General features: G+C 39.5%; 1 protein-coding gene across 3 annotated transcripts; it reads right to left on the bottom strand.

The window, feature by feature from the left end:
- Nucleotides 1-69,618: 69,618 nt before the first annotated feature.
- On the bottom strand, nt 69,619-130,160 carry LOC124148734 (limbic system-associated membrane protein-like). 3 transcript variants are annotated; one of them, XM_048403099.1, is made up of 8 exons: nt 129,549-130,160; nt 91,449-91,555; nt 85,846-86,050; nt 80,138-80,314; nt 74,274-74,402; nt 73,197-73,484; nt 71,491-71,790; nt 69,619-70,831 (listed from the first exon to the last, which is right to left on the bottom strand). In XM_048403099.1, the coding sequence occupies exons 1-8, from the start codon at nt 129,616-129,618 to the stop codon at nt 70,719-70,721; spliced, it is 1,389 nt and encodes a 462-aa protein (XP_048259056.1). In that variant the 5' UTR covers nt 129,619-130,160; the 3' UTR covers nt 69,619-70,718. The 3 variants fall into 3 exon arrangements, with proteins under 3 accessions (XP_048259056.1, XP_048259058.1, XP_048259057.1); XM_048403101.1 differs by having other exon boundaries at nt 71,590-71,790; nt 129,549-130,159; XM_048403100.1 differs by having other exon boundaries at nt 71,566-71,790; nt 129,549-130,158.
- Between the last annotated feature and the right edge of the window lie 14,019 nt (nt 130,161-144,179).

Raw genomic sequence — 144,179 nt, 5'->3', positions numbered from 1 at the left:
TGTGAGATGAGACTCGGATACTGAGATGTGAGACAAGGAAACCGTGATGTGAGACTTGAATATATTGATGTGAGACTGGAATACTGCGATGTGAAACTCGGATACTTTGATGTGAGACTCGGATACTGTGATGTGAGACAAGGATACAATGATGAGAGACTCGGATACTGTGAGATGAGACTCGGATAGTGAGATGTGAGACTCGGATACTGAGATGTTAGACAAGATTACAATATGTGAGACTCGGATACAATGATGAGAGACTCGGATACTGTGAGATGGGACTCGGATACTGAGATGTTAGACAAGGATACTGAGATGTTAGACAAGGATACAATGAAGTGAGTACGGATACTTTGATGTGAGACTCGGATACTTTGATGTGAGACTCGGATACTGTGATGCGAGACAAGGATATAGAGTTTATTACGCGAGTGTGTTTGGGGATGGTAAATATCCTGTATTAGGAATAAACATTGTATATAGCGAGCCTTGGCGATTATTCCTAGTACAGGATATTTACCATCCCTAAGCACACAAGCGTGATAACCTCTTTATCATATAATGTCATTCTTAAATTCTGTGCTTTAAAATCACTTTTCATCTCTCACAAATATTACCGAAACATTGCGAGTTTTCCTGGAATGCGCGCAATAATAGTTATTACGTCACAGGATAAGTGATGTGTCAGTCGGACAGTCACAGTAACCAATATAGTTCCAACTGAAATCTGTTTCTTATACAGTGGCGAAACAACAAGTACGCAAAACAACGATTGCTTTTAATTGCCTTTCGCGGCAATCCATCGGTCTGTCCGCTAGAGTAACTGCCCTTTGTCAAATGGAAGATACTCTAACCCTAGTCTATGAGACGTCACGGCCACGGTCAGACGTTGTTGACAGTCGGCCTGTCCTGTCATAACGTGAAGAAGAAAGTCAGATGTACACACAGCGACAAAACAAGCTAACAATTCGAACATATTTCGGCCAAATCCAACTATTTTAATTTGTTGAAAAGGTTCCAAGCCGCAGAGGTCTACAAGCCAACAGATATGGCTACTGATCCCGCTTGGCTAGGCCTAGTGCCTTCGCAAAATTGTTTCGAAATTTATATCATTTAGCTACATCCCAGTAAGACACTGATTTTCAGTACATAAGACTGTCCTTTTGATAATGATAGCAATTATCCCAGTAGTTTCTCCAGATTCCCGATGGTTAATTCTGACTCGATCGCCGAATGACAAGGGCAACGCCATGTTTTGTTTATAAACACTGAAAGTAGACCCTACTTGACCGTTGATATTGGCTTCTCTATCCGCATATGACCCCAACGGATATCGTTTTTATCCGTTGGCTTTATCCTGCCGAGAAACCTATCCATTATATTATAAACAATGATATGAGACTCGGATACTGTGATGTGAGACTCGGATACTGTGATGTGAGACTCGGATAATATGATGTGAGACTCGGATACAATGATGTGAGACTGGGGTACTGTGATGCGAGACTCGGATACTGTGATGTGAGACTCGGATACTGTGATGTGAGACTCGGATACTGTGATGGGAGACTCGGATACAATGGTGTGAGACTTGGGTACTGTGATGAGAGACTCGGATAGTGTTATGTTAGTCAAGGATACAATGACGTGAGACTCGAATACAATGATGTGAGCCGCGGCTACTGTGATGTTAGACAAGGATACCATGATGTGAGACTCGGATACTGTGATGTGTAAAATGAATACTTTGAAAAGGGACAAGGACACTATGATGTTAGACTCGGACACTGTGATGTAAGACTAGAGTACTGTGTGACAATGATGCTGTGATGTGAAACGGGGCGACTGTGGTGTGCGACATACGAATATTATGATAAAGAACAGGGATTTTATGGTTTGGGACAAGGATACAATAATTGGGACAAAAATACTGTCAGGTGTGACATGGGCCATTGGTGTGAACTCCCCTGTCCGGAGAAGAATTGGTCCCATGTAAGCTATGCTTGTCGTATGAGTATTTATAACATTCGAAAAACCGCGACTGCAATGACTGCTTCAGCACTCCATAGCCTGTACACAATACAACGGAAAGTATGACATGTTTGAAATTTCCATCAAGGAGATACCACTATCCCGCCGTTAGACTGCCCTAAGTGTGGGTCAACAGGCTGAACGATGAAGATCAACAGTGCATATGATAACTTAATTATAATGTCACATCAATTCACCCAAGGCTAGAGCCGATGCACATTTCTTGATTTAAATAATGATAAATGGCAGTTATTGCTCTGTAATTTCAGCGCTGAGAGTCACGATATGTCAGTGCTTCTGCAGGCAGAGCGTATTAGGACTGCATTGACGAAATGACACTGAAAATAGACAGGTCCAATACTCTTGAGGTTTGACTTTTTTGGTGTGTGTGGGCCGTCTCATCAAGCGTGGTTGCAGTTTAATAGAACTGTGTTAACGATCAAAAACAATTTACAGTGACAGTAAAGAGTACTTGAACGAGTTGGTGTTTGAAAACTTTGTCACTCTGCAGCATTTAAACGTATTTCAGAACATGTCATGAGCTGTTATATACCCCTCCTATAATTTTGAATTTGAGTCTGAATATGCCTTAGCTGCTATTGATTTGATTATCGCACGGTTACGTTTCATTCATATGCACGCGCTGCAGTGATACCAATTACATGTAAAATTAAAATAATCGAGGTATATCTTGTCAACAAATATCGAAACAATATATCACGTATCAGTTTAAGATCAGCGAGAACGATATATCCGATCAGACTGAGGTCAACGAAACAGTCTAATGTAGTTTTTCTCAAGGCAGTTCTCGAATTTTCAGATGTTTAAATCTTAATCTTAAGTGACGCCAATGATTAACGAAAGTTTTCAACTTTGAGGATAGAGGTAAAAGATAAAGATACCACGTCATGGGAATACCTACAGTGTATTTCTGGAGCATCATTGAAGACAGAAACATTATAAAATTACCACTTATAAAATATACTAAATGCTGCGATATGAGACAATGATACTGTGAAGTGAGACAATGATACTGTAATGTGAGACACGGATACTGTGATGTGAGACATCAATACTGTGACGTGAGACAGTAATAGTGTGATGTGAGCCAAGCATACTGTGATGTGAGACAATGATACCGGGATATGAGAGAATGATACTGTGATGTGAGACACGGATACTGTGACGTGAGACAGTAATGCTGTGACGTGAGACACGGATACTGTGATGTGAGATATGAATACTGTGACGTGAGACAGTAATATTGTGGTGTGAGGCAAGCACACTGTGATATGAGAGAATGATACTGTTATGTGAGACACGGATACTGTGATGTGAGATATGAATACTGTGACGTGAGACAGTAATATTGTGATGTGAGGCAAGCATACTGTTTTATGAGAGAATGATACTGTAATGTGAGACCCGGATGCTGTGATGTGAGACACGGATACTGTGACGTGAGACAGTAGTACTGTGATGTGAGACACAGATACTGTGATGTGAGACATAAACACTGTAATGTGGGACACGGATACTGTGACGTGAGACACGGATACTGTGATGTCCGACACGGATACAGAGGCGTGAGAAAATGATACTATGACGCAAGACCTGGACAGAGTGTTGTGAGGCAACAAGCATACTGGGATGGCAGCAAGGATAATTTGAAATAAGACAAGGCGTGTGTGGTATGAGATGTGATATGAAGCAAGGGTACTGTGTAGAGAAACATGGATATTGTGGTATCAGACAAACATACTGTAATGTGAAGGTGACACTGGATTGTTCATGGCATTGCACATGTTTTTAGTCATCCTGTCAACTTTTAAAGTTGAAGTCCAAAAGATAAACATATACCACCTTGTCGAAACCCGCGCTTACCACAGATCATAAGGCGAATCTTGGATCCGAACCTTCGACCAACATGCATATGGTTGATCCGTACAAACAAAAGTGGTTTATTTGTTAGCTTTATGGTCAAAATGTCAGTACTTTAGTTTGTTCAAAATGCATTTTAGAACTGCAGAACATATTTGAAATCACGAATGTACAAACATAGAATTGCATTTTCTGGATTCAGATGCTCATCACATGAATTAAGTATTGAAACAGAAAGATATTCCAAAATTCCAAAGGAAATTAGATAATGTAAAATGTATTATCTACAGCTAATAGAGGATGAGTACCATTTTGTTCTCAATTGGCCATTTTTATAAGAATTTACTTATTGCATACCTACAACAATCAATTTCCAAATATATTTAAGTTTAATAAATTAATGTGTTCTATAAATATTAATGTGCTAAAGCCTTTGACTGCAATGAATTTTAGAAATGATATCATGGGTGACTTAAATATGTAGAAATCAATCTATCCACCCACTATCCACCAAAAATATGTACCATAGGCCTATTGCCTTTCAGTATTTCTGTAATAAAGATTGATTGATTGATCGAAACCCGCGCTTACCACAGATCATTGGGCGAATCTTGGATCCGAACCTTCCACCAACATGCATATACGAGGACAACACTTCCCATTAAGTTAAGTAAAGCAACTAAAACATACTGGATTAATCAATATTTCACTGAAAACCTTTGCTTGAAATTACAAATTATACACATCTGGATGAAACTGCGAAACTATTTTAAGTTCTAACTTATGTAGTCTAAAACTATTGAGGTTTAAATTTGGATAATAAACATGTCACGGATATTAATATATCATGATGCTTTTTCGTTCACAAAAATGTCATGTTTTAATACATCAAAACACAATCATCAAGTGATAACCTCAAGCAGAAGAAATATTACACTCGTGCGGAGAGGCACAAAAGCATTTTTCTCTCCCTCCAAAGATCAAAGACGAGTTCGTGAAGACAGGCGTCATATATCTAAGCTGCATCGCTGTGTAGAAATCAGAGATGGACACTCTCGACTTCAATTCGAAAGATATAATGATTCACGAGAGGTTATCATTCATTTATTTAACAGAGCCTCTGGCCCTTGCCTCCTACAGCCAATAGATTCGTTCCGTGCAAACTTTGTGTTGACTGCTATTAAGTTGAGTGTGTAAGTTTGCTTTAGCGCCGCATTGAACAGTACAGTAAACTACGGTTATAACGAACACGCTTATAACGAACTGACGGATATAACGAACATACTTTTTTGGTCCCGACTATTTGCTGTAGTTATGCTGTATATATGCTTATAACGAGCTACGGTTATAACGAACTTAAATTAGAAGTCCCTTTGAGTTTGTTATAACCGTACTTTACTGTATTTCAATAACGTAACGCCTCCTCAGTTCAATGTGGAAGGGATGCAGGTCGTAGATGAATACGACTCAGGTGAAACCCATGAGTACGGATCAGCTGCTGACAAACCAAGAATCGTAATCGACACAAATCCGGTATTCGATCCTATTATCAGAGGATCCTGGTATGATGATGAAAAAGCAAATCTGCATAGCGAATCGTGTACAAGACTCCTGGGAGAACCGTGCCCCTTTTAGAAGGGGAATTAGAATATGGTAAATGTTGCGTTTTGGCTGGATATAATATAAACAACTCGACGTAACTTGATTCGATGTGATCAGAGTCGAGTTACATCTGGGGGCACGGGTGGCCCAGTCGCCTTAGGCGCCGCGATTCGCTGTGCAGTGTTGCGTCCCTTGGGCATACCAGAAACCTATCATTGTGGGTTCCAATCCCGGTTCGCCCCGATTATGTTTCTAGGTTTGTCAGCACCATACTCATGGGTTTCACCGAAGTGGTAAACGTCTGAGACCTGCATCACTTCGGGCTTTCCTCCCACATTAAGCTGACACGCCGTGATATAACTGGAATAATGTTAAAAGCGGCGTTAAACCAAACTCACTCACTCACTCGAGTTACACCTAGATACGCTTTGTTTCCACACGGGTTCAGTGATATCCGCATTCGATAGTCCGTGTCAAACTGACATGTTGGTGTGTGTTTCTTTTTCAATCCCGTCAGTGACTGCTATTAAATGATTTGTGTACTTATATTTATGTTGACACGTGTTGCTTCATGTTCCTGTCTTATTAATATCACAAATAAATATTCAGTCGAAGAAATTCCAGTTAAAACAAATCACACTGGAAAAGGGGTTACTTCTTAATGGTGAAAATAATTCCCCGAACACACAATAAACAGTCTTTGCCTGCCCCGAGGATCTCATTAATCAAACCGAATACAAATAGTGTTTCTTGGCCAGGACATATTAGTCGATAACGTGTTACTTTACAGAATTACTCTGTCAGGCTATTAGATGCTGGATTTCCTAATCCAATTGTAATATTCCTCGAAGGAAAACAACTAATACGATCATTTCGAAATACATTTTACTTAAAAGCATTTGTTGTGTGATGCCGTACAATGTGTCTGAGAACCCACTGACATGCAGTGATTGCATGTTTGCTGATGTTGCTGGGAAAATTGTTGCATCATATTATAACGGGATTGTCAAAAGTACCTTCTTGAAGGACTAGGCAGATCATTAAAAAAATCAAATATCTATTATTCATCTACATTTCAAAAGGAATAGTTTACAGGTAACAAATGTATGATGTATTGTTACATATGAGAAATGTTTGTGAAATATGAAGTGTTGGTTTATCGTCAAACAAAATCGGAAGCTAATTTGAATTTGAATCAATTAACATTTACATATAAATTATACATGCCACACATGGGTAAATATTTCTATTGTTATGAAAACCTGAATGATTTGGTCAAATGTGCCTTCTGTGTGGAAGAAAATTTACATAAGCCTTTCAAAGGAGAAGCGATTTTTCTTAATTGTGTGTGATTTTGTTTGACACTGTCACGTTTCACCGTGGTTGATATTTATTCATTTTAACAAACCAAAACCACCCTGTCTGAGCCAATGCTTCTATAATCGTTAAATGGTAATTTCTCCGGCGCCAACTGACAGCCTAAAGTCAACAACATGAACAAATATGTTCCTCGGTTAACAAATGATGTAATAAGGTGTAATTGTGTTTCTCAATCCTAAGCCTCGTCACGCTGAGGTGAATTATCAGGAACTAAATGCTGTAGGTACCATCTGCATGTATTGGTATAGGGCCTGAACCGATTGATCAATACAGGCCATGTGCAACAGAAGGGGAAAGACAAAGGCTCTGGCAACCTTACTGCCAGGAGACATACATGAGACATGCTTGCTTCAAAGTAGCCTAACAATGCGAAATTGAGACCAACGCGTTGGACACACGCGCACGAATTTGTTTAAATTATTCCATTTGGGCAAACATTGATCACTGAGATAATAACCCCGTAGGAACGGACTGGCGGGGATTTATAAGAGATGGCGCTTATAGGATGAGTCATTGGAGTTTGAAATATGCCATAACTCATTTCATAGTTCACATTGATAACAGAGGCTTGCTCCCGTCGCACATTCACGCCGATAGGTCAAATAACTGTCAATGGCATGAATAATCGCTGCCTGCCAAATGCACCTTAAGTATGTATGTTTTATTATGATTCCCGACATGGGTACAATGTGTGAAGCCTATTTCTGGTGTCCCCCGCCATGATATTGCTGGAATATTGCTAAAAGCGGCGTAAAACCATACTCACTCAATCACTTTATTAATGTTATTGTACTGGTGCACAGCTCAGGATTGAGTGATTGAGTATGGTTTAACACCGCTTTTAGTAATATTCCAGCAATTACACGGCGGGGGACACCAGAAATGGGATTCACACATTTTACTCACACAGCTCAGGAAATGACTCATTGGTTAAAGTAACTAAGTCTTGCCTTTGGGTTGGACTGGCATCTATAAGATATGTGAATCAGACTGTTTGATCAAATAACGTTTCCCATTACCCTTGACCCAGATAAGCCCCATTTGTTGTACTGTATTCGTTCAGGGAAGATTTCATGTGAGATTCTTGTTGATTGCTCTCGTGACATGGTAATGACGCTTTTCGCAACACCGTGTCGTTGAACTTTTCATTCATTACAGAGCACTTTGTGGCCAATGACATATCTACATGAAGCCGTCCACCACGCCCAGACACACGCAACCAACGTGTATGTGTAGCATCCATTTCCAGTGTTGGCCAGACAATAATGACTGATTTCGGCAGAACATGTCAAGTTTGGAAGAGTTATAGACACTGTGTGATAACATGAATACTGGCCGTAACAAGATCCATTAGAATACGGCCGGCAATTCTTGCTTTGGTGTAAACTGTCATGAAAATTGAATAAAGGAAATAACACAATCTTGTCATTTAAGACACGCTTCATTTTAACCGTCAACATTCTTTAATATACACTTTGATAGAATTGTATACAATTGCTTAAAGTTTTAACGACAATTTGAATGAGTACAATAAAAACAAAACCCACATCATGGTCAATCCTGTACGGTAACAACTGGACATATATTGATTATTGATGACACTCTGAAACTGGTGATCTTCACCATCGCAATTTGTAGGCTATCGATAAGTAACGGGTGGAACAGGGGACCCACGTGCACAAAGCGATCTTAGCTCTAAGGCGGTCGCAAATACCACACTTTAACAGTGACTTACCACAGTTGCTCCAGATTCTCTGTACTCTGTTCGAAAGAGATATTTATTTACATGCCGCCTGAATATTGCGCAACACAACACTCGCTCAGGCACAGGGTGTTTTGGATGTGAGTGTACGTATCTAACCAAGATACTTTCCGCAAGAATTCGAAGTGAAAGAAGACGTTAGTACGCTACCCTGTGCACACTGATCGGAGAAACCGTCTCCTGTCCAAAAAGAGCCTGTACTTTAGATAGTGTTGTTAAACGATTTAGTGAATACAAATGCAAATACTAACAATAGCACCGCGGCAACCATGATTCACAGTTTCTTCAATGAATAGCCCCCAGACAGAGAACATACGTCAAATAAAAATAAAAGCTTTCCTTGTTTTCCCGGGATGAATGTATTGTCAGACAACGTGTATTGGAATGTATTATTCTGCGGCGAACCTACGTTAGTTGATGTTCGGGAATTAGAACTACAGTGGACAACATGAAACATTATCAATTGTAATTATCTCAGTTATGTTTTTGTTATGTTTTTCACTCATTATTTAAGTGGCATCGACACGAAAAGAGTCTTTAGGGGGAAGTTGTAGGATGCTCTTTTGCTTTTTCCTCTCACGTTTATTGCCTTTGAGAACCTATTTGCTTGACTTTAAAATTTATTGCTGAAAACGTAACAATTCGCAGTCTGTTATGCCACAGGGTGCTGAGTTATTTCACAGCAACATTATATATTGTAAGGGTAACGTTATGTTTTAGGGCATTAGAGAAACGCCGGCTATCAAGTTACATTTCTGATAGTACATGTGTATGCAGCACTTTTATGACAATTCTGTCCATTTTAGCTACAATCGTGTACACCCCAATGGTTTCAGAAATCAAATACAATCAATCATTTTGTTGTTCAATCCAAGTGTACAACAACTACCGTATGTGAGTTCTTTCAAATACGTGCACTGCAAGTTTACTCTGAGAGTATTTGGTTGCAAATATGATAGTTAACTCTGAGCTTGTAAAACACTGTTTGACTTGGCCCACACTAGAGAATGTACAGGCTATATGGAATATTGATGATTGTGGTTTAAAACGACATTTACTGACGCCCTCGAATTGCTACTGATCTCCCACGTATGTGTGGTCTTTTCAGAGCGTTCTGTTAATTTCTATTGGACATTTACACGTGGCTTGGTGTTTATATAACATTGGCGTTCTAATCACAACGTTGTTCACGAATGGCATAGGTACAAGTCTCGAATTCTGTACAATATACCAGAAACCAAATTGGCCTAGGGTATTTGTGTAGGTTTTTAGTACCATATCCGGACTCGACCTCCTATTGATGATGTTATACTGGTTTCTGTAAAAAGCAAAGATTTACATCGTCTGGAGCCAGGCCATGTTAAACACAAAATAAAGCTGTCATAGCCTTTCCGGCGGACAAAGTCATGAGGTTAATTTACAGTGAGTCAGTATATACAGCTTTATGTCGTATCAGCAGCATTGCCGTTATTCCCGGCGAGTAATTGCAGCAAGGGTGTGATTAACCGTTACAGTATACGGTACTGAGATGTAATACGCGGTACAGTTAGGCTCAAGAACCCACGCATTCTTTATTTAGATTTCAGCGGTCGAAGTTCCAATGGAGGTGTCCTCGGATTTTCAGACAGACAGATATCGTATCGGAGTGAAATATCTAAATTCAATGAGATAATATATGATTGTGGGTTTGATAATGTTTTGTCAGAATATTCCCCGTGCTCGTGGTTTTACCAAGGCGGTAAACGTCTGCATCACTTCGGTCGTTCCTCCAACAGCATGCTGTAAGGCCGTGAAATAACTGAAATATAGTTGAAACCAACTCAATCACAAACTCTAGAATAAGGTTTGTTTGTTTGTTTGTTGTTTAACGCCACACTCAGCAAAATTCCAGCTATATGACGGCGGTTTGTAAATAATCGAGTCTGGACAAGACAATCTAGTGATTGACATCATGAGCTTCGATCCACGTTATTGGGATCGATGACATGCATCAACCAAGTCAGCGAACCTGACCACCCGATCCCGTCAGTCGCCTCTTACGACAAGCATAGTCGCCTTTTACGGCAAACATATTAGAATAAGGTCAGGTAGTTGACTGAGTCAGTTAAGGTTCGATTCTAAAGCAGCGAATGTGTAAATATGCTGTCAAACCCCCTTAATCTTCAACGCATTTCCTCTGAATGCATTGATGATGACCATTGTAACAGTTGGATTTGCTTTTGATAAAATGCAATACGTTTGGTGCAGTGTGTGAAATAAATGAATCTACAGCATGAGTGATTGGAGTGTGCCACAAACCACTTTAGAAATATTATTTTGCCTCCATTGACACTGAACCATAATCTGGTTGTGACTGAACTGGTATGCTATTAATTTGACTCCTTTAGGCAAGGAACATTGTCTGAGGCTCTGTGATTTCGCAGTGCCGAGTCGCGTCCTTTAAACATGCCAGACACCAAAGACCAAAGACTTCGAATCTCAGTTTGCCCTGATAATTCTAGGTTTGTTAGCACCACACTTGTGCTTGTGGGTTTCATTAAAGTGTTTTTTGTCTAAGACCTACATGACTCCCACACCAAGCTGACACACCGTGATATTACTGAAGTAATGATAATAATAACAATAATAGTCTATTTGTATGACGGATTTTCCATGCTGAATATTACTTTTACTCCAACCCACTCACTCACGAACTCACTCACGAACTCACTCACGAACTCACTCACGAACTCACTCACGAACTCACTCACGAACTCACTCACGAACTCACTCACGAACTCACTCACGAACTCACTCACGAACTCACTCACGAAGAAGGGCAGGTAATTGACTGAGTCAATTCAGGCACTGTACAGACAATGCACCTTTACACACGTATTATCCAGACCATTACTCGATACACCCAGAGAGTTCTTGCCATGCATTCAATCTATAAGACACAAGTTTACGTGTATTCACTACTGCCACTGTGTATTCAGCTATCTGTCATATAGTATTAATATTTCTAGACTAAATGCTTTCTGCCCTTTGTTTTCCTTCTCGGAGGCAATCTCATTAGCGCGAGTGATTTTCCACAAATATACTTGAGACATATATAGTGATTCCCTTCAATAGACTGTCAGTATGATTGGGGAAATAATTTCCGTATGGGCCTGAGGCGTGACAGTGATCCATTCGATGAAGAGCTGATGTAAGGAAATGACTTGCGACACGCTCAGCTTCCCACCCTCTGAGCAGAGGATGCTTGAGAGGTACGACTATATCAAAGGTACATGAGTGGACATATTTCAAACTCGGCAGTTGACACAAGCAAGACATTAGTGAGCCACTTTACTATATATGTGAGACTACAATGTATCTGATGTGTTTGCCTTGCCTTCTTCGTGGATGTTTTAACACTGGTTTCAGTTTCAGATGAGTGAGTGAGTTGGGTTTTTCGCCGCTTATAACAGTATTCCAGGTATATCACGGCGTGTCAGCTTAATGTGGGAGGAAAGCCCGAAGTGATGCAGATCTCAGACATTACAACTTCGGTGAAACCGACGAGCACGGGTATGGTGCTGACAAACCAAGAAACGTAATTGGGGCGAACCGGGATTCGAACCAACAATCATAGGTTTCTGGCGTGCCCAAAGGACGCAACTCTGCACAGCGAATCGCGGCGCCTTAGACGACTGGGCCACCCATGCCCCCTGATTAACGGAAGAGAAGCAAATGGTGAAAGCAGGGTGATAGGGGCTGGGTGTGAGAACAAAGAGCTGACAACAATATAACAAAAATACAAGCAAGGTGTCTATTTGCGGGTAAAAGTTCGCTATTCCGCAGTAGAGTATACGCTGTGTAAGAAGATACCTTGATCTCTGTATATAGCTGGCTTCTTTGGATTTCCATAGTTTCTTGAAGTTTCCTCTTTTTTCAGTGATTGGTATCGCCTTACAGTATCGGTTTGTTTCTAGGAAACATCGTGAACAGGACCAATAAAGATAGTTATTATCCATACACTTTCATGTTCTAAATGTTCTCAACTTCTAAATGTCTACTAAAGATTTGATATTCTATTGGTTTCGGTGGAAAGGTCTACTTAAACACAAAACAAAGCTCACATAACCTTTCTGGTTGATAGGCTATATGATGGCCTGTGAACAATCGAGTTATCACCAGATACGCCAGTGGCACAATAGCGCTTTTAATGATATTGTTGAAAATAAAAACGATATGAATATTTTTAATGACGTCTGTTATGCATAGATTCTGCTTCTTATGAGTAGAGGGAAACGTTTGTTCGTTTTGCAACACATTGGGAGGCAGTTTTAATGACTCAAATGCCCCAAACATTTCTTTTGTTGTTGACACAGCACAATTGATAAATGCTACTGAGATTATAACATAACTCGGTGACTCAAGTCCACTAACAGAATCTTATAGAACGTCAACGCCAAAGAACAATCAGTTTATCAATTTAGATTATCCACCGAAACAGATTCCATTGGGCGTAATAGGCATAACAGTGGTGAAGATTATATGAATAGGTTGCTGAAAGTTAGTGATGACACCAGGTATTCGCGAAAGGGTTAGGTATTTCCTGCCCTACCGGTAGCACCCGCCACAAAGTGCATCAAAAGTAAGACTTCATTCATTGCCTGATTAAAATCAGATCTTTTACTCCGATACGATACCTCTCTAAGAGAAGATCTGAAGACACCTCCATGGATGGATGCGTAAAGTGAACCTCAAGCAAACTTTGACCGCACATTCGGAATGTGGGATGCCAATCAGATATCAGTTTTCTAGAACGATTCGGCTTTTTATGTTACCACCTCGATTCGGGAGAGACCAACGCGTTGGACACATGCACACGAATTTGTTTAAATTATTCCATTTGGGCAAACATTGATCACTTAGATAATAACCCCGTAGGAAAAGACTTGCCTTTGGGTTGAACTGGCATCTGTAAGATATGTGAATCAGACTGTTTGATCAAATAACGTTTCCCATTACCCTTGACCCAAATAAGCCCCATTTGTTGTACTGTATTCGTTCAGGGAAGATTTCATGTGAGATTCTTGTTGATTGCTCTCGTGACATGGTAATGACACTTTTCGCAACACCGTGTCGTTGAACTTTTCATTCATTACAGAGCACTTTGTGGCCAATGACATATCTACATGAAGCCATTCCCCACGCCCAGACACACGCCACCAACGTGTATGTGCATCCATTTCCAGTGTTGGCCAGACAATAATGACTGATTTCGGCAGAACATGTCAAGTTTGGAAGAGTTATAGACACTGTGTGATAAAATGAGTACTAGCAGTAACAAGATCCATTAGAATACGGCCGGCAATTCTTGCTTTGGTGTAAACTGTCATGAAAATTGAATAAAGGAAATAACACAATCTTGTCATTTAAGACACGTTTCATTTTAACTGTCAACATTGTGTAATATACACTTTGATAGAAGTGTATACAATTGCTTAAAGTTATAACGACAATTTGAATGAGTACAATACAAAGTAAACCCACATCCAATCCTGTACGGTAGCAACTGGACGTATATTGATTATTGATGACACTATAAAACTGGTGATCTTCACCATCGCAATTTGTAGGCTATCGATAAGTAACAGGTGGAACAGGGGACCCACGTGCACAAAGCGATCTTAGCGCTAAGGCGGTCGCAAATCTCAAACTTTAACAGTGACTTACCACAGTTGCTCCAGATCCTCTGTACTCTGGCCGAAAGAGATATTTATTTACATGCCGCCTGAATATTGCGCAACACAACACTCGCTCAGGCACAGGGTGTTTCGGATGTGAGTGTACGTATCTAACCAAGATACTTTCCGCAAGCATTCGAAGTGAAAGAAGACGTTAGTACGCTTCTCTGTTCATACTGATCGGAGAAACCGTCTCCTGTCCAAAAAGAGCCTGTACTTTAGATAGTGTTGTTAAATGATTTAGTGAATACAAATGCAAATACTTACAATAGCACCGCGGCAACCATGATTCACACTTTCTTCAATGAATAGCCCCCAGACATAGAACATACGTCAAATGAAAATAAAAGCTTTCCTTGTTTTCCTGAGATGAATGTATTGTCAGACAACGTGTATTGGAATGTATTATTCTGCGGCGAACCTACGTCAGTTGATGTTCGGGAATTAGAACTACAGTGGACAACATGGACACATTATCAATTGTAATTTTCTCAGTTATGTTTTTATTATGTTTTTCACTCATTGTTTAAGTGGCATCGACACGAAAAGAGTCTTTAGGGGGAAGTTGTAGGATGCTCTTTTTTTTGTTCTCACATTATTTGATTTGAGAACCTATTTGCTTGACTTTTAAATTTATTGCTGAAAATGTAACAATTCGCAGTCTTTTATGCCACAGGGTTATTTCACAGCAACATAATAGATTGTAAAGGTAACGTTATGTTTTAGGGCATTAGAGAAACGCAGGCTATACAGTTACATTTCTGATAGTACATGTGTATGCAGCACTTTTATGACAATTCTATCAATTTAGCTACAATCTTGTACACTCCAATCGTTTCAGAAATCAAAAACAATCAACTATTTTGTTGTTCTATCCAAGTGTATGACAACTACCACATGTGAGTTCTTTCAAATACGTGCACTGCAAGTTTACTCTGAGAGTACTTCGTTGCAAATATGATAGTCAACTCTGAGCTTGTAAAATACTGTTTGACTCGGCCCACACTAGAGAATGTACAGGCTAGATGGAATATTGATGATTATGGTTTAAAACGACATTTACTGTCGTCCTCGAATTGCTGTTCCTCCAATAGCATGCTGTAAGGCCATGAAATAACTGAAATATAGTTTAAACCAACTAACTCACACACTCTAGAATAAGGTTTGTTTGTTTGTTTGTTGTTTAACGCGGCACTCAGCAAAATTCCAGCTATATGACGGAGGTCTGTAAATAATTGAGTCTGTACCAGACAATCCAGTGATTGACATCATGAGCTTCGATCCACGCTATTGGGATCGATGACATGTATCAAGTCAGCGAGCCTGACCACCCGATCCCGTCAGTCGCCTCTTTCGACAAGCATAGTCGTCTTTTACGGCAAACATATTAGAATAAGGTCAGGTAGTTGACTGAGTCAGTTAAGGTTCGACTCTAAAGCAGCGAATGCTTAAATATGCTGTCAAACCCCCTTAATGTTAAACTCATTTCCTCTGAATGTATTGGTGGTGAGTATTGTAACAGTTGGATTTGCTGCTGATAAAATGCAAAACGTTAGGTGCAGTGTGTGAAATAAATGAATCTCCAGCATAAGTGATTTGAGTTTGCCACAAACCAGGTTTAGAAATATTATTTTGACACTGAACTATAATCTAGTTGTGACCTAACTGGTATGCTATTAATTTGACTCCTTTGGGCAAGGTACATTGTCTGAGGCTCTGTGAGATAACAGTGCCGAGTTGCGTCCTTTAACCATGCCAGACACCAAGGTCATGACTTCGAATCTCAGTTTGCCCTGATTCTTCTAGGTTTGTCAGCACCACACTTGTGCTTGTGGGTTTCACCAAAGTGGTTTTTGTCTAAGACCTACATCACTCCAACACCAAGCTGACACACCGTGATATAGCTGAAATAAAAATAATAAAAAAATACTAGTCTATTTGTATGACGCATTTTCCATGCTGAATATTACTTTTACTCAACCACAAACCTACTCACTCACTCACTCGCTCGCTCACACACACACACTCACTCACTCACTCACTCACTCACTCACTCACTCACTCACTCACTCACTCTAGAATAAGGGCAGGCAATTGACTGAGTCAATTCAGGCACTGTACAGATAATGCACCTTTACACACGTATTATCCAGACCATTACTCGATACACCCAGAGAGTTCTTGCCATGCAATCAATCTATAAGATACAAGTTTACGTGTATTCACTACTTCCACTGTGTATTCAGCTATCTGTCATATTGTATTAATATTTCTAGACTAAATGCTTTCTGCCCTTTGTTTTCTTTCTCGGAGGCAATCTCATTAGCGCGAGTGATTTTCCACAAATATACTTGAGACATATATAGTGATTCCCTTCAATAGACTGTCAGTATGATTGGGGAAATAATTTCCGTATGGGCCTGAGGCGTGACAGTGATCCATTCGATGAAGAGCTGATGTAAGGAAATGACTTGCGCCACGCTCAGCTTCCCACCCTCTGAGCAGAGGATGCTTGAGAGGTACGACTATATCAAAGGTACATGAGTGGACATATTTCAAACTCGGCAGTTGACACAAGCAAGACATTAGTGAGCCACTTTACTATATATGTGAGACTACAATGTATCAGATGTGTTTGCCCTGCCTTCTTCGTGGATGTTTTAACACTGGTTTCAGTTTCAGATGAGTGAGTGAGTTGGGTTTAACGCCGCTTATAACTGTATTCCAGGTATATCAAGACGTGTCAGCTTAATGTGGGAGGAAAGCTCGAAGTGATGCAGGTCTCAGACGTTTACAACTTCGATGAAACCCACGAGCACGGATATGGTGCTGACAAACCTAGAAACTTTATTGGCGGCGAACCGGGATTCGAACCCACAATCATAGGTTTCTGGCTTGCCCAAGGGACGCAACTCTGCACAGCGAATCGCGGCGCCTTAGACGACTGGGCCACCCATGCCCCAAGTTTCAGATGAGGATTTATATAAGAGCACATAATATGCTTCTGTGTGTTATTGTGGATTTGAACATTTTCATGAGCTGGAACTACATGTACACATTTACGCACATGATATTGAGATACATTATCTATCATGAACCATAAAAACATATTAAGCCATCGTTTTCGCTCTCCTCTAGGACATTTTATTAAAATGTCTGCTCCCATCAAAGGGCTATGTAAAATATATCAAAAGACCACCAAGGACCAAGATATTTCGCTCAAAACCCAGTTGTGGAACCGACTTCGACATAACCAAAATTTCGAGGAAACGAGTTAACATTGTTATTTGAAGAAACAAATACGCAATCTGGATTCAATTTGCACTATTTTTCTGGGTTTAATCTAAGTACACCATAGTGGTATATGCTGAATCATTTTCAACGAACACCAGGTTAAAGTGTGCTCCGAGTGATCTATGCACTCCACCGGCATGGGGCGGTGCTCATTATATTAACCACTAGTTTGTCAAGTTTGGAGTCTTCATACATAGGCAGCAGTGACCTTCCTGGAAACACTTACTCACTACCTCGACAGACCGCCTCCGTGGTCTAGTGGTAGAGCGTCCGCCCTGAGAGCGGAAGGTCCGGGGTTCAATCCCCGGCCTCGTGATACCAAAAGACGTTAAAAGATGGTTCTTGTTGTTACCCTATCTTGCGCTCGGCATTGAGGAGCTAAAACAAGGACTGGTCGGCTCGGAGTCAGTATACTGTGTCTGAGTGGGATATTCATGTTAAACTGCGGCATGGTATCTCAGTGGGCTAGCACTATAAATCGGCATCAGTCCGGACTAGTACAAGCAGCCACACACACACACGTGCATGCACGTCGCTATATAAGTGCAATAATCTTCGACGCTACGTTAAACCCAATTTCACCTCACCTCACCCACTACCTCGACACTGTAACACCAAAAATGAGTATGCTTATGTAGTGGTGCATGACGTCGCTGACTTTAAAAATTATAATTTTATTAAAAACTGCGACACCAAATTGCTTCTTAATGTCATGGTGATATCCTACTGTCTGGAAACGTTTGTATTACATTGCAACCTTTCTTTGTAATCCAATGAAACACACTATTTACAACCAGAGAAGCTAGGGAGACGTTATTTCTACCATACACAATTAGGAGTGTATGGGCACACTCACATCTATCACTGCTCTGTGTAACCTCTCACCAGATATCGAAAAATAGAATATTTCTGTATCTCCTGGTTAATGTGGAAATGTGGTATCGACAGCGCATCACGACAAGAACTGTTCCTCAAACATAATTTGATATTCTCGGAAAGCTTAAAATGTCCATAAATAATCTGTTGCTAAAAACTTTGCGATGGAAACCTCACAACAGCTTCTCTTTTGAAGATCGAATCCTTTCAGGGGCCTTAAAAAGTTGTCTTTCGCAGATGAAGTTGATGCAGGTCACGACCAAGGCAATATTTATACCATTAATTCTTAGCTGTGGAGGATATGCGGCATTCGCAGTTGTTCGTCATCTGACTCGAACTATTTATAATCTGAGAACGCGAGTGTTCATGTAACACAGTCAACTGTATCGCAGTGGCAATACCTCGAATACAGTGTTGTATTGTTGGAGTTACAAATAACGATTTTATACTGAAGACATGAAGGATGTTATGACGTTTCGGGGCTAAACTTCTCTCCCCTTGGTCACGTGTATACTGAGTAAGCGGACTGAGTTAACATATATACATGCTGATAAGTGAGGTGAGATGAATGGGGGTTAACTTCGCATCCACGATTATTGCACTTATATAGCGATGTGCATGCACGTGTGTGTGTGTGTGTGTGTGTGTGTGTGTGTGTGTGTGTGTGTGTGTGTGTGTGTGTGTGTGTGTGTGTGTGTGTGTGTGTGCTAATCCGGACTGATGCCGATTTATAGTGCTATCTCACTGAGATACCATGCCGCAGTTTAACATGAATACCCCACTCAGTATGCTGACTCCGAGCCGACCAGTCCAGCCCCTTAATGCCGAGCGCCAGACAGGGTTACAACAAGTACCATCTTTTAACGTCCTTTGGTATGACGTGGCCGGGAATCAAACCCCGGACCTTCCGCTGTCCGGGCGGACGCTGTTCCACTAGACCACGGAGGCGGCCTGCACGTTGACATACACAAAGTAGGATTAATGTACAAAAATACCAACATAACGAGGGAACCAAAGTGATTAACGGAAGAGTGAGTGAGTGAGTTGGGTTTAACGCCGCTTTTAATAGTATTCCAGTTATATCGCGGCGTGTCAGCTTCATGTGGGAGGAAAGCCCGAAGTGATGCAGGTCTCAGACGTTTACCTCTTCGGTGAAACCCACGAGCACGGGTATGGTGCTGACAAACCTAGAAACATAATCGGGGCAAACCGGGATTCGAAGCCACAATCATAGGTTTCTGGCGTGCCTAAAGGACGCAACTCTGCACAGCGAAACGCGAAACCTTAGACGACTGGTCCCCCCGTGCCCCCCGATTAACGGGTGAAGAAAATGGTGAAAGTAGGGTGATAGGGGCTGGGTGTGAGAACAAAGAGCTGACAACAATATAACAAAAATACAAGCAAGGTGTCAATTTTCGGGTAAAAGTTCGCTATTCCGCAGTAGGGTATACGCTGTGTAAGAAGATACCTTGGTCTCTGTTAATGGCTGGCGTCTTTGGATTTCCATAGTTTCTTGAAGTTTCCTCTTTTTTCAGTAATTGGTATCGCCTAACAGTATCGGTTTGTTTCTAGGAAACATCGTGAACAGGACCAATAAAGATAGTTATTATCCATACACTTTCATGTTCTAAATGTTCTCAACTTCTAAATGTCTACGAAAGACTTGATATTCTATTGGTTTCGGTGGAAAGGTCTGCTTAAACACAAAACAAAGCTCACATAACCTTTCTAGTGGATAGGCTATATGATGGCCTGTGAGCAATCGAGTTATCGCCAGATACGCCAGTGACACATTAGCGCATTTAATGATATTGTTGAAAATAAAAACGATATGTATATTTTTAATGACGTCTGTTATGCATAGATTCTGCTTCTTATGAGTAGAGGGAAACGTTTGTTCGATTTGCAACACATTGTGAGGCAGTTTTAATGACTCAAATGTCCAATCATTTCTTTTGTTGTTGACACAGCATACTTTACAAATGCTACTCAGATTATAACGTAACTCGGTGACTTCAGTCCACCAACAGAATCTTATAGAACGTCAAAGCCAAAGAACTATCAGTTAATCAGTTTAGATTATCCACCGAAACAGATTCCATTGGGCGTAAAAGGCATAACAGTGGTGAAGATTATATGAATAGGTCGCTGTGAGTTAGTGATGACTCCAGGTATTCGCGAAAGGGTTAGGTATTTCCTGCCCTACCGGTAACACCCGCCACAAAGTGCATAGAAAATAAGACTTCATTCATTGCCTGATTAAAATCAGATCTTTTACTCCGATACGATACCTCTCTAAGAGAAGATCTGAAGACACCTCCATGGACGGATACGTAAAGTGAACCTCAAGCAAACTTTTACCACCCACTCGGAATGTGGGATGCCAATCAGATATCAGTTTTCTAGAACGATTCGGCTTTTTTTGGTTACCACCTCGATTCGGGAGAGACCAACGCGTTGGACACACGCACACGAATTTGTTTAAATTATTCCATTTGGGCAAACATTGATCACTGAGATAATAACCCCGTAGGAAGGGACTGGCGGGGATTTTTAAGTGATGGCGCTTATATGATGAGTCATTGGAGTTTGAAATATGCCATAACTTATTTAATAGTTCACATTGATAACAGAGGCTTGCTCCCGTCGCACTTTCACGCCGATAGGTCAAATAACTGTCAATGGCATGAATAATCGCTGCCTGTCATATGCACTTTAATTCTGTTTGTTTTATTATGAACAAATTCGTCAAGAATTTAAACAATATGATAATAATATGAGCGCAGAACATTTAAGAATATGTTTGAAATGGTCTGTTAATGTTAAGGGGCGGTCGGGTAGCCTAGTGGTTAAAGCGTTCGCTCGTCACGCCGAAGACCCGGGTTAGATTCCCGACATGGGTACAATGTATGGGTATGGTTTAACGCCGCTTTTAGTAATATTCCAGCAATAACACGGCGGGGGACACCAGAAATGGGCTTCACACATTTTACTCACACAGCTCAGGAAATGACTCATTGGTTAAAGTAACTAAGTCTTGCCTTTGGGTTGAACTGGCATCTATAAGATATGTGAATCAAACTATTTGATCAAATAACGTTTCCCATTACCCTTGACCCAAATTAGCCCCATTTGTTGTACTGTATTCGTTCAGGGAAGATTTCATGTGAGATTCTTGTTGATTGCTCTCGTGACATGGTAATGACGCTTTTCGCAACACCGTGTCGTTGAACTTTTCATTCATTACAGAGCACTTTGTGGCCAATGACATATCTACATGAAGCCGTTTTCCCACGCCCAGACACACGCCACCAACGTGTATGTGTAGCATCCATTTCCAGTGTTGGCCAGACAATAATGACTGATTTCGGCAGAACATGTCAAGTTTGGAAGAGTTATAGACACTGTGTGATAACATGAGTACTGGCCGTAACAAGATCCATTAGAATACGGCCGGCAATTCTTGCTTTGGTGTAAACTGTCATGAAAATTGAATAAAGGAAATAACACAATCTTGTCATTTAAGACACGCTTCATTTTAACTGTCAACATTGTGTAATATACACTTTGATAGAATTGTATACAATTGCTTAAAGTTATAACGACAATTTGAATGAGTACAATAAAAAGAAAACCCACATCATGGTCAATCCTGTACGGTAGCAACTGGACGTATATTGATTATTGATGACACTATGAAACTTGTGATCTTAACCATCGCAATTTGTAGGCTATCGATAAGTAACGGGTTGAACAGGGGACCCACGTGCACAAAGCAATCTTAGCTCTAAGGCGGTCGCAAATACCACACTTTAACAGTGACTTACCACAGTTGCTCCAGATTCTCTGTACTCTGTTCGAAAGAGATATTTATTTACATGCCGCCTGAATATTGCGCAACACAACACTCGCTCAGGCACAGGGTGTTTTGGATGTGAGTGTAGGTATCTAACCAAGATACTTTCCGCAAGAATTCGAAGTGAAAGAAGACGTTAGTACGCTACCCTGTGCACACTGATCGGAGAAACCGTCTCCTGTCCAAAAAGAGCCTGTACTTTAGATAGTGTTGTTAAATGATTTAGTGAATACAAATGCAAATACTTACAATAGCACCGCGGCAACCATGATTCACAGTTTCTTCAATGAATAGCCCCCAGACAGAGAACATACGTCAAATAAAAATAAAAGCTTTCCTTGTTTTCCCGAGATGAATGTATTGTCAGACAACGTGTATTGGAATGTATTATTCTGCGGCGAATCTACGTGAGTTGATGTTCGGGAATTAGAGCTACAGTGGACAACATGAACACGTTATCAATTGTAATTTTCTCAGTTATGTTTTTGTTATGTTTTTCACTCATTATTTAAGTGGCATCGACACGAAAACAGTCTTAGGGGGAAGTTGTAGAATGCTCTTTTGCTTTTTCCTCTCACGTTTATTGCCTTTGAGAACCTATTTGCTTGACTTTTAAATTTATTGCTGAAAACGTCACAATTCGCAGTCTGTTATGCCACAGGGTGCTGAGTTATTTCACAGCAACATTATATATTGTAAGGGTAACGTTATGTTTTAGGGCATTAGAGAAACGCAGGCTATCAAGTTACATTTTTGATAGTACATGTGTATGCAGCACTTTTATGACAATTCTGTCCATTTTAGCTACAATCGTGTACACCCCAATCGTTTCAGAAATTAAATACAATCAATCATTTTGTTGTTCAATCCAAGTGTACAACAACTACCGTACGTATGTGAGTTCTTTCAAATACGTGCACTGCAAGTTTACTCTGAGAGTATTTCGTTGCAAATATGATAGTTAACTCTGAGCTTGTAAAACACTGTTTGACTTGGCCCACACTAGAGAATGTACAGGCTATATGGAATATTGATGATTGTGGTTTGAAACGACATTTACTGACGCCCTCGAATTGCTACTGATCTCCCACGTATGTGTGGTCTTTTCAGAGCGTTCTGTTAATTTCTATTGGACATTTACACGTGGCTTGGTGTTTATATAACATTGGCGTTCTAATCACAACGTTGTTCACGAATGGCATAGGTACAGGTCTCGAATTCTGTACAATATACCAGAAACCAAATTGGCCTAGGGTATTTGTGTAGGTTTTTAGTACCATATCCGGACTCGACCTCCTATTGATGATGTTATACTGGTTTCTGTAAAAAGCAAAGATTTACATCGTCTGGAGCCAGGCCATGTTAAACACAAAATAAAGCTGTCATAGGCTTTCCGGCGGATAAAGTCATGAGGTTAATTTACAGTGAGTCAGTATATACAGCCTTATAGCAGCACTGACGTTATTCCCGGCGAGTAATTGCAGCAAGCGTGGGATTAACCGTTACAGTATACGGTACTGAGAATGTAATAAGCGGTACAGTTAGGCTCAAGAACCCACGCATTCTTTATTTAGATTTCAGCTGTCGAAGTTCCAATGGAGGTGTCCTCGGATTTTCAGACAGAGAGATATCGTATCGGAGTCAAATATCTAAATTCAATGAGATAATATATGATTGTGGGTTTGATAATGTTTTTGTTAGAACATTCCCGTGCTCGTGGTTTTACCAAAGCGGTAAACGTCTGCATCACTTCGGTCTTTCCTCCAACAGCATGCTGTAAGGCCGTGAAATAACTGAAATATAGTTGAAACCAACTCAATCACAAACTCTAGAATAATGTTTGTTTGTTTGTTTGTTGTTTAACGCCGCACTCAGCAATATTCCAGCTATATGACGGCGGTTTGTAAATAATCGAGTCTGGACAAGACAATCCAGTGATTGACATCATGAGCTTTGATCCACGCTATTGGGATCGATGACATGTATCAACCAAGTCAGCGAACCTGACCACCCGATCCCGTCAGTCGCCTCTTACGACAAGCACAGTCGCCTTTTACGGCAAACATATTAGAACAAGGTTAGATAGTTGACTAAGGTCGGTTAAGGTTCGATTCTAAAGCAGCGAATGCTTAAATATGCTGTCAAAACCCCCTTAATGTTAAACTCATTTCCTCTGAATGTATTGTTGGTGACTATTGTAACAGTTGGACTTGCTACTGATAAAATGCAATACGTTAGGTGCAGTGTGTGAAATAAATGAATCTACAGCATGAGTGATTGGAGTGTGCCACAAACCACGTTTAGAAATATTATTTTGCGTCCATTGACATTGAACCATAATCTGGTTGTGACTGAACTGGTATGCTACTAATTTGACTCCTTTAGGCAAGGTACATTGTCTGAAGCTCTGTGAGATCACAGTGCCGAGTTGCGTCCTTAAACCATGCCAGACACCAAGGATCATCACTTCGAATCTCAGTTTGCCCTGATTATTCTAGGTTTGTCAGCACAACACTTGTGCTTGTGGGTTTCACCAAAGTGGTTTTTTGTCTAAGACCTACATCACTCCCACACCAAGGTGACACACCGTGATATTTCTGAAATAATGATAATAACAAAAATACTAGTCTATTTGTATGACGCATTTTCCATGCTGAATATTACTTTTACTCCAACCTACTCACTCACTCACTCACTCACTCACTCACTCACTCACTCACTCACTCACTCACTCACTCACCCAACACTCACCCACCCATTCACTCACTCATTCACTCACGAATAAGGGCAGGTAATTGACTGAATCAATTCAGGCAGTGTACAGACAATGCACCTTTACACACGTATTATCCAGACCATTACTCGATACACCCAGAGAGTTCCTGCCATGCATTCAATCTATAAGACACAAGTTTACGTGTATTCACTACTGCCACTGTGTATTCAGCTATCTGTCATATTGTATTAATATTTCTAGACTAAATGCTTTCTGCCCTTTGTTTTCTTTCTCGGAGGCAATCTCATTAGCGCGAGTGATTTTCCTCAAATATACTTGAGACATATATAGTGATTCCCTTCAATAGACTGTCAGTATGATTGGGGAAATAATTTCCGTATGGGCCTGAGGCGTGACAGTGATCCATTCGATGAAGAGCTGATGTAAGGAAATGACTTGCGCCACGCTCAGCTTCCCACCCTCTGAGCAGAGGATGCTTGAGAGGTACGACTATATCAAAGGTACATGAGTGGACACATTTCAAACTCGGCAGTTGACACAAGCAAGACATAAGTAATCCACTTTACTATATATGCGAGACTACAATGTATCTGATGTGTTTGCCTTGCCTTCTTCGTGGATGTTTTAACACTGGTTTCAGTTTCAGATGAGTGAGTGAGTTGGGTTTATCGCCGCTTATAACAGTATTCCAGGTATAAAAAAATTGAATAAAGGAAATAACATAATCTTGTCTTTTCAGACACGCTTCATTTTAACTGTCAACATTGTGTACACTTTGATAGAATCGTATACAATTGCTTAAAGTTGTAACAACAATTTGAATGAGTACAATAAAAAGAAAATCCACATCCCATCCTGTACCGTACAACTGGACGTATATTGATTATTGATGACACTCTGAAACTGGTAATCTTCACCATCGCAATTTGTAGGCTATCGATAAGTAACGGGTGGAACAGGGGACCCACGTGCACAAAGCGATCTTAGCGCTAAGGCGATCGCAAATCTCAAAATTTAACAGTGACTTACCACAGTTGCTCCAGATCCTCTGTAATTATTTACATGCCGCCTGAATATTGCGCAAAAACAAAACACGCGCTCAGGCACAGGGTGTTTCGGATGTGAGTGTACGTATCTAACCAAGATACTCTCCGCAAGAATTCGAAGTGAAAGAAGACGTTAGTACGCTTCTCTGTTCACACTGATCGGAGAAACCGTCTCCTGTCCAAAAAGAGCCTGTACTTTAGATAGTGTTGTTAAATGATTTAGTGAATACAAATGCAAATACTTACAATAGCATCGCGGCAACCATGATTCACACTTTCTTCAATGAATAGCCCCCAGACATAGAACATACGTCAAATGAAAATAAAAGCTTTCCGTGTTTTCCCGAGATGAATGTATTGTCAGACAACGTGTATTGGAATGTATTATTCTGCGGCTAACCTACGTCAGTTGATGTTCGGGAATTAGAACTACAGTGGACAACATGGACACATTATCAATTGTAATTTTCTCAGTTATGTTTTTGTTATGTTTTTCACTCATTATTTAAGTGGCATCGACCCGAAAGGTGTCTTTAGGGGGAAGTTGTAGAATGCTCTTTTTTTGTTCTCACATTATTTGCTTTTGAGAACCTATTTGCTTGACTTTTAAATTTATTGCTGAAAACGTAACAATTCGCAGTCTGTTATGCCACAGGGTTATTTCACAGCAACATAATAGATTGTAAAGGTAACGTTATGTTTTAGGGCATTAGAGAAACGCAGGCTATACAGTTACATTTCTGATAGTACATGTGTATGCAGCACTTTTATGACAATTCTATCAATTTAACTACAATCTTGTACACCCCAATCGTTTCAGAAATCAAAAACAATCAACTATTTTGTTGTTCTATCCAAGTGTATGACAACTACCGCGTGTGAGTTCTTTCAAATACGTGCACTGCAAGTTTACTCTGAGAGTATTTCGTTGCAAATATGATAGTTAACTCTGAGCTTGTAAAACACTGTTTGACTTGGCCCACACTAGCGAATGTACACTTGTCAGGCTAGATGGAATATTAACATTGTTATTTGAAGAAACAAATACGCAATCTGGATTCAATTTGCACTATTTTTCTGGGTTTAATCTAAGTACACCATAGTGGTATATGCTGAATCATTTTCAACGAACACCAGGGTAAAGTGTCCTCCGAGTGATCTGTGCACTCCAACGGCGTGAGGTGGTGCTCATTATATTAACCACTAGTTTGTCAAGTTTGGAATCTTCATACATAGGCAGCAGTGACCTTCCTGGACAAACCTACTCACTACTAACTACCTCGACAGACCGCCTCCGTGGTCTAGTGGTAGAGCGTCCGCCCGGAGAGCGGAAGGTCCGTGTTTCGATCCATGGCCTCGTGATACCAAAAGACGTTAAAAGATGGTACTTGTTGTTACCCTGTCTAGCGCTCGGTATTAAGGGGCTAAAACAAGGACTGGTCGGCTCGGAGAATACTGTGTCTGAGTGGGGTATTCATGTTAAACTGCGGCATGGTATCTCAGTGGGCTAGCACTATAAATCGGCATCAGTCCGGATTTGTACAAGCAGACCTGCATGCACGTCGCTATATAAGTGCAATAATCTTGGACGCGATGTAAAACCCAATTTCACCTCACCTTACCCCACTACTTCGACACTGTAACACCAAAAATGAGTATGCTTCTGTAGTGGTGCATGACGTCGCTGACTATTAGTTATAATTCCATTAAACACTGCGACACCAAATTGCTTCCTAATGTCATGGTGATATCCTACTGTCTGGACACGTTTGAATTACTTTTCAACCTTTCTTTGTAATCCAATGAAACACGCTATTTACAACCAGGGAAGCTAGGTAGACGTTGTTTCTACCATACACAATTAGGAGTGTATGGGCACACTCACATCTATCACTGCTCTGTGTAACCTCTCACCAGATATCGAAAAATAGAATATTTCTGTATCTCCTGGTTAATGTGGAAATGTGGTATCGACAGCGCATCACGACAAGAACTGTTCCTCAAACATAATTTGATATTCTCGGAAAGCTTAAAAAGTCCATAAATAATCTGTTGCTAAAAACCTTGCGATGGAAACCTTACAACAGCTTCTCTTTTGAAGATCGAATCCTTTCAGGGGCCTTAAAAAGTTGTGTTTCGCAGATGAAGTTGATACAGGTCACGACCAAGGCAATATTTATACCATTAATCCTTAGCTGTGGAGGACATGCGGCATTCGCAGTTGTTCGTCATCTGACTCGAACTATTTATAATCTGAGAACGCGTGTGTTCATGTAACACAGTCAACTGTATCGCAGTGGCAAAACCTCGAATACAATGTTGTTTCGGGGCTATACTTCTCTCCCCTTTGTCACGTGTATACTGAGTAAGCGGACTGAGTAAACATATATACATGTTGATAACTGAGGTGACGTGAAATGGGGTTTAACGTCGCGTCCAAGATTACTGCACTTATATAGCGACGTGCATGCAGGTTTGTGTGTTTGTGTTGACACAGTATACCGACCAGTCCTTGGTTAAGCCCCTTAATGCCGAGCGCCAGACAGGTTAACAACAAGTACAATCTTTTAACGTCCTTTGGTATGACGTGGCCGGGAATCAAACCCCGGACCTTCCGCTCTCCGGGCGGACGCTCTTCCACTAGACCACGGAGGCGGCCTACACGCGCTGATATACACAAAGTAGGATTAATGTACAAAAATAACAACATAACGAGGGAACAAAAGTGATTAACGGAAGAGAAGCAAATGGTGAAAGTAGGGTGATAGGGGCTGGGTGTGAGAACAAAGAGCTGACAACAATATAACAAAAATACAAGCAAGGTGTCTATTTGCGGGTAAATGTTCGCTATTCCGCAGTAGAGTATACGCTGTGTAAGAAGATACCTTGGTCTCTGTTAATGGCTGGCGTCTTTGGATTTCCATAGTTTCTTGAAGTTTCCTCTTTTTTCAGTGATTGGTATCGCCTTACAGTATCGGTTTGTTTCTAGGAAACATCATGAACAGGACCAATAAAGATAGTTATTATCCATACACTTTCATGTTCTAAATGTTCTCAACTTCTAAATGTCTACTAAAGACTTGATATTCTATTGGTTTCGGTGGAAAGGTCTACTTAAACACAAAACAAAGCTCACATAACCTTTCTGGTTGATAGGCTATATGATGGCCTGTGAACAATCGAGTTATCACCAGATACACAAGTGACACAATGGCGCATTTAATGATATTGTTGAAAATAATAACGATATGTATATTTTTAATTACGCCTGTTATGCATAGATTCTGCTGCTTATGAGTAGAGGGAAACGATTGTTCGATTTGCAACACATTGTGAGGCAGTTTTAATGACTCAAATGCCCCAAACATTTCTTTTGTTGTTGACACAGCATAATTGATAAATGCCACTGAGATTATAACATAACTCGGTGACTTCAGTCCACCAACAGAATCTTATAGAACCCTCAACGCAAAAGAACTATCAGTTAATCAGTTTAGGTTATCCACCGAAACAGATTCCATCGGGCGTAAAAGGCATAACAGTGGTGAAGATTATATGAAAAGGTCGCTGAAAGTTAGTGATGACACCAGGTATTCGCGAAATGGGTTAGGTATTTCCTGCCCTACCGGTAGCACCCGCCACAAAGTGCATAAAAAGTGAGACTTCATTTATTGCCTGATTAAAATCAGATCTTTTACTCCGATACGATACCTCTCTAAGAGAAGATCTGAAGACACCTCCATGGATGGATGCGTAAAGTGAACCTCAAGCAAACTTTGACCGCCCATTCGGAATGAGGGATGCCAATCAGATATCAGTTTTCTAGAACGATTCGGATTTTGTTACCACCTCGATTCGGAAATTCCGATCTCAGAAAAAAAACATCTACCACAAAACACATATACCCTCGATTCTACACCCATTTAGATACCTAGGCGTTAAGACGCATACAATATCTACAATAATATAACGACGCAGGTATATTTATTTGCATTCGGAACTCCCCAAGTGTATTCGTTTTCGAGATACAGAAATCAGATACGCTTGTTTAAATGCTTGTTTACTCGTACAGAGAACTTACCCGTATCATATCAGTTTTTTATGTCCCTCCTGGGGGCTAGGGGTCCTCCCGGGAGAAAAGTGAACGGATTTGGGTTGTAGGACTTACAGCGCACTTCTGCATCTTCCTCTGGCTATGAATAATATAACATTTCAAAAATCCATACAACAGTTTACCTCCCTTAGACATTTACTTCCAAAAAAGTCATGCTTTTATTAAAAGAAAGTGAACTTCGAAAATGGATTCCAGACCGAAAACGAAAGACGGTGGTATATGCCAAAAACTACCAGTTTTTGTTTTCGATCATGAATCCTTACTCAGAATTTATATTCAGTAACGAAGATGGAGGGACACGGTAACCGCATCTAAGTTAAAGCTACGCAATTTAAATGTTTTCCGCATCGACAATATGATTATTTTCTTTTGCAGACAATTAGCGACACATTGTATCATACTACTGTATATAACGTTAATATGTATCCTCCATGAGATGTCAGAATCCGAATTTTTATCTTTTTCAGAGGTAAAGTTCAAATAAACATATTAGGTACTAAATGCGAGTAAATAAAGGAGCTTGTCTCCGACTTCGCCCTTAAGATTCTTTTTGTGTTCATACACTTATATAATGAGTGAAAAACATAACAAATTAATTTAGAAAATTACCATTGGTAATGTGTCCGAATTGTCGACTATAGTTTCAATTCTCGAGCATCAGCTGACACCAGTTCAGCGCGGAATGATACGTTACAATACACGTACTCTGACAATACATTCATCTCAGAAAAAGCACCGAAGGCTTTTATTTTCTTTTGACGTATGTTCTCCGTCCGGGGCCTATTCATTGAAGATACTGTGACTCATGGTTGTACCGGCCTTAATGCTAGTATTTGCATTCGAGTCAGTTAAATCTTTCAACACAATTGATTTAAATTATACTCTTTCAGGACAGGATACCGTTTCTCTGATCAGAGTTGAAGCGTACCAAGATGAACTCTCAGTTGGAATTTGAATCGAATTGATATTTGTTAGAGATGAATTTATCCCCATGCAATCAAAATCACACCCTATAACAACTGATGAAATTACGAAACGGACTTTCATGCCGTTTATATTTTTAATTCTGTATCATAAATAATACACAACTCATATACAGTAATCTACGTTTATAACGAACACGCTTATAACGAACTGACGGATATAACGAACTAAAATTTTAGTCCCGACCATTTCTTGTGTATATGCTGTATATATGCTTATAACGAACTACGGTTATTACGAACTAATATTAGTGGTCCCTTTGAGTTCGTTATAACCGTAGTTTACAGAAAACACACTGTGAGGTAAACTGTTGGTGTTTTCATTCTGTCATCACTTTCTCATTTCTGAATTATTATATTGTGTTTTTATTCTTGTTCTTATTTATTCATTATTAGCCAGACACGTCAATGTCTCAACACACCACTCGACCCTTAAGGGATTGCAAGTCTTCAACGCTTGTGAAAGTTTTTACTCGAAAATCAATGTTCAAGAGTTTATTACATAATTTAAGACCTACTGAGTCTCAGCTGTGTGATCCGCGGCTGCCTGGCGTTCCTTAGCCCCACTGGCTCTTTTATATCCGTCTTGTGGTGTCGTCTAGCTCTCCAATCTCGGTCCCAGAGTTCGCTGTCAATTTCTAAAGGAGCCCTGTCGTAATACAGCATCATTTCCTCATAATAAACACGTGGACCATCAACGTAAAAGGCACGAAAGATTTCGACTAAAGGTTTCCTCCAATTTCGTTCAGGTCTGGATACGGGGATGTTATCTTGGCACGAAAGTTTCCATATTGGGATCGCGACGAGTGCGGTTATTAGGACGGTTTTATGGAATGATCAATCTTTTTAATTACACTACATTTCACCTGTTTGCCTGCCTGTTAGTGCACTAGTTGATGCGAAGGTAAATTTATCAAGCTCGTTGACGTGTGATTGTTATAACACATGATATCAGACTCCTCATTGCTGCAACTTAAATTGCCCCAATATTGGTTAAGAGGTTTTCGATCTTTATTGACATGGTCGCGTTTAAGGCATACCGATTTAATGTACATGTATGTTTAGTGTCCAGTTTGATATTGTAGACAGTGGGTCTGGTATTATTTTTATATCAGTACTTCAGATTTTCTTTGTTAGATGAGACACCAGGAGGATTCCTTGGCAGAAAACGCCAGTGTCTAATGCTTGCTTTAGGAGCTTATTAAATTGCAGATTGGATGGTCAAAATGGCTGATTGTAAGTCATCGTTGTTGGTTGGTTTGTTGTTTAACGCCGCACTCAGCAAAATTCCAGCTATATGGCGGTGGCCTGTAAATAATCGAGTCTGGACCAGACAATCCAGTGATTGACATAATGAGCATCGATCCACGCAATTGGGATACGATGACATGTATCAACCAAGTCAGCGAGCCTGACCACCCGATCCCGTTAGTCGCCTCTTACGACAAGCATATTCGTCTTTTACGGCAAGCCTGGGTTGCTGAAGACCTATTCTACCCCGGATCTTCACGGGTATCATCAGGGGGCACGGGTGGCCCAGTCGTCCTAGGCGCCGCGATTCGCTGTGCAGAGTTGCGTCCCTTGGGCACGCCAGAAACCTATGATTGTGGGTTCGAATCCCGGTTCGCCCCAATTATGTTTCTAGGTTTGTCAGCACCATACCCGTGCTCGTGGGTTTCACCAAAGTGGTAAACGTCTAAGACCTGCATCACTTCGGGCTTTCCTCCCACATTAAGCTGACAGGCCGTGATATAACTGGAATACTGTTAAAAGCGGCGTTAAACCCAACTCAGTCACTCACTCACTCACTCACGGGTATCATCGTACCCCGACGGTATTCAGTGAAGGTACATACCCATGATAAATCCCTTTTGTGAAGCTACGCGGCTTGTTGTCACCCAACATACTTATTAATATGAGCAAACAAGTATTTTCTTTCAAAATGTATTTGTGACTTGGGCGTTTTTACATGTTTCGTGTACACTTGGTGTCATCTGGTGTCTTAACTGTGAGTTTTGATTTAAAAAATAAATTTTTCTTGAATATTATTTGGTAGTTTTACATTAATGCTCACTCCCGCTATAATTCCACAAACGCGAAACCGTTCCGCGATGAAGAGATAAGAAGTTGTGTGCAGTAATGTAAAAACACACATTGTTTATCTAATTCGATTTGCACCATGTATATCAATATACTTCTGTTACAAAAATTACAAAAAATATAACAGTTTGACAAAAACCTAAAACATTAACGCCAAAAAATAACCAGTTTCAATAATACGCCGAAAACGATTCCAATGGGCGCCAAGGACAAACTAGCCGTACAATTTAATGAATTGGTAACTGACAATCAGTAAGTAAAACAGGTGTTCGCGAAAAGAGCACTAATTGCAGCGTCAAAACCTTACTACCTGAGGTCCCCATTGCCTTACTACCTTGGGTCCCCATTACCTTACTACCTGGGGTCTCCACTACTTTATTACCTTGGGTCCCCATTACCTTACTACCTTGGGTCCCCATTACCTTACTACCTGGGGCCCCCACTACCTTACTACCTGGGTCCCCATTGCCTTACTACCTGGGGCCCCCATTACCTTACTGCATGGGACCCCCAGCCCCTTACCACCTGGGTCCCCATTGCCTTACTACCTGGGGTCCCCATTACCTTACTACCTGGGGCCCCCATTACCTTACTACCTGGGCCCCCCAGCCCCTTACCACCTGGGGTCCCCATTACCTTACTACCTTGGGTACCCATTACCTTACCACTTGGGGTCCTCATTACCTTACTACCTGGGGTCCTCACTACCTTACTGCATGGGACCCCCAGCCCCTTTCCACCTGGGGCCCCCATTACCTTACCACCTGGGGTCCCCATTACCTTACCACTTGGGGTCCTCATTACCTTACTACCTGGGGTCCTCACTACCTTACTACCTGGGGCCCCATTACCTTACTACCTGGGCCCCCCAGCCCCTTACTTCCTGGGGTCCCCATTACCTTACCACCTTGGGTCCCCATTACCTTACTACCTGGGGCCCCCATTACCTTACTACCTGGGGCCCCCATTACCTTACTGCATGGGACCCCCAGCCCCTTACTACCTGGGGTCCCCATTACCTTACTACCTGGGGCCCCCATTACCTTACTACCTGGGGCCCCTATTACCCTACTACCTGGGGCCCCCATTACCTTACTGCATGGGACCCGCAGCCCCTTACTACCTGGGGCCCCCATTACCTTACTGCATGGGACCCCCATTACCTTACTACCTGGGGCCCCCATTACCTTACTGCATGGGACCCCCATTACCTTACTGCATGGGACCCCCAGCCCCTTACTACCTGGGGCCCCCATTACCTTACTGCATGGGACCCCATTACCTTACCACCTGGGGTCCCCATTACCTTACTAACTGGGGTCCCCATTACCTTACTACCTTGGGCCCCCATTCCCTTACTACCTTGGGTCCCCATTACCTTACCACCTGGGGTCCCCATTACCTTACCACCTGGGGCCCCCATTACCTTACTACCTGGGGCCCCCATTACCTTACAACCTGGGGCCCCCATTACCTTACTACCTGGGGCCCCCATTGCCTTACTGCATGGGACCCCCAGCCCCTTACTACAAGCTTCGGGTATTAGCTAGGGATGTATCGTGCCTTCCTACACACGGGATGAAGACAGTGACGGCTGATGACAACGGGTTCTCACGAAAGGACGCATATGGTTCATTCCCTTTTTAAATATTTCATCATGACTCATTGATATGAAAAATAGAGCCGATAGCATTAAGAACAATCGAATAGCCATGGTTACAACTCCTTCACATTTTGCAAGCAAGATTAAACAAAGCGTCATTCCCAGTGTGGGAAAATACACAATACACTCTATTTTAGTTCTCCCATAGGTAAAACACAAAATGCAAACCCTTTGCAATTCTCGACAGTCTATTACATTATTCCTTTGGAGTCATTACGCGTGAGACATTCGTTCTTGTAATTTCTTTAATGAAATTGGAGGACTACAACTTGTCCGTCAATGTGCAAAATCACGTTGATTGGACGGAGTCAACTATCAATGTTCACAAGTAGCATCTCGCCATGTGATTAAAATTCAAGGTTCGACCTGTCTGGAAATTAACATAGAGACTGCAATCCTAAAAGGACCTGTCTTGGAGGATTACAGTCATATTTTACACACACAAAAACGGATAGGGAAGGGAGGGATTTAAGTAGAAAATCCGCCTCTAGGTTGGGTTTTCAAGACAAACTTTTAACAAGGTTCAGGAAATCTGCCCATGAGGTCATTAACACTGCTTGGGCACTCCTAGGAGGAAATGGACACAGCAAAATCGCAAATGATTCTGAAGATGCTCTCTGTCAATTTACGTCCGCTCTGAGAGCCTTTCTGAACACAATTTTTTCTGTCATTAGAGCTGTGCAAATCGTGGCTTAATTAGTATGGCAATGTGCTTTATACAATAATAAATTACAAAGAGATATGTTGGATTTATATTTACAAGAAATGTAGTGAAATAATGTTAATTCATCAATAGTAATACATATCCAAGAAACAGCACAATAATTGTAAATTATGTGTTGAAAATAGAACTAAACTTATTACACTAATCTGACATGGTTTAAAGTATTATATATTCCATTTGAACGTTAAATATAAATGGGTATTTAAGCGTTAATGTAAGCATATCTTGATTTAAAAACTACATTTTGTTGTCAAGCGACCACCAAAACAAATAAGCCAGGCAAGTGACATTTACCAATCATAGTGTGAGTGCTATATAAATATTTTACGAGTGCCTCACATAATTTCACGCACGCGTTACACACATTAAATCATTCCCAAGAAAAACACTTGATAACTGAATGACTATTTTATACGTTTATGTTATTGAATTACAATTTCATTACTATAAATAATCTCATTTACAACATGACTTGCTGTCACTCATTACAAGGGATCTAATTACTTATAAAACGTCAGATGCTGGGGCATCTTCCTCCACATTTCCCAATTTCCTTTCTTCTCTACCATCGCTTCTCACATCAAAGCTTGTGCTCGGAGTTCAGATAGCACCGTAGCCCTAGATTTGTCTAATAACCCGACTGTCTAAAAAGCGCATTATATCTGATTGATGGCAATGGCCTCGAAAAGCCCCGTTGACAGGCTTACATGTAGGATTGTTCTCTTGAAGGACGTTTCATCTTCTTGAAGGAATTAATTGTCTTCAAAAGCTGCCAAATGTTCCCAGTTGAAGTTTATACGATACATATTTGTTATAAACAGTTCCTTTGGTATCTGACTTGCCATTTCTATTTCCAGGCAGCAAACACGATGGTGTTGTTGGTCGTTGCTATATAAGAACAATCATCTTATTCATCAGGGTCTATCGCCGCTTTGAATTAGTATTGCAGCTATTTCACGGCGTGTCAGTTTAATGTCGGAAGAAATCCCCAAGCGGCGTTGTCGGAGACGTTTATCATTTTTGTAAAAACCCTGCTGGGCTGCTGAAAAACTAAGAATTGTAATATGGGATTCAAACCCGTGATTAGGGAATCCTGGTTCAGCAAAGGAACACAACTCTTCACATTTACATGATGTGTAAGAACAAAACAATCCTCATGTCAATATTAACGTCATGAGTTTGTTAATTAGGTTCAATTTGGTTCATTTGCATGTCACCACGCAAATGTAATGATGTTAAAATACAATGTACTTATATTTTAACATTGAACATACGTTTATCTGTCATTTTCACTGTCTTCCAGGACTATCATTAAATCCCACAATATTCGAAACGGGCTACTTTCTAAATGGGTACCCGGTAGTAATTAGATAAATGCACTCAGTATACATATTGAATTATCGAATGCACTCAGTGCCTACGCTTTTGAATACTATTGATTTGCTTTCTTCCATGAGATGAGAGAGAAGACCTTGAATAGAATCCACAATCTGTAATAACATGACCAAACGTTTTCAAGCAGGAAATCAATGTTTTACATTGGGCCTGGCGGATTACTGCCGAAAAGTAGGATTGGTCACTTTAACTACTCAGGGAGAGAAGTTTCCTTTTCTCCCCAAATCTCCAAGAAAAATATGGCTGAGTGAGTGAATGCTGTGGGTTTAACGCTGCTTTAATCAGAATATAGCCCATTTCATGGGTGGCTGTTTAATGTGGGGGAAAATCCCTATGTACATCGTGTTCATTGCGTTGGGGTGGTTGTTGGATACAGATCGAAATAACCCAGCAAGAAGTTCTCACAAAGATTCTCATTTTACAGACATGTTTCAAGATTGGTTAAGAATTCTCATTTTACAGACATGTTTCAAGATTGGTTAAGAATTCTCATTTTACAGACATGTTTCAAGTTTAGTTAAGAATTCTCATTTTACAGACATGTTTCAAGATTGGCTAAGAATTCTGATTTAACAGACATGTTTCAAGATTGGTTAAGATTTCTCATTTTACAGACAGGTTTCAAGATTGGTTAAGGATTCTCATTTTACAGACATGTTTTAAGATTGGTTAAGAATTCTCATTTTACAGACATGTTTCAAGATTGGTTAAGAATTCTCATTTTACAGACATGCTTCAAGATTGGTTAAGAATTCTCATTTTACAGACATGTTTCAAGATTGGTTAAGAATTCTCATTTTACAGACATGTTTAAAGGTTGGGCCTCTTTCACAAAGGGGTTTTAGTGTTGTTACAATTCATACAGTAACACAGACTAACAACAAACCTTTTGTGCAACGGGGCCCTGTGCCTATATTATCCTCGACATGGACATGCATGTAGTGTCTGGAACCAGTTCAATACCTTCCCCAGAATCCCCAGGGGATCAAGTACCGCAAAGTCATATAATCTACATTATGTAGTTGATCACACGAAACATGGTGAGTCAGGCTATGCGATAATTACAATTGTAATTAAAGTTACTATAGCAACCTGGTGTGACTTTAACGCTAAAGGAAAGAGTATTTAATTACAAAATCTGCTGACAGGACATGCCTGGTTTAATGTGTGAAAATGCAATAATTCTGTGAAGAGAAAAAACTGCCTTGATGTCATTTCTCCTAAATTATCTAAATGTGGGTTATTTTGGTTGGTGTATGCAGGGGATCTTCAATTATTGATCCTCATTTAACTGACTAGTGATTAATTGATGAGACAGAGTGTAACTTTAATCTGCTAGCCTGAGTTAAAGTAATTACTGGTATGAAAGGCGCGAAACACAGAACGAGAATCCCTTGGTATACCCGTTGAGCTTTCTTTCTGTTCTCAATGGTGCCTCGTAGGCGATTGTGTTTTGGAACATTCATACATTAATTAGGGCTGTATTGACTAAGTCTACTCGAACCGCATATTGGAGGCTTTTGCATTTTACAAGTAAAAATACACACGTGTCAATGTCTATCACTTACAAACATATTACATCCTTTCATGTGATATATACCTTAGAATGCATGTTATTATGAACAATTTCACAAAGGAATGATTTGTAGTGCTAACAAAAGCACTATGGTACACTCTTTCACACAATGTATTCGGTTGTTCGGCAATATATTTTACTTGCAACTCAACATTAAAAACGGACAGATTCATAATTATTCACCAGCTTTTATTAAATATATTTCATACTGGACCATATAAACAACTCTTTGTGAATAAAGAATATTTACTTACATGTGTGAATAATGCACTTCAACATCTTTAGGTGGTCGTTAAAAATGAACATGTTAAGACAATGGAATATTCATGAAAATACTGTGTCCGTTTATAAACGGTTTATGATCTTATCCGTTTAAAGTTACCATACACCTCGCGGATCAATTTCTGTCAACGCATCTGTGGAAACATACGAGTAACGTTCAATTACCCTCCATGCATTATTGCTTGTTTGTGGGCATAATTCACTGTAACAATGCGCCAGTAAACCAAAGAGAGTGCTATTATACTGCTTTAGATCGAATTACAGTCAATCTAGTGATATGAAATACGGTTATCGTCAGATTAGATGGTTCTATCCTGGCTTTAACGCTTTCTGTGTGTAGGAAAACTTTCTTTCTCACTTAGTCATGAGCGAAACTGCTTAAACATCTGATTGGACCAAACGCAAAACAATATCATGTCACAGCCGCTTTAATATTGAGCAAAATTCCTTGAAAGGCTACTAAACTGGAAATATCTATTGGCATGTCACATGATCGACCTATCGATACAACACAAAAATTAGCAATATGTCGATGACAATCTGGATCGTCATGTCATTAATCTTGATCTTTAGTGAGATACTCATATTACCAAATCTGGATCTATAGACAGATACACATATATTACCCGAAACTGGTTCTTTGTTGAGATGCATATATGGCCCAATCTGAGTCTATTGAGATACATATGTTACCAAATCTGAGTGTATAGAGATACATATGTTACCAAATTTGAGTTTATAGAGATACATATGTTACCAAATCTGAGTCTAAAGAGATCATTATGTTACCAAATCTGAGTGTATACAGATGCATATGTTACCAAATCTGAGTCTAAAGAGATACATATGGTACCAAATCTGAGTCTAAAGAGATACATATGTTACCAAATCTGAGTCTAAAGAGCTACACATGTTTCCAAATCTGAGTATATAGAGATACATATGTTACCAAATCTGAGTGTATAGAGATACATATGTTACCAAACCTGAGTGTATAGAGATACATATGTTACCAAATTTGAGTCTAAAGAGATACATATGTTACCAAATCTGTGTGTATAGAGATACATATGTTACAGTGTACCAAATCTCAGTCTAAAGGGATACATATGTTACCAAATCTGAGTGTAAAGAGATACATATGTTACCAAATCTGGATCTAGAGAGAGATACTTGTCATCTAATCTGGATCTAGAGACAGATACATATGTTACCCAATCTGGATCTATAGACAGATACATATGTCACCCAATCTGGATCTAGAGAGAGATACTTGTCATCTAATCTGGATCTATAGACAGATACATATGTTAACCAATCTGGATCTATAGACAGATACATATGTTACCCAATCTGGATCTATAGACAGATACATATGTCACCCAATCTGGATCTAGAGAGAGATACTTGTCTTCTTATCTGGATCTATAGAAAGATACATATCTTAACCAATCTGGATTCATAGACAGATACATATGTTACAAAATCTGGATCCACAGATAGATACATATGTTACCCAATCTGGATCTAGAGAGAGATACTTGTCATCTAATCTGGATCTATAGACAGATACATATGTTACCCAATCTGGATCCATAGACAGATACAGTACATGTACATATGTTACCCAATCTGGATCTTCAGAGAGATATGTGTCATCTAATCTGGATCTATAGACAGATAGATATGTTACCCAATCTGGATCTATAGACAGATACATATGTTACCCAATCTGGATCTAGAGAGAGATACTTGTCATCTAATCTGGATCTATAGAAAGATACATATGTTACCCAATCTGGATCCATAGACAGATACATATGTTACCTAATCTGGATCTAGAGAGAGATAGACAGATACATATGTGAACCAATCTGGATCTATCTAAAGATACATATGTCACCCAATCTGGATCCACAGACAGATACATATGTTACCCAATCTGGATCCACAGACAGATACATATGTTACCCAATCTGGATCTAGAGGGAGATACTTGTCATCTAATCTGGATCTATAGACAGATACATATGTTACCCAATCTAGATCTATAGACAGATACATATGTCATCCAATCTGGATCTAGAGAGAGATACTTGTCATCTAATCTGGATCTATTGACAGATACATATGTTACCCAGTCTGGATCCATAGACAGATACATGTGTCACCCAATCTGGATCTATGGACAGATACATATGTTACCCAATCTAGATCTATAGACAGATACATATGTCATCCAATCTGGATCTAGAGAGAGATACGTGTCATCTAATCTGGATCTATTGACAGATACATATGTTAACCAATCTGGATCTAAAGAGAGATACGTGTCATCTAATCTGGATCTATAGACAAGTACATATGTTACCCAATCTTGATCCATAGACAGATACGTATGTTACCCAATCTGGATCCAAGACAGATACATGTGTCACCCAATCTGGATCTATGGACAGATACATATGTTACCCAATCTAGATCTATAGACAGATACATATGTCACCCAATCTGGATCTAGAGAGATACTTGTCATCTAATCTGGATCTATAGACAGATACATATGTTAACCATTCTGGATCTAGAGAGAGATACGTGTCATCTAATCTGGATCTATAGAAAGATACATGTTACCCAATCTGGATCTATAGACAGATACATATGTTACCCAATCTGGATCTAGAGAGAGATATTTGTCATCTAATCTGGATCTATAGACAGATACATATGTCACCCAATCTGGATCTATGGACAGATACATATGTTACCTAATCTAGATCCATAGACAGATACATGTGTCACCCAATCTGGATCTATGGACAGATACATATGTTACCCAATCTAGATCCATAGACAGATACATATGTTAACCAATCTGGATCTAGAGAGAGATACGTGTCATCATATCTGGATCTATAGAAAGATACATGTTACCCAATCTGGATCTATAGAGAGATACTTGTCATCTAATCTGTATCTATGGACAGATACATATGTTACCCAATCTAGATCTAGAGAGAGATACGTGTCATCTAATCTGGATCTATAGACAGACACGTGTAACCCAAAATGGATCTATAGAGAGATGGAAGCTACCCAAATCTAGTTGCATAGCGAGATAGAAGTGTTACATGAAAATCGTTTCGTTATACATTCAATCTATATTTAATGTAATGTAAATGTTAAACAGACAATGAATATGACACGGGGTAGATGTGCGGCATCAACAAAGACATAAAAAGGCAATAATCATATAAATCTCGAGGACATAACCAGCTGGGAATGTTATCGGATATCTGGAGAGATATAATTCCCAAAGGTTCCCATCACATACGTATAGTGAGCACCATCTGTTTCTAACGTTAATGACTGACTGATCTGATGCTGTTCCTCAAATCAATAGATCAGTGTCTCGCAAACCACAGTAGGTCGTCGTCCCCGAGAGGAGCTATGTTCGGCACAGTGTACACTAAAACAAAGACTTCATATTGGAACGTCGTGATCTACCTATGATACCTACTGTTATCAGCATTCAGACTGACCAAAGTAATTTATGACTGGTAGACGATAGGTTTCTCAGGATATTACAGACACAATATAACACAATAAGGATTAATACAAGATGTGGTCGAAGCCCATCAAGGCGCTTCTTCGTAAAGTATGACCTGTAATAATATGAAATGCCAATGTAAGAGAATAAACCAGATTTTGTATTATTGAGTTAGGAATTCAATTTTAGAAGGCATTTCTCCACGAAGAATATCGCCATTTCCATATTAGATGTTTAACATATTTTGTTGTTGTTTTTCAGTTGTTTGCATTTCTATCTGACGCATCAGTGACAAAAATGATACCCGATACAATTCCCTACATATCCCGTGTTTTTCAGGTGAACATTTGACTTGCCTTTGCATGTGTTTGTGACGTTGCCACTGGTGGGGCAGAATACGCTCACCTTTTCGCGAACACCTGGTATCATCACTATTTGATAGTGATTCATAAACACATGCTTATGATATAGTCGGAACTATAATTCGACTCTGCCTTCAGCACAGATTTCTGATGGCAATAGAAAGGGTTTTGTCGTTTTTATTTATTTGTATAAATCTTGTAAGCAGTAATGAAGTAAAGACAAGACTAAAGATTTTAGCTTACCTGTTAAAAAAAATGACCGGTGAAATTTTTCGAGTTTAGTTTAAACATATTTTTTCTCATGAAAAGGATTGGACACAAGTTATCACAACTTAGAACGCCCTCTCCCATAGATTTACATGTATGCTTATTTACAGTTAATAAATCAAATGACAGAAAGGAAAGGAAAGAGATAGAGAAACGTATCTACATTCACACTGCTCACTCAAACCTTTTTGTTTTCTTTATACATGTATGTACATTCCTAAAAAAGCTTTCGTTCACATGATAAGGTAAACTTGCATTTCCAACAAGCATCAAATTTTCGAGTAAAACGACTTGAACCGTGTTTGCATTAGTCTTTGTGATGTGTTTATTCAATGCGTGCTTGTTATGCCCTGCAGGCGTGTAAATATGTCAATAAGAGCATGGAATCAAAAACTAAAACAAAAAACGTTTCACAATGTTTCACGTTTCATAAGATACAACCTGACAAGATTTTTGATTGTCATTCAGAACTTGGTGTTTCATTGATGCACAAGATGTATGGCTTTAACCTTTTTGTATTCGTTATACGTTTTGCCCATTCATTAAGTGAAATGATCAGTTTACCATGTGTATCTGTGTTCACTTTGACACTGACAGTTTCCATAGTGTTAATATTCTTCATATTATTCTTTCTTTTGAATTTACCTTTTGGTTGTTGGTGCTGTTTGCCAACGCCGGCAATGTTAAAGGCTTGGTAATTATAATTTCGCAAGCTCAATAGGTGCAATATATTTGGTGCAAGTCTTATTGGATGCAAAACAAACAGAATAAACAGAATGCAAGTATCTGATGATCAGCGGTTGCAATCCAAGATTTGCTTCGATCATGAACATTGATAAGCGTCTTTGACAGGCGCCACGTTGCACTTAAGTCCAACATTAAACGGACTCGAAGTAATTCAACTGACCTCACACTGGGGACCCGTGAAGATCCGGGTTAGAATAAGTCTTCAGCATCCCATGAATGTCGTAAGAGGCGACTAACGGGATCGGGGGATCGGGTTCGCTGACTTGGTTGATGCATGGCATCGTATCCCAATTGCGTGGAACGATGCTCATGATATCAATCACTGGATTGTCTGATACACACACGATTACAGTAAACTACGGTTATAACGAACTCAAAGGGACTACTATTTTTAGTTCGTTATAACCGTAGTTCGTTTTAAGCATATATACAGCATAACTACAGCAAATAGTCGGGACTAAAAGTAAGTTCGTCATATCCGCCAGTTCGTTATAAGCGTGTTCGTTATAACCGTAGTTTACTGCATTTACAAACCGCCGTCATATAGCTGGAGTACTACTGAGTGCTGTGTTAAACAACAAACAAACAAACGAACAAACCTAACCCTGGCTGATGAGTGCTACAAGTTGTATTATGAGTTGCTCTGAAACTAAGGGACCCGTGAAGATTCCGGGGTAGAATAGGTCTTCAGCAACCCATGCCTGCCGTAAAAGGTGACTATGCTTGTCGTAAAAGGCGACTCACGGGATCGGGTGGTCAGGCTCGCTGGCTTGGTTGATGCATGTCATCGATCCCAATTGCGTGGGTCGATGCTCATGATATTAATCACTGGATTGTCTGGTTCAGACTCGATTATTTACAGACCGCCGTCATATAGCTGAAATATTGCTGAGTGCGGCGTTAAACAACAAACCAACCAACCAACCAACTGAAACTAAGGAATTGCTTAAAACTCTACCTTCGCTCTTGCACATTTGCTACAAATGAAAAAACACGACAGACAAAGATCAGAACAAAGCAACATAGTTACGGTTTGTATATTGCTTCTGTTTGGTTCGTTACGTCTAACCATACATATGCCAACTCGGGTTGTGTTTTAATCGCTCTGCTCTTTTGTGTGTCCGAAATATTGTTGATACTGATTGTGTTACACTAAGGTGAGGTGAGATGAAATGGGGTTTGACGTCGCGTCCAAGATTATTGCACTTATATGTGTGTGAATGGCTGCTTGTACTAGTCCGGACTGATGCCGATTTATAGTGCTAACACACTGAGATACCATGCCGCAGTTTAACATGAATACCCCACTCAGACACAGTATACGGACTCCGAGCCGACCAGTTCTTGTTTTAGCCCATTTAGCCCTTAATGCCGAGCGCCAGACAGGGTAACAAGTACCATCTTTTAACGTCTTTTGGTATGACGCGGCTGGGGATCGAACCCCGGACCTTCCGCTCTCCGGGCGGACGCTCTACCATTAGACCAGGGAGGCGGTCGTGTTACACTAAGACAACTCAATGGTCTTACTTTACATTACTTTGTGTCTAACCATTTTCTACCAATAAAGGTTTCCTTAAAAGATACACATTAAAATAGTCTTCTTTGACATTTCAACGGATTTCTAATACTCGATTAATGCCATTCTCTCAAAACAGAACCATTTATCATGCATGAAACAGAAACAGTTAAAAAACAGCAACATAAAATTTCAAATTTACATATGTCCTGGTTGATATCAGTAGCATTAATATTATCTTCGATTGTGATGCAAATATTATCTAAATGGCAAAAGGAGTGTATTCCCGTGGCCGCCATGCTGCCTGGAACAAAGAACGGGCCGCTTTACGGCTAAAGACCATAGGGACTTGGACGTTTACAACAATTTTTCCCTTCCTAGATAAGCGATTTGTCCTGAGACGCGTTGCAAGCAATTTCTCACAATTAAAGATGTTCGTGAGTCATAGTGGCGGCTTCACAGATGTAAATAAGCCGGCTATTTAGCAAATTTGGTGGACACTAGGGGGATCATTATACGTTTCAACCGAGTCTGTGAAGGTGGCGGCATTCTTGCAGGATTTCAGGGGCGTACACTACTGCCCTGAAGTTCATTCCCCTTGCATGCATGGGCAACACGTGTCGCAACCCCTGCGCACCTCGTTGGTTAGTCGTGTGCAGCCGGTGTGCAACCAGAGAAGAACCCAACGCTTGTAAGGGGAATACGCTTCTCTGCGGCAGTGTACCAAACAGATTCTGGAATATAGATAAAGATATAAAGACATAAAGATATCGTGCAGGTGTTGGTTTCGGAAGCTGAATATTTATTAAAACTTTAGTTACATTATAATTACAATATAATCACGATATCTTATCAGTAATACCTTACGCGTTGAGACCGCCTCCGTGGTCTTGTGGTAGAGCGTCCGCCAGGAGCGCGGAAGGTCCGGGGTTCGATCCCCGCCCGCGTCATACAAAAATACGTTAAAAGATTGTACTTGTTGTTACCCTGTCTGGCGCTCGGCATTAAGGGGCTAAAACAAGGACTGGTCGGCTCGGAGTCAGAGTGGGGTATTCATGTTAAACTGCGGCATGGTATCTCAGTGAGCTAGCACTATAAATCGGCATCAGTCCGGACTAGTACAAGCAGCCGAACACACACACATACACACATGCACGTCGCTATATAAGTGCAATAATCTTGGACGCGACGTTAAACCCAATTTCACCTCACCTTAGTTACCTTTTATCAATACAATAACCAATCCAAATTGATGATCTTATTTTTGTAAGATCTTCTTAACATGAAAATGCACTTCGACTTAGTTAAAAATGATTGGCGAATGATCTGTACTGATTGAATGTGGGATAAAAAAGGCGTTACAGTAAGGGAGAATGTTTCATTTTAGTATTTATTAAATTAGATTTCTTACAATCTTTATGGGCAACCAGACAATGACATTTAGCAGACCGGCGGTCGGGTAGCCTAGTGGTTAAAGCGTTCGCTCGTCACCCCGAAGATATGGGTTCGCTGGACATGGGTACAATGAGTGGAGCCAATTTCTGGTGTCCCCTGCCGTGATATCGCTGGAATATTGCTAAAAGCGGCGTAAAATCAAACTCACTAACTCACTCATTTTGCAGATTATTATTAGCTGAGTGAAACAGCCATGACAACGGCCAAAGACTGGTAGAAAACCTACGTGGCGAATAAGGTTACCTTTGCTCTTACCAGTATATACACTCGTTATAATAATAAAGAGATAGACTGGCGTTATCAGGGTGGCAATACTTAACATACAAAATTATTATTTGTCACTTTTTATTCTAACCGACACTTTCCTGCGTGAGCTTTACGCAATATTCCAGCAATATCACGGCAGGGGACACCAGAAATAGGCTTCACACATTGTACCCATGTTGGGAATCAAACCCGGGTCTTCGGCTTTCCCTCGGCCCCCACTTTCCTGAGCCTTAGGAGCGTTATCACTAATAATGTCTACTCAGAGGATCCTGAATGTGCAATTCAGTTTTCGGTGAGAAAATGTATAACTTATAATAATGTTGGTTGGTTGGTTTGTTGTTTAACGCCGCACTCAGCAATATTCCAGCTATATTACGACGGCCTTTAAATAATCGAGTCTGGACCAGACAAGCCATTGACTACTGTCATGAGCATCGATCCACGCAATTGGGACCGATGACATGCATCAACCAAGTCAGCGAGCCTGACCACCCGATCCCTCTTACGACAAGCACAGTCACCTTTTACGGCAAGCATTGGTTGCTGAAGACCCATTCTACCCCGGAATCTTTACGGGTCACTACGTATAAGATAAAAGTTTGTAAAGGCGCGTGGTCACAAGTATCTCAGTCCCCGGTCGAAGGTTAAAAGTCATGTCAAAGAGTTGAATTACTGCAAGCATTCCAATAGATATTCAAATAAATAAATAGACATTTCTTGCTCACAAGGTTTTCTTTTTTATGTTGTTTGACAAAATCGTCGCTCAACAAAATACCAGTTATATGACAGCGGCCTATAAATAATCGAGACTGTACCCGACACACCAATGCTTGATTAATAAGCAACGACCCACGCTGTTGGGGTAATCACCTTGCCTGACACCGGATGTCGTCGTTGTAGTGTCATTACATTCTGTTTTAGAGAAATAGTCAATGACAGTCAAACCATGTATTGACTTGACGTACGAGGGGCGTTCAATAAGTTTCGCAACTTGAAATACAAGACCAAGTCGCAGAATATGTTTTGCACTTTTAGTTTTCAATATGATCTTCATTCACCTCAATACACTTATTCCATTTGTCCTTCAAGTTTTTAATGCCACTTTTATAGAAACCCGAAGATTGGCCCTCTAACCACGCCTCTTTATGCCCTCGTCAAACTGGAAGCGTCTTCCACGTATGACAGATTTCATTTGCCGGAACAGGGCTGTAGGGTGGGTGATTTAACTGTTCGAATCCACATTCACATAATTCACATATGGATTTCCTTTGCTTTGCATCCCTCCTTGGTAAGGAACTTTATTACAGCACGTTGTTCATGTATGAGAGAATCCATGATTGTGACCACCCGTAGGTGAATGAAGCCATCACATCTAACTTATTGTTGTGTCTGGAACTTGTTATGACACGTGTCAACCTGATGTTATGACTAGTGTCACACCTGCCATAAGTTGACATCGTTTGTGTAAACACAAATGCCCAAGTTGCAAAACTTATTGAACTCCCCTCGTATGTTCTCCCTTTTATGTTCGCAACCTTATTCTTGTGTTAAAAATGTTTTTGTGCCTATGATTTTCAAACGTTAGGGGAATTTATATGTACACTTAGATATTTCTCATGTATTTATGGCCAATTATCATACATGGCTTGTTGTATCGAATTATACCGTTCGGTGCTTTCTTTTGATACTTGCATCTTCGGTATGTATTTCAAAGTTAGTTCGCTATTCGTGTTTTCCCCGTGTTTAGAAACACAGTTTGGCGAAGCGCCAGAGTCTATTGTATTCCCCGGCTGTCCTGGAGAGATTGTCATTTCTGAGAACCGCGCGCAGTATATATGTACTTCTGTCAGATCTTGTGTCTTTACCCCCTAGGATTCGTTAGGCCGTTTGTACGGGTCGGTGTGCTACGTGGTTGTCACGTCCGTTTCGTTAGTAGGTGGGTACGGGACACCTTTGAACTTTTACTGACTTACTCTGGTTGTATTGAGCTATGCTTAGTAGGTAGGGATTTTAATACTCAGTTTTTCTAGTAATCTGTGGATAACCTACCCGTGATTATCTAGCTATCTGAGAAGTTTGGTATTTCCTTGTACAATCAAGGTGATTGGATCTTTAGTCGATTAGACTTGTTTGATATTCAGACGTTCTCCTCTATTTTATTGTCCAAGTGACTTAAATAGGGATAGACCCTCTGCGTTTAGTTCCTGTTATTTAACCTAGCAGAGGATATTCACTTATTAGAGTGTTGAGTCAATTGATGCAGGTGTTAATTTGCCGCAGTCGACTGAATTGGCTGTCAACGCAGTGTTGCTTTAGCTACTCTCATTTTATTACTTTAATACAGTTCCTTTGTTAAGCCGCTTGTGTATTTGCTCAGTGATCTGTGTCAGCGCAGATTGGGTTTACTTAATCCTTTTGTTGTCATTTATTAGTACAATTAGCTGCTATTAATAAACCTGTGAACCTGTAAGCATGTTTTCATTGTTATTTTATTCTTGTTTAATGACACCCTTGACAATTGGAGCACCTGCGTGGCACTGTTTCACCTGTTGTGTTGCCGTATGCACAGCCATGCCCATCTTCCCGACGCAAGGGAGTTAACTGACTGTAAACGTCCAGTTTTCATCCCTGCCGATATGACTGGAATTTCTGGCCTCGATCAAAGCGTCACCAGCGGCTATTATGAGTTGTGTCCCTTCTACGTCCTTCCTATTGACTAATCAGATTCCACCTCTCACATCAGTTGCATTTGCTTCAAACAAAATGGCGGCGCCCGGTCAAGACGCTCTGATCGATTATCAAAATATATATTGTGATAAAACGGGTCTTACTTCGCGAAGTGCATCAAATCAGGTGAGCACTCTTGATTAAAAACATGGAAAGATTTCGAAAATATCTGTTGACGCCGAGTTGGCGGTACACATGCTTTGCAAATCCTCCAGTCGACCGAAATCTGCATGGCAGTTTACGAACCGGATGTCGATTTCGTTACGCGATTTTGATTGGACTATGCATAGATTCGTTAGTCCAGCCAAAATATAACTCCATAGCTCCAGCCTAGTTCGGCAAGGGTGGAAACTGGACATTTATAGTCAGGTAACTTCCTTGCCTCGGGAAAATTATTCATACCCCGACAGGACACAAACACGTGTGTTGAGCCAGACGCCATATTCACTAAATACCATCATACTTCGTGTCCCTGACATCTCATGTCGCCTACGTCACAGGGTGCTTACAGCATACAAAATAATTCCAGTCATGGATTCAAGGTGGTTTGTTCCCCTGTTCCCCTGTTAGATTAACGAGGCTAATTACCGGACAGGTAATACATTCCGTCACTAATTAATGCAAGAATTCTGGATTACCGGAACAAAGTTTAAATAAATTGGAATGGATTTAATTGCATGCTTTTTTTTTAATGGAATATAGCCAATAACAACTGGTGCCCAATTTTCGAGACTTGACTCTTTGTTTATAAAACATAACTACCGGATATACAATAACGAAGCACAAACTACAGCACATAATATGTAATAGAAAAAAATAAAAAATAAATAAATAAAAAATAAATAAATAAATAAATAAATAAATAAATACATAAATAAATAAATAAATAAATAAATAAATAAATAAATAAATAAATAAATAAATAAATAAATAAATAAATAAATTCACATCCATGAGTAGGATAAAAAATACATTTGTGAAATTGGAACCAAACTGTGAACCTGCTTCACTATGGCAATTTATTTGTCCGTGTTAGCACGCTGAATAGTTACAGCATAACAGACATTTTGTATTCAATGCATTCTGTAGTATAAAAATAGATAATCATTAAACGTCCAGTGTGGAAGGGTGATGCTGAGTACACACCAATCATGATGTTTATCTAATAAGGAAATTGTAAAACAATTGCATCATAAGGAACAGCGCCCTTATAAACAAAGGTCACCAATAAGGTAAAAGGTGAAAAAATATTCTTGGCAAAAAAACCTGAATGTATTATGTTTTCGCCAAGACACTTTCCATGACCAGACATTCACTGTGAATAACAAAATTGGTCACAGTTTACAGGGAGCTGGTTGCAACCCCACGCACGCGTCTTGTGTTTTTACGTTTTATAAACACACTTAAATTAACTAATTCGGCAATCCAAAATGAGTTACAGGTTTTTTGTGTAAAATAGTATGTCATTTCTCATTATCTCGACGGGATAAATAGATGGGGGCGTTGAAAGCGATGGAACACTCCTTTGCGAACATGGGCGTCAGGAAGGAAATATGTTCCAGATTTCGACCATGCATATTTAGCTCACCAGCACCGAATTCAAGCTCTAAATATAGGGCGTTGCCTGTCTGTCTGTTTACGACTGATCAACCTGAAACGTAAGGACAATATCTAGCCCCAAAAGAGGACAGATTTGTTCATGAAGGTCAAATCAACATAAAATTTGTTTGGGGGAAAATATAGAAACAAAAACACTTTTGAAATACATCAAGAATTTCTGTCGTGAAAGCACAAGATACCGTTAGATTAATCTTTATGGGGATATGTAGGACCATCACGTGACCTGGATAGGTATTAATCATGGTATGACCTTGAAAAAGCAAACTGATTTTATGAAATTCAAAATATGTTCAAAATATGGAATCTTCCATGTAAACCTTAAAGAAGTCCAGAGAGCTGACATACTGATAGAATATGTACCCCCAACATATGATTCAGATTATATCGTTGTGGTATATTTAGCTTTTTACTGGATTGTTTTAATTGGCCACAAAATCAAAATTTATTTAAAAAATTAAGAATATCAAATAGATCCAACCAATACGTTATGTAGACATGGTTTATCTAAGTTTCTTCGGGGCATAATCATTTGTACTCAAATTACACGAATAAAACATTTGGAACTCCCCAGGTGAGCAACAACACTTTGGCGCAAGATAAGGAACGTTGTCGAAACATACATGAAAGAGAAACATTTAGAAATCACACTCACGAATCATTAAGAAAGGTAAAGAATGAAGACTCCAGGTGTTCACAAAACGCGGGTAAATACGTCATGCCTTACCTGTGGTATTTGTGAAACTATGATTCTCTGTGTCGTTTGAGAAGCAACAGAAATATGCTGATACAAATGTTTAAACTCTCTCAAACATGTACCTGAATAGCCAGAAGTAATTTGGACCAAGGAGACACAATATCACACGCTCACACGTGTGTGGAGGAACAAGTTGGGCGTGATGTCTCACCACAAGGCGATCACCTTATACCTACACCGCTTTTGCGAATTCCAGGATTAATGCATTAGTGGCTAGACGCGTTTACCAGTGTTACCCAGTGTCTGTTTACAATGGTCTACCATTGTCTTCCACTGTTTATCACTGTCTAAAACTGTTGACATATGTTTACCAGCGTGTTCCATTGTTTACCATGGTCAACAGCTGTCTGCCACTGATTACCGGCCTGTCACAGTCTACTACTATTTACCACTGTCTACAACTATATATCATTGTTTACCATCGTCTACAACTATTATTACTGTATCGCGCTGCACCACTATTTACCGCTGATTACCGTTGTACGCCATTATCTACCTCTTTTACCATTATTTGCTGCTGTATACCAATATTTTCCTATTTACACCTGTATTTACCACATTTACCACCAAGTATAACTGTTTACCTCTGCCACTATTCACTTAATACAGCATTTACTATTTATCACTGCTTACCGATGTGCACTGTCGACCACTATTTACCGCTGTCTAGTGCTAGTAAACTGTTTAACACTACAATTATTGGTCACCCTTTACCACAGTTTACAAATATGTATTGCTGTCCACCAATGTCCACCACTTAATAATCTATTTACCACTGTCTACAACTTTTTACCACTGTCTACAACTATTTACCACTGTCAACCACTATTTACCCCTGTTTTGCGCTATCTTCCACTTCCTGATACCAGACCGCCATTACGGATTCATGATAAATACATAAGTGACCAGACTAACTAATTAACATTTGTGTGTTGTGTGTCCTTAAGTCCAGACAGTATTGTAAAAATCATCCTTCGCACAAAACCCCTGAAAGACTTGTAACATGAACAAACATTATGACAGAACGTGTAAATTGTAAACATTGTAATGCTAATCTAAACTAAACAGTTCGCAGAAAACACAGAACAATTATGTCAGAATAATTATTTCCACACTTATTAGAATAAAGCCCCTTGAGGAATCCCCAAGGCTCTCTGTATGTATTTCCATGACCTTTCTAGTCTGTTAAATGCTTGAGACGACAAGCACCTACTTGCTGCCATGTCTGCGCCGGTCTCTTGTGACGCAGGTGTCGACGGTAATTATGTTTCGTAAGCTCGACATGGGGTAACAACGTGACGGTCTTTCTCGAAGAAACATTTTCGCAAGTCAGTCGAGCTTCAGTGATTCCCGTGGGAATAGATCTGGCTTCAGTTATGGTTCGTGGATGGTTGTGAATTATCATGTGTACTCACAATCAACAAGACGTCCTGAAGGTAACATTACCAAGAATGTTACTACCACTGCGTTCTTAAAATATGTAGAAATTGTAGGGTAAATGTGTGCAACTCCTTGTTGGGATCACCTATGATAATGGCGCTGCTAATAGCAAACTCAAAGACCTACGGCCCTCTTACAGAGTCCTTGTATGCGTACAACTGAAAATAGCTCACCTTACATTAAAATACAGGAGGCCCATAGGGCCTGTATCGCTCACCTGGATATTTACGCAATCATGACAAAATATACATTTGCATTGTACATGTATATAATACTGCAAATATTTCGTAATTTTGACTCTGTCAGCATTTAAAATGGGTGGATGGCAAATCATTATACTCTCAGTTGTACATATGGTTATAAGGTGGGGATCTTAACTGTGTCCAAGTTATAAACTCTTTTTAGCCCCGCCCCTTTGCCCCCGGGAGTGGGGGTAGGGTTTAACCCCTCCATTTCTCCAGTTTGAATCCCCACCATTGGAGAATGCTTCCAACCAAATATGGTTGATAACTATCTCTTAGTTCCAGAGAGGAAGTCGTTTAAAGCAATATAGCCAAATTACCCCTATTTGTCCCCCATTGTTGACGTACGGACGACGGACGACGGACGCATGGTATGGCGTAAGCTCACCTTGGTCCTTGGGACCCGGTGAACTAACTAGCTTCTGATTGGTTAAGGAGTTGGTCAATTACTATCCATGTAGGCCGCTCAGGAAATCAATCGTAACACACCTTGCGTATCTCGCATAAGTATCGTTGAGCTGAATTAAACCGATGTTTATACGAATGCATTGGGTAAAGGAAAGTATATCGGTTTGTGTGCGTTGTCTGCCAGTAATCACATGGCTGAATTAAAGCGTTTTATACTTCGGACATATATTTCGGCTCTTTATAAATGAATGTGAGGAGGTAAATTCAACCAATCCCTCGGGGCATAGGGTGTTATATACCCTACGTGTCTGACTCACACTCGACAGTAAATCAATATAGATCATTTGTTGGAATCTACCCCAGCTGGAACTTGGTGGCCCAGGAGTCTAGGGTGCCGCAGTTCAGTGTACAGGGTTTCGTCCCATAGTTGTGCTGGGATCGGCTGTTTCGGGTGGTCGAAGCTCAGGTATAAGTTTTGGTCTGCCGCAAAATCCCCTTGTTCGTGATTTCAACCGCAGTGCAATCCGATCACGACCTTGGAGTTTCTATTTCAAGCTCAATTTAACTGACATAGAGGATGAAATGTTGTTTACTCATTTCCCAACTCGACAGTTACATATCAGTTACAGTGCCTCCACTGTCTATATTTTTCTAAGGCCTATGTGTCTTATTTGGGCTTTTAACGGTGGAATTAAAACAGAAAACTGACGTGAATAAAATTGAAATGAACAAAGTGTGCTGCTTTGGTGCTTCTTCGAATAGGTTGTTTGCCCTCTCCTATCGATCTTCTTGTCAAGTTTCTCAGCAAAATTAGGTAACATGCGAAGTGGGCAATAAAAGGGGCTATTCTCAAAATTAGCTTCATTCTATAATTAGACATTTTTGGTCTGCGGATTCGTAAACCTAAGTATGAAAACGCCTTAGTATAACTATAGTTACCATGCAAACACTACGTTGCATTGCCGATGAAAGGTGGAGCCAGTGGGAATGACAGTTGTGCCCTTATTGACCTAGCAAAATGTATGGACGTCATTGCGGAAGCAATACTGGCACTACAGCAACCAATTACTTAGGTTCGACCTTGTGAGGCGTCAAACAGGCAATATACGTGAGATGGTTTGTGGTCTGAGTGTGGCAGTCATGTCCAGGTCTTTTCAACGTCTTCATTTTTAAAATGACTATCATGGGCGCCCCTAGTTTGCCTCAGTTCGTATAATTATGTGTCTTATAATTTGTTGACTTGGCCTGGAAGCAAAGGTCCGACCCTGAGATGATTACCTAATGTTCTCTTACATGCTAGAGTCAGTTGAAGCATCAATTTGCTGTTTTGAAGTTTGAGTCATATTAAATTTGTTTGAATCCACAGACAAGTCCTCACCATAATAATGTAACCATTCACGTGTAATTCAGCTTTATTGTTTGTTTCCACTGAGTGTTAGCGTTGTCTAACACAACCTTTCGGGTTCAAAGAATCAGCCACAAAACATTCAGTGATATCCTTACACAGACTTCCATTACTAAGAACCGCAAAACAGTATCTCAGCCCACATGTACATTGTAAGGTGAACCTATTACCAACAAAACGAGGAGTGTAATTCTTTTCTACCGTTTATTAGTTCCTTTGATGGTATGGGTCATGTGGCAATCAGGAGGATACGGACTCTGCTTCGTCTTCAATTGCCTTCTGTGGCTTTGGTTTATGTGCAAGACGAACATTCAAAACCACTGGACACGAGACCAATGGGAGTGTTGGAATCAGTGGGAATGCCTACCTGAGACATTTGAACAGCACAAGTAAGGAAGGTCCATTGTTGTGTTTGACGTTTGCTGGTTATGATGGAAACAAGGAAATAAACCAAGAGTTTAATTCCCTGTGGGTGAATCAAGAAAATGGGTAGCTGTAAAGAAGAGCATGGTTGAACACCGTCGTACAAGCTCATTTGAAACCTTCAGCGGTATTGACGCGGCTACAATGCTGCGATTCTGTCCCTTCGACAAGAAGGCTGCGATTGCCGGGCAAAGGGCTGCTTGTTAATTGAACGTGGTACAAAACATTAGATTTTATGGACGAAGTGTCGCCATTGACGCAGTATTTTATGGCTTATATGTAAATTTTAATGGCTATCGCTGTTATGGTTTACTATGATCTCAGATCAGTGTTAAATATTCCTTAACCTTTTTCTGTGTTGGAACTTAGTATGTTATACACAAGTTTTTATCCTACATTTGGCAACAATATTGTGCATATTATATTCTCTTCTAATTTGAACTATTATTTGTCAGAAAATCAAATCTTATGCGTTATCGTTGTTATAGATATGAAGCTACTTCCAATCACGTTGTCGTTAAACTGTTCATGTTCAGTGAAAACGTACAGAATATAATGTATATATCTGATCTTTTGAAAGCTCAATGAACATTAAATGGAAATATGATAATATCTGATGATATCGCATGAATAAATATAATATATTTTCATATCTCGCCCAACAATTATGTCTGATTGTAATAATGAGAATATTTGTATCTAAATGAGAAAGCTTAAAACTAAGTTCACCCAGAAAAGGGGAAATATTGCTTGTTTTTCTCTTAACCAGACATGGACCTTGACTTGATGGTGTCTTCTTTACTTATTCATGGTTGTCTGTTGAATGAATGACATACTGTGTCCACTAATACGACACTGAACTAAATAAGTGTCTAAGTGGGTTGTATTTCTCTCTTTCGGCAGTGCTGTCAAGTCAGTATGATTCTTCAAAAGCCAGAGTGGATGTTTGGAACTGACTGGTGATAGTCTTTCTTGCATGTTTAACCTTTGGCGAACAGTCATAACTGATTTTTAGTGATCCATTCATATACTTTTCATCACTCTTGTGTCTTTTACGCCAAATGGGAATCTATTTCGGCAGACAATCGTGACTGGTCATTCTCTGGCGTTTTTTTGTTACCGTTTATAGTAACTGCTGCTTGTAGCCTATCACCTGCATTGTCTAATGTTCTTAGGAACTTTTCAATTTTAGGGTTTGTTGTAGGTAGTGCCCATTTTGTAACATATATGTGTGACTTCATGAAATGTTTTTGTCCTTTCTCTTTGAAGATATGCTTGTTGGGAGGGAGATACGTTAAAATCCGTAATTATTTTTTTGGTGAATTATTTATTATTTTGTTAAACTGCAATGCTATCATGATTTGGAAAATGCTCCGATTAGTGAAACAGATATTTCGAATCACAATAATAACCTCTGATTGACATATCTGCATCAACGTAGGAGCTGATATAGGAAAGTAGTCTTTTCCAATCATCGCCGGAAGGCATACATTTTGCGTCACAATAAACGTTCGGTGACATGCATATACGAGTAACGTATCTAGATGCAAGATAACTTTCCATCTACATTTGTATACGGGTGACATGTACTTTGTGCAAAGCAGACTTCAGCTCCGAATTCCATGGGGCGGAGTGGGCAAGCGGTCTAACGCGCAAGGCCAGCAAGCACCAGGCGCTGAGGTCATATCCCGTTACTGGCCAGTCCAGAAATGATACCTGGGCCCACTTGCACAAAGCGATCTTAGCGCTTAACTGATCTTAAATCCCATACTTTTACATAGGCTTACAATAGTCTTAGCGCTAAGATAGGTTTGTGCAAGTGGGCCCAGGTCTTAATGTGAAGGGGAAAAAACACTCCTCCTCGCTTGAGTTGAAAATGTAAACCACAAGCTCGAGGTTTTACATTGTCAACAAAAACTGAGGTTTGTTTTATCTGTCATATAAGCATTGAGAGAGAATGGCGAAACATATTGATGTAAACCGTGAAAACAAATAAAGCTGACACGACGCGTAGAGACTCCGTGGCTGAACAGGACGATTTGACATCGCATCCTGCAACACGTTCCATGGGATTAAGATCCGGAGAACGTGCTGGCCAGTCCATCGAATGATTGTTTCTTGCTGAAGCGCGATGAGGTCGGACGTTATCGTCCATCAGTATAAAGCGTTTTCCTACAGCAACAGCATACGGTCGGACATAGTCATTAAGGAATTTGTCCCGATACCAAAGTCATTGTACTTCGACGGTGCACATGCAGGTCAGTTCTTCCACCCAGCTGATTCCGCCCCTACCATCAGTGATCCGCCGCCATATCGGTCATGTTCTGTGATGTTGGCATCCTGAAAACGATCCCCACGTCGGCTCCATATCCTAGCTCGTCGATCTGTACAATCCAAACAAAACCTGGACTCGTCAGTGAAAAGGTCTGGCGTCACCGATGGCGTAAAGGACATGTGGCTGTGTACATTGAAGACGTGCACATCAATGCTGGGGCATCAGTAGAATACATATTCATACTCTTCTTGAATGATTTGGTTTGTTGTTTAACGCTGCACTAGCAATATTCCAGCTATATGACGGCCTTCTTGCATGAAGACCCATCTAATCTCAAGGTGCTGTTAGGGTGGATACTACCATGTCTTCTAGCAACATTTCCAAACGTGCAACACTACACCATGCACCTGTTTGAAGCATACATGTGCCTGGAGACAGTTCTGTCTGAAATGTCTTGGGATCGCCTCCGTGGTCTAGTGGTAGAGCGTCAGCCCGGAGAGCGGAAGGTCCGGGGTTCGATCCCCGGCCGCGTCATACCAAAAGACGTTAAAAGATCGTACTTGTTGTTACCCTGTCTGGCGCTTGGCATTAAGGGGCTAAAACAAGAACTGGTCAGCTCGGAGTCAGTATACTGTGTCTGAGTTGGGTATTCATGTTCAACTGCGGCATGGTATCTCAGTGGGCTAGCACTATAAATCGGCATCAGTCCGGACTAGTACAAGCAGCCACACACACACGTGCATGCACGTCGCTATATAAGTGCAATAATCTTGGACGCGACGTTAACCCACATTTCAACTCACCTGAAATGTCTTCTCTGACGTTGTCAAGCTATTACCACAAAATGCCATGACATCGTAAAATGAACGTGCAATGTGCACGTGTATTAACCACAAATACACATTGCAGGAGGATGGTTGCGTTTCTATGTGCATGATGCTACTACAACTTGTAACTGTATCTCAGCCACGAAAAGTCTTATCACATGTTGAGTAGTATATTTACATCACTACAATCGGCTCTCCGATCGAATGGTTCCAATTGTTTGATTGACTTTTGTAAAAGTTGGTAATTAACAAATGGTTCCCACAAAAATACGGATGAAGATGTGTCATAAACAAGTCTCAATTTAGCGCCCATGTACTTCGTTAAAATATCTGTTTACGTATATTCGTTTTCAATGCAGATCACGTAAGCGACAACTAACGCACATAAGATCATGATGTACCAAAGGCTAACATGTCTTGCAGCCTGTAGAATGCACCTTAGCGAAAAATGTCTGAGACCGTTACAACTGCATCTGGAGAGACAATCGAAATTATGGTAACGATAAAGTGAATGAGTGAGTGAGTTTGGTTTAACGCCGCTTTTAACAGTATTCCAGTTATATCGCGGCGTGTCAGCTTAATGTGGGAGGAAAGCCCGAGGTGATGCAGGTTTCAGACGTTTACCACTTCGGTGAAACCCACGAGCACGGGTATGGTGGTGACAAAACTTAATTGGGGCGAACCGGGAATCGAACCCACAATCATAGGTTTCTGGCGTGCCCAAGGGACGTAGCTCTACACAGCGAATCGCGGCGCCTTAGACCACTGGGCCACCCGTGTCCCCGGTAACGATAAAGACAGCGACAACAAACGTGTATTTTCAAATACAACAATAAAACTCATGAAACGTGTTGTTTCTAGTTTATATAGCGATTGAATGCCCTGGACATTCTGTAGAATGTGCCAAAGTCATTCTACAGAATGTTTCTGGGATGGGGCATGATGATCTATGGAAAGTGCCTTGATTATTCTATAGAATAAACTTGGGCAGCCTGGAGATTAGGTTATCCTGCGAAAAGAAGAACTTCTAATAACAACAGGATAACGTCATTAGAGGTTAATATGGTGTCTTGGGCTATGTACTCCCCAAGGAGTTGAGAATGATAACTGTATGTATCCACTGGTTGGGGAACAAATAAACTCCATTTGAGCAGATTCAAGGATCTGGATAACTGCGGTTTTTAAATGTAAAATATGATATATTATAAAAACATTTTGTTCCGTCAAATCTACAGGTAACATTCCTTTACATTTGAACACGCTGGTTGTAAGTATATCCTAACACTCTGACTATAATTGCTTCTTGAACTTCTGACAATATAAATATATCCTGCATCCTTCATGGGAACACAGCCGCAAGCATATTAACATTTTTAAAGTTTAAATTAAATCCAACCAAATTCAGATACGCTTGTGACAACTGATGGCATGGTGCTTGTCCTTTTGAAAACAATAATTAGAAAAAGAAATGAAAACAGTATCATCATATTCGTCTTCAAAACTTCAGACATATATTCGAGACATTAGTCTCCATTATTGACTTTCATGTTTCAAATTTCAAATCCTAATGAGGGTTACAGGCTTACGGACATTTTCCTCAAAGCAAAAAAAAATAATGTCGAACATTCTCACAGATGTAGCGAAACAAACAGAAATTGATGGAATTACGCAAACTCTAGAATGGTTCATCAACAATCAGATCCGACATGTCACTGACCAATATGCCACTTACGTTACCCTTTCATTGCACATCACACATATATGTTACCTTATTGGGAAGAGAAGACTCCTTTGAGCCGGGAAAGAGGTGTTCTATTTGTACAAGGCTAATTGAACCCAATGTCTGTTAGTATTAATCATGTTTGCGCTTCGCGAGTCGACACCAGCCACCACGAAATCGAACCTTCTGATTCTCTACCTCCCCAGCGTCATTTATCTTTCTTCCCTCACAGGTTGGACGTTGCTTGAGTAATCCATGAGCGGCCACGGTGGGGAATGTACATTTTGTTAGCATTACCAACAACATTTATTAGATTATATGAGGAATTAGTTCGATCTCAGTGCGTTTATCTTTAATCGAAGTTGAAGGGGATTCTAATGACTAGAGATAGGAAGGCCGGTTACAAACTGGCCTGTGATAAGGCTGTGGAGCGGGGCCAGACAAGATCAAGATGCTTACACACTTTGTGGGCGAGCTCTTTGACACGACTATTTCTGCTCTTAGAAAGGGGGCACGGGTGGCCCAGTCGTCTAAGGCGCCGCGATTCGCTGTGCAGAGTTGATCATGAGTCCCTCGGTTTGCCCCGATTATGTTTCTAGGTTTGTTAGCACCATACCCGTGCTCGTGGGTTTCACCGAAGTGGTAAACGTCTGAGACTGCATCACTTCGGGCTTTCCTCCCACATTAAGCTGACACGCCGCGATTTTACTGGAATACTGTTACCTCATGGGGGATTAATTAAAATTCTATCACAACAATCTCAATGATAATATCAACAAGACCGCCCCCGTTAAACCAAAATTTAGGTATTCAAATTACATATTTCTCACTTTCTAAGAGTGAGTGAGTGAGGTGGGTTTAACGCCGCTTTTAACAGTATCATTCATAAGACGTTATTACTTTAATGTGAAAGATGAATGAGAAAAAGGTACAAATTTAAGAAGAAAAGCATGATACTAGTCTGCCGTTCCTGTATAAGGAACGTAAGTAACTGTTGAGTGAGTGAGTGAGTGATGGGAGGGATAGTTATTGTTCTATTTCGAAGACTATACCATACTGGTATGTAACTGTTGAGTGAGTGAGTTAAACGAGTTAAATACTTGTGATGATGGTTCTGGCAACTCTGGAACCAATCCCAGCACCTTTAGAACATGTAACCCTACCGTAATCGATTTGTGTGACCAGCTACTCATTTCAAAAGCTGGTAAGGATGTTATATTGTAGTATGACACTCTGAATGAGGATTGGTCTAGTTTTAGATCTACCCACACATTGATATTTTTGGGACAGCCTGTGTCTACTAACAAGTCAAGAACAATACTTCCTGTTCCAACGTAAAAGTAAGACACTCGTTAAAATATCTCCTTTTCCCCCGCCATTCGATGAAAGAAACATGATATTTCACTCGACACATGGAACATCCTCTTTATCTTTTATAGTGCTTAATCCGACAGTCTATTAAGAATTATTTCGTTATTTCTACAATGTTTATACCTTTTCTCCAGCAGATTATTATATTTTGTGTTTGAAGTACAATAAACTAAGAAAATATAGTAGACAAATGCTTTTATGACATATCAACATACATTTGTGGTCGTACACTTCATTGTTCTAGCATCTATATATTCTGCCTTTCAATTAGAAATAGGAACAGTCACCATATAGTGATGAGACTAGGTGTTCGGGAAAAGATGGCCGGTCCCCCACTTCAGAAACACATGCAATGGCAAGTCAAGTGTTTACCTGAAGAAACACAGGAACATGAATATGCTACTCAAGACAAAATATGGAATTGCATCGGACTTAATTTGGTCACTGGAGTGTCTTATTTGAAATGTCCTCCACGTGTCTAGGTGTCAACAATTCTTTTTGAATGCCTTAAAAGGCTTTAAATGATGGAACCCTGCTCAAACAACTTTTGAGCTTTTTAAAATCTTTATAAAAAGGGCATGATCTAGTGTACCTCAAAAGTTATGAAATGTAGACACCAACGGCTGGACCTGCTGGAATACTGTTCGACAAAAAGAGACATTTTGACTCTTGTAAATTTAAAGTCACCCCTCTTTTCCTGTAGCCTTGTGGATCATGTAATTATAAAGGATTCATCAGTGGTTTAATGTGTACACGCTGTGTTGACGCTGTGAAAAACACGACATGATAATACATACACCTCTTTCCAGAACAGTTCACACCAAACCACTCAGAATCATGGCAAGATTTATCTTGGAAAGAGCGAGTATTTCTAAAGCTGAAGGAAAAAATTATACCAGTTCATCCCAATGTTTGGTTGTCTATGGTCTTGTGAACTCAAGTGTAGGAGCTAACAATAATCCCGAATGACCCCCTTGATGCCTGTATGCTACATAATACTGAATGTGAGGGGGCATATCAAATTAATCTTGATTTATAGCGCGTGCACTCTTCATGCGACCCGTCCAATATCTCACATAGTGGAACCCATGCCTCTGACACTATTAACGTTAACATGGATGTATGACCTCTGCAATAGGCATGGTATTCCCATCATGTATCAATTCTGTGATGGACATGTGTCCATTAGATTCCTTTGTTGCGAACCTGGTTGCTGAAGTCAAAACTGGATGTAAAGAAGCATAAACGGATCAGCCATGCCGAATACAATTCTAACCCCCAGCTATCAACATTATTGTTCATGTTTAGACGACTATTGGAGTGAGTGAGTGAGTTGGGTTTAACGCCGCTTTTAACAGTATTCCAGTTATATCGCGGCGTGTCAGCTTAATGTGTGAGGAAAGCCCGAAGTGATGCAGGTCTCAGACGTTTACCACTTCGGTGAAACCCACGAGCACGGGTATGGTGCTGACAAACCTAGAAACATAATCGGGGCGAACCGGGATTCGAACCCACAATCATAGGTTTCTGGCGTGGCCAGGGGACGCAACTCTGCACAGCGAATCGCGGCGCCTTAGACGACTGGGCCACCCGTGCCCCCGACGACTATTGGACATAACGAATGTATCTTAAAGGTTCCCTGAGTTCGCTGTCTCTGATGGTGGCCATATAGATAAACGCTTTTCAGACTGCACATGCATATGTTCAAAGTATCCATCTATCTATCGCTTATCCGATCTATCGGTTGTTAGTGTTGTAGACAACTAAGTAAAAATGAATTATGATCACTTTTAATATCTGTGTAGGGTACATTAATTTACTGAAATTTGTCATATGGTGTACCATATGTACATGGTAACACAATGTGGCATGGGGTATATATTAGATCTCGTTATTGATTTAGAATTAAACGACGAGTGGGAGTACAATCGTATTGTACAATAAAACACTGCGGGGAGAATGAAGCATGAGGGGCGCAACCCCGAGTGGTTTATTCTCCATGCAATGTTTTATTGTATGATAAACAACGACAACGAGTCGTTTATTTCTTATATGAGATATCAACATTATGTACAAATTCCTTAAGGATGTTGATAAAATGTACAAGCTTTAAAAATATTTACCCACATTTAAATAATGATGACTCCCTATATAGAATCCGACCTCGGCAATGTCGGACAAGCCCATTTTACGTCTGGAATATGTCCTGCATAATATTATTCTCACAATCATCTGAACCTTTTCTCCAAATACAGATTATTATATCTCTGTCACTGTTGGATGCGATCGTTCGGCCACTGCGTTTTTCTTCGTAGCCCTGTTACATCTGTTGGGAACAAGTTACTTGACATTTTCCTCTAAAAAATAACGTCGTCCAATATATGACGTCATCAAATTGCGAGCGAATATTCTAATCACTAGAAATGACGTCATGATAGAACAGTGTTTAAACGTAAAATAAACCACACTTCGTTCTTCATTGTTCTTTGCGTAGCTATCTTATATATTGAACTTCATAATATCATTTCGCAAGTGTTACCACCTATTTATTTGAGGGTGTGTGAGATAAACTGTGATTTGAACATTATTCCAATTATATTGTGGCGTGTCAGCTTAATGCGAGAGGAAAACTTTGGTGAAATCCTCAAGCATGGGTATGGTATCAGCAAACCAAGACTAATAAGCAGGATGATTCTCTGGTTGTGACCCCTGATCATCGGATTCTGTAACAACCATGGGAAGTAACTCTGCACAGCGAATTTAAACGCCTTCGGCCCATGTCCCTGGTTAGTATTAACGCCTCTCTGTGATATAGTTTTTAACAATAATTATGAACAAACATTATTATAGCGAGAAGGCGGGGAGTAAATGCATTTGGCCACGCTTGACACGTATATGTAATACGATATCTATCTGGTTAAGTTCACAGTTCATGGCACCAATTGGCAATAATGAAGAAACAGTTTCTTCTACATTGGAACTTGCCGAGATGCTAGCTGGTCATATTGACGTCAATAATGATACGTTGTGACGTTAAACAGAACGTCATTGGTAGAATTTGCCTTACATGTACGTTAACAATACACTGTCTCAGGCTCGTTAGTTTCATCACAGATGTAAACAGCTCTGCCAAGAATGGCGGGTGATGTCCTTCCAAAATAGGATGACACGCCATGATAAATTATTTGATATGATATATAGAAAACAAGTTCTTTAAAGGGCGTTAAACCCGACTCACTCACTCTCACAGTTATGAGATAAAATTTAAGATGACTTTGATTGTTTCAGCGTGTTCGATGATACTAGTATATGAATTTGCGTTTAGCTTCATCGGTATAGTAATCATGTTTGTGCCTAATCAAATATGAAATATGAACACTCGTTGAAATATACCAGTGTAAATAATTGACCCATTCTGACGAAAACCCACAAATAATTACATCAAAGATAACACGACTCTCAAAGTAATGATTGGACGCAGACGTAGCAGCCTGGCGCCTTGGGTGCTTACGTTGCAGTTCCTATCTGACGCCTCCCTTAATCAAGAAATATAAACTCCTTAACATATTGCAAAAAAATGTTATGGTTTCTAAATGAAATATGGTCCTGGTTAATTTCAACGAATAAAAAATGCTCCATAGAAACGTTTGTAAGTGGAACCGTTTTAGAACATTAAAATTCTTAAAGAAAAACGAGTTATCTTTGGGAGGTATTAATCTCTCAAAAATATATCGATGAGGATAAGGCCATTTATCAGCGAATTTCCCATGTGGGGCGTATTCATGAACGAGTTTCTAGGCGAATGAAACCATGAGAGGAATTTATTCGTTTGAGACTGTGTGAGGTCGGGCAGAATGGAGGCCAATTTGTCATGGGACATCGGGGTTTTATGTTTCTAAGCCCAATCAGCTGCAGGACCACTTAGGGCCTTAGTGAGAACACAAAGTTCTTTGAAGCATACAGCGTTGAGGACGGTGATAAACATTCTTAATATTTCGTAAAGTGCGTATTTTATTGAAGATCAAATTGGAAATAATTTACTAATTTGTAATTATTTGTTTAATCTGTTCAACACTGAACCATAATTCCGTGCTGAGTGATAAAACTCGTGTGATAAACCAGTGATAAAAGCCTTTGTAATTTGTCTGATGATATAAATGCTAATCCACAATGATAGCTATTCAGTTTATGTCTAAGACATGAACATCGTTACCAAACGTACAAGTATCAGCTCAGATAGCTTCTGGTGAGCTATTGGATTCAAATTAATCAGATATTCTCAGATTCAAGTTATTGAGTTGAATTGAGACTGAGCAAGAAACTATATTCATCATAAAACTATTCATCGACCCTCTGTAAAAAAAAGTAATCTTTTGATACATGTATTTCTCATTTGCATTGCATTTCGTATAAACTGACCAGACTAGATTCCATGACTTAGCTGATGTGTGTAATCGTACCCCGACCTCGTGAGACAAATGTTCATAATATCAATCACTGGTTTGTCTAATCTAGACTTGATTAGTTACAGGCCACTGTCATATAATTTTGTTAATCAACAAACGAAACAAACAACATAATGATGAGACCTGTCAACTAAAAACATATCCGTCAAAGAGATGACTGACTCGAAATTCAGGTTCAAACATTATATTCAAACTAATTCTTAAACAATTCAAAGAGGCGTTAAATCAAACTCACTCACTTACTCACTCACTCACTCACTCACTCACAGAACGTCGGTTATCTTAAAGTTCATCTGTGGTCACTTGCACTTCGTATAAGAGGAGGATTAATTGTGTTTAAGAATGAAGATCCAACTTTATTATCTTGTTATGCCCTCTACAGTGCAGTGCTCTAAGTGCAAACATAACATTAATGAACCGCATTGTTAATTTCGAAATACAACAATGTCGTTAATCTGGAAGCAAGTCTCGCGATGGACAAACTTAGCAAATATCTTTTAATATAAAAAAATATAAGCAATTTTCAGCAGTAAGTTCAAAAATGTTTTATTCTACATGACTGCATGAGCATGATAATGACATACAGCATAATCACATGATATCGTGACATAACGATGTAACATAGTTTTCACCCTTTCACATCAACAGTAAAACGCATCACGTGCACACTGTTTGCGTACATCGTATCTACATGACAGCGACACCTTTTTTCTAGTATCCATCTGTCAAACGTAAAATGGAAACATCAGACTTCTGTTTCTTCAAACATTAACATAGTAATAACATGGATGACTGTGTGAAAGAAAGAAAGCTTAAGGTGTTTTGAATTCTCCTGTAAAAGGACGTTATATTTACATATCTATAGATAAGGTTGGTAAAATTCTAACTTTCCCCCAAATGACCATAAACCAGGCCAGTATTATGACAACAATCAACATCTTCATTTCAGAAAACATGTTATGTTTATCACGAAATCGTTTCAAACAAAATGACCAAACACGAGATCTTTAATGCTTAGTATCTACTTTGATATCTAAACGTTATTAAGACAATATCGATGGAAGTTCTGGAACAAATTGAACTCGACAATGGAACCAAATATGCATGTTTCATGATGTTATTTGAACACAAACAGTTAAACTGTCATGAAGAATATTTCTGGAATTATCAACTGGATAGTGTGTGTCTGAATTAGGTAACCGGTAAATTATATTCTCGTTGTATAAATTGACATTTCTCTTAATTGCAAGTTCGCTGTTCCCAATAACGTTTCGTATGTACATTATAGTAATATTGTCCAACGTAGTCTTATATTAGCATTATGTTCAAAAATCATTCGTCCAACCATTTCAGTTTCTGAACAGTAATAATCAGTGTCTTGAGTGTGAAAAGTACACCAAACCAGTTCCAGTGGCAGAAAGATTAGTCATGTAATTCATTGTGTCGTCATGGTAACTGATGACGTAAAAATGGTCTGCAAAGCATTGTGGTGCAAGTTCATTGTCGCACTATCTCCTCGAAGATATTGCTTCATTTCACCCAAGTCTATCTCCTGTGGAAGCCAGGTTTGGATGACAAATACAAATAATAGCATAGCGTACATGAAGCGCTAAGCAAACATACATGTTACCATCATTTTTGACATGATCATCTCAGAGTCAATATAATATTGCCATGTCCTTAGACAGCAATCATCTACATCAATGTATGTGATTGACTGTCACATCCTCTTGATCCATTTGATAACAGACAGTGAAATGTAATCACAGCAATTTATAGCGAACTTATACATGCAATGATTATAAGTACGATGCAGTAACTCTCATGGTCACACTCACGTATATACAAACATATACATGCAATTTAAATATACAGTGCCAACTATTTAGATGTCAACAAAGATATGTACAAAGCTTTACAAGACATATCAAGCTAAGATAATATCGCAATTTACCAACTTAAATAAGTCTGAATAGATTACAATCACCTTATAATACTAAACTGACGTAGCTTATCCTTTGTACAGTATGTATATATAAACAGTTCATCTCGGAGGATTGCCTTGAAGCGGTAACAACAATTTGAGATATACGCTGCAATGAAAATAATCATATTTGAAATTTTTATTTTCAAATAAAGTAAACATAGAAATAAATAAAAGTCTGAGAACGGTCCATCCATGAATTGTGACGTGCCGATTTCTTTCATGGCCACGTAACACCTTGTGCCATCAAGCTATAGATCAAAATTCCCTATTCATACTCGTATACCTGTCACAGTTAATAATTATCTTGTTGTGATTACACCAGTAGTTAGCGAATCAACTGAGCTTGTCTCTACAATCTGACAACAGTGCATCAATGTATACTTTTTAAACCAACACGAGATTCCCAAATGAGACAGCAGTTGACAGCACAGCAATTGAAATTCCTAAAAGAGTTAATCATCATGATACTGGGCGTACGGTCTGATATGTGTGAAGAAGAAAGAATAATTGTTCTAAATGTCGCAGTTTGGTTTAACTTCCGCCATGAAATATGTAACCAAAGTTGTCCAGTATTACTGAACCCTAAATTGTTCTCTGCTTCTTGTCCATCACTACAGACCCGTGAAGATCCGGGGTAGAATAGGTCTTCAGCAACCCATGCTTGCCGTAAAAGGTGACTATGCTTGTCGTAAGAAGCGACTAACGGGATCGGGTGGTCAGGCTCGCTACGTTGGTTGATGCATGTCATCGTATCCCAATTGCGTGGATTGATGTTCATGACATCAATCACTGGATTGTCTGGTCCAGACTCGATTATTTACAGACCGCCGTCATATAGCTGGAATACTGCTGAGTGCGGTGTTAAACATCAAACCAACCAACCAATCCATCACTACAAGCAGTAGCAAATGAGCGCTAAGAGATAATGTACACTATTGACGACAAGCATCTATATCTGACACAATATGCATGGTTAATATACATCTTTGTTGGTACTACGTGCCCTAAACACAACCATGTCATAAAGTATATAAGTATATGAACAGCTGAGCAAGATGATTGGCTTCTTGGCTTCAGTTTATGGAATTAACGTATTTGGCAATATCTCGTCGTGGTGTTTGACATAAAATCCTTACGCAAACGTTGAATGTATATCCAGGCATATGAAGTCACATTGCAATTGTTCTTTGGTGTATTCGTGGTATGGCCTTTTGATTTGTCACCACCGATATTATTTCATATTTCACACAGGCTTCATTCCACGTTTCCCATTTGTCTATAGCATATCCACATATTGAGCCATAGTGTGTGGACATTCATGGAATAGTTGATTATGGTCACCGTGAGCTATTGTGTTGGAGAAATACATCTACATGAGTTCTTCTGGTTGTAGTCATCCTGGAATGCTCAACCTGTCTTCGAAAACAGTATCAGTTTCATAAAATTGTTTGATACAACCAACTTCGCACTAAGACATTGACCTTGTTCTTGGTTTATAAGAACATGTGTACACGTGTTATTACACAAACCTTTCCTGTTGCACACCAAATGTTGGGTAAGCCAATGATATAAAGACCCTCTTTAATTTAATAACTGGATCTCTGGATTGTTCATCTAACTTGAAGAACACACACTGACATGTCTTGTTTAGGAAAACTCTTTCTCCTTTATAACAGTTTTCATTTTACACATCTGTAATAAATCATAATTGCACAGTAGGTGATACATGTTCTGTGATTCCGTGCCAACGTTCTGTTTCCTGCTCCTTGTTGTCGATGGTATCACTTTGAACCCAGGATCAACAGGGTTAGCATTAAAGCTCTTTTCCTTCCTTGCATAGCACATACCCCACACGACGTAGAAACAGTTAGCTATGAAACCACACAAATAATAATCCATATAAAACTACACTGGTTGAGCAAATATTCCTATGTGCCTGTCCTTGGACTGTTTTAGACTGTATTGGTCCACCAGGTGCACCTACAAGAGAAAAACAGGTAAGGTCGTAATAGATAATAACCCTTGCCAAACCAGGTTGTTCGACTCCAAACTTACAAACACGTGGATGCAGATAGTACGTATATACAACCCTAGATCTGTTGCTTAATTTCCCGGATCCATTATCCTGGGTTCGAATCCAAGATTATTATCTTTGACGCATCAGTGTCAAAGCCGTTCTGGTACGTTTAACTAAAGTGGTTATTGCGTCAATGCGCCATATTTTCACCCAAAGATTACACTGACCATCGGGTTACTTACTCTCCACACAAATGACGTCAACAAAATGGTAAACAAACGAGCGAGTGAGTGAGTAGGTTTAACGTGAAAATCCACGAACACGGGTATGGTGCTGACAAACCTAGAAACATAATTGGGGCGAACCGGGATTCGAACCCACAATCATAGGCTTCTGGCGTGCCCAAGGGACGCACCTCTGCACAGCGAATCGCGGTGCTTTAGACGACTGGGCCACCCATGCCCCCAGTAAACCAACGAATGCACATGCAGTATCAAATAATCGGCAACAGGTGATTCCTCTTTTACTCTGGTATCAGTGCGAATAACGTGCAAATATCCTATATAATCATTGTGTTCAACCATGGAAAAAAATGGTATCTATATATATGTTGTATACATACACACAGGCAACAGACTGCCCGTACACAGGGTCGCCATATTTTTGTTGATAGTGTTGTAGGCTTTAAGAGAGTTACCCGGAACTAACTGTGGCCTCTGACCTGGCCTCGGTGTGGGTTTCCTGGTGACTATGTTGACCAATGTACCTCCCGGTCTTCCATCCTGGCGATTAGGGGGGTTCCGGCTTGCGTGTGGGTTCCACGTTATAATTGGAATGGTTGTCGTTGTGGATGAAGCAGGGGGTGACGTAGTTGGAATTATTGATGTAGTCGCTGCTGTCGTTTTTCGGTTTGCAGAGTAATCTGATAAATGAACGAACGTGTATAAAACCTGTACTTCACTCTCAAACCTATTCTAAATTATCATAAACATTTGGAATGTTAACAAGGTTAGAAATTATTAACTGTTATGGGAAGCACAGTACATTAGGGACCGACCATTTGTTATTATAGGGGTGACCTGACATAATGTTAAAAATAATTTGTTTCAGAAAATAATAGAAAAATATATTGTTGCCTCAGGTTTGTCAAAAAAAATATTGTTCGCTACAAATTGCGTGAACTTGCGAAAAGTATGAAATTGTTCGACTCCCCCTTTCAGAAAAAATCCGCACTTTTCAAAATATTTAATTATGTAAAATTATTATGTAGTCTATGTTGAATAAAAAAAAAAAATTTCATTCCATTAAAATAATAATAAAAGCGACATTATAAAAACTCCTACCCATAATCATAAGAAACCGTTGTACGATTTCGCTATCAGTTAGTGATGATACAAGGTGTACGAGAAAAAAATGCCCCACCGGTGACCCCATCACAAATACATGCAAAGACAAGTCAAGTGTTTTTTTGAACAAACACGAGAACATATGTTGTTATGGTACAAGTTAAAATATAGAAGTATAGAAATAGTCAGTGTTGCGTCAAATTTAGAAATGAGCTCCACATGTCTACCATACAACTTTTCGAAAGGTTTACAAAGGCATTGAATGATGTAACAATGATCAAACAACTTTTGAGCAAGAGTCGTATGACGCTCTTTGAAATCTTTGTAAAAATCAGGTTTGAGCAACTGGAATATTCCTCGACATATAGGGAAAGTTCATCTCTCTTGTCATACATTCTTGTGGATGGGTGATTGCCACTGCCAGTGAATGAACTAACTACTGAGTTCACTACATTACGGAATAACCTCTTGTTTTCTTAAGGATGCATATACAGTTTCATACCGAAACATGCTTTCCCTTACAGCAGTTCTGTTATTTATGTATATATTATATATCTTATTGTATATAATTATTATATATTTTTATTATTTATTTAGTTGTACATAGCATGACTGCAGAGCTTGTCCTTAATAAAAAAAATATTTCGAAGCTTGTCAACTGTCATTGTCTACAACTACACTACTAAACCGTCCTCATATGTAAAACTCACCATATAAAATCATATTCTCATATGTAAAACTCACCATATAAAATCATATTCTCATATGTAAAACTCACAATATAAAATCATATTCTCATGTGTAAAACTCACCATATAAAATCATATTCTCATATGTAAAACTCACCATATAAAATCATATTCTCATATGTAAAACTCACCATATAAAATCATATTCTCATATGTAAAACTCACCATATAAAATCATATTCTCATATGTAAAACTCACCATATAAAATCATATTCTCATATGTAAAACTCACCATATAAAATCATATTCTCAGCGTCCTTCCCTACAGAGTTGGAAGACATACATGTGTAACTGCCAAAGTCTGTTTCCTCCAGGTTCCTGATCCGCAGACTGAGGGTCATGGTGTGTTCCCCTTCGTGATATATCTCCACCCTGTACTTGCCACCGTTAGAAATCACCGACCCCTTCCTCATCCAGACACTGATCTCCTGGGGATAGGCAGAGATTTTGCACTCCAGTATTGTCTCTCGACCTAGGTCATGACCAATCCGTTTGTTTGGAAGACGTACCTCGGGCGGAACTGTTTGAAAACAATGATGTGATGTGATAGTATTAAAATAAACACAAATACACGACACTTGTATGAACAGTTAAAACCACTGCAAAGTTGATAGTGTTAAAACAGGCAAAGCTGTGGTTAATGAGAAAAAATGCGTTGCCACCCATCACGTTATCAAAGTAAAACGACTTAATACACATATCAGACTTAATATTATAGACCTACTACCTTAATAATACCTTAATCAAAATTATAGAGGTGACCCAAAATGTTACGAATGTAGTTTTTAAGATGTAGTCATATTGAAACTTAGTTTATTTCGTACCTTATGACAGTTTGACCCTGTATACAATTATACCTCTATGCGTGTCTAAATACTACCCAGCACTGACAGTTCTGCCCTGATAGTTTTAACTAAAGTCTTAACTTAAGGTCATTGATAAACTGAAGGGCAGATGTATTATTTTGCAAAAAGTATTCATCACTATTTGGAATAAGGTCATTGATAAACTGAAGGGCAGATGTATTATTTTGCAAAAAGTATTCATCACTATTTGGAATAAGGTCATTGATAAACTGAAGGGCAGATGTATTATTTTGCAAAAAGGATTCATCACTATTTGGAATAAGGTCATTGATAAACTAAAGGGCAGATGTATTATTTTGCAAAAAGTATTCATCACTATTTGGAATAAGGTCATTGATAAACTGAAGGCAGATGTATTATTTTGCAAAAAGTATTCATCACTATTTGGAAAATCATAAATATTCATATATATAACTTTCTGGGTTCATTTTTAAAAAACTTACATTCAACCGAAATCCGTATCAATCTGTTCACGGCTGGGGGCACCCCGTTGAAGGCGACGCATTCATAGGTACCACCGCAGTAACGACTGACGTTGTGGATGAGGAGCACCTCACCGCTGATGCCGATCTCTAAAATACAGTTAATCATGTCATATCGATCTTCAACGCGACAACAGTAAAACATGTCATATCGAACATTGCCCGGTATGTGCTTTCTGTGTTCATATAAGGTTTATGCCAGTCACTGCAATTTACGACTACATACCATGATAAGAGATTATATCCTTTTTTAACTGGATATCAATTTTACAAAAAACATGGCGTATCAAGTGACTTGCTATTATGTTTCCTCATGGTTTCTTTTTGCTCTTAAAGGAGAAAAATCAGTTGTTTTATTTCCTTTCATAATGCAGATATATTGTAATGGCCTTTTAACATGAGAAGTCAGCCTACGGTACACGAATATGCATGATCAAAGTGTCATCAAGTGTTCATTCAGAGGCTTGTGTCAGAACAAAGTTTTCAAAGAGTAAGAAGGGACACAAATAAACCAAATGTATGCATAAACTCAATCAATGTATGCATGAATTCGTATGCATGAAGTAAATAGAATTAAAAGTCATATCCAAGACCAGTAAGAACGTATTTCAACCATGCGTAAGAAATCCAGTTCATGCTCTTACATTCATGCTGGAAACTTAAATTAAAATACTTCAAATCAAATTATTAAAGTCAATCAATTTTAGATTTATCCAGAAACGTCCATTCCCATTCCGTAAATAACACCAGTATTGTTCCGTGCAACTGGAACTATGTGTAACTATTAATTTATTCACATGTAAAGAAATGAATCATACATTTAAAACAAGGTGTTTATAGATGCATTTTACCTTTAACAAATGTAGGATATAATCGGGAATATTCATTGATAAATTGATCAACGTGTAAATGCAGCAACATTTCCAACTCTGCTGATTGGTCGAATAACCTCACTCCATCTTCAGCGGTCTGTCTTTTTCTTTCTGCTGTTGCATTATTCTTATACATGCATGCTACATGCATGACTTATTAATGATTGCCATGATTCGATGTTCTTATGGCGATTTTGTGTTTGAAAAAGGTTATTTAAAATTTCACCTTTTTCTGCGCTATAGCACAATCCCTACGGCTTGAAGTTATTTCTAAGAGATGAAACGAAATTATGCAGTTTCCATGGTACTGCTTGAGGCACATGCCGAGCTGTACATGGTATTTACAATGCCATTCCAAAATATCATGAGTTGAGTGTCTACATGAATATTGTATATAATGCACATGCACCTTGAACGCTTTGATTAGCTGCAGCTCAGACATGAAAGTAGCATCATCATACAAGAGCATGTATTATATATTTAGACTGAAATACACTAAACAGAAACATCATCGGAATGCGCTGCCATGGTCTCAGTGGCACGAACCCTGAAGTGTTTTTTTAACTTCTCGCGATCGTGAGTACCTTCGGTTTAGTCAATTGGCGCGTTTGTAAACTGGCCTGTTAGTGTTTCAACTATCCTGTCAGCTACCAGCGATTGGGTGGGTTTTATTTTATGTACACATGAGTGTTTATTTTACTCTGGTGGTGAGTACAGTAAAGGACCTGAACACTAGGTATAATAAGCACAGAATAGCACCTGACAGTAAAGGACCTAAACACTAGGTATAATAAGCATAGAATAGCACCTCAAAGTAAAGGACCTGAACACTAGATCTAATAGGCAGAGTATAGCACCTCACAGTATAGCATCTGAACACTAGGTTTAATAAGCACAGTTTAGCACCCCACAGTAAAGGACCTGAACACTAGATATGATAAGCACAGTATAGCACCTCACTGTAAAGGACCTGAACACTAGGTATTATAAGCACAGTTCAGCACCTCACAGTAAAGGACCTGAACATTAGGTATAATAAGCACAGTATAGCACCTCACAGTAAAGGACCTGACGCTAGGTATAATAAGCACAGTTCAGCACCTCACAGTAAAGGACCTGAACACAAGGTATAATAAGCACAGTATAGCACCTCACAGTAAAGGACCTGAACACTAGGTATAATAAGCACAGTTCAGCACCTCACAGTAAAGGACCTGAACACAAGGTATAATAAGCACAGTATAGCACCTCACAGTAAAGGACCTGCATGTTCGGGATGGTGGCTGAGTATCTGACCTATACACCAGTGGCAGTGAGGACAATACAATGTCTGAACCCTAGGGATGTCGGGTGATCTATGGGACCTGCACACTACGGGTGGTGATTACAGTAAAAGGCCTGCACCCTTGGGGTGGTAATTACAGTATAAGGCCTGCACCCTAGGGGTGATGGGTGATGCATAGGACCTGCACACTACGGGTGGTGATTACAGTATAAGGCCTGAAACCTAGGGGTGGTGATTACAGTATAAGGCCTGAAACCTAGGGGTGGTGATTACAGTATAAGGCCTGCACCCTAGGGGTGAAGGATGATGCATAGGACCTGCACACTACGGGTGGTGATTACAGTATAAGGCCTGAAACCTAGGGGTGGTGATTACAGTATAAGGCCTGAAACCTAGGGGTGGTGATTACAGTATAAGGCCTGAAACCTAGGGGTGGTGATTACAGTATAAGGCCTGAAACCTAGGGGTGGTGATTACAGTATAAGGCCTGCACCCTAGGGGTGAAGGATGATGCATAGGACCTGCACACTACGGGTGGTGATTACAGTATAAGGCCTGAAACCTAGGGGTGATGAATACAGTATAAGGCCTGAAACCTAGGGGCGATGGGTGATGCATAGGACCTGCACAATAGAGGTGGTGATTACAGTATAAGGCCTGAAACCTAGGGGTGATAGGTGATGCATAGGACCTGTACAAAAGAGGTGGTGAGGACAGTAGAGGGCCTGCACCCAAGAGTGGTGGGTGCTATACAGTACTTGCATCTTAGGGGTGGTGAGTTTAGTATGGGACCTGCACACAGGGGTTGTGGGCACCAGTATAGGGCCTGCACACAAGGTTTAGTTGGCACCAGTATAAGGCCTGCACACAAGGTTTATTTGGCACCAGTTTAGGGCCTGCACACAAGGGTTGTGGGCACCAGTATAAGGCCTGCACACAAGGTTTATTTGGCACCAGTATAGGGCCTGCACACAAGGTTTATTTGGCACCAGTATAGGGCCTGCACACAAGGTTTATTTGGCACCAGTATAAGGCCTGCACACAAGGTTTATTTGGCACCAGTATAGGGCCTGCACACACGGGTTGTGGCCACCAGTATAGGGCCTGCACACAAGGGTTGTGGGCACCAGTATAGGGCCTGCACACAAGGGTTGTGGGCACCAGTATAGGGCCTGCACACAAGGGTTGTGGGCATCAGTATAGGGCCTGTACACAATGTTTAGTTGGCACCAGTATAAGGCCTAAACACAAGGGCTGTGGTCCCTACACATTCGTGATGAAATCCATAGGCTATCAGGTTTGATATTTTGTTTTTATCAATTACGAGATGATGTGACACATTAATTCATTTATATTTGGGAAAGGAAATATTTCAAATGTAAAAGATAAATTTTTAATGGAAAAACTGCAAACTGGGTAAAAATACTGTTTACCTATCTTAGGATATTACAGGTTTCAAACAAAGAATAAGTATACAAATGAGCACCAATTCCAATTAACAAGCCTACCAAGTAACGTCTAGACCAAACTCGTCCACCACCATCCTGGTCACCCAGTTCTCACTTACAGTGGAAATCATTATATTCAGCATTGTCGCCTAATCTTGTGGATGATGGACATAGATCCTTATTAAATCCACAAAGAAATAAAGTGGTTTACTTTGCTGCTATGGAAAGTGACAAGTGATCCGACTGAAGAATACAATTTCCTCCACCCCTGACTGTGTCGATGTCCCATATGTCCCCCTGACGTGATCTTTACGGCCAGATTGACGCCAGACAGACTCCGAGGTTTTATTAAACCAACTGTAGTCCTTAAACACACTTTAATTTCCTTCGTTCAGTGTTCGCTTAATTTCCTGACTTTGATTTCGCTGTCAAGTCCAAACTATGCTAAAAGTAAAGTTCAAAGGAGACTGTCAAATACCACAGAGCATTTCCTCCATGTAGCCCGAATTAATGGCTTGGATATTTCATCATTTTTCTTTTCCTGTCGTTCCGTATTTATACCTGAAAGGAAATAGCTATCTTTTCGTGTCAAAGTAGCCTCGTTGGAACAGTTATTTCTCAGAAGGTATCTTAACGTAGTACATAGACAGTCGCTGGGCTGTATTTATTACACAGCGGCTATATATAAATAGATGCGCCTTCCCGATACTAGTAACGGGTTTAATGTCATTTCGGAGAACACAACCCCCTTTCCTTGAATTGCCAGGCACGTATATTACCCTATGTCACGACGCAACTTTCCTTCTTTTCTCGATAGGGTTTCGTATATAGGCCCAAAATTCTACTCTTCTTACATTTGATAATATGCATCCAAATGTGTGTAATGGTTTGCGATGGTTTGTCTGATACTGCAAGTTACTGAAACTTCATAACGTATATGGAAGCGATGCTGCGAAAATAAACAATTTTAGAAATTTTAATAATGTCAAGATTACATTACGACGTTTATTCATATACCTCTTCAAATGTCAAGAAAGTCTTAATTCAAATGTGCAATGACAATATTTGCACATATGTGATAATTAAGTAATAACGGAGGTCAGGTTTTCTCAAGGTCGTAGAGCTTGATGTATAACTGGAAGAGGTATCAGATGTTTCATTGGTATTACGATAATTAAAGAACCAAAATTACGACTCTTGTTATTGCAAATCAAATATCTTACCATTCCCGAAGTCTAACTTCGAAACAGTATAACCGCTTTCACCAATATCCTACACATATCACGTCAAAGGAGACCAAAACTTGACTGTAACCATGTGGGGATCAAACTGGGTCTTCGGTGTGAAGAGCGAACACTTGAACCACTGTGCTACTACACCGCCCCCTGTAGTTGTTTGTTTGTTTGTTGTTTTACGCCGCACTCAGCAATATTCCAGCTATATTACGGCGGTCTGAAAAATAATCGAGTCTGGACCAGACAATCCAGTGACTGACATCATGAGCATCGATCAACGCAATTGGGATACTTTGACATGCATCAACCAAGTCAGCGAGCCTGACCACCCGATCCCGATAGTCGCCTCTTACGACAAGCATAGTCGCCTTTTACGGCAAGCATTGGTTGCTGAAGACCTATTTTACCTCGGATCTTAACGGGTCTTGTAATAAAGGCAGTCAACCCCAAACGTATTGTGCAGAGAAGAATATTGATATAATTGTTGTATACAAGTCAACTTTTGATAGAGATAAAAAGGTATATATTTACCGTCGCAACACTTAGAAGACGACCCCGTTAATCCGAACGGTACAGATTCAAGTGAATACTTCCGAACGAATTAATAAATTTTCTGACTAACGAATCCTTGCATATATTCATACGTCCCTAGCAGTAATCGTCCGAATCACGGGGTTTCCAAATTACTTCGGGCTTATTGTATAATTTATGCATAAGAGTATATGTTTAACCATTTTACTCATGCACACTGACCCTACGTACGGTAGGTGTCATGGCTTAAATAGTGACAGCGTTCAAAACAGTTACATGGATGGTTACCATAGTTATCTTATATATATATATATATATATATATAGATTTTATAATAATTATGATACCATATAGTACCATATAGATACCATATAGTCTCGTGAGTTGCAAATACACCTGATTACTTCGGGATTCACATAAAATCAACATGCAAACAAAACCAAATATATCTTACTATTCGTGCCTGGGCAGAACTCACTGTCTTTAATAACATCGTCATCGGTTGGTTTATGTCTGTACCACGTGACGGTTGGCATGGGAATCCCTGTGACGTTGCATATGAGCGTCACCGTCTCGCCTTCTCGTACAGCCATGTCCTCAGAAGATAGCTCAGGTAAAATCTTTGCTGGAACTGAAAGCAAAATACATGAAATAATTTTAAAATGATCAAGGGAATATCTGAGAGAACATCGGATCTGCTGCGTTTTATTGTTCATGTCATCCTTAGACGAAATCGATACTTCCAAGGTTATGACATAGTGATGTCTGTTAAACTTTATCTCCTAAGAACAAAAGAAGTATGCAAAACAAGAGAGTAAACATGTTATTAAAGCCATTCATCTTAACTTAACATACGTAAAACATTTACCATGGGTTTTTTTTCAAAATAATCGCTGTACCTTGTTTAATATATACCGGTTTGAGTAACATGAATAAAAACGTGTACATATTTGAGTAAGAAAACCATACATTTTCCATATAAACACATGTATTATGTATTTGAGTGACAGCTTTCTGAGGTTGTCTATGCATGTTTGGGCTTCGAAAGTATTTGCTCTAGTTAGTAATTACATATCAAATAAATTCGGTTTCTTCAGTTTTCAAGATGGTATTAAGAAATTTCATAGTAACTACTTCGAAATCTTCCTAACATTTTTATTTCATTATTTGAAATGAGGTGTGTCAGCAGAGCGCTTGTTTTTTAGTTTCAGGTGCTTCAACAGCTGAACAACTACATTAGTTCGTTTATTTATCAGCTGATCAGCTGAATAGTGAAGGGTCACGACTTTCATGGTTTTATTTATATTTCTGATACTTAAAAACTTTTTAAGCGCCCCAAGGATGTATTCACACTATGTTCCATAAACAAATTTGAATGGCATTATTTATACTTTTTAACAAAGTTATTTCGGTGGAGAAATTTCAATAAAATATTATTACACAAATGCAAGTACTTTCATGGTTATTTCAACAATTTCAATATTATGGGCCATTCCGTTTCTTCCAATAGCGATATGTACAGGACATTGGCTCCGTTAGCCGGCACGATTGATCTTGGGTGAGAATTGGCGCCCCAAGGTAATTTCATTCCATATGCTGTCACTAACTAAATATGACAAATATTGGTAAGGGGCTCACGGGTTTCGCTCCTTCGTCACAATAAACGTGAAATATGCTGATACCATTTCCCCCGGGTCAGTCCAGGATCCCCAGTCTTAGTTAGATATAGAACATAACGTTCCCCTGCATGACTAGGAACACAATTCGATATTTTCCGGAAATGCTACATTTAATGTAATCAAGGATGTTGATCTCTTGGGAGAGCACTTTGAAAACGGGATCGATAGTAGGTAAATACCTCAGTATAATTGTGACTGAAAACGCACACTGAAAATCACAGTACTTTAAGATTTACTGTCATATTGTGTCACTTTGAATCAAAATCGTAATTATGGGTTTCAATAGCAACGTTTCACTGCAATTGAGATTATGGGTTGTCAGAAGAGTACAAACGCCAGTCCAGTCTTCATGCTTTGAACAGAAATGACTCATTGCGACAGGCTTCGTGATTGAAGTTAAAATTGAATGTGTACACATGTCTATAGCAAAAGTCTAAAATTACTGAGAACAACATCGATCACTTTAATCGGAAATATTCAACTTCAGATGTCCATCTAGATATATTTTATCATGTAAATACGTGTTTCATCGAGGTATATGATAGTGAAGTGGTCTTCGGGGAAAACGATGGTAAATATATGCTTTGGGAAGCCAAATGGAACATTTTGAGAAGATGTACACTCACAGATGTAAAGTGGCGTTATTCTGCCAGTGTCAAAACACAAAACATATGGGGTGAGTGAGTAAGTTGAGTTTAACGTCGCTATGAAAGCATTTCAGTTATCTCAGACGTGTCCGTTCAATCTCTTTAAAATCAGATCTTAGTTCTCGCTACCGTTAAACAAAGATCTGAGGACATCCCATTAGGGGTCACCTCAGAACGACCTTACACCCGACCAATCAGAGCGTCGCTTACCAGATCATGAAAGTAACAGTCGGAATGTAATTTCTAATCATGCAACCTCGAAAATTTTAACACGGGGTATTCAGAACGACAGTTACGGACTTAACGACTGAATATATACAATCTAGACTATCTCTAAACCATTCCAGGATGTTCTTTTGTTCAGGCTTCAAATTTGTAATCGAAAATTTGTCAAAATATGTTTTTTGAAATTAGTGCCGTTAAGCACGATAAAGCTGCCTTCTGATTGGCTAATGTCGACTTCTTGCCAGTCATTCCATTGGTCGGTTAAAGTTCGCGCAAGGTCGGTCTGACGTGACCCCTAATGTCCTCAGATCGTTGTTTAGCGGTAGCGAGAACTAAGATCTGATTTTAATCTGATTGCGTGTCCGTTTAATGTGGGATGAAAGCCCGACGTGATGTAGACGTGTGCCATTTTGGTGAAGCCCACAAGCATGTGTTGATTTTGATCATTCTCAAGAAATGCGTGAATATCAGGTACTGTTTAATAACTACGATTTGTATATCCGAAATCAAGTTTACTGCTGACAATTCTACTTCGAACACCTAACGAGTTTGTGGCCATATGTGTTTAAGTGTTCACCTAAGGCCTGCCTGTTGGTAATCGCAATAACAGACTTCTTGCCTGACATCCCCCGCAAAGAAACACAACCAAAACACCTTGGGAAATTAAAAAAAACACTTTACGGAGCTGTTTGGTGAGTCGTAAGGAAGTGTTTTCTGAAATACAACTTCGCCATTCACATATCGTTTGCAGCTTGATCGCTTTTCAAGCATAAAAGTGAGCACACTGAACCGTTGCTTCGAGGGAATATCAAAGGAGTATGAAAAAGATCATTCTTGTCTTGAAATAAGAAAGTTTGGGAATTCAACTAAGAACTATAAACAAAATGAAACAAATTGTAACGCGTTTCTGATTAAGCAAAACTGTGAACGACATTGGTTACAATGGTATGCAGGGGACAAACTGGAACGTGTAAGACGTCAAGGCAAAAGGTGATGTGAAGTGAAATGGGGTTTAACGTTGCGGGCAAGATTATTGCACTTATATCGCGACGTGTGTGTGTGTCTGTATGTGAGAGAGAGAGAGAGAGATAGAGTGTGTGTGTGTGTGTGTGTGTGTGTGTGTGTGTGTGTGTGTGTGTGTGTGTGTGTGTGTGTGTGTGGCTGCTTGTACTAGTCCGGACTGTTGCTGATTTATAGTGCTAGCTCACTGAGATACCATGCCGCAGTTTAACATGAATACCCCGCTCAAACACAGTATACCGACTCCGAACCGACCAGTCTTTGTTTTAGCCCCTTAATGCCAAGCGCCAGACAGCGTAACAACAATTACGCCACGGAGGCGGTCGCAACGCCAGAGAATATACAGCCTCGATTATCCGTCGAGAGAGATTGGACGTAAATGGCAAAATAGTGATCACACTTATATGAAAAAAGGTTAAGTGTGGACGCAGAGATTGTGATTTATTATCATTAATGTTTACTTTACCAGGAGTCCAAATCGAACAGAGGGATGGACCTGAAATCTGTCTCAACTAAATTCTTCCTGAATTCATTTCCCCGACACCAGATTCTTTTTTCCCAGATACTCAACACACTCTTCAAACATAAAGTTAGTATTCAGTGCCATCTGTTTCATATTAAAATCTATGCATGAAGATTCAGACTGACCAAAAAATATCCACAAGACTATATGGCAAAAGGGATGGCTTCAACTTTCCAATAGTAAACTTTCCCTTTATGGAGAACTGTATTCCTTCAGCTCCAGTCTTTGTTATCTACATGTTACAACTTTTGAGACACTATCGACCTAGCTCTTTCAAAGAAAAAACATAAAAGGCAAAATATTAGTATAATAGATCCCTGAAAATCAGTGATGACACCAGGTTTTCACGAAATGGTTAGCGTCTTCTCACCTACCAGTTGCCCCCGCCACTTACATTGTTCGTATAAACAATACGGTTGGCCCAGTCGTCTAAGGCGCCGCGATTCGCTGTGCAGAGTTGCGTTCCTTGGGCACGCCAGAAACCTATGATTGTGGGTTCGAATCCCGGTTCGCCCCAATTATGTTTCTAGGTTTGTGAGCACCACACCCGTGCTCGTGGGTTTCACCGAAGTGGTAAACGTCTGAGACTAGCATCACTTCGGGCTTTCCTCCCACATTAAGCTGACATGCCGTGATATAACTGTAATACTGTTAAAAGGGGCGTTAAACATAACTCAGTCACTCACTCACTCACTCACTCACTCAAAAGGGGGCAGGGTGTCCGTAACCCCCTTGGAATCCTGACCACCACCCCTAACCCCCACCCATCTTGATCATCCTATGTACATAGAAGAAAGTAAATGTCTGAAACTAGTACTGTATTAATAACCTACCTTACTCTACAACGTGTCTACTTTTTCATATTATCACATACAAGTATGTTGTAGATACTGTTCTGAAAAAGTCAAAAGCTTTACCCTTTCAGTCGCTATTAGATGTGAATATTTTTTTAGCTTAGTTATATACAAGAGCTCATGAAACCTTTTTCCTATTTGGATACAAGTAATCGGAAAGACGATAGGGAAATAAAACATCCAAGTAATGGATGGTTGTAGCTATTCCAAACAAACGTAATTACAAAGTCTTCGTCTGTATGTGTATGTCTTTATTGCAAAGTTATCTCATAAACGACCAATTATTTGTATGATTTCTCTCACCACACAGGTTAACCCTTGGCATTCCAACATTAAAACGCACCAATGTATGTAATATAGTTTGAGAATAAACCTTATCGCGTTATAATGTCCATAACACTCTACTAAAAGTATGGCTGGGAAACTATAATGCGAAAGAAATTGAAATTGGAGAATCACTGCCAATTACTGACGTTACTAGAATCAGTGTTAATCAAGCGAGACTTCACCATCTAAAACAACCACATAGCTGCTTATATTTCAGTATGAAAAAACACATTCAGTTCCTTTGATATTTTCTTTTTATGAAGTATTTTTTATAAGACTAAATGGCATGTTCTTGTGGAAATAGCTGTACCGGTTTTGAATTGCCATTCCTATCAAATTTCTAAAATATTTAGTTTCAGCTATTCACTTTACTGTCAAAGTGTGACTGAATGTTCAGTTCCTTTGTCCAAAGATCAGCGTTCTTTAATACAATCAATATCACAGCGTGTCATTTCGTAATACTAAGATTTGATTATTCCAATGTCTTAGATTGACAGAGAAAGTGGTTCCTTTATATCCAAGCTTTTATTGAGAAATGATTTTCAAATTCTAATCTTACATAGTGAAACAATTCTACCTTACCCAAACATCATCGAGATTTGATAAACACATGTATTGACATTTGATAATCAGCAAATTAACATTTCATAATCAGAAAAGCTATTTGTAATGAACTATTACAACTGAAGTACACCACATTTATAGGAAAGGTTTGGTGTCACTGTCAGTATTTCTGTCACTGGAGATTCTGACTCACTGATCAGTTCGATATTGCTGAACTTCAAGCCTTCTTATACACAAGACAGTTTCCTTAACTGTCAGGTTGGGTTAGACCAAGTCATTTACAAACTGCACGATATACTAGCACACTTTCATATATTCGTTACCTATTACGTTGAGGTTGATGGTTTTGATCTTGACAGGACTCGTGTTGATCTGGCAGCTGTATATTCCCTGATCTCGATATCTAACAGAACGGATATGAAGATTCCAGTCCTTCGTGTAGGGCCTTTCAATACTTAGACGCTCATCGTCGATGATGCGCCGGTCTTCAAACGTCAACAACGTCGACAGCTGATCAGTCCACACCACCTGTGCGGATTAGAGACAACGCCATTGGAACTCGTATAAGTAGGTGCCTTAATGAAACGTAAATTGAGCTACGAAAAATGTCAATAAATTGTTTAGCAAAACTGACTTGGGTTTGCACAGAAAATGTTGCATAGAACACCAACTAAAGTAAAAGCGAATGCAGCTAGACGTCTGTATGTTTTATGAATAAATCATATATGCAAGGTTGTTAAAGGTGAGGTGTGTTGAAATTGTGAATAAGGTCGCGTTGAACGTTACAGCACGTATATAGCGACGTGAATGGATGGCTGCTTCTACTACTCCAGACCAATGATGGTTTGATACTGCTAGCCCAATGAGATACCATGCCGCAGTTCAACATTGATTCCTCACTCAGACACATACTGAGTCCAGTCCTTGTTTCATCCTCCTAATACCGAGGGCCAGGCGGAGTAACAAAAAGTACCATCTTTTAACGTCCTTAACGTATTCCACGGCCCGGGGATCGGACATCTACGGTGGTGGTGTTATTAAAGGGGGGTTTCGCTCGGGCACAATGGCAGTCCCAGCAAATCTAATTCATGTCCCTAAAACACTCTTTACGACTCTGCCAACTCACATTCATGAAGCATGTGAACCATGAACATTGACCCTAATAACACAGAGGCGATGTCTCAATGGAAACATTAATTTTCAACGTCTAGAACAAGACTGGAATTAGACACCTTCAAACAGTGCAGTTATCTTTAACAACTTCCAACCAAGTGTTGCTGAAGTATACTTTACTGCTTCCTGTATGTATTTGCTTCACAATCACTATGTCAAACATTCATGGATTGAAAATGCGCAATTTTAAACTTCTCAATACTTTTAATGAGAACTTTGCGCTGAGCGTAAACATGCAATCGTACAAACCTGGCCTTCATTAGAACGTAATAAGAACATACAAAATACCTGTATGTTTCTTCAATGTAGCATATAGAAAACATTAAAAGGTGGTAAATTGTCATGAATCAAATATGTTATTGTCGTGGGAATAGAATAATTTATTCTAACTTCACCTTGTTTAATTGTTGTCATTTAATAAAGCACGTTCTGACCCCTCTTTCAGCATTGCAGACATCACCCGAGCTCATTTGATTTTATGCCTGATATGTCATTTTGAAATACATATAAATTTATTTAAAGTCTTGTAGATTGAGCGGTATATTGTCAATGCTTTAGGAGTTTCAGATACGCGTATGTGGAGTGTAGCTTGAGTAATGTCATCACAGACATTCAACTGAACACATAACCTTCACGTGGTCTTCTCGCTGTAACGTTATTCGTATTGATTTAGGGCTAAATGTCTCCTGTACATTAAAACGTTGTTCTGAGTTAGTGTTTCGTATGCGAGGGATAGTATTTCCGGATGAACCGGGAAAGGTTTTATGTTTCGAGCAATAAACCGGAAATAGTTCAATAAATAACACAAAAAGTCGCCAATACAAGGAGTGAGATGGACGTTAATTTGGTTAGATTAATCTCACTCGTTATAATGTGCATGTAACATGCATAAGCTGCAATCCAACAAGCTTAATACAACTATGAACTGGAGATATGTTCTGAGAATGAAGTGTTCAACGAGTGAAAATAAATGGAATATCTTTCAAGGCTGGGTTAAAGGCATTTGTCTTCAGTAGATATATCTCGCAAAGGTCGTGCTTGTTTTAAGGCAGTAATTTATCAACATAAATACGCGCACGGCTCTAATTGTTGCATCTCACAAGCGACAATGCCAGTTCAAGAGGTTTGCCATTTTATTAAGACATTAACCAATCGCAAAGAGTGATTTATTCCCCGCGTCTTAACCCCTAAGTCTAGCATTTATACCGACATTATCAATATCGTCAATTAGACCCGTGTTATCGATCGGCCAGATTAGGACAGGCTTAGCGTGCAACTAACTGTCCACCAAGAAATAAAACATGTCAGAGTCACTCCATGGGTCGCCGAATTTCCAATAATTTGCCCACCTTCCAATTGAGAAATCCCTCGCGCCCGTTTCAAAGTTGGGGAAAAACGCCAACGGAGTAGCATAAATTTCGGAATTAATCTGAATAACTCCCAGACGGCGGTAGGAAATTGGCAATTTCTTCATGTAGTATTGTCAATTCACGTTGCTTCTCTGTCATGCATGTTTTGTAAGTCCCTCGGTTTTCTCATGAAAGTTATTTCCTTTACGGGATTAAACTTGTAGAATGTTGAAACCTCGGCAAGCTAATATCATATGACGGTTCTGTACATCACACGACTTTTTCACGCATTTGCTTTATCGTTTGATATGCACGAATTCTCTGGTGCACTTGTATTAATCTATATGCGCCTTCCAAATCCGGACCTTTCACATCAGAATGGATGAAAAAGATTCGTGTTTTAAAGTTTTCAGAACGCGTACCGTTACTGGAAGATGATTACATTTTTCGATGTAGGATTAAAAACTGTGATCCTTGATTTTTAAATAATTTTCGAAATCATCCTTTTTGAAAAAAATCATTTGAAATAGTTTCACTCCATAAATCGATAGAACGAAATAGCACGAAATGCACGTATTAACATCGCAACATTTGCTGACTATAGCTTAAGTGCTAAAGCACCCTGGTGACAGCACATGCGTCATGTCATCCCAAAGAACGCTTGAAACACACCACGTATTCATGAACAATCTATATTCGAATTAAATCATTAACCCTGAACATTGCTTGTTGAAGGTTCATCATCATTTTGAATGTTGGATTTTATTGAATATTTGTTTGCTATGAGAGACCTCTATGGTCATCATTTATTGAAAATGACCGCTGATGTGGCCCGGTCGCTGAAGGCACCCAATGCACTGTAGTTTTGTCCGCCTTAGTAGTGCAAGAAACCTTTGATCGTGGACTAACTTTGTGGTTGGAATCTTAGATTCGACATGATTATGTTTCATAAACATGATATAATCTCTATTAGAAACGTGGGGGCACGGGTGGCCTATTCGTGTAAGGCGCCGCGATTCGCTGTGCAGAGTTGCGTCTCTTGGGCACGCCAGAAACCTTTGATTGTGGGTTCGAATCCCGGTTCGCCACGATTATGTTTCTAGGTTTGTCAGTGACATACCCGGGTTGGTGGGTTTCACCAAAGTGGCATCACTTTGACCTTTTCTCAAGATTCTCCTGATTATGGCCTGAGTATGTCAGCGCAATACTTGTGCTGGTGGCTTACACTAAAGTAGAAAACGTCTGACCTCCATCTTTCGGAGTTTTCCTTTCACCCACTCTCTCACATGGTTTTGTCGAAGTAGTTCATCCTAATATATTACAAGAGTTTATATCCACGCTCAACCATGACCAATCTGTCCATCGGTTCCTTTAAGGACATGGTAAACACAGTGGTCTGAGGCATCGCATTTCGCTGTGTAGATTCCGTTACCCGTGCAGGGATCCTTTGACAAGATTCGTCTCGAATATGATCTTTCGCCCACAGCAGTATCCTTGCTAGTTGGTTTCGCCTAAGTCGAGAACGTCTATGACCCGCTTGGGTTTGGGATTTTCTGTGACATTAAGACAAGACATGATACACCTGGAATATGTTCAACTCACTGACAACGAGTTCATTCATTGTATTCATTATTCAATTTGACGGTTATCGACTGTGTGTTCCACTAGAACATCCGCGTCAGCTCTAAGTTCGTGAGGGATTCTGGTTTAAAGTCTCCTCAGTATTTCAGTTATATCACTGTGTGTCCGCCTGTGGGATTCGAACCCACGATTGTAGGTTTCTGGCATAGTAGGAGCAGCACTTAACAGCGAATTGCAACGCTTTCAACGACTGGTCTTTTCAGGAATTGAAAATTAGAGTTGCGATTTCACCGAGATGAAATTTAGTGTGGGGAATATTACCATTGATCTTTTCTGGTGTCATGCTAACATCTTACAGCACATGGTACACGTCAAACTGGTTCATTTAACGTCAAAACAACATCAATTTGTTGTAGCCATTTTTATATAATTATTAAGTTGATGTCTACAAAGGTTGCATTTAGAACTTACAGAACACTACAATAAAGAAAAATGCCGAATATTAAAAGAAAACAGTTGAGTGGTATACATGATATGATGTGACCCTATTTAATTTACAGAAATGAAAACAGTAAATTAATAATTATTAGTTGTAATATCAACCGATGTATGACTTATAAGCTTCGAGATATCATGTTTTGGATATGGCCGCGTTCGAGATACGAGTAGGTGTCTAAATAAAACTTTAATAATGTTCTCCAAGGCATTTTACAATACGCGGAACATGATATCTCTTGGCACCTTAACCGTGTGGTTCATGAAACTTTGAGGTAGGGAAGTTGAATGTATGTATCGTGCCACATACCAGTAGTTTACGTAGTCAACAGTTTAAAATGTCAACAGAGAAAGACACTTCACAAAAGTTGCTGTGAACATTGATATTCAAATATTTTCTGCATATATAAATAAAGAGTTACACTGAAAATCCACATTACATATTTTGAAAGCATACATGAGCATGGTCATGAAAAGGGAAATTAAAATATAAAAAAAAAAATATCCAATTGAAATACATTTGGTACAAAAATGGTCGAATAATGAAAATTAATATATTTTTCAATATGGCTGCTCTAGCGGAAAATTGGATTCGAACCTCTTTAAAATACATTAGGGTAACATCATCGGTAGGTATAATCATGTTAAGTATAAGTGTTGGAATATTAACTAAAGGGGATTTCAGCATAACTCTAAATCAATATGACAGTGTTCGAAGTTAAAGGGGCGGTGGGGTAGCCCAGTGGTTAAAGCGTCACGCCGAAGCGAGTGAGTTAGTTGGGTTTAACGCCGCTTTTAACAGTTTTCCAGTTATATCACGGCGTGTCAGCCTAATGTGGGAGGAAAGCCCGAAGTGATGCAGGTCTCAGGCGTTTACCACTTCGGTGAAACCCATGAGTATGGTGCTGACAAACTTAGAAACATAATCGGGACGAACCGGGATTCGAACCCACAATCATAGGTTACTGGCATGCCCAAGGGACACAACTCTGCACAGCGAATCGCGGCGCCTTAGACGACTGGGCCACCCGTGCCCCCGTCACACCGAAGACCCTGGTTCGATTCTCCACATGGGTACAATGATTGAAGCCCATTTTATGGTAGTGATGTTAGTGAGTATTGCTAAAAGCGGTGAAAACAATACTCATTCACTACTCACTCGAAGTAAAAGGACTAATATATGTAATGATGACATTTATGCTTTGCCTAGTGTTACAAAAGGAACTTTACAGAAAACGGTTTTGGAATAAACTTAACTTAAATTCGATATACAATGAAGTAGCATTTGCATTCAAGATGAGTTATTTGTGGCGAAATTTACACTTTACCTGGTGTTGCCCAAGGAATTTTACAGAACATGGCAATATGGCAGTGGTACCTTCCTTCACCGTCACGTTGACCATTGGAACATCAAAGCTTGGCTCCAGCTCCACACCTGCAAACAGTTAGGTAATATGATGATAGATGAAGAACGGAACGAACATGACAAACATAATTTCGCCGTGCCACACCTATCACCGTCTTATCAGTGATTTAATAAAGCCAGGAACGATTTTCAAAGTCAGGTGAAATATCTTCATCTCCGAGATACCTTCAACCAGATGGTTAAAGTACCCAGGTGTTTCCGTGTCAGCCTCCCTGACTCTTCGCGGTGCACAGTACCATGTAAGATGCTGCGGGCTGTATTTATTTATGGAAGATGCATGTGCATTCCATCATGTCTAATTTAATAAACCTTATCTCTCTGTAACATGAATTTACGTCCAGATACAGTGTACTGATACACGTATGCTAAAGCACCGTTAGAATTCCACTCGACGTGTGACACACTCGTGCGAAAAAAATCCTGTTCGTCTGAAATGTTTTATGTCAGCGTTTATGTACATATTTTAAACTGTCGGGTAAACGTATGCATTTGCAAATTGGAATTGTCCAAGACATTACAAACGTTATGAAACAAGGATGAAAACAGTCGCCGAAACACTGCCAACATCGAAAAAGATTTCTTTTTTGTTTCAGGTTAAGCCAGTATTAAACATGGGTGTATTCTTTCTTTTCCCTTGCAGTTTAGTTTAATGTTTAACGACACATTCAGCAATGTTCCAGCTATAAGGCGGCGGTCTGTAAATAATCGTGTCTGGACCAGACAATCCATTGAGCACTGATCTACGCAGTTAGGAAACGATGCCATGCATCAACCAAGTCAGTCCTGACCTTCCGATCCCGTTAGTCGCCTCTCATGACAAGCATAGTCGCCTTTTACGGTAAGTATGGGTTACTGAAGACATATTTTACCCCGGATCCTCACGCGTAGGCAGCTTTGTGAAGAGATCAGATGATATGAATTTAGAGAATACCAAATGAATTACGAGAAATTACAGATTATCTGTCCTCAGTGAAGTAACTTTGTATGTTTCATCAGGAATTAACAGATAATACATAATTCTATATTTCGTGTAGGCTATTCTTTTTTATCCACAAGAGTGAGTGAGTGAGTTTGGTTTAACGCCGCTTTTAACAGTATTCCAGTCATATCACGGCGTGTCAGCTTAATGTGGGAGGAAAGCCCGAAGTGATGCAGGTCTCAGACGTTTACCACTTCGGTGAAACCCACGAGCACGGGTATGGTACTGACAAACCTAGAAACATAATCGGGGCGAACCGGGATTCAAACTGGCGTGCCAAAGGGACTCAACTCTGCACAGCTAATCGCAGCGCCTTAGCCGACTGGGCCACCCGTGCCCCCTTATCAACAAGACTTTTCTGATCTCAATTTGAGACATCATTCAGGTAGTCCATTGTTAGAAATGTCACATAGTTGTTTTTGTTTTCAATCAATGGACTAGAGGCGGAGGGGTAGCCTGGTGGTTAAAGCGTTCACTGTAACTCCGAAGACCCGGGTTCGATTCCCTTCATAGGTACAGTGTGTGTAGACCATTTCAGGACCCACTTGCACAAAGCGATCTTAGCGCTACGACTATTGTAAGCCTATGTTGAAGTATGGGAGTTACGATCATCTTAGCGCCAAGATCGCTTTGTGCAAGTGGTCCCTGGTGTCCACCGCCGTGATATTGCTGGAATATTGCCAAAAGCGGCCTAAAACCACACAAACTGACTCAATATTCCATGGACTACGTCAACATTAAATGTTTCATATTATGATACGTTTTTTATGCCTTCTCAAACAATGGAAACAATCAGCTCAAGCTGATTGGCTATCAGGATTAAACATTTAACAAAAAAATACAATGATCAGTGAAAATAACTGACAATGATTTCACCAATATCTGTACCACATGAGTAATATTTAAAAATAAATTATACTACATTATACCAGTGACCAACAAAATTTACGCCTTCTTTTATGAAAATCATTACTCTACGTAGAGTAACTTTGTGTTAAAGTACATCTATTACAAAGTATGTTTTTTGTATAAAAAAACAATCGCGAAATACATTGCCCAGATTATAACTCCTTGCATAAACAACCCCTTCTTATACCAAACTACTGTACATGAATCCGACAGATCAACTTGAGTAATATGAAACACTCGGGTGTACTTCTTTTGAGTAATATATATGATAGCAGGCTTTTATTGCAGACTAAAGGGCATATTTGTACAGACCCTGTTGTTTGATAGTTCAAGGAACTGGCCATAACGCTGTTTGATTTAGGACATCCATCGATGGTTTCTAATCGCTGTTCGGATACGTGGCGTTATTAATTAATGCAAATGAGAATCCATGGAGATTGGTGGACAATATCGGCAAGTACCAAGGGCATGGTTACTATTCACAGATAGAAACTGATAATTGTGAAGCGACCCCGAAGAAATGGCATCGGTGAACAAGTGCATCAAGATTTGATTTAGAACATCCTCCGAAGCACAGAAGGTCATACTCGGTTTTATGCTGTGATGCTTTGCTGTAACATCGGATGAATTACATCTCCGCCTGTTCGATCGCATTATGGTGTACAGATAGTTAGGGGAACATAGAACTCATTTCGGAAGCACTGTGTTGTAGCCTGCGTGCGTGCGTTCGTGCGTGCGTGCGTGCGTGCGTGCGTGCGTGTATGTGTGTTAGTTTAAACCAGCCAGCCATACTGTTGTAGGGCATCAACTCTGCACATCCATCCTGAGCGGTCGGGTAGCCTAGTGGTTAAAGCGTTCGCTCGTCACGCCGAAGGCCCGGGTTCGATTCCCGACATGGGTACAATGTGTGAAGCTCATTTCTGGTGTCCCTCGCCGTGATATTGCTGGATTATTGCTAAAAGCGGCGTAAAACAACATTCACTCACTCAATGCACACCCATAACCCCCCACGAGGTATGACGAGGCCAGGAGATCGAACCACCGACATTCTCGATCTCCGGGCAAACGCTCGACCCACTAGACTATGAATGAGGTCCAAACAATTGCAATGCATATTCTACTACATAAGCCCAGACAAGCCTCCGATGTCTTAGTTATTCCGCAACGATTCTCAGCGTGTTTACGTTTTTATCTAAAAGAGACTCTTGATCCTAACCTTCTTAGTCACATTGCACACCATCATCTGAAACGGGGGATTTATGTGTGTGATAGAGGGGATATCTGTTACAGATCATCACGTCGGGCCCACTCCAGTAGTATTAAAATACATTATGTTGCTTAGTGAGTAAGTGAGTTTGTTTCAGTAAAGAGGCCACCGGCCCATTATACAATATGGATACAGTGGATTACAACAATAGCAGTGATATATGTGATATACACAGAGAAACAATTGAATTATAGCACACATTTGAAAAACTGTTGTCGTTTGTTAAAAGCAAGAAAAATATATTTAGCTAATTTATTATTATGTTGCTTAGTGACAAACGAGTATTGGCATGCCATGTATCGTGCGTTACAGAGTATATGAAATTAACACTTTTTACTGCTTTAGCCCCTGGATGTCAGTGATACAACAGGGATAAATGAGAAAACATGTAACTATATACGTGCGTGAAATATTATAGATACGTGCATGTTTTTGTTTTAAGGGTTTTGTATAATGAGTGAGTGAGTGAGTTTGGTTTTACGCCGCTTTTAGCAATATTCCAGAAATATCACGGCGGGGGACACCAGAAATGGGCTTCACACATTGTACCATGTGGGAAATCGAACCCGGGTCTTCAGCGTGACGAGCGAACGCTTTAACCACTAGGCTACCCCACCGCCCCTTGTATAATGAGAGACATCTGGGAACACTTGTCAGTGTGAAAAATTATATTTCGAAAATAGTACAGATACATTGACAAGTTACATACCAGTTTCATCAACCTCGTTAATGTTATTGGACGTCATGAAAACAACAAGTGCACATGTGGGTTTTAAGTGTGTGAACGCAGCGAAAGAACAAATGCGCAAACCCCTATCTGAATTATAAAAAATATCTGTTAAAAGCATTTGACGATTCCGACAAAGCATGTGTTTCTAAATAACGATCGAATATTCGCGAAAATGTGAGCGTATACCGCCCCACCGGTGAACCCCATGTTAAAACATTATAATGTCCCACAAACCAATACAACTGGAGATTTTCAAACATTTTAACTTAAAAATACGTCATGTTTCGCATACTTTACACTGAAGCCTTACGAACCGAACTCTTGCTATCTGCAGTAGTCATCAGAAGCAGTCCTTCAAGTGGCTGTAACACTTAGCTGCCAGGGTTAGGGTTAGGGTTAGGGTTATGCTAGATATCCTAATTATGATCCTTGGTCTGTCAGCACAGGGTCGTGTTCGTCGGTTTAACCAAACAACTGAGACCTGCGTGATCTTTCGCTCTCCTTCCTTGTTAAACATGACGTTGACAATGCTGAATTTGAAGAGGACATTTCGAAATTTGACGTTCAGTGACCAAAATGATGTCCGATGCAATTCCCTATTTGGACTTATACTATATGTGTTTTCAGGTGAACAAGTGACTTGCCTTTGCGTGTGTTTGTGACAGGTGCCACCAGTGGGGCAGGATGCACTAAACCTTCTCGCGAACACTTGGTATCATGCTTATGATTTTGTCGGAATCGTACAACGGCCTCTTATGATTGATTATCAAAATGGTTTTGTCAGCTTTGGCTGGTGACTTAGTACTAGGGTAAAGTAAATGTGGCATATGGCAGCAAATTGAATAGACTAAATGTTCGCTGTCTTGGATTCTATATGGAGAAGTCACAGACAAATCAGTCTCGAAAATGTTTGGACATTTCATACATCGTTGTGTTCTACCCCTATATATGTACCACTCACATATTTATAAAATCTCCAGACAAACGAGATTGTCATAAAACATGTTTGCATAAACAAAACCCCATTTCAAAATATCTAAGTAAAATTACACATGATTTAGAAAATGACACCAGTATCAAGACACACGAAATACATCCTGTGTTATAACAAATGCGGTTTCTTTTGGCCATCAGTAAAGTTAAGCTCCTTTCGCTGACGAGTTCTCCACGCTGGCACCGTGGGATATAATTGCTGTAACGACTGGCTTCGTACGTTTGTTCTCTGTCACTGTCAACCAAACACTGTCATTATAGTATCAGACTGCAACTATGTAGATAATTCTACAGGCGCCTATGCCTTTCTGGAGAACACTCATTTATAGAAAATCACCGGAGGTGGTCCAATTGGTATATATCCTTTTCGTTAGGAAATGATCATTTTAGGGTACGCTGTCTTCTTGCCATGCTGTTTTCGGTAAGAAAATCAAGTTGGCTATAATCTAGACGAATGGGAGAGATTGTGATTTGAAATGTCCCATAATATCTGGCATAGAAATCACCGTAAAGATCAAAGTTTAGTCTCATTGTGACATTGAAGACACACCGAGACTAACACTTCGGATTGAAATTATAAGAATTGAACAGTAATATGTTCGTTTTGTTGATACTGTTTCACCATCTTACAAAGGAATACTTACAATAATTCGTAGGTCAGGTTTAATTCTCTTACTGCAAAAAGCAATGTAACATATGTTTCCGAGTTTATAATTTTTAAATTGGTTAAAAATTGTCAAGGAACCAAATAAAAGTAGAATTGAAATGTTTTATATGAGTATTTTTTAAACCAACGCGAGAATGATTGAACGACGTGCCTTTTTGCCTTTGTTTTTGTGCTATGATATCACCATAGCGTGCATGAAAACGTCCTTGCTTGACATATGTGATAGTTCGGTAATTTTGAAAGTAGATGATCACAAATGAGACCAGATATCCTGACCATTTCTAATTACGAACATCACGCCATGTATCATGGAACTCCGTCTTCTTCACGCTGTAAGGCAAGAAGACCTGACGTCGTCAGTCGCATACAATGTATCACGTTAGCTTACAGGCACCAAGCCTGTCAGGGCCATGATGAATAGCACTTGTACCAGCAAGACATCGGATGAATACATAGTTGTTCAAACAGCATCGTGATAGAGCTTTTTGCCTCCTGTGATCAGTGAGACCGACATTTATCCCAACTGCGGTGATTACAACCAGGATGACACATGACACTCGCGTTTTGACAACGAGATCATAATGTAACACTGAACAGTCCTATCACAAATTTGAGAGTGTCGATTTTATGTCTGACAAGCCACAACAATTCCCTATTATATTCACATGTGGGACTGAGCGTCTTTCTGCTATTGTAAGGCAGGACAAATCCAAGGACACGTAGGCGTACTACATGCTTTAAACACATCTGGCACTCTGGTTCTTAAGAAGAACATGCCAATTGTTGTATCTTTCAATTGGTTTTATGCTGTGCTAATTATTTCAATATTCCTTCATACTTTAAGTAATTTGTCTTTGTTCAAAGGTGCTAGGGTAATGTCACATTAACACACGTGGGTAATAATATATATCTTCATGTCGCGGCCGTCAAGCCATATGTAATCAGCCATGGCAAAGGTTACTTACACAGATAATAAGTCAGCTGTTGTGCAGTGATAGCTTCGCTAAAACAGACATATTCCGTCTGAGAGGCATTGGTTTGACTTGCCAATTTTACCTACAATTCCTCTGAGAGACATTCATATTACAAGACTGAGAAAAATGCGATGATGAGGTCAGACACTTCTGATTAATGTTCTGCCGCTGTTGAATGTTCTGCCTTTGTTATAGCACGGAGTTCTCTTTAACCGTAGGCGGTAACTTCAATTTACCTTTTACGCAAGAGAAATATTAAGTGTTTCTTATCATCCAATGCCAATGTTGAAAAAGACAAATGTTTGTAAATGTTTAACCAAAACTGTTGATTAGTAGAAATGATAGGGCCTGTTAAATGCTTGCCGATGTCAAAGTTTCTGTTTCTAACTGTTCCATTTTTGTTGTCTTTGGTATCTTTTCTGGTGTCGTTTGACCGCTGTTTTCACCGTTTGTTTTGGATATCATTTATTTTGATACAATCAATTACAACTGATTGAACCATTTTCGTAACATGTTATGCATTATTTTGACACAGTCATGGGTCTTGCTGGCAAATCCTAACTCATCATTCTGAGACGTTTCCTGTTATCGTCTAGAATCAAACTCCAGTGGTGATTCACCGGCATCCTCTGGAGCCCATAGCCTAAGAGCATGTATTAATCAGATCATGCCGTAGTTCTGTACACATCTACACGTAAATCCATAACAACATGATCACGCCGACTTACAGATGGTAATGTGTCCAACTGTCTGAAAAAGTGATTTTCACAGCATTGAAAGCCCCATGTTGTTTTTACCATGCTGTTGATGCAGGAGCTTTAAGAAGTGTGGTAATTGCTGGAAAGTGCCATTGCATTTTCAACCTTTTTACATCATTGCTTGTAATCTAAAACATTCATTAAACAAGCGATCCATTACACTCCCATGTCGCGTATGTTCACGGAGCGGGCTGCTGTTGGAGGCTACAATCTCCGCCCCCTGCTTTGTTTATCACAATCTAGGGGATAATTCCTGGCAATGACTACGTGGACTATCCTCGGAGACCCCGGAGTGTTACTGTAGCGAGTGTTCAAGCAGGAAAAGGCGCTGTGCCAGAAGTTCAGAATCCCCTCGGAGTCTTCGTGTCGAGTGCGGCAAGTTCTTAAGGGGAGAATTGCCTGACCGTGCTGAGGACAAAACAGGAGACCATGCCTCGTGGAGGAATACATTAAACTTTACACCAATATGACTCATGAACATTATTCTGGTCGGTCGGAAACTTATCATATTGGTATTCATTACTTGACCAATTCCATCGCACACTTGTAATAAAGAATCTAAGTTTAAAGACAGTATGACTAATGGGACGTTGAGGTTCACTGGAAACATAAGGCAACATTTACATATATACTCATTGTGAGAAATGAGAAACTAATACAGGCAAAGGTGCAATGCAGTCGTATTTGTTATGAACAAATAACATGTATAGTCAGTGTACTTAAAAAACGCATTCTAAAATTTCAATATCGAAAACCCTCAAACTGACACAACGCAGTGATCGATGTTCATTTCTTCACAGCACCTGTTTAAAGACTTCTCCGTTAAGAGTAAAAGCATTCTGTGAGGGCTCAGGCATCGACGGAAAGAACACGACAATTCTGAACTTCTAAGTCATCACCAGGATAGAAGCAAAGATAGAATACAGTAAAACAACTTCCACGATTGGTGGCAGGAGTGAAAAATGAAAGATCAGTCAGATTTTTTTTCGTAAGATAACAAACCCATCCGAGATGAGAAGCGGTAATGAAAAAGGATATTCGATCCTCAAATCTAGTAATTTGAACTCTGACTTTTCGCGGCCTGGTTTGGCACGTTTCTAATCAACATCAGAACTTTGACAAGAAAAAGATATTTTAGATGATCCAGTTTCCCCCGATCAATGTGTGACGTCACTCTGTAATCACTGTAACAGGTTCGTGGTAAAGGTTTCTTAATGAAACACATACAGTTCTTGGGGGCGATCACAAAGACTTTCCAGAACGTCTTCTGACCACCGCCAATCCAAAACCTGTCGTTATGAATCTATCACTGAATTAGGAAAGTTTTTTTTCATTATAACCCGTGTACAACTGCGTATATCTGTGTTGAAATGACGCGTAGGGTAGCTTAGTGGTTAAAGCGTTCGCTTGTCACTCTGAAGATCCGGGTTCGATTCCCCACTTTCCTACAGTGTGTGACGCCCTTTTCTGGTGTCAGGTGTCGGGATATTGCAGGAATTTTGCAAAATGCGACTGTAACACAACAGTAACTCACTCAATAACTGCTTGGAGTCAATAGGTTAATTGATTTCTATTTCTAGTCTGATTCAAAATAGCAAAATCATAAATATCTTCAATTTGATTAGCAATGAAACCGTTATAACGTTAACTTTCGGATTAATTATTACTGTTGATTTACTAATATTACGAATCATGTGCATAAATGATAAGATGATTCGAATTACACTGAGGTGGCAGGAGGTGAAATGTGGTTTAAGGTCACGTTCAAGATTATTATTATTAGTGTGTGTGGCTGCTTGAACAAGTCTGGACTAAAGCCGATTTTATAATGCTGGCCTACTGAGATACCAAGCCTCAGTGTAACATGAATACCCCACTCAGACACAGTATACTGACTTCGAGCCAGCTTAATTTGGGAGGAAGCCCGAAGTGATGCAGGTCTCAGACGTTTACGACTTCGGTGAAACCCACGAGCACGGTGCTCACAAACCTAGAAACATAATCGGGGCGAACCGGGATTCGAACCCACAATCATAGGTTTCTGGCGTGCCCAAGGGACGCAACTCTTCACAGGGAATCGCGGTGCCTTAGACGACTTGGCCACCCGTGCCCCCACGTTTCTTATAGAGAATATATCATGTTTACTATCTTACTGTTCTTGGTTTAAGGTCACGGCCTATGCAACAAGTTTTGGTAATTCAGTACCAGGTCTGAGAGATTATCTTGCTTGTCACATACAGAGGAGGGATACACTTCAAATAAGATGCTATCACAGATCCACGTGTGATAACAAATGCATGTGATGAAGGAGGTACATGTACGTTTTTATCTGATAACACTTTCAATGTATCACGGAGCACCGCATACTTCAGAACTGATCAAGACATAAGTATTCCGCTTTTCGCACCTTTGAAATATATGAATGCAAACTTTGAAACTCACTTCATGTGTCGTTTAATGACTTCTGTGCAGATTTTGGTAAAGATGAAGATACAAGCTGGGCCTACAGCATCTCTTATCTACCTTTAAAACAAGGCGTCACATTATACATGTTAAGTTTTAAATTCATAAGTTCTACAGTCTCGCTGAATTGGTTGAAGCATGCCATCGATCCCAAATGCGTTGATCGATGCTCATGATGTGAATCACAGGATTGTCTGGCCCAGACTCGATTATTTACAGACCGCCATCAAACAGCTAGAATATTGCTGAGTGCGTCGAAAAACAAAACAACCAACCAATCATTAGTTCGAAAGCTGATAAAACACTTAATGTTTTAGTTTTGAGACATCAGCTAAACTTTCAGTTAATGGGTACCCCATGGGAATTAATGTCAGTGAAATGTTACCAACATGCGACAACTGCACGAGGTGTTATTTTAAATACTCCATAGGAAGTTAAAGAACATCTTTGTACCCATCTGTGGACGAGACTTCTTCTTCCCAATCCCCAAAGAGCAGTAGAACTGCACTACATCTAAATGGCAGCTTTAAAACAGTTACCTTGCTATAGTTCTTTTCAGTTTTTCTTTTTTTCCTAATATAACATCGATAAAGAGAGACAGTTTTATTATTTTCTGCCTACGTGCAGATTCCATTAACTTATCATTACACTCCCCTGTGTGTGGCAAACGTAAAACCGGCTGTGGTCATATACATAAATATACTGAATATTTGATGATGATGAAAATAATGATGATAAATGGCTTATGGTTTTTATTCATTATTCAATACAGACAAGGGTAGCCTGATGCCTTTTAAAGGTGAGTGAGTGAGTATGGCTTAAAGCCGCTTTTAGCAATATTCCAGGAATATCATGGCGGGGGACACCAGAAGTGGGCTTCACACGTTGTACCCATATCGGGAATCGAACCCGCGTCTTCGGCGTGACGAGCGAACGCTTTAACCACTAGACTACCCGACCACCCCGATGCCTTTTAAATGTGCATCGGGACCGAAGAGAAAGTAACACCTTTCAAGCTGCAGTACGTCTCTTGTGGGAACGTAAAATAACTAGACACTTTACAATAACCTGCGTAAAGAGCACTTAAATTTCAAGAATTTTATTTTTAAATTTTTAAATTAAAAATCCTTATAAAGCTTAAGGGATCGTTTTCATCCAAATTAAACACAAGCCCACTTCAAATTTCCTAAGAATAATATATGATTATATTTAAGTTACGTACATCTGAATCATGATGGTAGATCTGCGATTCTTGAAAACATTCCAAGATTAAATAAACAGCCTACAAGAGCATTACTTCCTAGCATCAATCTAACTGACACATTGTTGACCTGTTCATAAGGCTGAGTAAAGCTCCACAGTGTGTTGGGAACAGATATTTACATAAACGTAGGTTCAGCTAGCAGTTTATTGAACCCACACATTAAGTCCTGACATGCAAGCTTAGTCCTGGACGTATTAATTAACAGCACTGGAGACGTATTATAGGAAACAAGGCATGTGATTTGTCACGAGTACAACTAACACGGGGTTGTATAAAATATAATGCCTTTCTGTTTGAGAATAGCTTTTAAATGTCAATCAGTTTATTGGTCTAATGTGTTTAATCAATGTTCTTCCTGCTCGGCGATTAAGAAGAATTTAGTTTTTCCTTAGAGAAGAGAATTGTTTTATGTTTTGTTTGCAAACGCAAATGAGATACCACATTTCAAACTTAAAAGCCGAAATAAATAACGTTATTAAATAACCATAATTTAGATATTTCAGCGAGTCGTTTGTTTCAGTACCTTAACATAATGTCACTAACATGGCTGTGTACATGTAGAAAATGAGGTCAATGTATTGTATAGATTTTCTTCTTTTTTTTGAGTAGGGAAATTAGTAAAGGAATACTACTCGTAGCTCTACTTGTATGCTGTACGCTTCAAGGCTAAAATATTCCCGATACAGTCTGTATTGCAGCCATCTAAATTATGTGTCTCGTGTTTAATATAAATAGCTTCAACTAAATCGATTGCCTTTTTGATGAGGTTAAAACAACATATTATCCCATTTTATGGGCGGCCCTGAATGTTTGCTTGAAGGAAAACACAAAATAATAAGCTTTAATGTCTTAAAACATAACCAAACAAAAGTCTTCTTCGTGATAAATTTCAACTGACTTATTTTATAACCTTTCTATTCCCTGAAATGTTTGTTTCTAATTTGCCAACGGCGGTTCTGGAGAAAAAATGTTAATGACAAACAAAAAGCACAATTTACGAATACTTAGTTACATATGAACTCGCTCACTATCGATTTCGCAAAATTGATGTAATATAGTCAAAAACAAACAATCTATATAGTGTGGGTTTTTATTGGGAGTTAATAAAAGTTCAAATGAGAAAAAAACAATATAAGTATGACATAAGTTATAAAACGCCGTTTAAGATACCTTGAAAATTGAACTATATCTCCACTCCCTTATCTTGCAGTTAGCTTTGACATTCTGCGAACCTGCGTAGTAATACACGTTGATTCTCACCAGTCCTTAGAACATCTGTCCCCACAGTTTTTAACAAACAACCCCATAAATGAAATCCTAGGACACATGTGATGCGTGTATGTGCGTCTTTATGAGGATCCCTAACCAACGCTTACAATGAAGTGTCTAGCGAGTAGCCTCTGTATCCATAGATATTTACGCTTTCAAGGAATTCCCCTGCCCTGATCCCAAGAGTGCGTATCGGACAGGGCTATAACATGTATGTAGCCATCTATTTCGAAGAATATGCAAACAATATGACAAGTAGGTTTTTGCGGTAACATAATAAAATCTATTCAAATATCCAAACATATATACTGTATTGCAACCGGAGACATCGAGGTGCCGATGTTTGACGAAATGTGGATATATGACATGTTAACTGTGGTATACGTGTAGCTATTCTTATAAGTGCTCTTTCGATTTCTCAAACTCTAGATAAGGGCTATATTTGAACCCTGTGTTAATGAGGATGATTTCAACTTTCCTTGAACACAGTTGCCCTTCATGTCGAGCAATATTCAACCAGCTCCAGGCTTTGGGTCTACGTTGTACACGTTTTGAGGTAGAATCGAGCCAACGAATTTGTTTTTAAATAGCGTCATACGACTCTTGTTGAAAAGCTGTTTGATCAGGGTTACAGCATGCAAGGTTCCACTCATGTTTTGAGGGTTTTTTGTGGAAGACATGGAAGACATTTCCAAATCTGACGCCTTTGTGACCAAAATGATGTCTCATGTAATTCCCTATTGTGACCCTACGTTTGTTCAGGTGAAAACTTTACTTGCCTTTTCGAGTGTTTTTGAAGGGTGCCATCGATTACTTTCATCTTTTCGCGAATCACATTTCGTGATTCATAAACATCATCATTTGACTTAACTGTTGATGAGGGTTATATTTGAACTATGTGTTAAATAATTACCATAACGGATACATAGCAGTTTCACATATCATTTGACTTGACTGTTGATGAGGGTTATATTTGAACCCTGTGTTAAATAATTACCACAAAGGATACATAGCAGTTTCACATTATGATACCATTTGACTTGACTGTAGAAGAGGGTTATATTTGATCCCTGTGTTAAATAATTACCACAACGGATACATAGCAGCTTCACATACCATTTGATTGACTGTTGATGAGATTTTTATTTGAACCCTGCGTTAAATAATTACCACAAAGGATACATAGCAGTTTCACATTATGATACCGTTTGACTTGACTGTAGAATAAGGTTATATTTGATCCCTGTGTTAAATGATTACCACAACGGATACATAGCAGTTGCACATACCATTTGACTTGACTATAGATGAAGGTTATATTTGAACCCTGTGTTAAATAATTACCACAACGGATACATAGCAGTTTCACATACCATTTGACTTGAATATAGATGTGGGTTATATTTGAACCCTGTGTTAAATAATTACCACAACGGATACATAGCAATTTCATATTATGATACCATTTGGCTTGACTGTAGATGGGGGTTATATTTTAACCCAGTGTTAAATAATAACAACAACGGATACATCGCAGTTTCACATACCACGTGCACTTGACTTGATTGTAGATTAGGGTTATATTTGATCCATATGTTAAATAATTACCACAAAGGATACATAGCAGTTTCACATACCATTTGACTTGACTGTAGATGAGGGTTATATTTGATCCCTGTGTTAAATAATTACCACAACGGATACATAGCAGTTTCACATACCATTTGACTTGACTGTAGAAGAGGGTTATATTTGAATTAAATAATTGTGTTAAATAATTTCCACAACGGGTACACCACAGTGTTACATACAATTTAACCAAAATCAAGATAATGGTTATGGTTTAAACCTGTGTTAAATAATAAACGCAAACGGTACACATCAGTTTCACATCAGTTATAACATATAACATATTAGTTGACCAGCTTTAAGATAAGAATTATATTTTAACCCTGTGATAAACAGTTTCTACAACGGGAAACAGTGACTGGAATTTGACCACCTTGGCTTAGACGCGTTCGCGTAATTCAATATTCCTCAAGGCGGTATGTACACACAATTTGATATAATAAACTATTTGTTTGTTTTCAGACATAGCGTCCAGTCTTAAAGTTGGCTTAGGATGTGTTGCAACTCTTGAATTTGTTTGTAAATATATTTGGAAATTCAGACTGTAAACGAATCATTATATTTCAACCAGTGCTTAGCTATTCAGAGCTGTCAGTGATATTTGATATGTTATCAGTGCTAACATTACATATAATAACGAGAGGAGATGGAGGAGGAAATGTTATCCAACCATTTTCCATTTAGTATAAAATAACTAATTAGGATGTCTAAATATGTTTTACTCATCGACCAGCACAGCTGTACGGGGATATGGTTACCGCAGCCAAATATCTAGAAATACCTGGTAGACTTAATACTATCATAGTGCCCAGTTAGATATATTAATTTTAGTATTGTTAAATAGTCTTTAAATCTGTCAGAACTTTTCAGAGTGAGCTAAAACCTTGCAGCGTTGTCGGCAGTTTGCGGCGTTAGCCTCTAGTCCTAAGCCCGAGTCTCGTACAACAACCTGTCGGACTAATGGAGTATGGTTTGTGGTAGCCCGATTCAGTCCAGTAGTGTTCTGACAGGTCAGGTGTATGAATATATCTGTTGTCCATCACTGAGACTAGTACAGTGAGTAGTTTATACATTCTTGGCAACATTCGGCATTATGTGCACATCAACTGAAATTGAATATTTGTTAATTGATACAAAATTTATTAATTAATGTTTATAAACATGCCACCGATCGTGCAATGGTTCTGAAATCGTATTAATATTAAAATGTTTCTTGTCTCTATTTGACATTTGCACTAAGTCACAGTACTTGTTTGCTCTTTTCGTTAACACCTGGTGTCATCACTGATTTTCAGTGTTCATTTATAATATTCCCATCAATATTTTGCCTCTTTCACCCAATGGAATTTGTTTCGGCAGATAATCGAGACTGGTTATTTTCTGGCGTTGACGATGTATATTATTTTGATATGACCCTGAGAAAAATTCAGGTCAGATGCATCATGTTTCAAATGCATAATTACAAGGAGATTCTGAATCTTTTATACATGGCCTAAATGTAGTCATAATAGGAAAAAATCGATAAGACGCTGGTCGTTTCTTGAATTATAAATATATTTTATGACTTGCAAAAGTAGAAATAGGATTATGGATTGAAGAGAAAACCTACATGTTATTTGTACATTTCAATGTGTTCACAACTTTTTTGTATATTTTCGAGAAGGGGACTTTACACAATAGTGTATGACAAAGGAGATTACTCTTGGTTGGTATTTTTCCAGTGGTAACCCATAAACTTCATCAGTGCTCGAAGATATGGAATATAGTTTCAATGGAAAATATCACAGTGTGCACTTTCTTTCAATTCACTTGGCTCACCCCCAACCGTGGACTGTTTGTCTAAATCTCAAGGGTTCGATTTTTTTAAATGACCTCCACGATGAATTAGTTTTATATTGATTCCCAAACTGATACACTTGAAGGGCTGACTAGGACAAAGGATGCATTGCTACTAGCTTGAGTGCTCGACACAGGAGATCGTTAATGTTCACAATGTTCGCTAATTTCCCAGTGTCCACTGTGAGAAAAGATTAAACCTTATAATGACTTTTAAATCTTATACGGTTACTATGACGGTATAACGTTTGCGCTCATTACTTGTATCATATTCTGAACTTTCTTCCTGCTGTTAACTATACGGACACGAGTAGATATTAATGACGTTTGCAGTTTTACATGGAACATGACACTTCATTGCATTTTGTCCATCAGAAAGGGACAATGGCACCAGATGTCAAGAAACCAATTTGATATCTTGTTAGGAGATCATTGTGCGCAGAAAATGAGAAATATTCTTCATCCGTTTTCTACCTCAATGATAGACATACCATAATGAATAATAATAAGGCTATACGCTAGAATAATAATAAAACCGGTAAGCTAGGTATTGATCTGGATCAGTTCACAGTTATGGTGCCAATGTACATGAAATAACCAATTACCTTAAAGTTCCAAATAAATTTAATTTTCAAAGTGAAACCATCCAGAGTTCTTTGCGTGGTGGTTATCCTTTTATATATGTTTTGTTCCGAAGATATGAGAGTTGCATTCACTGTCAGACTCAGAAGTATTATTTCAGGTTTCCATACATTTTCATAGGTATTTTGAATTTGTATTCATGAAATGTACAAAAGTAAAATTGGAAACAAAATATAAAAATTAGTCAAAACACATACAATGTAACACTCATAAACTATGACATGTGTGCAGATGACAACCAGCCTGTGTTGTGATGAAAAGCTTGCATTTGGCACTATTATGAGTCGTGTGTTCAGACACATGAACAGCATGATGGAATATGCATTGTCGTTATCATATCACTAACATCCTGTGATGTCCACACACGTGAAAATCTAGAACATAGCAAATTACGTACATCAGAAACCCAGGTTTAACATCAAATAAAACGCATACTGGTACTTGAAAGCGTCCACCCTAAGGCTTGATAACAAGATCTATCAAATAACTGGGTCCCAGCCAACATGCCGTAAAGACCTGTTTCCCCAACGCAAGAAATGCATCAGTTAGACCAAATTGGACATGTTGGAAACAACAGACATAGAGGTTTCAAAACCTTCCTGATATTTCGTTCCCATCGTTTAAGATAAATACAATGAAATTTTGAGGTCATTTTTACATGATATTTCAAATGATAACTTTGTGATACATTGAAATCACAGCTGTGCCAGCTTGTATTGCAAGGTTTTAACTTTCTTTATCAATGTCGATGATGATTAATATTAGAGCAGTATGAGGAAGAGCAGTATGTGTAACGCAAAATATTTAGGCAACATCAGAACGCCAAGTGGCCCGACATCGACTGTACATAAAGGCACCTTGAAATCAGATATTATTCATATTAGGCATTCACAATCTCGGACAACAGCATTGAACTGGGCACCTACATCAACACCAACAGCTCACACTGAAAACATTCCCTCATTCAAAACATCAGTCATGAGTTAGAGGGAATACAGAAAGAGAAAAACTTAAATACAACTAGGAAGCCAATGGAAAGCTTCATGGTACATTTACAATTCATCGAGAGTGTAATAATAATAATAATAATAATAATAATAATAATAATAATGATGATATGATGATGATGATAATGATAATAATGATAATAATAATAATATTCCAAGTCCATTTATACTGCGCAAGATTCCATTCACAAAGTTAATGCTCATGGCGCTACATAGTTTAAGCAAATAATGCTAATGAAAGGGGAGTAGGGTTGATACTGCTGTCTGAAAAGGTGTGTTTTCAGATGAGCCTTAAAGGATGGAAACGATTGCGACAAATTAAGATCAGATGGCAGTTTGTTCCATAGCGAGGACGCTCAAAACTGGACAGATCTCTGACCAAAGGTTTTGAGTCGGGTTTCCGGGACTTGTAACAGGCGGTTATTCTGAGAACTTAGAGATCTGGAAGGCTGTATTCAGGCAGTAGTTCGGTGAGATATAATGGGACTGTTTCCATGTAGCATTTGTAGGCCAGGTTTAGAATTTTGAATTCAATTCTGGCTTTGAGCGCTGACCAGTGCAGCGACATTAGAGTAGGTGTTACTGGAGTCCATTTTGATGTCTTCGTGCTGCTGCATTTTGTACACATTGGAGCCTGTAGAGTTGATCATTTGTGATGCTACGCATGATACTGTTGCAATAGTCCAGCCGTTATATGACTAAAGATCTAGCCATAAACACAGAGCACTATGCATTCATTACACAGTAAAAAATGTCTTGTGAGGTAATTGTAATCAAACTGTTGCGTTGATAACATATGCAGAAAGAAAATTCCAGTAAGAAGGATTTTGGCCGCGTGTAACTTTAGGTCTTTAACGAACTACAACATAGAGGTTGTTACCATATGCTGGAGTTAAAAAAATTAACGTCACATCGGCAGTATTCCATATGCTGGAACGAAGATGACAGTCCAGATACATGATCTGTTTAGATCTAAGCAAACCCATACTACATACCTAATTTATTTGAACATATGCACAACATGGATAAAACTAGTGTACGTATACTCAGGTAAGCCTCGGAGCTTTATTCCCCATTTCCCAAACGTACAGAAGGTGCGGTGAGGTGAAATGGGGTTTAACGTCGCGTCCAAGATTATTGCACTTATATAGCGACGTGCATGTACGTGTGTGTGTTTGTTTGGCTGCTTGTACTAGTCCGGACTGATGCCGATTTATAGTGCTAGCTCACTGAGATACCATGCCGCAGTTTAAAATGAATACCACACTCAGACACAGTATACTGACTCCGAGCCGACAAGTCCTTGTTTTAGTCCCTTAATGCCGAGCGGACAGGGTAACAACAAGTACCATCTTTTAATGTCTTTTGGTATGACGCGGTCGGGGATCGAACCCCGGACCTTCCGCTCTCCGGGCGGACGCTCTTCCACTAGACCACGGAGGCGGTTGTTTCATATACAGCGTGCATCTGTCAATTTAATGCTGGATAAATAAATTAAATCAATAATAACGTTGTGCATTGTACATGGCATTGCTGGCTTAGGCCAAACCAATGTCGTGAACATCTCGACCCCCTGCCTTAAACGTTACACGTGAGTGCTCCTGCTCGTGTGTAACCACTTTATTGTTGGTTAAAATAAAAGAATTATTTTAATATATCGCATGTGATATTATAGAATGACTTTTGCATATAAAAAAACCCTTATATTGTTCCGAGTTTCGATTGCGCCTCTTAGGCCTGCAAGAAACCTATTATCGTTGGTTCGAATCCCGGTTAGCTCTGATTATATTTCTAGGTTTGTCTGTACCATACAACACCACATCTAGTGGGGAACATCTAAGACATGCATTACGACCGGGCTTTCCTTCCACTTCAAGCTAGGTCGGTCGGGTAGCCTAGTGGTTAAAGCGTTTGCTCGTCACGCCGAAGACCCGGGTTCGATTCCCGACATGGGTACAATATGTGAAGCTCACTCACTCAATCATTAACTCACTCCACATCAAGCTGACACGCTGTGAAGAAACTGAATTAATGTTCCAAGCGGTTTTAAACCCAACTCACTCACTATTTTGAACGCGAATTGTGTCCAAATCCACCAGAATCCCCTAAACAAACTACTAATCTTAGTGTGAAGATTAGATTTAAGGGCACTACGGCATATCAATACACGCTGTTACTTGTAATAAATCTCTTTATGTCTCGTCCAATATTATTTCCAAGTGGCAATTGGCCATACACGTCCACTTTCCACAAAATGAAAATAACCAACACATTGTAGAACAAAGATTTAATTTTCTGGTCATGTCATTCAAAAGATAATCGAAATATTCAAATACAGCTCTACAAGTGTAGCCTAACCAACCTCAACCAAACGGACAAACTCAATTTTACAATTCTCTAATCATATTGATCCTAGGGGTCGGATTTTGAAACTTACCGTCGCAATATTAATACGATGCTCGTATGTCGTGCCAATTTAGATGAGAATACTATAAGATTTGAACACACTCTTCAGACAGCTTCTAGCAGATTATTATATTTCATACCGCTTCACCACATTCTATCAACTTGAATCATTAAGAGCAACAATGATAGGAATGCGGTGGTGTGGAAGAACTAAATTTCACATTTATACAGGTCCTAGAGCGCCTCATGTAATCAGACTCAGTCTTATTGAAATACGATATTCCGTTTGTTAAGGAAATAAAATTAGAAGTGCGGAGATTTTTAATGCACTGCATAGCTGCCAATATTAAGTCAAACTGGCAAATGATTTAAACATTCTGTTAACATACAAGCTTCCAGTTTATGCATACAGAATTACATGTCCCCAATGATTACATTACTTCAATAAATGGACTAACAACATTAAACGGACACAAATCAACCTTTTGGGTCAACTGATACCTTTTGACCATAAGTTAGACGAAAATCAATTTGCAATTTTGAGTTTTAGCATAAAATTAACTCTTGTTTTTGGCGTGCATATGGCGGGCATCATTGTCCGCATAGACAATAAGATGTATGTATGTATGTATGTATGTATGTATGTATGTATGTATGTATGTATGTATGTATGTATGTATGTATGTGTTTGTGTCTGTGTGTCTCTGTGTGCGTGCTTGCGTGCGTACGTGCGTGGGTGCGTGCGTGCGTGCGTGCGTGCGTGCGTATGTATGTCTGTCTGTATGTGTGTTTATTGTCGTGCTATCATTAAAGTGAACACCGCACATTTTTAATAAAATGGATTAGCTTCTGTAAGGAAGAATTACTCCTGAATTAAAAACACTCAAGCTAATGACCTGTTTTTATGCACTGGAGCAAGATTACAAACAGAGGTTGTGCCAGGAGTCGTTTCCCTTTATTTACGTAAATGATGAGGTTCCAGGTTTCAAAGAGGCGGTAGAAAAAAAATAGTTACTTTCTTTAACGAAAGAGTTATTGTCAGATTGACCGAGACAAAAATCCAAGTGTTGTTAAATAAGCTTTATCTACGAAAGGTGGTAAAACATATTCGATGATGGCTCACGGGGATCATCGATTTAGCTGAAGGTGAAGGAGGAACATGCGTTAACAAAAAAAGAGGAACATGTGTATCCATGAAAAAGGAACATGTCTTTAGGTTGTGGAGGAACATGGGAGTAGGGGAAGCAGGGACATGGAGAGAACATGGGAGAAGTGGGAACATGATTTTAGATGAAGGAGGAACATGGGAGTAGGGGAACCAGGGACATGGCGAGAACATGGGAGAAATGGGAACATGATTTTAGATGAAGGAGGAACATGGGAGTAGGGTAACCAGGGACATGGCGAGAACATGGGAGAAGTGGGAACATGATTTTAGATGAAGGAGGAACATGGGAGAAGGGTAACCAGGGACATGGCGAGAACATGGGAGAAATGGGAACATGATTTTAGATGAAGGAGGAACATGGGAGTAGGGTAACCAGGGACATGGCGAGAACATGGGAGAAGTGGGAACATGATTTTAGATGAAGGAGGAACATGGGAGAAGGGTAACCAAGGGCATGGCGAGAACATGGGAGAAGTGGGAACATGATTTTAGATGAAGGAGGAACATGGGAGTAGGACGAGGAAAGTGGGCGAAGGAGGTGTATGTGAAGGGGAAACATGGGGGCGTGGGGCGCGGGGGGGGGGGGGGGGGGGGCGGGACATGGATGTTATGAAGGAGAAAATGTGTGTTGATGGAGGATGAACATTAGTGTAGGTGAAGGAGGAACATAGGTGGCGGTGGAACAAGGATGAAGTTGAACGAGGAACATGGGTGTTGGTGAAGGGTGGAACATGGGTGTAGGAGGATGAGAAATAAGGGTGTATGTGCAGGAGGAATACAGGTTTTGGTGTTGAGGAACGTGAGTGAGTGAGTGAGTGAGTTGGGTTAAACGCCGCTTTTAACAGTATTCCAGTTATATCACGGCGTGTCAGCTTAATGTGGGAGGAAAGCCGGAAGTGATGCAGGTCTCAGACGTTTACCACTTCGATGAAACCCAAGAGCACGGGTATGGTGCTGACAAACCTAGAAACATAATCGGGGCGAACCGGGATTCGAACCCACATGAATAGGTTGAGGAACATGAGTCTTGTAGTTCACCTTAGCCATGTTCCTCCATCTACATCAATGTTCCTCCTTCACCTCGGGAATAGGAATCTAGGAATCGATGCAACGTTTGGGTACAGATGCAGGTACCTTTATCAAGCAAGTGATCATTTGCTCGATAAAGCTACCAGCATCTGTACCTTAACGTCGCATTGAAAGAGTTAAAAAAGTTAAATCTGTCTCCATAGAGCAATACAAGGAATCAGTATGTTCAGGACGTTCACACAATAGAACCACGTGTGTTCATATGGCTTGTTTGAAATGTGTTTCTTAGCAGCTGACGGATGACAAAGTAGACAAAAATTATGGATAACAACATCTTTATTGTAGCTTGCAGCGACGTTTCGGTATAGATCCTTATACCGTTGTCAAGCAGGCTGGACAATGAACACGGTACATAATATTATATGGTAGGTGGAGGATTAACAGCAATTAACAAGAATGTTTGATATACATGAGAGAGAAAAAGAAACCTGGATAACAGAAACAGAAATTATGGCTTGTTAAATGGTGGCTGAAGCGGTTGTATATGTTTATTCATATGGCTTGTTAAATGGTGATTGAAGCGGTTCCATATTTTGTTTATTCGTATGGCTTGTTAAATGGTGGCTGAAGCGGTTGTATATGTTTATTCGTATGGCTTGTTAAATGGTGATTGAAGCGGTTGCATATTTTGTTTTTTCGTATGGCTTGTTAAAAGGTGGCTGAAGCGGTTGTATATGTTTATTCATATGGCTTGTTAAATGGTGGCTGAAGCGGTTGTATATGTTAATTCGTATGGCTTGTTAAATGGTGGATCAAGTGGTTGAATATGTTTATTCGTATGGCTTGTTAAATGGTGTCTGGAGCGGTTGTATATGTTAATTCGTATGGCTTGTTAAATGGTGGATCAAGTGGTTGAATATGTTTATTCGTATTGCTTGTTAAATGGTGTCTGGAGCGGTTGTATATGTTAATTCGTATGGCTTGTTAAATGGTGGATCAAGTGGTTGAATATGTTTATTCGTATGGCTTGTTAAATGGTGTCTGGAGCGGTTGTATATGTTTATTCGTATGGCTTGTTAAATGGTGGATCAAGTGGTTGAATATGTTTATTCGTATTGCTTGTTAAATGGTGATTGAAGCGGTTGCATATTTTGTTTATTCGTATAGCTTGTTAAATGGTGGATCAAGTGGTTGTATATGTTTATTCGTATGGCTTGTTAAATGGTGGATCAAGTGGTTCTATATGTTTATTCGTATGGCTTGTTAAATGGTGGATCAAGTGGTTGTATATGTTTATTCGTATGGCTTGTTAAATGGTGGATCAAGTGGTTGTATATGTTTATTCGTATGGCTTGTTAAATGGTGGATCAAGTGGTTCTATATGTTTATTCGTATGGCTTGTTAGATGGTGGATCAAGTGGTTGTATATGTTTATTCGTATGGCTTGTTAAATGGTGGATCAAGTGGTTCTATATGTTTATTCGTATGGCTTGTTAAATGGTGGATCAAGTGGTTCTATATGTGTATTCGTATGGCTTGTTAAATGGTGGATCAAGTGGTTGTATATGTTTATTCGTATGGCTTGTTAAATGGTGGATCAAGTGGTTGCATATTTTGTTTATTCGTATGGCTTGTTAAATGGTGGATGAAGCGTTTGTACATGTTTATTCGTATGGCTTGTTAAATGGCGGATGACGCGTTTGTACATGTTTATTCGTATGGCTTGTAAAATGGTGACTGAAGCGGTTTTGTAAGTTAATTCGTATGGCTTTTTAAATGGTGGATCAAGCGTTTGTACATGTGTCTTCACATGGCTTATTAAATGGTGGATCAAGTGGTTGTATATGTTTATTCGTATGGCTTGTTAAATGGTGGATTAAATGGTTGTATATTTTTATTCGTATGGCTTGTTAAATGGTGGATCAAGTGGTTCTATATGTGTATTCGTATGGCTTGTTAAATGGTGGATCAAGTGGCTGTATATGTTTATTCGTATGGCTTGTTAAATGTCGGATCAAGTGGTTGTATATGTTTATTCGTATGGCTTGTTAAATGGTGGATCAAGTGGTTGTATATGTTTATTCGTATGGCTTGTTAAATGTTGGATCAAGTGGTTGTATATGTTTATTCGTATGGCTTGTTAAATGGTGGATCAAGCGGTTGTATACGTTTATTCCTATGGCTTGTTAAATGGTGGATCAAGTGGTTGTATATGTTTATTCGTATGGCTTGTTAAATGGTGGATCAAGTGGTTGTACATGTTTATTCGTATGGCTTGTTAAATGGTGGATCAAGTGGTTGTATATGTTTATTCGTATGGCTTGTTAAATGGTGGATCAAGTGGTTGTATATGTTTATTCGTATGGCTTGTTAAATGTTGGATCAAGTGGCTGTATATGTTTATTCGTATGGCTTGTTAAATGGTGGATTAAGCGTTTGTATATGTTTATTCGTATGGCTTGTTAAATGGTGGATTAAATGGTTGTATATGTTTATTCGTATGGCTTGTTAAATGGTGGATCAAGTGGTTCTATATGTGTATTCGTATGGCTTGTTAAATGGTGGATCAAGCGGTTGTATATGCTTATTCGTATGGCTTGATAAATGGTTGATCAAGCGGTTGTATATGCTTATTCGTATTGCTTTTAAAATGGTGGATCAAGTGGTTGTATATGTTTATTCGTATGGCTTGTTAAATGGTGGATCAAGTGGTTGTATATGTTTATTCGTATGGCTTGTTAAATGGTGGATCAAGTGGTTGTATATGTTTATTCGTATGGCTTGTTAGATGGTGGATCAAGTGGTTGTATATGTTTATTCGTATGGCTTGTTAGATGCTGGATCAAGCGTTTGTATATGTTTATTCGTATGGCTTGTTAAATGGTGGATCAAGTGGTTGTATATGTTTATTCGTATGGCTTGTTAAATGGTGGATCAAGTGGTTGTATATGTTTATTCGTATAGCTTGTTAGATGGTGGATCAAGCGTTTGTATATGTTTATTCGTATGGCTTGTTAGATGGTTGATCAAGTGGTTGTATATGTTTATTCGTATGGCTTGTTAAATGGTGGATCAAGCGTTTGTATATGTTTCGTCGTATATCTTGCTAAATGTCGGATCAAGTGGTTGTATATGTTTATTCGTATGGCTTGTTAAATGGTGGATCAAGTGGTTGTATATGTTTATTCGTATGGCTTGTTAAATGGTGGATCAAGTGGTTGTATATGTTTATTCGTATGGCTTGTTAAATGTCGGATCAAGTGGTTGTATATGTTTATTCGTATGGCTTGTTAAATGGTGGATCAAGTGGTTGTATATGTTTATGCGTATGGCTTGTTAAATGGTGGATCGAGCGTTTGTACATGTTTATTCGTATAGCTTGTTAAATGGTGGATTAAATGGTTCTATATGTTTATTCGTATGGCTTGTTAAATGGTGGATCAAGCGGTTGCATATTTTGTTTATTCGTATGGCTTGTTAAATGGTGGATCAAGTGGTTGTATATGTTTATTCGTATGGCTTGTTAAATGGTGGATCAAGTGGTTCTATATGTGTATTCGTATGGCTTGTTAAATGGTGGATCAAGTGGTTCTATATGTGTATTCGTATGGCTTGTTAAATGGTGGATCAAGTGGTTGTATATGTTTATTCGTATGGCTTGTTAAATGGTGGATCAAGTGGTTCTATATGTTTATTCGTATGGCTTGTTAAATGGTGGATCAAGGGGTTCTATATGTGTATTCGTATGGCTTGTTAAATGGTGGATCAAGTGGTTGTATATGTTTATTCGTATGGCTTGTTAAATGGTGGATCAAGTGGTTGCATATTTTGTTTATTCGTATGGCTTGTTAAATGGTGGATGAAGCGTTTGTACATGTTTATTCGTATGGCTTGTTAAATGGCGGATGACGCGTTTGTACATGTTTATTCGTATGGCTTGTAAAATGGTGACTGAAGCGGTTTTGTAAGTTAATTCGTATGGCTTTTTAAATGGTGGATCAAGCGTTTGTACATGTGTCTTCACATGGCTTATTAAATGGTGGATCAAGTGGTTGTATATGTTTATTCGTATGGCTTGTTAAATGGTGGATTAAATGGTTGTATATTTTTATTCGTATGGCTTGTTAAATGGTGGATCAAGTGGTTCTATATGTGTATTCGTATGGCTTGTTAAATGGTGGATCAAGTGGCTGTATATGTTTATTCGTATGGCTTGTTAAATGGTGGATCAAGTGGTTGTATATGTTTATTCGTATGGCTTGTTAAATGTTGGATCAAGTGGTTGTATATGTTTATTCATATGGCTTGTTAAATGGTGGATTAAGCGTTTGTACATGTTTATTCGTATGGCTTGTTAAATGGTGGATCAAGCGGTTGTATACGTTTATTCGTATGGCTTGTTAAATGGTGGATCAAGTGGTTGTATATGTTTATTCGTATGGCTTGTTAAATGGTTGATCGAGCGGTTGTATATGCTTATTCGTATGGCTTGATAAATGGTTGATCAAGCGGTTGTATATGCTTATTCGTATTGCTTTTAAAATGGTGGATCAAGTGGTTGTATATGTTTATTCGTATGGCTTGTTAAATGGTGGATCAAGTGGTTGTATATGTTTATTCGTATGGCTTGTTAAATGGTGGATCAAGTGGTTGTATATGTTTATTCGTATGGCTTGTTAAATGGTGGATCAAGCGGTTGTATACGTTTATTCCTATGGCTTGTTAAATGTTTGGATCAAGTGGTTGTATATGTTTATTCGTATAGCTTGTTAGATGGTGGATCAAGTGGTTGTACATGTTTATTCGTATGGCTTGTTAAATGGTGGATCAAGTGGTTGTATATGTTTATTCGTATGGCTTGTTAAATGGTGGATCAAGTGGTTGTACATGTTTATTCGTATGGCTTGTTAAATGGTGGATCAAGTGGTTCTATATGTTTATTCGTATGGCTTGTTAAATGGTGGATCAAGTGGTTCTATATGTGTATTCGTATGGCTTGTTAAATGGTGGATCAAGTGGTTGTATATGTTTATTCGTATGGCTTGTTAAATGGTGGATCAAGTGGTTGCATATTTTGTTTATTCGTATGGCTTGTTAAATGGTGGATGAAGCGTTTGTACATGTTTATTCGTATGGCTTGTTAAATGGCGGATGACGCGTTTGTACATGTTTATTCGTATGGCTTGTAAAATGGTGACTGAAGCGGTTTTGTAAGTTAATTCGTATGGCTTTTTAAATGGTGGATCAAGCGTTTGTACATGTGTCTTCACATGGCTTATTAAATGGTGGATCAAGTGGTTGTATATGTTTATTCGTATGGCTTGTTAAATGGTGGATTAAATGGTTGTATATTTTTATTCGTATGGCTTGTTAAATGGTGGATCAAGTGGTTCTATATGTGTATTCGTATGGCTTGTTAAATGGTGGATCAAGTGGCTGTATATGTTTATTCGTATGGCTTGTTAAATGGTGGATCAAGTGGTTGTATATGTTTATTCGTATGGCTTGTTAAATGTTGGATCAAGTGGTTGTATATGTTTATTCGTATGGCTTGTTAAATGGTGGATTAAGCGTTTGTACATGTTTATTCGTATGGCTTGTTAAATGGTGGATCAAGCGGTTGTATACGTTTATTCCTATGGCTTGTTAAATGGTGGATCAAGTGGTTGTATATGTTTATTCGTATGGCTTGTTAAATGGTTGATCGAGCGGTTGTATATGCTTATTCGTATGGCTTGATAAATGGTTGATCAAGTGGTTGTATATGCTTATTCGTATTGCTTTTAAAATGGTGGATCAAGTGGTTGTATATGTTTATTCGTATGGCTTGTTAAATGGTGGATCAAGTGGTTGTATATGTTTATTCGTATGGCTTGTTAAATGGTGGATCAAGTGGTTGTATATGTTTATTCGTATGGCTTGTTAAATGGTGGATCAAGCGGTTGTATACGTTTATTCCTATGGCTTGTTAAATGTTTGGATCAAGTGGTTGTATATGTTTATTCGTATAGCTTGTTAGATGGTGGATCAAGTGGTTGTACATGTTTATTCGTATGGCTTGTTAAATGGTGGATCAAGTGGTTGTATATGTTTATTCGTATGGCTTGTTAAATGGTGGATCAAGTGGTTGTACATGTTTATTCGTATGGCTTGTTAAATGGTGGATCAAGTGGTTGTATATGTTTATTCGTATAGCTTGTTAAATGGTGGATCAAGTGGTTGTACATGTTTATTCGTATGGCTTGTTAAATGGTGGATCAAGTGGTTGTATATGTTTATTCGTATGGCTTGTTAGATGGTGGATCAAGTGGTTGTATATGTTTATTCGTATGGCTTGTTAGATGCTGGATCAAGTGGTTGTACATGTTTATTCGTATGGCTTGTTAAATGGTGGATCAAGCGGTTGTATACGTTTATTCCTATGGCTTGTTAAATGGTGGATCAAGTGGTTGTATATGTTTATTCGTATGGCTTGTTAAATGGTGGATCAAGTGGTTGTATATGTTTATTCGTATGGCTTGTTAAATGGTGGATCAAGTGGTTGTACATGTTTATTCGTATGGCTTGTTAAATGGTGGATCAAGCGGTTGTATACGTTTATTCCTATGGCTTGTTAAATGGTGGATCAAGTGGTTGTATATGTTTATTCGTATGGCTTGTTAAATGGTGGATCAAGTGGTTGTACATGTTTATTCGTATGGCTTGTTAAATGGTGGATCAAGTGGTTGTATATGTTTATTCGTATAGCTTGTTAAATGGTGGATCAAGTGGTTGTACATGTTTATTCGTATGGCTTGTTAAATGGTGGATCAAGTGGTTGTATATGTTTATTCGTATGGCTTGTTAGATGGTGGATCAAGTGGTTGTATATGTTTATTCGTATGGCTTGTTAGATGCTGGATCAAGTGGTTGTACATGTTTATTCGTATGGCTTGTTAAATGGTGGATCAAGTGGCTGTATATGTTTATTCGTATGGCTTGTTAAATGTCGGATCAAGTGGTTGTATATGTTTATTCGTATGGCTTGTTAAATGGTGGATCAAGTGGTTGTATATGTTTATTCGTATGGCTTGTTAAATGGTGGATCAAGTGGTTGTACATGTTTATTCGTATGGCTTGTTAAATGGTGGATCAAGCGGTTGTATACGTTTATTCCTATGGCTTGTTAAATGGTGGATCAAGTGGTTGTATATGTTTATTCGTATGGCTTGTTAAATGGTGGATCAAGTGGTTGTACATGTTTATTCGTATGGCTTGTTAAATGGTGGATCAAGTGGTTGTATATGTTTATTCGTATGGCTTGTTAAATGGTGGATCAAGTGGTTGTATATGTTTATTCGTATGGCTTGTTAAATGGTGGATTAAGCGTTTGTATACGTTTATTCGTATGGCTTGTTAAATGGTGGATCAAGTGGTTGTATATGTTTATTCGTATGGCTTGTTAAATGGTGGATCAAGTGGTTGTACATGTTTATTCGTATGGCTTGTTAAATGTTGGATCAAGTGGTTGTATATGTTTATTCGTATGGCTTGTTAAATGGTGGATCAAGTGGTTGTATATGTTTATTCGTATGGCTTGTTAAATGGTGGATCAAGTGGTTGTATATGTTTATTCGTATGGCTTGTTAAATGGTGGATCAAGTGGTTGTACATGTTTATTCGTATGGCTTGTTAAATGGTGGATCAAGTGGTTGTATATGTTTATTCGTATGGCTTGTTAAATGGTGGATCAAGTGGTTGTATATGTTTATTCGTATGGCTTGTTAAATGTTGGATCAAGTGGCTGTATATGTTTATTCGTATGGCTTGTTAAATGGTGGATCAAGCGGTTGTATACGTTTATTCCTATGGCTTGTTAAATGGTGGATCAAGTGGTTGTATATGTTTATTCGTATGGCTTGTTAAATGGTGGATCAAGTGGTTGTACATGTTTATTCGTATGGCTTGTTAAATGGTGGATCAAGTGGTTGTATATGTTTATTCGTATGGCTTGTTAAATGGTGGATCAAGTGGTTGTATATGTTTATTCGTATGGCTTGTTAAATGTTGGATCAAGTGGCTGTATATGTTTATTCGTATGGCTTGTTAAATGGTGGATCAAGTGGTTGTATATGTTTATTCGTATGGCTTGTTAAATGGTATATCAAGTGGTTGTATATGTTTATTCGTATGGCTTGTTAAATGGTGGATCAAGTGGTTGTATATGTTTATTCGTATGGCTTGTTAAATGGTGGATTAAATGGTTGTATATGTTTATTCGTATGGCTTGTTAAATGGTGGATCAAGTGGTTCTATATGTGTATTCGTATGGCTTGTTAAATGGTGGATCAAGTGGCTGTATATGTTTATTCGTATGGCTTGTTAAATGGTGGATCAAGTGGTTGTATATGTTTATTCGTATGGCTTGTTAAATGTTGGATCAAGTGGTTGTATATGTTTATTCGTATGGCTTGTTAAATGGTGGATTAAGCGTTTGTACATGTTTATTCGTATGGCTTGTTAAATGGTGGATCAAGCGGTTGTATACGTTTATTCCTATGGCTTGTTAAATGGTGGATCAAGTGGTTGTATATGTTTATTCGTATGGCTTGTTAAATGGTTGATCAAGCGGTTGTATATGCTTATTCGTATGGCTTGATAAATGGTTGATCAAGCGGTTGTATATGCTTATTCGTATTGCTTTTAAAATGGTGGATCAAGTGGTTGTATATGTTTATTCGTATGGCTTGTTAAATGGTGGATCAAGTGGTTGTATATGTTTATTCGTATGGCTTGTTAAATGGTGGATCAAGTGGTTGTATATGTTTATTCGTATGGCTTGTTAGATGGTGGATCAAGTGGTTGTATATGTTTATTCGTATGGCTTGTTAGATGGTGGATCAAGTGGCTGTATATGTTTATTCGTATGGCTTGTTAAATGGTGGATCAAGTGGTTGTATATGTTTATTCGTATAGCTTGTTAGATGGTGGATCAAGCGTTTGTATATGTTTATTCGTATGGCTTGTTAGATGGTTGATCAAGTGGTTGTATATGTTTATTCGTATGGCTTGTTAAATGGTGGATCAAGCGTTTGTATATGTTTCGTCGTATATCTTGCTAAATGTCGGATCAAGTGGTTGTATATGTTTATTCGTATGGCTTGTTAAATGGTGGATCAAGTGGTTGTATATGTTTATTCGTATGGCTTGTTAAATGGTGGATCAAGTGGTTGTATATGTTTATTCGTATGGCTTGTTAAATGTCGGATCAAGTGGTTGTATATGTTTATTCGTATGGCTTGTTAAATGGTTGATCAAGCGGTTGTATATGCTTATTCGTATGGCTTGATAAATGGTTGATCAAGCGGTTGTATATGCTTATTCGTATTGCTTTTAAAATGGTGGATCAAGTGGTTGTATATGTTTATTCGTATGGCTTGTTAAATGGTGGATCAAGTGGTTGTATATGTTTATTCGTATGGCTTGTTAGATGGTGGATCAAGTGGTTGTATATGTTTATTCGTATGGCTTGTTAGATGGTGGATCAAGTGGTTGTATATGTTTATTCGTATGGCTTGTTAAATGGTGGGTCAAGCATTTGTACATGTTTATTCGTATGGCTTGTTAAATGGTGGATCAAGCGTTTGTATATGTTTCGTCGTATATCTTGCTAAATGTCGGATCAAGTGGTTGTATATGTTTATTCGTATGGCTTGTTAAATGGTGGATCAAGCTTTTGTATATGTTTCGTCGTATATCTTGCTAAATGTCGGATCAAGTGGTTGTATATGTTTATTCGTATGGCTTGTTAAATGGTGGATCAAGCGGTTGTATATGTTTATTCGTATGGCTTGTGATAAGGTGGCTGATGCGGTTGTATATCTTTATCTGAGTCTGTATACTGTGTTTGCGTGGGGTATTCATTTTAAACTACAGCACGGTATTTCAGTGAACTAGCACTATAAAATTGGCATCAGTCCGGACGAGTACAAGGACACACACACACACACACACACACACACACACACACACACACAGAGAGAGAGAGAGAGAGAGAGAGAGAGAGACTCGATTAAAGGCCACGTTTTAAAATGTTCCCACAATCTCATTAAAATCAAGTCATTTACACCGATACGACAACTCTCTGCGTAAAAATACTTTAGAAATTGATATGTGATTGGCTAAAAAACCCACACATCCTTCAAGTTCACCTGGCGCGGCCAAGAGAGGGGTGGTATCGGAGAAAAAGATCTGATTTGATGACATTGAGCCTCGATAGAAACTTTGATGAAAACAAAACGCCGGTGACGACCATTAATGCCATGCAAAACGGTACCAAAGGAACGCCGTTTTAAAAAAAAATTGTCATTTCGATTTGTGATTCTGGTTTGTATGAATGAAATTTACCTGAATTGAAAATGACATTCTGTCTCGAATGAAGGCGTTCTCGATTGGATCAAGTGCATTGCTAAACGAAGTACCTCCCCCCAATTTTTTTTTTAAAATAAAAAATAAATAAAAAAATAAATAAATAAAAAAATAAAAAATAAATAAAAACAATTTAAAAAAAATAAACATGATAAAGTGAACATTTTGACACACAAGCTGAATGAGACTGTTTACAAAATACCGATTATTCTGTTTTAAAAAATACCGGTTGTACATGAAACCTATTTAAGAAAAAGTTTACGGTTTAATGGGTGTCTATGAATTAATCCGCCAATAGCTTATAAAAGCATGCACTCAGCCTATACACAGTTATCCAAACAACAACAGTGATGCCAAAACATCATCAAAGTATTCACAAATAGAACGTTTTTAAGGGAAAAAAACGTGAATATCTGATACATATTTTACGTATTAAGTCGAAATGTGAAAACTCCACGGGGAAATGCATCTCAAAGTCATTGGATTCATCGAGATAAGCAAGCCATAATGTACAATGTTGATTAGCATTGTGGATACCATCTGAAGAACTCCAAGACCATTACAATTTACATCGTCGCCCTTGTTCTGTGGATGGAGATGCTGTATCTCCCATCTCCACAATTCCTCACCAGCCATAAAAGAAACGTATTGATTCTGAGAACAAGGTCCGAGGCTTCTTTCACTAAGTAACGAGTTGATTTCCTTCAACGTTTCCAAAAGCATCCCCTTCCACAATTATGTTTTTGCAACCCAAGACTTACATGAATTCCTAATTGAAACCTTCAGAAGACCCGACCAGAACCACATGTCTCGAACATGAAGTACTTGATGCGACTAAGGTTCCGTAACGGTCAGCGTCAAATCAGGCGTGATATGTACTCTTAATAATGCATAGAGCTATTCAGCGAGAGCCACTAACACTACATGTTTAATCGTTTCTTTGTTCATAGAACTGAGGCATTATCTCTCGAATGGTGCCGCTCGAAGAACTCATTAAAGGAAGCGTAAGTTGAGAGAGTGTTAAAGGTTACGAGACGAGTCATTTTAAAGACATTACCAGGAAGGGCCGTTTCTTATAATTCCTGTACGCTTCTGTTTCGACGATAAGCTATTCATGTAACATTTTTAATACACTGTACTTTCAGAAAATGAAACTGAGGAATTGAAGGTTTTTGGGGCATTTCCATTTTGTAAAACTAAATTTCGATTGAAATGAACGAAATGGTACTTGATTCACTGCGTAATGTTAATCTTACAAATAAACTCCTGCTAATATCATTTCAGGCAAAGATGTCATTATGAACAAAGCATTACTGAACATCCGCATAAAAGGGATTATAAATAGAAGCTTAATTGACAGCTGATGGCATGGTTTTTAACATCATACACGATAGCAGCAAGAAACAGCTGATAGAAACGAGAGCAATTTTTCATTCTCCCGCTTAAGCACGATGAATTGTTTTGCATAAATATCAATAAGTATTTAGTCGTACAAAACGTATTTTGCACAAGTTCGTCATGTGTTATACATGGATTGAACCTATCAATTAAATGCATTTTCCTTGCAGGATAATTCACTGTATGCTAATATTGGCATATTGGCATATTACAGGTTATTGATCAATTAGGGGAGATAGTGAAACATTGTTTTATTCCGGATGAGTTCTATCCCGAACATGGGTACAAAATGCGAAGCCCGTTTCTAATATTCTCCGAATGTGATATGTCTGGAATATTGTTTAAAACGACAAAACTATTCACTCACTATTCAAAACGTTACATGTTGGTACAGGTATCTAGAAATCAGTCTTGTTAATTCAAGATTTGGTCGTTACATAAATAGATACTGTACAGTTTACCTACATCTGAATATCTACTGATACCATTAACCTTTCATTCACAAGCGATTCTAGTTAGTTTAAAATCATTCAGGTGGAAAATACTAACATTTAAATTTAATCAACAATTTGACTAACGTTTCTACTTTTTATGCATAAATAATTCAACGGGTGTCAATTAATATGACATGGTCTCGGGAGAACGGGTGGCCAAGTCGTCTAAGGCGCCGCGATTCGCTGTGCAGAGTTGCGTCCCTTGGGCACGCCAGATACCTTTGATTGCGAATTCGAATCCTGGTTCGCCCCGATTATGTTTCTAGGTTTGGCAGCACCATACCCGTGCTCGTGGGTTTTACCGAAGTGGTAAACGTCTGAGACCTGCATCACTTCTGGCTTTCCTCCCACATTAAGCTGACACGCCGTGATATATAACTGGAATACTGTTATAAGCGGCGTTAAACCCTACTCCCTCACTCACTGACATGGTCTCGTGCATTTATTTATATTGAAGTCACTTTTGGGCGGGAATACCTGGATATCTGTTATGAATATCAAACTAAATGCTGATTTTCTTCCCGCAAGATCAGAGTTTCATTTGGAATAGTACTTTTGTCTGGCCTATGATTTGTTTTGTATAATATTATAATAACGACATATTTACACTCGACCCTCGTTGTGTCGAATTCCCGGTTGTCTCGAACTCATTTGAGAGACATAAATGTCTAATTTAAGCCTAACATTCCCATAATGTCTCGAACCCCTGATAACTCGAGGGGCGGTCGGGTAGCCTAGTGGTTAAAGCTTTCGCTCGTCACGCCGATTCCCAACATGGGTACAATGTGTGAAGCCCATTTCTGGTGTCCCCCGCCGTGATGTTGCTGGAATATTGCTAAAAGCGGCGTAAAATCAAACTCACTGATAACTCGAACTTCTTCCAGGTCCCTACGAGTTCGACACAACGCGGTTTCACTGTATTTTACATACTCTTGTTTCTTATCTAACGACTACCCACCCTGCGCTCTTCATGCAAATTCATTCAACCAAATCAAATGCATCTGTCATAAGTGTTCACATTTTTTCACACGAAAAACAGAAGATGAATGTCTGATAATTAAGCTTCCGAAAGCTTTCATGGCACCTCGGTAATGGCATCAATATCTTGCGTGACGTCCTCGGGCGTCCAGACAGGCCTGGACACGATGTCTCACCGATGACGTACCGATGGGTATGTGATCCTACACCTCCAGTAAGTGCTGTACGTTGTCCATCATGTTTGGACGTTGTCGTATCTGTCGCCCACGATGATTTCAGAGATGTTCTATGGGTGAGAGGTCGGATGGGCGTGACGGCCAGGGTGACACGGATTCGATATGAACCTTCTGGATTATTCGAGCAGTGTGGGACTGACATTGTATTGTTGGAACAGTAACTCTTGTGGCTGTCTTCTGAGAAGTGAAGGTCAAATGGCTTCAGAACGACCTCTAAGTAATTTTGGGCGTTCGCGTTTCCACGGATGACGACCATACTTGTCTTCCTCTCACCACCAATCCCGCCCCACACCATAAGGCAACCGACCCAAGAAGGGCCAACCCTTTGAATGCATCCTAGAGCGAATCGATCACCTTTCCGTTGATACACCAGTATCCGACCATCAGGATTTGAACCACGCTCTCGTCGATGAACAGCACCCTTGAACAATCACGTCGATGCCTACGTCGCCACACGCATATTTCGCCAGTGTTGACGGGTCAAGGCCATTCCACGGTGGGGATTGTGAGCTTTTCCAGTTCCAGCAATGCCGATGACGTCTCAGGAAGAGGTTGCGCAGATGTAACGTTTGCAGATAGCAGTCCTACTGGGGTGCTGAGTACTCGAGGGTTTCAAAGTAATCACGGCTAAGACTTGCTTCACTTCGGGGTTTCATCCCACAACAAGCTAACACGCCGTGATCAAAGCAATGGTATGTCGATTTTCCCCGCACCTATTAACGGATCGTGGAAAAGAGACACGTCCCTTTGAATACATTCAAGTCATTACCGACTGTAATTGTCCAGTATCCTGGGTTTTGGGCTGACAGGATCTGGACCATTAACGTATCGCTGTGAGTGACCTGTTGTTGGATACCCGATATTCAAAGTGTTGAATGTTTCATTTCAAAACGTTTTGCTCATAAGCAAAACAATACAATCATAAAATAACAATTATATTGTATAATATTAAGGATGAAAATGGGTCAAATGTTCACTGTTAAGTTCAAAGTCGTTCAATCTAAGGGTCTTGCAACATTAATTTATGAAAGATAGGAAATTCTTCATTGCGAATAACGAAAAGGTTATACTTCGAACAATATAAATTGTTTTAAGTAAGAATACGTATCGAAATATGTCAGGAAAACGGTCATTCATGGGCTGCTTACTGCTGCTTTTATGTCACACTATGACGTTGGGTAGCGTGCCGAAAACAGTGCATGACACCGTCCTAAATTGATTGCTAAAGGTACTAAAGTGACTTCATGATGCCAAGGGCCGCTTCCCCAACAATAAAACAATACCACAATAGGGACGGATAAGTGTAAGTTCCTTTTCAGCTGGAATTACTAAAACTAATAACCCATTATCCGTCCCCCTATGGGTTTTAAACTGTCGGTATTTTCCGGCAATATCTGACTCTTTCTGCAATAATATACGTCGTTCCATCTCCGCCCATTAAGATCATTTCCTCGGCGTTAAAGCATGGTGTATGTGACAAGAAAGGGGAATTCATTAACGCAGGTATAAAAAGAGATTTGAAGTAGGTTTGTTAATGTTTGTTCAAGTTGTAAATTGCTTAGGACGTATGTAATTACAAACGTGCAGTACAAACACATTCCATTAGGATTAACAGTGAAGGATTCCCGTCGGAGCCTTTGACAAAAATTGTAGCTAACTTGAGAAAAGCGAAAAAAAGCAGTTTTCTAATAACGCAGGCGTTTTCGTCAGGAGGCGCATCACGCAACGGCCCCGCCGTTAGCCCACAGTAAGCCGAGGCAGTGAGAAACTGAATTAAGGGATTTATGTTGGCTTAAAAACCAATGACTCTTGGCATACTGGAAGACGGTTGATCCTTCCAGAATAGAGGGATCGCGTCTCCCTGGGAGGAATCGGAAGATCTTTCTTAGACCCTCTCGAGTGACACACTCGGCCCAAGTCATCAATCATGGCAAATTGCGCCATTAATAAAGGTCAGCAACGGGAGGCAAGTCATATACGGTATGAGAATATCTGCGGTAACGATAGCCATACGCAATCTGACAGACGGTAATCTCCTCCAGCTCATTAGCATGTGATGAATATTCAACGTGAAGGTAATCAGACATCCAATCTGGTTCAGGGGTGTTTGAGAGACACGAGGAATTTCACGTGAGAAAATTAAACAATCAGTGAAATCTCTGTGTTCAGCAAGTGTCTAGATATGAACGCAAACTTTTTAAAAAACTAATTCCCTCATAATTGTTTATTTTAAAACCTCTGACCATAAATAATCTACACCTATATTATTTACATGTATAAAATATCCCGTTAACAATATACCTGCTATTTTAACCAGTACAAAGTCAATGTGTGCGGTAACATCGGTGATATCTTTTAAAGTGAAAAAACATTTCATGAAAAACTTAATGTATTAATAAATACAAAGCATATATGTCCACCTTAAAAATGAATCTAATATTCGAACAGATATATATATATATTCTGAAAGCGTAATCAAATATGAAATTTCTCACTCACCTGATGCTAGTGAAGGAACCAGGAAGAGATTCACAATGACACATGACTGCATGTATAACAGAAAACCCATTGTAACGGTTCACGGAGTTAATCTGTATCTGTTAACGTGTTCTGCAATAGATAACAGTTGGTCCGAATGCTGTCCTCAGCCACAGAATAGAGGCGGCATGCCAGGATGAACGTAACTACCCCGACACTCACTCATGTGTTAATGAAACCAATTTGCCAGAAAGAATGGCAGTCTGAGGGTCGCTCACAGTTGGGAGTCACAGAAGTTGTCATACTAGCCCCATAGATGCTAGCTTCCTGTTCACTTGGTGTGTCACAGCTTCAAAACAAACAGCCAATCACAGACTCCGGACTTCACAGTTACTTTCAATTTGCTCATTGACTTCTGAACCCCGCACTCTTAAGCAACTGACTATAGAAATGGCAGGAGAGTGAATAATCTATCACAAAACGGCAAGCACAGAACAGCGGGTAGAGGCATAATCCAACAAATCACGTTCTTGCATGTTCCTTGATGGACCTGTTAAGATATCTAAGATCACCGGCTCTCCTCCGTAGCTTATCGTGTTCCCACAAACCGTTTCCCTGTATTTGTACTGTACCGTGTGCACACTGCGGCTGGCTGTCTGTCTGGCTGCGTTCTCAACCCTGAAACTTCCTGAGCGAGAACACACATGCTATGTATTATAAAATATGCCTTTGTGTCACTCCATAACAAATGCCTTACCCTTTACCCAGACCATGAGTCATTATGCTTCACCTCACTGAATCATTGATTATGGGCCAGAGCCGTGCCGATAAGCAGTCGGGAAGTTTTAAAGACCAATCGAGACAAGTTTTTATAGGAACAGAAGGGAAACAACTTGAGGATTACCATGCATTTTTCATAGTCTTAATATACAAACAGAAACTATCGATTTTTTAAGTGTATATGAAACAGAACCGTATTTACATCAGCACTGTCTTCAAAGGAAATGCATCATTGCCGGCTAATTGTAAGGTTCTACGAAGTAGCGGCATCAATGGTGGAATGCTTTCCATATATTTTGCTCATCTGGTCGTTCTCCCAATAAGGCTTATGTGGTAATGCGGAGGGTCTTCCTTGAAGCTTCATTCATATATCAATGTCATGTCCACTCTATTTAAACATTTTACATTAGTTCAGTGGAAGCTTGGGAAATGTTTTAAAGGTTATGAAGCAGCATCGTGTTGAACACCCTTGCGTATTACATGATTACGCTGTAGACGAAGTGCGATGCAACAGTATTGAATGTTGACGCTATAGGTTATCTGCTGAATATGTTTAATCAATATCTTAATTCAATATTGAGTAATTAGTCCAATATAATCCGAAACTCTTCTATAGAGCTTTTGTAATGAAAAGCTGGCTATCAAGCGAAAGGTTTCAAATCGGAATTGAGAACGAAGCTTGGCAAGAGATTATGTTTCAATTGCATGTCATCTTTTCAAATGTTCTTTTTGCATCTAATCGCCCGAGGGTGGATGTAGAAGTTAAACTAACGATGAGTGGTTCCTTGGCGAAACTAGGACAATATTATCACTGTATAGTATTTGTACTTCTATTGCAAAAATGTCATATCTATCTTACAACGCGATGAACATATTTTACTTCTTTGTGTTGCTTTGCATTGATATGTACAAAGAACGGACATGATGACTAACAAAGTGACACGTTGTAAGAGAGATCTCATCCAACATTATAATTACACTTTCCTTACAACTAGTGAGATGGTAGCCTAATGGTTAAGGCGTTCGTTCATAGCGTCGAAGGTCGGGGTTCGAATCCACACAAGGGTACAATGTGTGAGTCCCATTTCTGGTGTCCCCCGCCGTGTCATTGCTGGAATATTGGGGTGTGAACCCCAACTCACTCGCTGAGTCACTAACCCACTATTACTAAGGAGAAAGCTAACCGCAAAAAGAATAACATGTTTCAACGTTAATGGTTATCACTTCGCAAATAAACCAGTGAGTGTCCCACGTGCGTGCCTTTGATAGATTTACCAAATCCAACTGGTCATGTGACTGTTTCAGGAAACAAACAAGTATTGGTATCATATTACACTGAAATATAATCGGACATGTGTCCTTTTTGGTGAGTTTGGAAAGGGGTACCCGCTGTACCCACTTTTCCCTCCCACTATGCTCATGATATCAATCACTGGATTGTCTGGTCCAGACTCGATTATTTAGACCGCCGTCATATAACTGGAATATTGCTGAGTGCGGCGTGAAACAGCAAACCAACCAACCAACCTCACACTAAGCCAACACGCAACGGTTTAAATGAAAACCTCACTGTTTGAATATGCCAAATGTTTTTAACAAAATAGTGTGTGTGAAAAGCTTACGCGACAACTGGGGTCGAACCTGCAATTCAATGTTGGTCGGTTGGTTTGTTGTTTAACGCCACACTCAGCAATATTCCAGCTATATGACGGCGGTCTGTAAATAATAGTCTGGACCAGACAATCCAGTGATTACTATCATGAGCATCGATCCACCCAATTGGGATCGATGACATGCATCAAGCAAGTCAGCGAGCCTGACCACCCGATCCCGTTAGTCGCCTTTTACGACAAGCATAGTCACTTTTTACGGCAAGCATGGGTTGCTAAAGACCTATTCTACCCCGGATCTTCACGGGTCTGCAATTCAATAGATAACATGTATATGTTTTATATAGTCTCTATTTTTAAACCACTGGACTACCAGGGTAACGTTAAATGGGTGAATTGACATTAACCAGTGTTTCATTGTTACAGGAGCACCAAAATCAGCGTTTGTTTGTTTGTTTGTTTGAAGTTTTACGCCACACTCAGCAATATCCCAGCTATAGCCCGGCGGTCTGTAAATAACCAAGTCTGGACCAGACAGTCCAGTGATTGACATCATGAGCACCGATCCACGCAATTTGGATCGATGACATGCATCAACCAAGTCAGCGAGCCTGACCACCCGATCCCATTAGTCGCCTCTTACGACAAGCATAGTCGCCTTTTACGGCAAGCATGGGTAAGTGAAGACCTATTCGACCCCGGATCTTCTCGGGTCCAATATCAGTGAATCAGGTTATCGTTATCTGCAATAAAACGGTTTCTTTTTTATGCAAAAAAATTCCCATGTCCAATCAGTTATTACCTTTAACACTTCAGTGTGTGATCTTTGACATCTGAGGTCGCTACGTCCGTGTGAATAATTTATAAACCCGTCCCCGCGAGCCACATTGCTTTATAACAGTTATTGAATTGCAACTGAAGCAATCCACAGCTCTTGTTTTTGAAAACTCGTGGTGTCAGTCAAACACATGAGTTTGTAATATTGTGATCACTGGTTGAATTATCGCCGGAAGGGACCGTATGTAAGAACTGAAACCGACTTTCAATTTCATTACATAAACAGATCTGGAAGGATCATTATAAACCTGTCAACATTCAAGAATTGAAAGATCACTGATTCAGCCATATTGCCAATAGCATGAAATCATATTTATGATAGTTTTTGGCTTCGAGTGATGATCGTCCGAGAAGCACTTGATTCCAAATTTGATACTCGCTCTACAACACGGGCCATGTTGCACAATATATCACTTTAATGTAATATTACATGCATTGTGTTATGGAGTATACCATTTGATTGATCGGTAGCCGCAAAACTTTTAACTGATGTCAGAGAAAGGGGGCGGTCGGGTAGCCTAGTGGTAAAAGCGATCGCTCGTCACGCCGAAGACCCGGGTTCGATTCCCGACATGGGTACAATGTGTGAAGCCCATTTCCGGTGTCCCCCGCCGTGATATTGCTGGAATATTGCTAAAAGCGGCGTAGAACCATACTCACTCACTAACTCACTCAAAGAAAGGGTCCCTCACGTGGAAATACGTCAGTGCAGAATATGAAGAACAAATGTGAACACAAATCACCACGATGACAATTACGAAACATGTACGCAAAGAATGTTGTCTCTTCTGGCTCACTTTGTTGACAGCGTTTACCTTTTACAGTAAGTTTGGAGTTGGGTTTAACGCCGCTTTTAACAGTATTCCAGTTATATCACGGCGTGTCAGCTTAATGTGGGAGGAAAGCCCGAAGTGATGCAGGTCTCAGACGTTTACCACTTCGGTGAAACCTACGAGCATGGGTATGGTGCTGACAAACCTAGAAACATAATCGGGGCGAACCAGGATTCGAACCCACAATCATAGGTTTCTGGCGTTCCCAAGGGACGCAACTCTGCACAGCGAATCGCGGCGCCTTAGACGACTGGGCCACCGTGCCCCCTTACCTTTTGCAGAATGTAGCTATAAATGCAAACTATGTAACTGGCCTAGTTTCTAATTTAAATAACCATACCAATTTAGCTATTATTCGCATAAACCCCTAATGCATTCTATTCACATGGTTCTGTGTTGGTATTTAATTATTAACGTTTAACAAAGCATAGGGGATTTCTCATAAACTGTTTTATCACATAATGGATAGTGTTATCGATTAATAATTTTCCAACCCGATAAACTATCACTATCTGACAAATACTTGTATGAAACGGGGACCTTTATCATGAACTACTTTTAAGCTCGATACATGAATGTTTTTATGTCTTCCTGCTTAAGACCGCCTCCGTGGTCTAGTGTTAGAGCGTCCGCCTGGAGAGCGGAAGGTCAGGGGTTCGATCCCCGGCCGCATCATACCATAAGACGTTAAAAGATGGTACTTGTTGTTACCCTGTCTGGCGCTCGGCATTAAGGGGCTAAAACAAGGACCGGTCGGCTCGGAGTCAGTATACTGTGTCTGAGTGGGTATTCATGTTTAAATGCAGTGTTATATCAGTGGGCTAGCACTATAAATCGGCATCAGTCCGTCGCGTCCAAGATTATTGCACTTATATAGCGACGTGCATGTACGTGTGTGTGTTTGTGTGGCTGCTTGTACTAGTCCGGACTGATGCCGATTTATAGTGCTAGCTCACTGAGATACTATGCCGCAGTTTAACATAAATCTCCAACTCAGACACAGTGTACCGATTTCGAGCCGACCAGTCCTTGTTTTAGCCCCTTAATGCCGAGCGCCAGACATGGTAACAACAAGTACCATCTTTTAACGTCTTTTGGTATGCTCTACCTCGTTGATCCAGTATCAATCACTGAATTGTCTGACCCAGATTCGATTCATGCGCAGGGAATATTGCTGAGAGCATCATTAATCAACAAACAAACAAAACTACGCCTATGATGTTGAGGATAAATGTTACAGACCCCCCCCCAAAAAAAAAAAAAAAACAACCCAAAAAAAACCAAAAAAAACCACCAACAAATAAATAAATAAAAAATAAATAAATACATTTTTTAAAAAAATGAAAAAAAAAATATTCTTCAGTTACAGTCAGTTGAATTACAGCGGTCTTATTTGGATTTAAACATAATGTGCTTAATGTATATTTGGAATAAAGTGTGCAAGGTGAGGTTTAAATGTTACATGTAGCACCATCAGCAGGCAGCATTACTCTTCAACGAAAACACAGGATCCTTATCACCTAATTTTACCAGGACATATTTAAGCACAAATCCTTTGGTGAAATAATTCCAAATACAAGCGTTCAGTCTAATGTGTCGAATAGGTGACCTATTTAAATGACCAGAAAGTTAACCGACATTGCTATGTATTAGATTATGCGAGGCTTTGAAAATGGATCATGGGCCGATACATGGAATAACTGAACCGCGGTTGGCAAAATATTCGTTTGATGACCAGGTACCTTGTGTGGTTTAGTGAATACATGAAATCGATATCGAGGTATCGTAAATACAACCATATTGAACACCGTTTATTGTAGGCAGTATGAATGAAGGCATTCATGAATGAATGTACAGGAATATGTACATTGTCTATAAATATCAACAACTGATATCAACAACTATGATCTCAATGCCCAATCTCCGGGGTAGAATAGGTCTTCAGCAACCCATGCTTGCCGTAAAAGGCGACTTTGCTTGGCGTAAGGGGCGACTAACGGGATCGGATGGTCAGGCTCGCTGACCTGGTTGATGCATGTCATCGTATCCCAATTGCGTGGATCAATGCTCATGATGTCAGTCACTGGATTGTCTGGTCTAGACTCGATTATTTACAGACCGCCGTCATATGCATATAGCTTGAATAATGCTTAGTGCGGCGTTAAACAACAAACAAACAAACAATAGTATGATATCAAACTACATATTAATGTACACATGAATAAACAACATGTAATTTCATTTTGATCCCAGTTTGTCCACAGCAGCACAACACGTTTCAGTATATTTACGCGAGCTGCATCAACTGGAAAACATGGTGTGTTTTCTCAATTGCCGACGTGAGATGATTCATAAAATCCTCCTTGAGAACACGGATTCTAGAATCATTGTTGACGTATCTGTATTTCCTGGGAGGAGCCGCGCAGAGTGCGTTCAACTGCACGTGCAAGCTTCCGATCCATCGCGAACTCTCTCGCACCATCTCGTAGATGTCAGGATATTGTTTCATTCGTGACCAACTCGTGTTATTCCGGGACAAGCCGAATAGGAAAGGGGCGAGTGGTGACGAATGGATATTGTTTCTAGGCCAAGGAGCGGAAATGACACTCTCGAGTGTTGGTATTTGACAACACTTACCCGCTGCATTATTCTGCTGTATGTTCGACAGACTTACACTTGGTCTGTGAAAAAATTGCTTTCAGCTATTTGTAATTTCTTTTTTCTTCAAAAGAACCTTTCCCCCTCTGCTGTTTGGGTTGCAGTTGTGGGTTGTGGGTTGTGGGTTGTGGGTTCAGTTGTGGGTTGTGGTTGCAGTTGTGCAACTAAAATAGACTATGTTCAGTTTGATGTAGACTTGCCTAGGCTTTTAGTAAATAAATTGGAAAATATATTATTAATGCAACAGTCATGGCGCAGGATTACATGTTGGAAGACCAACTGAAACACAGCAGGGTTGAGGAATAATTCTAGGATTTGAGCAGCTACTTGGATATATTCAAACACACGGGCGTATCTTTCATCTTTTCTGTGCGACCCGTGAAGATTCCGGGGTAGAATAGGTCTTTAGCAACCCATGCCGTAAAAGGTGATTATGCTTGTCGTAAAAGGCGACTAACGGGATCGGGTGGTCAGATTCGCTGACTTGGTTTGATGCATTTCATCGATCCCAATTGCGTGGTTCGATGCTTATGATGTCAATCACTGGATTGTCTGGTCCAGACTCGATTATTTACAGACCGCCGGCCTATAGCTGGAATATTGCTGAGAGCGACGTTAAACTTTTCTGTTCGGTAGTAGACAGTGGACGAGGGGAAGGGCTTCCCATGGATGGTACAAGTCTGATCAAAGAGATGAGGATATGTGTGGAATATATCATCCCCATACCCTACAGTAGATACGCACAGCTGCTCAAGATTCCTGTCGGTGATGAAACTCAATAGTCCCTCGCCAGCCTCAGTGCAAGGTCAGTTACTCTAAATGTCGATCTCAACATTAACCCTTTACTCATGCGTCCTAATCCCAATGTAATGGTACGCACTGCAGATAGAAGTTTAGTGCTTAGTGATTTACTTAACATTTCAGTTAACTCACGAATTGATTTGGTAGAGGTTCTACCAAAAGAAGTCTAAAACAATTAAAATCTAATGACCTCTTTACTCAGAAATTATAACTTCCTGCAGTCATACGTGTCCGCTAGTCTACAGTCGAAAGGTCTTCCTTGCTTCAGTGATTCTTATCATTCGATGTCCCGGCTTCTAGTCGTTATTCGATGTCGCAGTTCTACTGGTTCTTGTTTCAATTCGATGTCCGACACCTTAAAATGTGTTGCTAAGATTATCAAGTGGAACCACAGAGAAGAGAAAGTGATGTGAAGTATACTTGTGTTAACTCCACATCAAATCACTATTTTGACGTCTTTGCATCCTGACACTATAAATAGGATGCCACACTTCACAGATTGAGACGTGCCAAGTTTCAAATGTTTCGATGCCCCCCCAACCCCCCACCCCCTTCCGAACTTTGATATACTCTCTAAATCCTTTTAAACTGTTTTATGTACTGCTATAGCAGCTACATATTGGTGTAATTTACAATTTTGTAACGTTTTCATGCTATGTCAGTGACCTACATCCTCACAGCCTGCATGCTATACTGTGTCTCAGCTGTGTTGGTCAAGCAGTGGGATAGAGAGATGGATTTATCATCTTGTCACCAGTGCTATTTCGTCTCAGGCCCCCGTCCCCGTAATAAAACATTATTCCTATTTTGATCGTGAACCGTCGGTACACTTAAGACACCCAAGTACTGACAGAAATCCTTAAGTTGCTAATGATTTCAGCTTTTACTCCACTGAAGCAGGTTGTAAGGTCTTCGGTAAAGCTGAAGAATATTGGTTACGTCTGCTGGAAACATGGAATCTGACATCTATCTTCGTTTTAAAACGTTACACAATTACGGTGTCTGAGAGGGGCCATCACCATATAGATCCGAAATTTCCACACGATATTGCGGTATTGCGTTACCGTCACAAACGAAGTTGCAGTAACATGCAACGACAAAGTGACATAACGTCACCATATGACGATAATACGACGCGACATGGCGATATTGCGACGACGTGAAAAGGTGATAATATCGTAAGGTTGATATGGCGATGTAAGAATGTGGCAATAAAGCGATATTGCGATATAACGATATGACGATACTTTAAATTATCTCCAATTAAAACCGAGGCTGAATTTTCATTCGCAAGTGCTAGAAGCATAATACGATGAGAAATGGCAGAATGACACCTCTGCCCACTCCATAAAACGCCCACATGACATTTACCATACTGTGTTGTGCTTTACTCCAAAACGGGTGTACAATCCTTACAACAACTTAATTTCAATAGAGAATGCTGACTGACAATACAGTGCGGAACCGACGCCGTGAGGCACGTCTCTGAGTCTGACGAGCTGTCTGAGCTGTTGCTTTCACGTCAACTCATCCGCACGCAGAGTATGCCCTAAGCAGCGATGCAGAACTGTTTGGTTCGGTGATCTATGCTGTATGAGCTGATAGGAGAGACTAGGTGTACCGACGTTTTTCGATTTATCGGTGGCAGCGTAATGATATGGGCGGTATTCTCTCAAACGGATTGAACCTGTGTCGTACAAGCTAACGACTCAAGGCTATTGTGATGACGTCTTACAGCCTTACGATGTTCCCATTATGAGTCAGGCTAACGTCATCGTTCAAGACGTCAATCAAGACCGCATACATCGTATGTATTGGCTATATTCGTATGAGCCACAATGTACAGGTCTTTCCATGGTCCTACTGATGTTCTATGAGACGAGTTGGATCGCTATGTACGACAGCGTCACCCTGAACCACAGATATGGACAATAGCTTGCACTCCAGGGCAAGTGAGCTAACATTCCCCAAAGTGCGACCCCTACTCTCATTTTGTCCTAGGACAGGGGCTGCCAGGAAATTCGTGAGACTATCGGCGGACACCCGAAATATTGAGTTCTCATGACTTTTTTTAAACAAACTGTTTACTGATTTATAAACTTATAGATACAGTAAATACATCCAGAACATATATGCCATTTTGTTATCATTACCTTTTTGCATTCATTTATTACACAAATCTACGTTTTCAACAATATACCAGAACATAAACTCAACTTAGCCCAACTCACCATTCGTCTCGCTAATAAATAGCTTTTATTCATGTAAAAACACACATACAAATTGGCATCGATTTTGCGGCAAGGATGGAATCATTTGTTTTAGAATTACAACAACATATTAAGTGCATGGTGCCTTCGTGCTTGCTAATTCAGTTTATGCTGGCATTTATCAAATGGCCATCAATATCGCCATATCGCGGGGCCATATCCAATTATCGCCTTGTATCTTTATCGCATATCGCCTTGTCGTATCGCGATCTTGCAAGATCTTATTGTACGAAAGCTTTTTGTGGCGATACTGTCTGGATATCTCAGCCACCATGCATAATGCATGCATTATTTTCAACATGGCCGATTCGTCTTGGTAATTATCCCAAAGGATGAGCACGTCTTCATACAACTTTCTATATACAGTGAACGTTTGCAATAATCAAGTTGTCTTCAGTTTGTGAACTCATCTAGCAACGTCAGATGTATACTGTTTCATCATTACGCTTTGAAATGTCAAAACCTTTTTTCGGTTTGAAGAAACAAGTGGTTAGTCTTTTACCATTATTGCATCAAGAACCGCACAATAAAACCAAATCATTCCAAGCAGGGCACCGTTGTAATTTGATTAGATTCAAAATACATAAGGCTTGGAACAAAGGGTACAATTGTTCTCATTACAACACCGCCACAGGCAACCATTCCTTTCACTAAATAAATGTTGAACTAACAATCATATGATGTATGATATTTTATGTAACTTGATAACCCTTTGAGAACAAATGCTCACAACACTATAGAGCACAAGTCGTGTTTCATTACATTTTTTGCCTTCCAGATGGTCTCAAATGACGTTATGTTTATTTGTCTTTGGCTAGCCACAAAGTTGAGGTAATCATTGCTATCTATTGATTGTATGATAAAGTATTACCCCAAGATCACGTATACAAATTCGCGATGCAAAAATAACAACCTTCATTACAAACTGCAAGACGCTGCGTCTAAAAAGGATTTCGAAAAAGATATTTTTTTAAACTGTTTGTTGAGTAATTTAATACGTCATATACTGATTGTGTTGCTTTTTTCTGCGCTAAAACTTAGAAAAAGTAAATTTTTGTGACCCTTCAACAAAAGGTTGATGTTGTTGGCATTAATTTTATCAAACAATATCAAACAGTGAAATGAAATCCTTTGAAATTTGTTAATACATCATTATAAAGGGAAACTTATAAATGAATTATCAATAGTCATCCATGCATTATCGATCATGTTAATATTGAGGGATAATTTTAAACAACAGTTTTGAGGAGTAGACCCTGCAGTCGTCGAGATGAAGGAGTCATGTGGAGGTTCAGTAAGCTGAAATGTATGCTAATCGACCCACTGAAATCCTTCCTTTATTTGGAGAGGTCTGTATGTTGTTGCCTTTCTTGACTTAAAATGAACTTATTTGGTATTATCAGGATCCACTATAATGGAAACATAAAGAACACAGAACGGTTATGCCACTGTGCATATTGAGGGAACGAACAAAATGACAAGTCATTCCACATCATTAAGGACAGGTGGTACACGATTCATGGAAGGCATACGACTTTAGGTAAGACATACACGTGTCAAACCTCTTTACATAAAAAGGTGTAAGGTTATGACAGTCAGTCATCTCTATACCCCAGCATGTAAAGGGAAGGTCAGTAATCTTTACAAGAGGCTAATGACAGCCACCACCCTGTACACAAGGGTGTTCGGATATGACTATACTTTACATACTAGTTAAAGGACAAGCTCAATACAGTCTGTCTACTTTACATAAGTGTGTCATGATATGACTAATGGCAGCCGTTACACTTTACATAAGAGTGAATACAAGCTCAATACAGTCTGTGTACTTTACATTAGTGTACAATGATATGGCTTATGGCAGCCATTACACTTACCATAAGAGTGAATACAAGCGCAATACAGTTTGTGTACTTTACATTAGTGTACCATGATATGACTAATGGCAGTCATTACACTTAACATAAGAGTGAATACAAGCTCAATAGAGTTTGTCTACTTTACATAAGTGTGCCATGATATGACTAATGGCAGCCATTACACATTACATAAGAGTGAATGCAAGCTCAATACAGTTTGTCTACTTTACATAAGTGTGTCATGATATGACTAATGGCAGCCATTACACATTACATAAGAGTGAATATAAGCTCAATACATTCTGTCTACTTTATATAAGTGTGTCATGATATTACTAATTGCAGCCATTACATTTTACATAAGAGTGAATACAAGCTCAATACAGTTTGGCTACTTTACATAAGTGTATCATGACATGACTAATGGCAGCCATTACACTTAACATAAGAGTGAATACAAGCTCAATACAGTTTGTCTACTTTACATTAGTGTATCATGACATGACTAATTGCAGTCATTGCACTCAACATAAGAGTGGATACAAGATCAATACAGTTTGTCTACTTTACATCATTCTGTCTACTTTATATAAGTGTGTCATGATATTACTAATGGCAGCCATTACATTTTACATAAAAGTGAATACAAGCTCAATACAGATTGTCTACTTTACATAAGTGTATCATGACATGACTAATGGCAGCCATTACACTTAACATAAGAGTGAATACAAGCTCAATACAGTTTGTCTACTTTACATTAGTGTATCATGACATGACTAATTGCAGTCATTGCACTCAACATAAGAGTGGATACAAGCTCAATACAGTTTGTCTACTTTACATCAGTGTGTCAGAATATGACTAATGGCAGTCATTGCACTTAACATAAGAGTGAATAAAAGCTCAATACAGTCTGTCTACTTTACATAAGTGTATCATGACATGACTAATTGCAGTCATTGCACTTTACATAAGAGTGAATACAAGCTCAATACAGTCTGTCTACTTTACATTAGTTTACCATGACATGACTAATTGCAGCCATTACACTTAACATAAGAGTGAATACAAGCTCAATACAGTCTGTCTACTTTACATAAGTGTATCATGACATGACTAATTGCAGTCATTGCACTTTACATAAGAGTGAATACAAGCTCAATACAGTCTGTCTACTTTACATTAGCGTATCATGACATGACTAATTGCAGTCATTGCACTTAACATAAGAGTGAATACAAGCTCAATACAGTCTGTCTACTTTACATTAGTGTACCATGATATGACTAATTGCAGCCATTACACTTAACATAAGAGTGAATACAAGCTCAATACAGTCTGTCTACTTTACATTAGTGTACCATGATATGACTAATTGCAGCCATTACACTTAACATAAGAGTGAATACAAGCTCAATACAGTCTGTCTACTTTACATTAGTGTATCATTACAATTTCTATAAGAGTGAAAGGACAAGGTTACACGGTCGATCTACGTTACATCAGTGTGTCAGAATATGACTAATGGCAGCCATTGCACTTTACATACGAGTGAAAGGACAAGGTTAATAAATGTTTGTCTACTTTACATAAGTTTGTATTTAAGGATATGTCTTATGGCAGTCATTACTCTTTAAATGATAATGAAATGACGACATGTAGGTTAATAACAGAACGTCTACTTTACATGAGTGTATCATGATCTGTTCCGTCATCTCCTACACCCGTGCTCCTCCGTCATCTACATCCATGTTCCTTCTTCACCTTCACCCCTGTATCTTCCTCTTACCCCAATGTTCCTCATCAACCTAAACTATGTTCATCCATCGCCTGGAACCATGTTCCTCTTTCATCTACACCCTTGTTCCTCCTATACCTACAGCCATATACATCCTTCACCTACACCTTTGTTCCTCCTCCTACACCCGTGTTCCTCCATCGCCTACACCAGCGTCCCTCCTTCACCTACGCCAATGTTCCCACTTCACTTACAGTCGTATTCCTCCTTCACGTACAGCCATCTTCCTCCTTCACCTACACCTATGTTCCTCCTTCACGTACACCCATGTTCCTCCATCACATACACCCATGTTCCTCCATCACCTACACCCATGTTCCTCCATCATCTATACCCATGTTCCTCCATCGCCTACACCCATGTTTCTCCATCACATACATCCGTGTTACTACATTACATACACCCATGTTCCTCCATCACCTACACCTATGTTCCATCATCACCTAGACCCATGTTCCTCCATCGACTACACACATGTTCCTCCATCACCTACACCCATGTTCCTCCATCACCTACACCAATGTTCCTCCATCACCTACACCAATGTTCCTCCTTCACCTACACCCGTGTCCATCCTTCACCTTCACCCGTTTTCATTCCTCACCTAAACCCATGTTCCTCCATCACATATATCCATGTTCCTCCATCACATACACCCATGTTCCTCCATCACCCACACCCATGTTCCTACATTACATGCACCCATGTTCCTCCATCACCTACACCCATGTTCCTCCATCACCTACACCCATGTTCCTCCATCACCTACACCCATGTTCATCCTTCACCTACATCCATGTTCCTCCATCACCTACACCCATGTTCCTACATTGCATACACCCATGTTCCTCCATCACCTACACCCATGGTCCTCCATCACCTACACCCATGTTCCTCCATCACATACACCCATGTTCCTTCATCACCTACATCAATATTCCTCCATCACCTACACCCATGGTCCTCCATCACCTACACCCATGTTCCTACATCACCTACATCCATGTTCCTACATCACCTACATCCATGTTCCTACATCACCTACATCCATGTTCCTCCATCACCTACATCCATGTTCCTACATCACCTACACCCATGATATCTACATTACATACACCCATGTTCCTCCATCACGTACATCTATGTTCCTCCTTCACCTACATCCATGTTCCTCTATCACCTACACCCATGTTCCTCCATCAC

Source organism: Haliotis rufescens, unplaced genomic scaffold (genome assembly GCF_023055435.1).
Source record: "Haliotis rufescens isolate VD_foot unplaced genomic scaffold, xgHalRufe1.0.p SCAF_3, whole genome shotgun sequence".
Lineage (NCBI taxonomy): Eukaryota > Metazoa > Mollusca > Gastropoda > Lepetellida > Haliotidae > Haliotis > Haliotis rufescens.
This window is presented reverse-complemented; position numbering and strand designations above follow the sequence as displayed.

Bases quoted from the DNA above. Each gene is read 5' to 3' on its own strand.
- LOC124148734 (XM_048403099.1), bottom strand. From the start codon at position 129,618: ATGGGTTTTCTGTTATACATGCAGTCATGTGTCATTGTGAATCTCTTC. The intron at 91,556-129,548 runs GTGAGTGAGAAA...AACTGTTTGCAG, and splicing joins GGTTCCTTCACTAGCATCAG to GTGTGGAGCTGGAGCCAAGC. The intron at 70,832-71,490 runs GTATGTATACAA...TTTCTCTTGTAG, and splicing joins GGGCAGTCTGTTGCCTGTGT to GTGCACCTGGTGGACCAATA.